The following is a 136,951-nucleotide window of genomic DNA, read 5'->3' as shown; positions in this document are numbered from 1 at the left end:
ATGGGGAATCTGGTGGTAGGACACAGGATGGTTAAGATATAGGCGTTACCTGAACTGGTCCGAGGTAAAGGACCAACACAGTCTATAATAAGTCTGTGGAAAGGTTCCGCAGGCACCTGTATGGGAGTCAGTGGTGCTCTGGGAATAGAGATGTTCGGTTTACCTGCCATCTGACATGTATGACACTGACGTACTGTTTGACGCTATTTACCATACCTAGCCAGTAGTAGTCTTGACGGATTCCGTGGTAGGTCTTGTTAAATCCGTAGTGGGAGAGTGCTCCGTGGGCCAGGTGTAGAATAGTGGGCCGCTGGCTGGCAGGAATCACTAGTTGTTCGACGTTGGCCCAATCGTCCTCCTCTTTCAGTTTACTGGGTCTATATCTGCGGTAGAGCAACTCGTTCTCTAGGAAGAACCCAGGAATACTGTCAGGTTGAGTCTCAGCCTGGAAAAATAATGGTGTCCAGGTAAGATCTTCCCTCTGAAACTTACGGAACTCCAACTTGGTCAGATTCGGGGTAGTTTCTGAGGGTCTTGGGGGACAGCGGTAGCAGTAGAGTCAGCTGGCTGTGGTCGTGCTGCTTGTGCACGGGTGGTCACTAAAACCGGAGGAGAAACTTCATCACTCTCTTGAACCTTTGCTGGAACATACTCAAAGATGGGATTATCCATTACAGAGGTACACACCAGGGGTTTGTCCATGACGATCAAGTTGGTCGGTTGCAGGTCTTCTGCCAAGTCGTTGCCCAGGAGAAGTTGCACTCCAGGCATGGGAAAAGGCTTTTCCCTGATGGCGACTTAGACTTCTCCGGTCACGAAGGGACAATCCAGGTGGACTCTGGCGAGAGAATAAGGAGTGGTAGCAGTGAGGTCAGTGATGAAGACAGTTTCTCCGGTGTAGGCGATATTGGGTACAGCCGACTTCAAAATAATCGATTGTAGAGCCGCTGTGTCCCTCAAGATCTTCAATTTGAAATGTCCCTCCGGGTTTGAGCCGTTGGTAGAGACAGTTCCAGTATACAGGTGTTTACTGAAAAGAGAAAGATCATTACCATGAACACCAACATTCATCACAGGCTTACCGGACTTAGGAGGAGTCTGCTTGGGTTTAGGTGATTCGGCGTTTCCTTTGTATTGAGACTTACCACATTTATCTATGGTATGTCCATAGAGTCTACAATACTTACAGTACAATTGCGAGCCAGCTTGATCGGTACTCACTTCCTCGTAACTGTACCAAGACTTCTTACTGGAAGGTGATTCTGGTGTCAGCCGGTGGATGAGGTTGTAAGTGTCAGCCGACTTAGCACACTTTAGGTAGTCGGTCTCTTCTTTATCTGCTAAATATAAACGGACAGGAGGCGGCACACGCCTCAAGAACTCTTCAACTAGCATGAGGTTGACGAGTTCTGCAAAGGTAGAGACATGTGCTGCTTCCAGCCATTTCATAAAATATCTCCTTTTGGTATTAGCAAATTCGAGAAAGGTAGTGGTACTTGCCTTCAGGTGGTCACGGAATTTCCTTCGATAGCTGTCGGTGGAGAGAAGGTAGGCGTCCAACACTGCTTGTTTCAGAGTCTAGTAGTCATTCGCAGTCGCCAAAGTACTGAGTGTAACTGCAGCTCTACCTGTGAGATGTACTCTGAGAAGGGTTGCCCATTGGTCGGCAGGCCAACTAAGTTGATTAGCAAGTGTCTCAAAGGTGGTATAAAATACATCAACTTCTGTCTCTACGAATGGTGGCATTAACTTACTTGCATGTGAAATATTGAAACTGACAGGAAGACTGGCGGTAGCTTGCTGGCGTTGAGCGAGGTGTGTAGTTTCCAACTCGAATTCTTGTTGACGACATTCCATAGCCAGAGTTGCTTGTTGTTTGTCATGCTCGCGTTGCATTTCCAATTGGCGTTGTTTTGTTTCAAGCTGTATTCGCTCACTTTCGCGTAGTATTGCAAGCTCACGTTCCTTGAGGGCGATTTCACGTTCCTGTTCTTCCTTTCGTATGGCAGCTGCTTCCCTTTGCTGCTTTCGTTCAATCTTGGCAATTTCTAGTTTGAGTTTCATCGTTGCCAAATCAGTTTTATCTGCAATAAAGTAAGTTTCGTGAGTTTCAGAGTTAATCTTACCTTCCTCTAAGAGGTGATCCAGTAACTGGTTATGTTGCTCATTTTTGTTGGCTTGGTAGGGAACTTCTAGTTGATACGTATGTGCAAAAGTTTGTAATTCAGTCCTCTTGGCACGACTTAAGGTCCCTATTTCACCTGCTGGATCTGCACGGGAAGCTTGGAGAAGAAACAGTGAAATTAGCAAATAAATGCACAACGAATATACTGTTGTGATATGGTGAATGTCAGAAACAGGACAACGTGGCAACTGGTACCTATCCTGTGGAATCGTTAACAATTAATGTTAATTTCAAGATGGTAAATGATTAATAAATCAAGGTCGCAGGAAATCTTGTACCCGGTACTCAATGTAAGAGGATAAGGGCAAGGAAATCCTACTAAATAAGCGAAACTTAGTTTCTAAAACAAATGAAACAGTTAATTGCCTCAAAAGTGAATTAGGTAGTCCAAGAATGTAGGCATACCTTGCCGAGTCTCTATAGGACATAAGCAAGTTTTTCCCACTGAAATTAATATGATACTTACAGAATTAGCGAATTTTTGTGCTCTGAAAAAGAAAGCTAATTCCCTACCAATGTAAATATCATCATCTCTGACCGACGTGTAGGGGTGCGAGGTGTCAACTGGTGACGAGAACTGCTGCTGAGGTCCCAATTCAGCAACTAAAGTTCGTGCGAGAGGAACTATGGCCCTCTTCATCCTCCTACCGTCGGATTGCAGAAGATTAGGTGCTCTTGACCCGGGGACAGACCACAGTACCAGGGTACCAATATGATGATCTGCCGAAAATATGAGAAATATCCTAGGGACAAAAGATGGTAAACAAGAGTAATAACACGGAGGGAGAGATGACCAATTAAGAGAATGACTGAGGCCTACAGTCACCACGTAATCCAAAGTTGTCTCACCTTCACCATATGCTACTCTCGGAATGCACAATACACACAGCACCATATGAAAATAAAATTGAATATTGAAAATAGTGAAAAGTTACTTTACCAAAGCCAAGTACGCTTACCACAAATTTACGATCTGGTACCAGTACCTGAGTGAAGCTCCGTGGACAGGCCCCCATGAAATGTGAAGGTAAAGCGTTGGTGTTCGGCTGTTTCAAAAGCTGGGGGCAGAGCCTCGTCACATAACAAAAAAAAAAAAAGAGAAGTTTGTCCCTTTGTCTGTGGTAAGGTAATGGGAAGACACACAAAAAACAAAGTATAAACAATGAAATTTTAATTACTCTAGAAAACAAGATATGAATAAAGACAATCTCGTAAAATTCAAAACAAGTCAACAAACAAAACAACATGAATAATTACTGGTAGTAACAAAGTTACTCTAAGACAATAAATTGCAAGTTAAATAAATCAAATAAGTGTGGTGCTGAGAATACTGGCTTCAAGCTGCCACCTCCCTTAGTACACGACAGCCAAGGCTTGTCTACTATAGTGAGATGTCAACTCCAAGGAGCACAGGGATATTCTGAGGAGACGGCGTGCTGCTGGCCCAGACGTTGACTCATGTAGTGGCGTGAGTGCAGGTGCGGCGACACACCAGCCAATCAGCAACAGGCAGGCGGAGAATGAGTAGTTTGCTGGTTTGACGGCGGGCAGTAGTCAGTGTGTCTGGTAGTGCAAGGGTACGCTTTGCTTCCTGGGCAAAACGTTTGGCGATACTGGTGGACGTATCTTCAATATAGTATCTTGTACGTGAACGACGTAAATGTGTAGGGAAGAGCAGGCTCAATCTCTCTTGAAAGAGATTATCGTCACAATATATATATATATATATATATATATATATATATATATATATATATATATATATATATATATATATATATATATATATATATATATATATATATATATATATATATATATATATATATATATATATATATGTCGTACCTAGTAGCCAGAACTCACTTCTCAGCCTACTATTCAAGGCCCGATTTGCCTAATAAGCAAAGTTTTCCTGAATTAATATATTTACTATAATTTTTTTCTTATGAAATGATAAAGCAACCCTTTTATCTATGTATGAGGTCAATTTTTTTTTATTGGAGTTAAAATTAACGTAGATATATGACCGAACCTAACCAACCCTACCTAACCTAACCTAACCTATATTTATAGGTAAGGTTAGGTTAGGTAGCCAAAAAAAGCTAGGTTAGGTTAGGTTAGGTAGACGAAAAAACATTAATTCATGAAAACTTGGCTTATTAGGCAAATCGGGCCTTGAATAGTAGGCTGAGAAGTGCGTTCTGGCTATTAGGTACGACATATGTCTATATATATATATATATATATATATATATATATATATATATATATATATATATATATATATATATATATATATATATATGTTTCATTGAATATGACCACATATTCTGTATTTATTATTTTCTGGTTTAGGGCTTCTATCCCTCTAACTATTTTCTTAGCATCAGGGCTTAATTGAAATAGGAGTTCTCCAAAACTCATTTTCGTACTTTTAAGGTGAAGAAAAGAAGTGATTTACTATAGAGTGTATTACACTTATTTGTATAATTTGCACGACGTTTCGAACCTCCATGGTTCATTCTCAAGTGAACAGATCTTACAATACTAGTTGATTTTATACCCGCATTAGGTCAGATGATAATACAATGAAGGTGAAAACATGGGGGGATACATAAGGGATAAACATAGGGGCTGCAGAAGGCTTATTGGCCCATACGAGGCATCTCCTATCTAAACACAAAGATTAATCCAGTGTAATTGGCCTGTTATGTTGGACATTGTCTTCTGTGTTGGCATCGATATGTTCTTGTCTTGTCCGTAGTAAGGACAAGACAAGAATTATAGTATTATTAAATTATATTATTATTATTATATTATTAGAATTATATTATTTTATAGTATATATATATATATATATATATATATATATATATATATATATATATATATATATATATATATATATATATATATATACATATATATATATATATATATATATATATATATATATATATATATATATATATATATATATATATACATATATATATATATATATATATATATATATATATATATATATATATATATATATATATATATATATATATATATATATATTATTAAATATGACCGAAAAAGTAAGATTAATAATTCTAACACGAATTTTCTCAATCTTTCGTACATTTCTTTTCACTGTTGGAGGTAAATCAAAAATCAATTCTCCAAAATTCATTTTTATTTCTAGTCTGACGCGACACGAGCGCGTTTCGTAAAACTTATTACATTTTCAAAGACTTTTAGTTTACAAATACACAACTGAATAGAACTTACGCATCTCCGATTTTATATCTACATTTGAGTGAGGTGGATGGGGTGAGGTGGCATTAATAGGGTATTAATTTCATCAACACAAGACAGAACAAGAGGTGGCATTAATAGGGTATTAATTTCATCAACACAAGACAAAACACGAAACAATGGGTATTGAATAGAAGTGTTTGTAGAACGCCTATTGGTCCATATTTCTTGATGCTTCTATATTGGAGCGGAGTCTTGAGGTGGGTAGAATATAGTTGTGCATTAATTGGCTGTTGATTGCTGGTGTTGACTTCTTGATGTGTAGTGCCTCGCAAACGTCAAGCCGCCTGCTATCGCTGTATCTATCGATGATTTCTGTGTTGTTTACTAGGATTTCTCTGGCAATGGTTTGGTTGTGGGAAGAGATTATATGTTCCTTAATGGAGCCCTGCTGCTTATGCATCGTTAAACGCCTAGAAAGAGATGTTGTTGTCTTGCCTATATACTGGGTTTTTTGGAGCTTACAATCCCCAAGAGGGCATTTGAAGGCATAGACGACGTTAGTCTCTTTTAAAGCGTTCTGTTTTGTGTCTGGAGAGTTTCTCATGAGTAGGCTGGCCGTTTTTCTGGTTTTATAGTAAATCGTCAGTTGTATCCTCTGATTTTTGTCTGTAGGGATAACGTTTCTATTAACAATATCTTTCAGGACCCTTTCCTCCGTTTTATGAGCTGTGGAAAAGAAGTTCCTGTAAAATAGTCTAATAGGGGGTATAGGTGTTGTGTTATTTGTCTCTTCAGAGGTTGCATGGCGTTTCACTTTCCTTCTTATGATGTCTTCGACGAAACCATTGGAGAAGCCGTTGTTGACTAGGACCTGCCTTACCCTACAGAGTTCTTCGTCGACTTGCTTCCATTCTGAGCTGTGGCTGAGAGCACGGTCGACATATGCGTTAACAACACTCCTCTTGTACCTGTCTGGGCAGTCGCTGTTGGCATTTAGGCACATTCCTATGTTTGTTTCCTTAGTGTAGACTGCAGTGTGGAAACCTCCGCCCTTTTCCATGACTGTTACATCTAGAAAGGGCAGCTTCCCATCCTTTTCCATCTCGTAAGTGAAACGCAGCACGGAACTCTGCTCAAATGCCTCCTTCAGCTCCTGCAGATGTCTGACATCAGGTACCTGTGTAAAAATGTCGTCAACATACCTGCAGTATATGGCCGGTTTCAAGTTCATGTCGACTAAGACTTTTTGCTTGATGGTACCCATGTAGAAGTTTGCAAACAGGACACCTAGGAGAGAACCCATGGCGACCCCATCTACTTGCTTATACATGTGCCCATCCGGGCTCAAGAAGGGTGCCTCTTTAGTACAAGCTTGGAGTAGTTTCCTCAGAATATTTTCTGGTATGTCAAGAGGAGTACAGGCTGGATCACGATACACTCTGTCGGCTATCATCCCGATTGTCTCGTCCACAGGTACGTTGGTAAACAGCGATTCTACGTCCAACGAGGCTCTTATCCCTGTGGCCCGTGTGCCCCGCAGTAAGTCAACAAATTCCTTTGGAGACTTCAGGCTGAAGGCGCAGGGAACATAAGGAGTCAGCAGGCCGTTGAGTCGCTTCCCCAGTCTGTACGTGGGTGTGGGTATCTGGCTAATGATTGGCCGAAGTGGGTTTCCAGGCTTGTGTGTCTTGACATTTCCATACGCATATCCAGGTTTATATTCCCCAATGATCTTTGGCAGGTGGAGTCCGGATTTCTTGGCGTTCACAGTTTCGATCAGTTTGTTGACCTTTGCTTTTAATTCGGCTGTAGTGTCCTTCGTTACCCTTTGGAACTTAGTTTGGTCAGAGAGTATGATGTTCATTTTCGCCAGATATTCGTCTTTTTTAAGAATGACATATATTGGCGACTTGTCACCTCTCCTGACAACTATCTCCTTGTTCTCACGAAGGCTTTTAGCTGCCGCTTTGAGCTCGGGGTGTCAGTATGGTGCTTCTGTAATTGCCTCGATTCTTTCCTCCTTCTGCAATAAGTTCTGCTTGTAAGGTATCTTTGGTAGTGACCTTCTTTTGTGTCTCGAGGTCGAATATGTCGTCCAACAGAATTTCGAACTCTACTTTCCGGGCCATCTCACTCGGTCTGGACATAACATGACAGTTTATGCCCAGATTTAGGAGAGTGACTTGGTCCTCAGTGAGGTTAATTCCTGCAAGGTTCAGGAAGCCATCTCTTGGTCGTGGAATTGCCATAGGTCCTCCATATAATGTTGTTAGAAACTAACAACATTATATTACACGGGCCACAGGGATAAGAGCCTCGTTGGACGTAGAATCGCTGTTTACCAACGTACCTGTGGACGAGACAATCGGGATGATAGCCAACAGAGTGTATCGTGATCCAGCCTGTACTCCTCTTGACATACCAGAAAATATTCTGAGGAAACTACTCCAAGCTTGTACTAAAGAGGCACCCTTCTTGAGCCCGGATGGGCACATGTATAAGCAAGTAGATGGGGTCGCTATGGGTTCTCCCCTAGGTGTCCTGTTTGCAAACTTCTACATGGGTACCATCGAGCAAAAAGTCTTAGTCGACATGAACTTGAAACCGGCCATACACTGCAGGTATGTTGACGACATTTTTACACAGGTACCTGATGTCAGACATCTGCAGGAGCTGAAGGAGGCATTTGAGCAGAGTTCCGTGCTGCGTTTCACTTACGAGATGGAAAAGGATGGGAAGCTGCCCTTTCTAGATGTAACAGTCATGGAAAAGAGCGGAGGTTTCCACACTGCAGTCTACACTAAGGAAACGAACATAGGAATGTGCCTAAGTGCCAACAGCGACTGCCCAGACAGGTACAAGAGGAGTGTTGTTAACGCATATGTCGACCGTGCTCTCAGCCACAGCTCAGAATGGAAGCAAGTCGACGAAGAACTCTGTAGGGTAAGGCAGGTCCTAGTCAACAACGGCTTCTCCAATGGTTTCGTCGAAGACATCATAAGAAGGAAAGTGAAACGCCATGCAACCTCTGAAGAGACAAATAACACAACACCTATACCCCCTATTAGACTATTTTACAGGAACTTCTTTTCCACAGCTCATAAAACGGAGGAAAGGGTCCTGAAAGATATTGTTAATAGAAACGTTATCCCTACAGACAAAAATCAGAGGATACAACTGACGATTTACTATAAAACCAGAAAAACGGCCAGCCTACTCATGAGAAACTCTCTAGACACAAAACAGAACGCTTTAAAAGAGACTAACGTCGTCTATGCCTTCAAATGCCCTCTTGGGGATTGTAAGCTCCAAAAAACCCAGTATATAGGCAAGACAACAACATCTCTTTCTAGGCGTTTAACAATGCATAAGCAACAGGGCTCCATTAAGGAACATATAATCTCTTCCCACAACCAAACCATCGCCAGAGAAATCCTAGTAAACAACACAGAAATCATCGATAGATACAGCGATAGCAGGCGGCTTGACGTTTGCGAGGCACTACACATCAAGAAGTCAACACCAGCAATCAACAGCCAATTAATGCACAACTATATTCTACCCACCTCAAGACTCCGCTCCAATATAGAAGCATCAAGAAATATGGACCAATAGGCTTTTTACAAACACTTCTATTCAATACCCATTGTTTCGTGTTCTGTCTTGTGTTGATGAAATTAATACCCTATTAATGCCATCTCTTGTTCTGTCTTGTGTTGATGAAATTAATACCCTATTAATGCCACCTCACCCCATCCACCTCACTAAAATGTAGATATAAAATCGGAGATGCGTAAGTTCTATTCAGTTGTGGATTTGTAAACTAAAGTCTTTGAAAATGTAATAAGTTTTACGAAACGCGCTTGTGTCGCGTCAGACTAGAAATAAAAATGAATTTTGGAGAATTGATTTTTGATTTACCTCCAACAGTGAAAAGAAATGCACGAAAGATTGAGAAAATTCGTGTTAGAATTATTAATCTTACTTTTTCGGTCATATTTAATAATATATATATATATATATATATATATATATATATATATATATATATATATATATATATATATATATATATATATATATATATATATATATATATATATATATATATATACATATATATATATATATATATGAGTACATATATATATATATATATCTATGAGTGTCGTCGGGGGTTGGTCAGTCAGGGAGTTTAGTTAATAAGCTCCACGACTGACCAATCCTTATAGACGATCATTGGTGCGGTGGTCACAGTACTGTGTACGTTTAGGGGTTATCCTGGACGGCATGGGTTCGAATCCTGGCCGGGTCAAAGAGTTCTTTGTGATATATATATATATATATATATATATATATATATATATATATATATATATATATATATAGTGCTTAAAGGTTATGAATCTTTTGAAAAACACGACTATGGGAAACATTGGTGAATGTCACAGATGGGTTCGATCATTGTTGCAAGTCAAACACTTCTTCGAATTCCTCTGAAGATGGACTAGTGCCCAAGACGCAACAGGCATTCCCCCTCTTAATCGCAACACTGAGGCGCTGGAACAAGAAACTTTTTACTCTCTGATCTTTTGTAGCGCTGATCAATTTGTCCCCCAATTCCTTCAGGAACTTCAATACACACTTTCCCCACGAACAGAGGGTCTCCGAGCCGATCGGAACAAAGCTGTAGCAGTGTGCCAGACTTCTGTATTTGATAATTTTCTGTGAATCCCTGCAAGAAGCAGCACCACCCTTTTCACGTGTGCTATAGAGGAGGTAGGTTAGCCAGTGTGGCAGCGCACGTGTAGTCCCACACCACTAGCTTACCATCCTTCCAAGGAAGCAAGGTGACCCCATCTGGGAGCTTCTGAGGGTCGTTAGGTCTGAATAAGTGTGGTTATCTTTGTGCCAGGCAGCGGGGTTTGGCGAGGCTCCTCTTGACGATTTCGTTGACTTCTTCATGTCTTGCAATTTTACCCTGTGATTTACGACATACCAGACCATGACAACCATATTGGTCTGCCATCGCAGTTCCGCAGGTGCACCTATGTTCGGTGAGGATGGAGGCGGCAAGGCGAAGGGCACCTCCAATGCGGGGAGCGTCATAACTTAGGCGAGTTCCCAGGGCTGCATTGGGCACAGCAAATAAAAAATCCCCGGCGTGGGGTGCTGTTACTGCTAGAAGGCGGGCTTTGTTTTCAGCATCAGGGTTGTCAATCATTGTTGTGACAGTCTTTTCCATAATGGGACTATTCCAGTGGGCCTGCTTGTGGTCTTTTGGGGACTTGTGGTCGGGGTTGAGGGTGTGCAATGGTGTCCCATTGTCTGGCTGCTTCGATGAACATTTGGTCATGAATTTCCGCTGTCTCTCTCATACGCTCTGGTAGGATCAGCCCCACCAATTCGTTGGCTGCTGTACATGAGGATAAGAATGCTGGTAGTGCTACCTCAGTTGCCTTTCGTATGCCTATCCCCCCAAATCTCACTGGTAGTGTTGCTTGGTCCCACTGACTGTCATCTAAATCCAGGTTGAGCGCCTACTTGAATACTGCCCTAAGGAGCTCATCATATTGATTTAGAAGTGGGTTGCCAAAAGTGGGTGCACACCTTAAGAAGTAAGTTAGCCTGGGCAAGGTGAAGCACTTTGTGAGAGGGTAGAGGGCATCATGGGAGTCAAAGTCCCCTATTCTCGTTTCCATCCTCTAAAGGTCTTTAAACATTTCGTCAAGGACTGCAGCAATGGCACTGTGGCCATTATATATATTTTATATATATATATATATATATATATATATATATATATATATATATATATATATATATATATATATATATATATATATATATATATATATATATATATTATTAAATATGACCGAAAAAGTAAGATTAATAATTCTAACACGAATTTTCTCAATCTTTCGTACATTTCTTTTCACTGTTGGAGGTAAATCAAAAATCAATTCTCCAAAATTTATTTTTATTTCTAGTCTGACGCGACACGAGCGCGTTTCGTAAAACTTATTACATTTTCAAAGACTTTAGTTTACAAATACACAACTGAATAGAACTTACGCATCTCCGATTTTATATCTACATTTGAGTGAGGTGGATGGGGTGAGGTGGCATTAATAGGGTATTAATTGCATCAACATTGATGATGAAATTAATACCCTATTAATGCCACCTCTTGTTCTGTCTTGTGTTGATGACATTAATACCCTATTAATGCCACCTCACCCCATCCACCTCACTCAAATGTAGATATAAAATCGGAGATGCGTAAGTTCTATTCCACCATCTGGTCACCACTTGGTCCGGGAGACATCTCCCGTCACGCAGGGTGCAGTCGCACCTCCACAGATCTCCAGTATCAGCTCTTGATACTGGTAATGGCTCAAAAGGGCCACCACTTACGGGCTATTCATGCCCGTACCACCTTTTGGGTGGCTTAATCTTCATCAATCAATCAATCAATCAGTTCTATTCAGTTGTGTATTTGTAAACTAAAGTCTTTGAAAATGTAATAAGTTTTACGAAACGCGCTCGTGTCGCGTCAGACTAGAAATAAAAATGAATTTTGGAGAATTGATTTTTGATTTACCTCCAACAGTTAAAAGAAATGTACGAAAGATTGAGAAAAATCGTGTTAGAATTATTAATCTTTCTTTTTCGGTCATATTTAATAATATATGTCTAAAGGAAAGACTGCTACCAAAATATACTAATATATGCGAACAAGCCTGAATGGTCCCCAGGACTATATGCAACTGAAAACTCACACCCCAGAAGTGACTCGAACCCATACTCCCAGGAGCAACGCAACTGGTATGTACAAGACGCCTTAATCCACTTGACCATCACGACCGGACATAATGAGGTGATAGCCGAGGCTATTTGAACCACCCCACCGCCGGCACTCGGATAGTAATCTTGGGCATAGCATTTCACCAAATCACCTCATTCTTTGGGGCACACGTGAGGAACACAAATGCGAACAAGCCTGAATGGTCCCCAGGACAATATGCAACTGAAAACTCACACCCCAAAAGTGACTCGAATCCATACTCCCAGGAGCAACTCAACTGTTTGCAAAGAATGAGGTGATTTGGTAAAATGCTATGCCCAAGATTACTATCCGAGTGCCGGCGGTGGGGTGGTTCAAATAGCCTCGGCTATCACCTCATTATGACAGGTCGTGATGGTCAAGTGGATTAAGGCGTCTTGTACATACCAGTTGCGTTGCTCCTGGGAGTATGGGTTCGAGTCACTTCTGGGGTGTGAGTTTTCAGTTGCATATTGTCCTGGGGACCATTCAGGCTTGTTCGCATTTGTGTTCCTCACGTGTGCCCCAAAGAATGAGGTGATTTGGTAAAATGCTATGCCCAAGATTACTATCCGAGTGCCGGCGGTGGGGTGGTTCAAATAGCCTCGGCTATCACCTCATTATGTCCGGTCGTGATGGTCAAGTGGATTAAGGCGTCTTGTACATACCAGTTGCGTTGCTCCTGGGAGTATGGGTTCGAGTCACTTCTGGGGTGTGTGTTTTCAGTTGCATATTGTCCTGGGGACCATTCAGGCTTGTTCGCATTTGTGTTCCTCACGTGTGCCCCAAAGAATGAGGTGATTTGGTAAAATGCTATGCCCAAGATTACTATCCGAGTGCCGGCGGTGGGGTGGTTCAAATAGCCTCGGCTATCGCCTCATTATGTCCGGTCGTGATGGTCAAGTGGATTAAGGCGTCTTGTACATACCAGTTGCGTTGCTCCTGGGAGTATGGGTTCGAGTCACTCCTGGGGTGTGAGTTTTCAGTTGCATATTGTCCTGGGGACCATTCAGGCTTGTTCGCATTTGTGTTCCTCACGTGTGCCCCAAAGAATGAGGTGATATGGTAAAATGCTATGCCCAAGATTACTATCCGAGTGCCGGCGGTGGGGTGGTTCAAATTGCCTCGGCTATCACCTCATTATGTCCGGTCGTGATGGTCAAGTGGATTAAGGTGTCTTGTACATACCAGTTGCGTTGCTCCTGGGAGTATGGGTTCGAGTCACTTCTGGGGTGTGAGTTTTCAGTTGCATATTGTCCTGGGGACCATTCAGGCTTGTTCGCATTTGTGTTCCTCACGTGTGCCCCAAAGAATGAGGTGATTTGGTAAAATGCTATGCCCAAGATTACTATCCGAGTGCCGGCGGTGGGGTGGTTCAAATAGCCTCGGCTATCACCTCATTATGTCCGGTCGTGATGGTCAAGTGGATTAAGGCGTCTTGTACATACCAGTTGCGTTGCTCCTGGGAGTATGGGTTCGAGTCACTTCTGGGGTGTGAGTTTTCAGTTGCATATTGTCTTGGGGACCATTCAGGCTTGTTCGCATTTGTGTTCCTCACGTGTGCCCCAAAGAATGAGGTGATTTGGTAAAATGCTATGCCCAAGATTACTATCCGAGTGCCGGCGGTGGGGTGGTTCAAATAGCCTCGGCTATCACCTCATTATGTCCGGTCATGATGGTCAAGTGGATTAAGGCGTCTTGTACATACCAGTTGCGTTGCTCCTGGGAGTATGGGTTCGAGTCACTTCTGGGGTGTGAGTTTTCAGATACTAATATATATATATATATATAAATGTATATATATATATATATATATATATATATATATATATATATATATATATATATATATATATATATATATATATATACCCTACCAGCTCCATAAATGGTATAGCCAGCCCTCCAGGCTGAAAACCATCATGAAGACCCATCCATCACCACATCTCTAGTATCAGCCACTGATACAGATAATGGCTCCAAAGAGCCTCCACTTACGGGCTCACCATAGCCCGTGCTACTGGAACTTATTGTTCTGAGTAGCGAACCTTAAACAACAAACATATATATATATATATATATATATATATATATATATATATATATATATATATATATATATATATATATATCTAGGTCATATCTGTAGGTCATGTGAAGTGATGCTGAAAACTGGGGTTAGATGCTTTGTTAATCACTGAGCACATGTCCTCACTGATAATAGTAATACCCGTAATACATTCTAATGATAAACACTGTGCCATAAAATATATATATATATATATATATATATATATATATATATATATATATATATATATATATATATATATATATATATATATATATATATATATATATATATATATATATAATTTGTTTATATATTTATAATATTTCACAGGTATAATTTGATGTCCAATGACTAGATTTGCACTTGTATTGCATATTTACCTGTGTTCTGAAGATTGGCACTCTAAGTGATCATGAGTTGCAATTATATGTGTGTTAAGGGGGTAAATAATATGCATATTTCCGGAACTTTATTGCGTATACTTTGTTAATAATTGCTGACACTGTTAGGCAACCAGTTGGATAAGGCAGTGTTGGGGGGGGGGAGGGGTGGCCAACATCGTCCGGGGCAAGGTACGCACCTCCCACTGTTCTCTATCATGTATTTTTTGGCTTCTTACCCTTCAAATAGTTATTAATAACATTGATTGTTAGGCACAGTTTGTGGCACTGTTAGGCATTGGGTGGGATAAGGTGGTGTGTGTCTGGCATAATCGAAGAAACAGCAAGTGAGAGCGTCGCAGGTCCACTCTTGACGCAAAGTCGTTGAAGGAGCAGACCGGTCATATTCACCTCCTCCCAACATTTGATTGACAGTTGAGAGACGTGACCAAGGAGCCACAGCTCAACCCCCGCACATAGAGGTGAGTACAACTAGGTGAGTACACACATGATTAGCCATTCCATAAACGCACTATTATAACTGCATATTTTTCCGAATTTTTAGCGATAAATCCAATTGTCATAGAGCAATGACAGATGACCACCATGATCAGGAGATCTCTTGGGCGGGCGTGCACCTGTACAGGGGTGGGATATATGCAGGCGGGCACCCGAACAGAGGTGGGATTTATGTGGGCGGGCACGCATACAGGGGTGGGATGTATGTAGGTGGGCACTCGTAAAGGGGTGGGATACATGCAGGCTGGCACCCGTACAGGGGTGGGATGTATGAGGGCGAGCAAACGTACAGGGGTAGGATACATGCAGGTGTTGTAATCCACAAGTTAGTACGGATTATTAGCTAGAGGATCATTACTACAACACTTAACGAATGATGATTGGAAGTACATGTTAAGTAGACAGACTGTGGATCACATATCTAAGAAAGGTCAATGGATTAAGACCGCAGTGGCTTAGCCAAATTAACAATTCCTGGAAAGAGGACTCAGGCTTTTAGGAACAAGGTTACCGCTCTAGGGATAAGGTTAATCGGATTATACCTTCCTTGAGAGGCAGGGTGAAATGGTTGAGGTAGATGGCTGACTGGAGACAGTCTTGTTGTGGGAGTGGAACTGGCAAGTCCTCCGAGGTCTCCGTTGTGGCAGCAGCGAAGTGTAGCAGACAGCTATGCGAGAGCCTGATGTGATCTTAGTGACCAAGTTAAGTCTACAGTATGTGAGTATTGAATGAAAGACTAACCGGGTGTGGAGCGTTGTAGTAATCATTCCGTATTAGGGACTTAGTCGGAAGTTACGAGTGCAACTGGTGACCGCGGAGGTCAAGTGGTCTATGGGTATTGGAAGTGTATTTACCTAATAGAGTATGTTAATATGTTATTATTTGTCAGAGTCTATTCTTTGTAATTAAATGACAAAACCCGACGGCCTTTAAATACTTTCCATCTGTCCCCTCATAGTGTTCCTGGTTTGGTTGGTGAGGGAATGTTAGGAAATTGGTAGACGACATATTTGGTGGGAACGCAAAAGGTTTTGGAACATTTTGAGGGATGAAGGAAGTGTGTTACTGGTTTAGTTGGTGAGGGAATGTTCGGGAAATGGTAGACGTCGGGTTGTGTTGAGAACGGTGGTTACTAGACGGAGGAAAGAAGGGTTAGGTGAGACCAGGTCAGAGGAGTTAATTAATTAAAGGGACTAGGCCATTGTGGGGCACATGTGGGGTTTATTTCCTTCTTTCCAGATTCCTGCAACGAGAGACGGCTAAGATGCAATCTGGATCACTGAAGCATCGGGAACCAAAACAAGTGCAGTGTTCGTAGTGCGGATTATACAGAGTAGCGATGGAAACTAGCGCGGGTGAATGTGGGCCATGTGCGGGCCAAGCGATGGGTGGGCCAAGCGAGCCGCACCATGGAGCTTGTTTTATATCGTTGGTAAGGCGGTAATAGTGAGAAAACGTTGCTAAGGACAAATCAAGCGTGAAAACTTAGTAATATGACGTAAATTAAATTTCACGTAAAATGTAAACCTAATATTTTAAAGATAATTAAATATTATGTAAAGATTCGAGCGATTTCAGGCGTTACATCGATACAGAAAATAGGCGAAGTAAATTGTGAACTCCTAGGCATAGCAAGCGACGCGTAATTTGACGTCTGGGGTTCGATGTCTCGTGTACCGTGGAGAGCTCATGGAGTTTTTTTGTGGGTGCAGGTAACATTATGGAGAGTGTTACCGTGGGACACGAGGAGCGTGTCCCGTCAGTGGGGGTGTGTGGCGTCGGGCAGTGCATGGTTGTATATTGACGGTTGGACGAGGGAGAGTAGTGTAATGCATGTGTAGTGGCGTAATAGACGCCAGCGTAATTCATACAAATTACTGTAGTGAAATGTGCATGTTTTGACTGTTGATATTATGGATGTAGTATAGTGCATGACATTGTTGGCATTGTAGCGATTAGGTGTAGCATGTGTAGCATTACTGGTAATTGTAACGCCGGGTGTTGTGTTGATGGCGTTGGGGACGCCGTGTGTTGTGTTGATGGCGTTGGGGACGCCGGGTGTTGTGTTGATGGCGTTGGGGACGCCGGGTGTTGTGTTGAGAGCGTTGGGGACGCCGGGTGTTGTGTTGAGGGCGTTGGGGACGCCGGGTGTTGTGTTGATGGCGTTGGGGACGCCGGGTGTTGTGTTGAGGGCGTTGGGAACGCCGTGTGTGTTGTGTTGATGGCATTGGAGACGCCGAGGGTTGATAGCGTTGGGGACGCCATTGGGTGGTGCAGTGTAGTGGCGTTTGGACGCCTGGTATGGAGTGTGGTGTTGTGGAGTATATATGGTGGCGCAGGGGCGCCAGGTAGTGGTCGGTAAGGTGAGTATCGGCGTAGCAAGGTCGGTGCGTTATGACGCAAGAAGTGGTTGTGGGGATGTGTGGTGTTATAATGAGGTCATCAGTGGTTGGGATGAGCAGAAGTGATGGTGTGTCGGAGTGGGTAAGTCCTATGGATAAGATGAAATGTGGATAATTGCAGGAGTTGGTGGCTGCAGTAGGCGAGTCAAGTCGACACATCAAGCAAGACTCATAAAAGACTAATAAAACTTAATTATTTTCATTAAAATTTTCATTTGTTTCAGGAATCTCGCTAGAGGCGAGCCAGTGGCAGTATGATGCTTTAGTGACATAAGTTGTGAAATTATTATAATGAGGTACTTATTGTGATAATGTATGTGTATGTATATACTGTATATTACCTCATCGGCACCATTACTGAGTGTTAGGCTTGAGAAGGTTCCCCGGGATCATGTCACAGAGCTTCAAGTAGAGTAGAAGGGAAGCCATGAGGCTACACTCAGTAATTCTAGAAAAAAGGGGGTAGGAAGTGAAGCCAACGTGACAGTATAGGCGAAATTCGCCCCCTGACATCAAAGCAGGGATAAGGGCCAGCTGCAATGGCTTTGCAGCTGCGCTCAGGCTATATACGGGGAGAGAGTAAGGAGCCGAGGGGGTGTCATGTAATAATGGGATCGAGCCAGGGGGCTACGAGGGAATATTTTGCAGGAACAGCGGTCGGGAAGGTGTGAATACAGGTGGACACACTCTGGGCAGATGGGCCTAGAGTAATGTGCTACAGCTGTGGTGAGCACAGCAAGGAAGGATGACCAGAGAGCTGTGAGGTATCTACATCGTTCTGGGGTTGGTGCCCTGGAACAAGACGGCAGCATAGACCCGAGGGAACATGACCCTGGGGTAGGAATCTCCGTTGCTCTGGAGGCCAGGATCACGTTAGCTCAGAGTAACGATGGGACATTGACAACATTCACCAGGCTGGACAGCCTGGGTTTTGTCTGGGTCATGGAGGATCTATGACCTAGCAACCATGGGACACGAAGACAAGAGAAGTGATGCTGCCAACTGTGGAGGAAGCCAGTGAAACATTGTGTGACCATTGTAAGCCCTTATGTCAACAGTACAGGGCAAGATGTTAAATTGTTATTAACTTGTTACTAAGGATGAAGAACCTTAGATATATGTGTGTTGTGTATATATTAATGACAAGTGTCATTTCTGTTTAAGTGCCAGCATTCTGGTCCATGTAATTTTATGGTTATGTTTGTATGTAATTATATGTCAGCAGTTAAGGTATATGTGCATTGTTGGAGATGGGAAAAATTATTACAGACTATTTTACATATGCTATGATGTGAATATAATGTATATGTTGAAGAAGTGTTGTGAGTCATGTCGTGGAAAATTTTAATTTAGTTCATCTTTTGCATGATGAACTTATTGGATGAATTTTTAGTTGTACATATATGGTGGGTGCATCCTCCAGGTCCTTGCACCAATCGAACCATTGCAATGATGCATATGGGGACATATGCGTGTTTAAGGAGGGGAGTGGTGTTGTAATCCACAAGTTAGTAGGGATTATTAGGTAGAGGATCATTACTATAACACTTAACGAATGATGATTGGAAGTACATGTTAAGTAGACAGACTATGGATCACATATCTAAAAAAGGTTAATGGATTAAGACCGCAGCTGCTTAGCCAAATTAATTATTCCTGGAAAGAGGACTCAGGCTTCTAGGAACAAGGTTGCCGCTCTAGGGATAAGGTTAATCGGATTATACCTTCCTTGAGAGGCGTGGTGAAATGTTTGAGGCCATGGTTGACTGGAGGCAGTCTGATTGTGGGAGTTGAACTGAGAAGTCCTCTGGATCTCCGTTTGCGGCAGCAGCGAAGTGTAGCAGACAGCTATGCGAGAGCCTGATGTGATCTTAGTGTCGAAGTTAAGTCTGCAGTATGTGAGTATTGAATGAAAGACTAACCTGGTGTGGAGCGTTGTAGTAATCATTCCGTATTAGGGACTTAGGCGGAAGTTACGAGTGCAAGTGGTGACCGCGGAGGTCAAGTGGTCTATGGGTATTTGAAGTGTATTGACCTAATATAGCATGTTAATATGTTATTATTTGTCAGAGTCTATTCTTTGTAATTAAATGACAAAACCCGACGGCCTTTAAATACCTTCCATATGTTCACTCATTGTGTTCCAGTACAAACCTAGTGGTATGCCTCAAGGGTCTGGTGTGTGTAGGAGTACACGGTGGTAGTAACGGTTGCTGAGGCAAGGTGTTATGTGTTGTGTAATCGCTGTATTTGGAATGAACCGGGGTTCAGCGTCACGACAAGACTACCATCAGAGTGCCGGCGAGCTGATGGGCAAATAGCCTCGGCTACCATCAGCTTTTGTCCGGTCAAGATGGTCGAGTGGATTAGGTGCCCTGTACACCAGTTGAAATGTGCTTCTGTCAGTATGGATTCGAGTCACTTCTGGGATGTGAGTTTTCAGTTGCATGTATGCCTGGGGACCATTCAGGCTTATTCGCATTTGTGTTCCGCACATGTGCCCCAAAGAATGAAGTGATTTGATAAAATACTATGCCCAAGACTACCATCAGAGTGCCGGCGGTCTGATGGGCAAACAGCCTAGGCTACCATCAACTTTTGTCCGGTCGTGATGGTCTAGTGGATTTGGTGCCCTGTACAACTGTTGCAATGTGCTCCTGTCAGTATGGGTTCGAGTCACTTCTCGGGTTTGAGTTTTCAGTTGCAAGTATGCATGGAAACCATTCAGGCTTGTTCGCATTTGTGTTCCTCACGTGTGCCCCAAAGAATTAGGTGAATTGATAAAATACTATTCCCAAGACTACCATCAGAGTGCCGGCGGTTTGATGGGTAAATAGACACGGCTACCATCAGCTTTTGTCCAGTCGTGATGGTCGAGTGGATGAGGTGCCCTTTACACCAGTTGCAATGTGCTCCTGGCGGTATGGGTTCGAATCACTTCTGGGGTGTGAGTTTTCAGTTGCATGTATGCCTGAGGACCATTCAGGCTTGTTCGCAGTTGTGTTCCTCACGTGTGCCCCTAAGAAAGAGGTGATTTGATAAAATACTATGCCCAAGACTACCATCAGAGTGCCGGCAGTCTGATGGGCAAAGAGCCTCGGCTACCATCAGCTTTTGTCCGTCGTGATGGTCGAGTGGATTAGGTGCCCTGTACTCACCTAGTTGTGTTTGCGGGGGTTGAGCTCTGGCTCTTTGGTCCTGCCTCTCAACCGTTAATCAACAGGTGTACAGATTCCTGAGCCCATTGGGCCCTATCATATCTACACTTGAAACTGTGTATGGAGTCAGCCTCCACCACATCACTTCCTAATGCATTCCATTTGTCAACCACTCTGACACTAAAAAGGTTTTTTCTAATATCTCTGTGGCTCATTTGGGCACTCAGTTTCCACCTGTGTCCCCTTGTGCGTGTTCCCCTTGTTTTAAATACACTGTCTTTATCTAGCCTATCAATTCCTTTCAAAATTCTGAATGTGGTGATCATGTCCCCCTTAACTCTTCTGTCTTCCAGCGAAGTGAGGTTTAATGCCCGTAGTCTCTCCTCGTAGCTCATACCTCTCAGCTCAGGTACTAGTCTGGTGGCAAACTTTTGAACCTTTTCCAGTTTAGTCTTATCCTTGACTAGATAAGGACTCCATGCTGGGACTGCATACTCCAGGATTGGCCTGACATATGTGGTACACAAAGTTCTGAATGATTCTTTACACAAGTTTCTGAATGCCGTTAGTATGTTGGCTAGCCTGGCATATGCCGCTGATGTTATCCACTTGATATGTGCTGCAGGAGACAGGTCTGGCGTGATATCAACCCCCAAGTCTTGTTCCTTCTCTGATTCCTGAAGAATTTCCTCTCCCAGATGATACCTTGTATCTTGCCTCCTGCTCCCTACACCTATCTTCATTACATTGCATTTGGTTGAGTTAAACTCTAACAACCATTTGTTCGACCATTCCTTCAGCTTGTCTAGGTCTTCTTGAAGCCTCAAACAGTCCTCTTCTGTTTTAATCCTTGTCATAATTTTAGCATCGTCCGCAAACATTGAAAGAAATGAATCGATACCCTCTGGGAGATCATTTATATATATCAGAAACAAGATAGGACCGAGTACAGAGCCCTGTGGGACTCCACTGGTGACCTCACGTTAATCGGCGGTCTCACCCCTCACCGTAACTCTCTGCTTCCTATTCCTTAGATACTCCCTTATCCACTGGAGCACCTAAATTCCCAGCTACACCTGCCTGTCTCTCCAGCTTATGTACCAGCCTCTTATGAGGTACTGTGTCAAAGGCTTTCCGACAATCCAAGAAAATGCAGTCTGCCCAGCCCTCTCTTTCTTGCTTAATCTTTGTCACCTGATCGTAGAATTCTATCAAGCCTGTAAGGCAAGATTTACCCTCCCTGAACCCATGTTGGCGATTTGTCAAGAAGTCCCTTCTCTCCAGATGTGTTACCAGGCTTTTTCTCACGATCTTCTCCATCACCTTGCATGGTATACAAGTCAAGGACACTGGCCTGTAGTTCAGTGCCTCTTGCCTGTCGCCCTTTTTGTATATTGAGACCACATTCGCCGTCTTCCATATTTCTGGTAGGTCTCCCGTCTCCAGTGACTTACTATACACTATGGAGAGTGGCAAGCAAAGTGCCTCTGCACACTCTTTCAGTATCCATGGTGAGATCCCATCTGGACCAACAGTCTTTCTAACATCCAGATCCAGCAGGTGTCTCTTGATCTCTCTCGTAATTTCGAAATCTTCCAAGACTGCCTGGTTTACCTCCCATTCTTCTAGCACAGTGACCTCACCTTGTTCTATTGTGAAGACCTCCTGGAACCTCAGGAACCTGTATACCAGTTGCAATGTGCTCTTGTCAGTATGGGTTCAAGTCACTTCTGGGGGTGTGAGTTTTCAGTTGCATGTATGCCTGGGGTCTATTCAGGCTTGTTCGCATTTGTGTTCCCCATGTGTGCCTCAAAGAATGAGGTGATTTGATAAAATACTATGCCCAAGACCACCGCCAGAGTGCCGGCGGGCTGATGGGCAAATAGTCTCAGCTACCATCAGCTTTAGTCCGGTCGTGATGGTCGCGTGGATTAGGTGCCCTGTACACCAGTTGCAATGTGCTCCTGTCAGTATGGGTTGGAGTCACCTCTGGGGTGTGAGTTTTCAGTTGCATGTATGCCTGAGGACCATTCAGGCTTGTTCGCATTTGTGTTCCTCACATATGCCCCTAAGAATGAGGTGATTTGATAAAATACTATTTCCAAGACTACTATCAGAGTGCCGGTGGTCTGATGGGCAAATAGCCTCAGCTACTACCAGCTTTTGTCCAGTTATGATGGTCGAGTGGACTAGGTGCCCTGTATACCAGTTGCAATGTGCTCCTGTCACTATGGGTTTGAGTCACTTCTCGGGTGTGAGTTTTCAGTTGCATGTATGCCTGGGGACCATAAAGGCTTGTTCACATTTGTGTTCCGCACATGTGCACCAAAGAATGAGGTGATTTGATAAAATACTATGCCCAAGACTACTATCAAAGTGCAGGTGGTCTGATGGGCAAATAGCCTTTGGGTAACATCAGCTTTTGTCCAGTCATAATGGTCGAGTGGATTAGGTGCCCTGTATACCAGTTGAAATGTGCTCCTGTCAGTATGGGTTCAAGTACCTTCTGGGGTGTGAGTTTTCAGTTGCATGAATGCCTGGGGACCATTCAGGCTTATTCGCATTTGAGTTCCGCACATGTGCACCAAAGAATGAAGTGATTTGATAAAATACTATGCCCAAGACTACCATCAGAGTGCCTTCGGGCTGATGGGCAAATAGCCTTGGCTACCATCAGCTTTTGTCCGGTCATGATGGTCGAGTGGATTAGGTGTCCTGTACACCAGTTGCAATGTGCTCCTGTCAGTATGGGTTCGAGTCACTTCTGGGGTGTGAGTTTTCAGTTGCATGTGTGCCTGGGGACCATTCAGGCGTGTTCATTTTTGTGGTCCTCACATGTGCCCCTAAGAAAGAGGTGATTTGATAAAATACTATGCCTAAGACTACCATCAGAGTGCCGGCGGGCTGATGGGCAAATAGCATCAGTTACCATCAGCTTTTGTCTGGTCGTGATGGTCGAGTGGATTAGGTGCCCTCTACACCAGTTGCAATGTGCTCCTGTCAGTATGGGTTCAGGTCACTTCTGGGATGTGAGTTTTCAGTTGCATGTATGCCTGGGGACCATTCATGCTTGTTCGTATTTGTGTTCCTCACAAGTTGCTCCAATCAAAAGGAGATCCTTACCCCAATGGAGTTGACTGCATTGCTAGTGGGAGTAAGGTTGGCTCATTGCCTGACCAAGACACTCAATAATAATCACTTTGGTGAGATCTTAGTGTGGTCAGACAATGAGGCAGTCTTGCAATGGGTAAGAAACAATAACAACAAAACTCCTTACGTCAGCAATCGTGTTAGGGGAAATACATGAATCATCTGCAGGATATAAACTTAGACATGTCCCTACCAAGGATAATCCAGCAGATTACGTTTCAAGAGGTTTAACATTAAAACAGTTGATCTAGACTCAGATGTGGTTTAATGGACCTTCGTGGCTGATTAGTGGTCAGTGGCCTAAACAGAAGCCACAAGTCATAGTTACCAATAGCACAACACTCATGGTGGATCCAGAACCTCATCAGACCCTAGCTATCAGTCCTCACAATTATTTTAACTTGAGTAAGTTACCGAAAGTAACTGTCCATGTATTTGATTTTCTTGAAAAGATGGGAATCAAGCATCGATTTCCTAGTCCAATCACCTATTGGATCAAACGAGCACAACAAGAGACTTATGGAAGTGAATATGAGAATCTTCTAGATAAAATAACCAAGCCTTTTGGAATTTGGTGTGACATTGATCACCACAATGTGGTAAGGTGTGGAGGACGTCTGCTTCATGCAGAGATTAACTTGGATATCAAGAATTCAATACTTTTGCCACGTCACCACATTATCACAAAACTTCTAGTTTTAAATCACCATCAATATGGTACTTTGCATGGTGGAGTGTTAGACACTCTCACCGATCTTAGACAGAAATATTGGCTCCCCCAAGGTCGCCAAACTGTCAAATCACTTATTAAATCTTGTGTAATCTGCAGGAGGTACGACGCTGGAGTGTGTCCTTATCCATAACCTCCACCTCTCCCTAAGGAGAGAGTAGTCCATCTTCGTCCTTTTGAGACCACTGGTGTCGATTACACAGGAGCTTTAAGTCTTACTGACACTCCAGATAAAGTACCAGTAATGGCCTATATATGCCTTTTAACGTGTGCAACAACACGAGGCATACACTTAGAAGTGACTTCTGACATGAGTGCAGAGGCCTTTATCCAAGCCTTTCGTCGATGTGCTGTATGCAGATCCTGCCCCAAATTACTGATTTATGACAATGGATCTAATTTTGTGGTAGGAGAAGCCTGATTACGAGAGGTGTGGAATCATCCAGAGTTAGTCTGTATTGAAACAAAGACAGCGCTACTGGTAATTTATATCCCCAGAGCACCCTGGCAAGGTGGTTTCATGGAGCAAATGGTGGGAACTGTCAAGAAAGGCCTCAGGATGGCCTAACATCGAGAGAAAATTAGTTTCCCTGAATTACAAACACTCGTCGTAAAAATTGAGGCGCGAGTTCACAACCGCCCACTAACTTATCTTTTGGATGACTTCTCCTAGAGGCCCCGGAATCCCTCACACTTAATTCATGGAGGTCTACTGAGCCCTTTGATATCTCTAGCAGACGAGGCCGACCCTTCATATGTAAATAGGAGTGACTTAGTGGATAGCTATCAACATCTTTCAAGGGTAATCGAGAAGTGAAATGAAGTGTGGACTCGAGAGTACCTCACCACTCTAAGAGAATACCATTATGGAGCTTCGAGCCCCCTACAATAAAGTTCAACTGAAACCAAGAGACCTAGTGTTAATCGACAGTGAATGCCCAAGGTCAGAGTGGCCAATAGGCAAGATTGTCTCTGTCTACCCAGATCACCTAGGCGTCCTGAGAGTTGTAAAGGTTTTGTTCCAGGCACTGCTACCCTAAAAACATTGGAGAAGTTGGTACCTATCGAATTGGCTGAACGTAAGTGTTCCAGAGAGCCAACTTTGCTACCAGTTTTCAAGGACAGCGATTCTGTTCCATCGAGCACACGACCACTTAGAGCCGCTGCTCAACAATGTAAACGGAAACTACAACAATATTTTAGCTCTAAGAGCAAATAATTCATCATTCGATCTAAGGTAGTCGTTATGAAACCGTGTTGTGACGTCTAGTAACTCACCAGTTACAAGTCACAGTGACCCTGGACGTTCACCTCACTGTGGATTCGAAGTCTCCTTAACTTTGAATGACTTAATCAAGTCATTCAAAGCCTACACATTAATTTTAATTTGTGTAGGCTACAGACTACACCATTACCACATCTATTAGGAATATATCTGAGTTTGCAAGACTTTTGTGATTTAGTAACATAACCATTACACGTCATAGCGCCACAAGTCACTGAGTACATTGTAGGTGTTAGAATTTCTTAACTTTAGATGATTTAATAATTCAATGTCTCAATATTTCATATAAGTTCCCTAAGAAGACTTAGTCTTATCTGTTACTAACAGAGTCGGGACATCCGTTATGTGCGTACTAACGTACTAACCTTTATATATAATTTCAGGGTAGGGAAAAGTACGTCAGTACTCAGCATTGAACTGCAACCCTAATTCCGACCCCCCACCCCCCTCCCCCCTGAGTTATGTTGGAAATAACTAACAATTTATTCTCCCTTAACTCCTAATTCTAACATTTACTAATAACACTAACATGTAGAATTAATATCGTTGGTGTTTCTTTAGTAGGGCATAATTTTGCCAGAATCTTCCCAGCCATCATGACGCCGTGCATCAGATATCAGGCTGAAACATGAAATCTTCTACGTTGTTAGAGATTTATAGAGTTCAGTTAACTGTCTTTTTCTTCTAAAAATATTGTTCATTATGAAAGAAATAATCATTTCGCATACTTATGCGTACTGGACTCGACTATTCCAGTAAAAATTATTGCGACGAAAATAAAATACACGTCGACCCTTCTCGTTTAATTTGTGCAATATTAATTAAATCTATTACCTTGCGAGAAGAGGTATTATTATTCAATATATTTATTCGTGACAATAGTATAATTCGTACTCCCTTATTTCCCTAAATAATTACTAGTAAATTAATTTAGTTTAAGCTCGAGATCGCTATGGGTGTCTGCGCATGCATGTTCAAGCGTCAGGGGATGATGAAGGCGTCTCTCTACGACACGACTCCCTCACGAACACACACATCTGCAGGTGGCAGCCATTGTAGTTACCAACACGTGGTCGTACAGTGTTAATTGCTGTGTAATCTCGCGTCTGAGAAGATAATTACGTCCCGTAATCGACCTCCAACAGCAGTGAACGTCAGGGACTATCAGACGTGATATCGGGGAATATAAATGTTTCAACACACCTACGTTAAGTATTATTTTTGGATTGGAGTGCACTTAGTGTAAAATTATTACTTTAGGTTGCTCTCCGTTATGTCATCTACCGACCACAAACCCAATGTTAGTTTCATTCCACGTTATTCTCAATTTCTCAATGAATAGTGGAATAATTATCTAGCCTAGTCAAATATTATTACATTTCTGTGACTGCAGCGTGTTGGTGAGGAAAAACTGAGAAATTATTCACCTACACATAACTTCCCCTGCCGGTGTTTCATCCATTATTTGGGCGATGCGATCACGTCTACAAGTATTCGAACTGTAAAATAGGTTTGGTGAAGTCTTCTTACAACTAAGCCCTCTTATCAGATTTCCTTTGATTAATGCTAATATTGTCTCTAATATTTGTGTTCTACATTTATTATACATACCAGATTTTAAGATACTTACATCTAATATTTGTTGCCTAGAGTGTAGCAATTTTTGCACACGTAATTTCCTATGATTTGCCAATGTATTTCATAGGCTTGATTATCTCAATATATTATAATCATATAGAAACGACATTTAATTTCTGATTCTATAATTATTAATTTCTGATTCTATAATTCTGATTCTATAATGTTGTAATTAATCAACTGGTGACGAACCAGCACCAGTTCCTAAATATATATTAATTTTTAGTAATACCCCCAATATTGAGTTTGAGGATTTTAACTCTTAATTAATTATTATTACAGTCCATTTATGCTCTTCAAATAATTACCAAATAAGCTATCATCCATAGGCACTGGTATTTCAGTGCCCGCTTTATAATTAATTTATATATTTTCCCTCTTTTCTCAAAAGTGGGTGGTCTTTCGAGTATTTCGAATCTTCTTAATTAAATATTATTATATCAGAAATAAAATTCCCATTCCCCAACAATGGCGTCATCACCGGTAATGGTGTCACCACCAGCAATGGCATCACCACCAGTCATTGTGTCACTAACAGCCATGGCTTCACCACCAGCCATAGTGTCATCACCAGCAATGGCGTCACCACCAGCCATAGCGTCATCACTAGCCATGGCGTCATATCCCGCCATGGCGACACCACCAGCCATTGCGACACCACCAGCCATAGCGTAATCACCAGCAATGGCGTCACCAACAGCCATTGCATCATCAAAAGCCATGGCGTAATTACCAGCCATGGCGTAATCACCAGCCATTGCGTCACCACCAGCCATGGCATCACCACAAGCCTTGCATCATCACCCGTCATGGCGTCAACACCAGCAATGGCGTCACTACCAGCTATGGCGTCACCACCAGCAATGGCATCACCACCAGCATTGCATCATCACCCGCCATGGCGTCATCACCAGCAATGGCGTCACTAACAGCCATGGCGTCACCACCAGCGATGACATCACCACCAACCATGGCGTTACCACCAGCAATGGCATCACCAACAGTCATTGCTTCACCAGCCATATCGTCACCACCAGCCATGGCATCACCACCAGCCATGGCGTCACCACCAGTAATAGCGTCATCACCAGCCATGGCGTCACCACCAGCCATGGCATCACCACCAGCCATGGCATCACCACCAGCCATGGTGTCATCACCAGCCATAGCGTCACCACCAGCCATGGCATCACCACTAGCCATGACGTCACCACCAGCCATGGCGTCACCATCAGCCATGGCGTCACCATCAGCCTCTCCACCTCCACCATAGCATCACCACCTGCCATTGCGTCACAACCAGCCATGGCATCACCACCAGACATAGCGTCACCACCAGCAATGGCCTCACCACCAGCCATGATGTAATCACCAGCCATGGCGTCACCACCAGCAATGGCGTCACCACCAGCAGTGGCGTCACCACCAGCCATGGTGTCACTATCAGCCATTGCATCATCACTAGCCATGGCGTCACCAACAGCAATGGCTTCACCAACAGCCATTGCATCATCACCAGCCATTGCGACATCACCAGCAATGTCGTTACCATCAGCCATGGCATCACCACTAGCCATGGCGTCACCACCAGCAATGGCGTTATCACTAGCCATGGCGTCACCACTAACCATGGCATCACCACCAGCCATAGTGTCACTACCAGCCATGGCGTCATCACCAGCCATGGCGTCACCACCAGCCATTGCATCAACAACAGCCATGGCGTCACCACCAGCCATGGCGTCATCACCAGCCATGGCATCACCAACGGCCATAGTGTCACCACCAGCAATGGCGTCACCACCAGCCATGATGTAATCACCAGCCATGGCGTCACCACCAGCAATGGCGTCACCACCAGCAATGGCATCACCGTCAGCCATGGCATCACCACCTGCCATGGCGTCACCACCAGCCATGGAATCACTATCAGCCATTTCATCATCACCAGCAATAACGTCACTAACAGTCATGGCATCAACACTAGCAATAGCATCCCTACCAGCAATGGCATCACCACCAGCCATTGCATCATCACCCGCCATGGCGTCATCACCAGCAATGGCGTCACCACCAGCAATGGCGTTATCACCAGCCATGGCATCACCACTAGCCATGGCATCACCACCACCCATAGCGTCACCACCAGCCATGGCGTCATCACCTGCCATGGCGTCACCACCAGCCATGGCATCACAACCAGCCATGGCATCTCCACCAGCCATGGTGTCACCACCAGCCATGGCATCACCACCGGCCACAGCGTCATCACCAGCCATGGCGTCACCACCAGCCACGGAGTCACTATCAGCCATTGCATCATCACCAGCCATGGAATCACCACTACCCATGGCGTCACCCCCAGAAATAGCGTCATCACCAGCCATGGCGTCACCACCAGCCATGGCGTCACTATCAGCCATTGCATCATCACCAGCCATGGCATCACCACTACCCATGGCATCACAACCAGCAATTGCGTCATCACCAGCCATGGCGTCACCACCAGCCATGGCATCACCACCAGCCATTGCATCACCACCAGCCATGGCGTCATCACCAGCCATAGCGTCACCACCAGCCATGGCATCACCACTAGCCATGGCGTCACCACCAGCCATGGCGTCACCGTCAGCCATGGCATCACCACCTGCCATGGCGTCACCACCAGCCATAGCATCAACACCAGACATAGTGTCACCACAAGCAATGGCGTCACCACCAGCCATGATGAAATCACCAGCCATGGCGTCACCACCAGCAATGGCGTCATCACCAGCAATGGCGTCATCACCAGCCATGGCATCACCACCAGCCATGGCGTTACCACTAGCAATGGCGTCTTCACCAGCAATGATGTAATCACCAGCCATGGGGTCATCACCAGCAATAACGTCACCACCATCCATGGTGTCACTATCATCCATTGCATCATCAGTAGCCATGGCGTCATCAAAACCAATGGCGTCACTACCAGTCATAACGTCACCACCAGCAATGACATCACCACCAGCCATGGCGTCACCAACAGAAATAGCGTCACAAACAGCCATTGAATCATCACCAGCCATTGTGTCATCACCAGCAATGTCGTCACCATCAGCCATGGCATCACCACTAACCATGGCATCACCACCAGCCATAGTGTCACTACCAGCCATGGCGTCATCACCAGCCATGGCGTCACCACCAGCCATTGCATCACCACCAGCCATGGCGTCAACACCAGCCATGGCATCACCACCGGCCATAGTGTCACCACACGCAATGGCGTCACCACCAGCCATGATGTAATCACCAGCCATGGCGTCACCACCAGCAATGGCGTCATCACCAGCAATGGCGTCATCACCAGCCATAGCGTCACCACCAGCAATGGCATCACCACCAGCCATAGCGTCACCACCAACTATTGCGTCACCACCTGCCATGGCGTCACTTCCAGCCATGGCGTCATCACCAGCCATGGCATCACCACCAACCATGGCATCAACACCAGCCATGGCGTCACCACCAGCCATTGCGTCACTATCAGACATAGCGTCATCACCAGCCATGGCGTCACCACCAGCCATGGCATTATCGCCAGCAATGGCGTCACTACCAGCCATGGCATCACCACCAGCCATGACATCATCACCAACCATGGCGTCATCATCCCCCATGGCGACAGGACCAGCCATGGCATCACCACCGGCAATAACGTCACCATGAGCAATAGCATCACCACCAGCCATGATGTAATCACCAGTCATGTCATCACCACCAGCAATGGCGTCACCACCAGCAATGGCGTCATCACCTGCCATGGCGTCACTACCAGCCATGGCGTCACCTCCAGGAATGGCGTCATCACCAGCCATGATGTAATCACCCGCCATCGCGTCACCACCAGCCATGGCATCATCATCAGCCATTGCGTCACCACCAGCCATGGCGTCACCAACAGCCGTGGCGTCATCACCAGCCATGGCATCACCACCAGCCATAGCTTCGTCACCAGCCATAGCATCACCACCAGCCATGGCATCATCACCAGCTATGGCGTCACCACCAGCAATTGCGTCACCACCAGCCATGGCCTCATCACCAGCAATGGCGTGACCACCAGCCATGGAGTCATCACTCGCCATGGCGACACCACCAGCCATTGCGTCATCACCAGATATAGCGTCATATCCCGCCATGGCGACATAACCAGCCATAGGGGCACCACCAGCCATAGCGTAATCACCAGCCATGGCGTCACCACCAACCATGGCATCACCACTAGCCATAGGGTCACCACCAGCAATGGTGTCATCACCAGCCATTGCGTCACCACCAGCCATGGCATTATCGCCAGCAATGGCGTCACTACCAGCCATGGCATCACCACCAGCAATGGCATCACTATCAGCCATTGCATCATCACCAGCAATGGTGTCACTACCAGTCATAGCGTCAACACTAGCAATAGCATCCCAACCAGCAATGGCATCAACACCAGCCATTGCATCATCACCCGTCATGGCGTCATCACCAGCAATGGCGTCACCACCAGCAATGGCGTTATCACCAGCCATGGCATCACCACTAGCCAGGGCATCACCACCAGCCATAGCGTCACCACCAGCCATGGCGTCATCACCTGCCATGACGTCACCACCAGGCATGGCATCACCACCAGCCATGGCGTCTCCACCAGCCATGGTGTCACCACCAGCAATGGCATCACCACCAGCCACAGCGTCATCACCAGCCATGGCGTCACTACCAGCCATGGCGTCACTATCAGCCATTGCATCATCACCAGCCATGGCGTCATCGAAAGCAATAACGTCACTAACAGTCATGGCATCACCACCAGCAATAGCGCCCCAACCAGCAATGGCATCACCACCATCCATTGCATCATCACCAGCCATAGCATCACCACCTGCCATGGTGTCACCACCAGCCATGGCATCACCACCGGCTATAGCGTCACCACCAGCAATGGCGTCACCACCATTCATGATGTAATCACCAGCCATTTTGTCACCACCAGCAATGGCGTCACCTCCAGCAATTGCGTCATCACCAGCCATGGCCTCACTACCAACCATTGCGTCACCTCCAGCAATGGCATCACCACGAACAATGGCGTCACCAGCAGCCATCGCATCACTATCAGCTATAGCGTCATCACCAGCTATTGCGTCACCACCAGCCATGGCATCATCACCCGCCATGGCATCATCACCAGCAATGGTGTCACCACCAGCAATGGCGTCACCACCAGCCATGGCATCATCACCAGCAATGGCATCACCACAAGCTATGGCGTCATCACCAGCAATGGCGTCACCACCAGCCATTGCATCATCACCCGCCATGGCGTCATCACCACCAATGGCGTCATTATCAGCCATAACGTCACCACCAGCAATGACATCACTACCAGCCATGGCGTCATCACCAGCAATGGCGTCACCACCAGCCATTGCATCACCACCAGCTATGGCGTCACCACCAGCCATGGCATCACCACTAGCCATGGCGTCACCACCAGCCATGGCGTCATAACCAGCAATGGCGTCACCACCAGCAATGGCATCACCTCAAGCCATGGCGTCACCACCAGCCATGGCATCACCACTAGCCATAGGGGCACCAAAAGGAATGGCGTCATCACCAGCCATGGCGTCACCACCAGCCATGGCATCACCACCAGCCATGGCGTCACCACCAGCCATAGCATCACGACCTGCCATGGCGTCACCACCAGCCATGGCATCACCACCAGCCATAGCATCACCACCAGCAATGGCGTCACCACCAGCCATGATGTAATCACCAGCCATGGCGTCTCCACCAGCAATGGTGTTACAACCAGCAATGGCGTAACTACCAGCAATGGCGTCACCATCAGCCTTCGCGTAACCATCAGCTATAGCATCACCACCAGCAATGGAGTCACCACCAGCAATGGAGTCATCACCAGCAATGGCGTCACCACCAGCCTTCGCGTCACTATCATCCATTGCATCATCGCAAGCAATGGCGTCACTACCAGCAATGGCGTCACCACCAGCCATGGTGTCATCACCAGCCATGGCGACACCACCAGTCATTGGGTCATCACCAGCCATTGAGACATATCCCGCCATTGCGACACCAACAGCGATGGTGGCACCACCAGCCATAGCGTAATCACCAGCCATGGCGTCACCACCAGTCATGGCATCACCACTAGCCATAGGGTCACCACCAGCAATGGCGTCATCACCAGCCATGGCGTCACCACCCGCCATGACATCACCACCAGCTATGGCGTCACCTCCAGCCATGGCGTCATCTCCAGCCATGGGTTTACCACCAGCCATGGCATCACCACCCGTAATGACGTCACCACCAGCCATGGCATCACCAACTGCCATGGCGCCACCACCAGCCATGGTATCACCTCCAGACATAGCGTCACAACCAGCAATTGCGTCACCACCAGCCATGATGTAATCACAAGCCATGGCGTCATCACCAGCAATGGCGTCACCACTAGCAATTGCGTTATCACCAGCCATAACATCACCACCAGCCATGGCATCACCACCAGCAATGGCGTCACCACCAGCCATGCCATCACCACTAGCCATTGCGTCACTACCAGCAATAGCGTCATCACCAGCTATGGCGTCACCACCAACCATGGCATCACCACCAGCCATCGCGTCACCAAAAGCCATGGCGTCTTCACCAGCCATGGCGTCACCACCAGCCATGGCATCACCACCAGCTATGGCGTCACCACCTGCCATGGCGTCACTATCAGCCATGGCATCACCACCTACCATGGCGTCACCAACAGCCATAGCGTCATCACCAGCATTGGCGTCACCACCAGCCATGGTATCACCACCAGCCATTGCGTCACCACCAGCCACGGCGTCACCACCAGACATAGCGTCACCATTAGCAATGGCATCACGACCAGCCATGATGTAATCATCAGCCATGGCGTCACCACCAGCAATGGCGTCACCACCAGCAATGGCGTCATCACCAGCAATAGCGTCACCACCAGTTATGGCATCACCACCAGCCATGGTGTCACCAGCAGCCATGGCATCACTACTAGCCATAGGGGCAACACCAGCCATGGCGTCACCACCAGCAATGGCATCACCACCAGCCATTGCGTCACCACCAGCCATGGCGTCATCACTAGCCATGGCGTCACCACCAGCCACGGCATCACCACCAGCCATGGTATCACCACCAGCCATGGCCTCACCACCAGCCAAGGCATCACCAACTGCCATGACGTCAACACCAGCCATGGCATCACCACCAGCCATAGCGTCACCACCAGCAATGGCGTTACCACCAGCCATGATGTAATCACCAGCCATGGTGTCTCCACCAGCAATGGCGTCACTACCAGCCATGGCGTCATCACCAGCCATGGCGTCATATCCCGCCATGGCGACACCACCAGCCATGACGACACCACCAGCCATAGCGTAATCACCAGCCATGGCGTAATCACCAGCATTTTCTTCACCACCAGCCATTGCGTAATCACCAGCCATTGCGTAATCACCAGCATTTTCTTCACCACCAGCCATTGCATCATCACCCGCAATGGAGTCATCACCAGCAATGGCGTCACTACCAGCCATGGCGTCACCACCAGCCATGGCATCCCCACTACCCAAGGCGTCACCACCAGCAATGGCGTCATCAACAGCCATGGCGTCACCACCAGCCATGGCATCACCACCAGCCATAGCTTCACACCAGCCATGGCATCACTACCAGCCATGGCGTCACCACCAGCCATGGCATCCCCACTAGCCAAGGCGTCACCACCAGCAATGGCGTTATCAACAGCCATGGCGTCACCACGAGCCATGGCATCACCACCAGCCATGGCGTCACCACCAGCCATAGCGTCACCCCCAGCAATGGCGTCACCACCAGCCATGATGTAATCACCAGCCATGGCGTCTCCACCAGCAATGGTGTCACAACCAGCAATGGCGTAACTACCAGCAATGGCGTCACCACCAGCCTTCGCGTCACTATCAGCTATTGCATCATCGCAAGCAATGGCGTCACTACCAGCCATGGCGTCACCACCAGCCATGTTGTCATCACCAGCCATTGCGACACCACCAGTCATTGGGTCATCACCAGCCATTGAGACATATCCCGCCATGGCGACACCACCAGCGATGGTGGCACCACCAGCCATAGAGTAATCACCAGCCATGGCGTCACCACTAGCCATGGCATCACCACTAGCCATAGGGTAACCACCAGCAATGGCGTCATCACCAGCCATGGCGTCACCACCCGCCATGACATCACCACCAGCCATTGCGTCACCTCCAGCCATGGCGTCATCTCCAGCCATGGGTTTACCACCAGCCATGGCATCACCACCAGTAATGACGTCACCACAAGCCATGGCATCACCAACTGCCATGGCGCCACCACCAGCCATGGTATCACCACCAGACATAGCGTCACAACCAGCAATAGCGTCACCACCAGCCATGATGAAATCACAAGCCATGGCGTCACCACCAGCAATGGCGTCACCACTAGCAATTGCGTCATCACCAGCCATAACATCACCACCAGCTATTGCATCACCACCAGCCATGGCGCCACCACCAGCCATGCCATCACCACTAGCCATTGCGTCACCACCAGCAATAGCGTCATCACCAGCTATGGCGTCACCACCAGCCATGGCATAACCACCAGCCATGGAGTCACCAAAATCCATGGCGTCATCACCAGCCATGGCGTCACCACCAGCCATGGCATCACCACCAGCCATAGCGTCACCACCAGCCATGGCGTCACTATCAACCATGGCATCACCACCTACCATGGCGTCACAACCAGCCATGGCGTCATCACCAGCATTCGCGTCACCACCAGCCATGGTATCACCACCAGCAATGACATCACCACCAGCCATGATGTAATCATCAGCCATGGCGTCACCACCAGCAATGGCGTCACCACCAGCAATGGCGTCATCACCAGCAATAGCGTCACCACCAGCCATGGCATCACCACCAGCCATGCTGTCACCAGCAGCCATGGCATCAGTACTAGCCATAGGGGCAACACCAGCCATGGCGTCACCACCAGCTATGGCATCGCCACCAGCCAATGCGTCACCACCAGCCATGGCGTCATCACTAGCCATGGCATCACCACCAGCAATGGCGTTACCACCAGCCAAGGCATCACCACCTGCCATGACGTCACCACCAGCCATGGCATCACCACCAGCCATAGCGTCACCACCAGCAATGGCGTTACCACCAGCCATGATGTAATCACCAGCCATGGCGTCTCCACCAGCAATGGCGTCACTACCAGCCATGGCGTCATCACCAGCCATGGCGTCATATCCCGCCATGGCGACACCACCAGCCATGACGACACCACCAGCCATAGCGTAATCACCAGCCATGGCGTAATCACCAGCATATTCGTCACCACCAGTCATTGCATCATCACCCGCTATGGCGTCATCACCAGCAATAGCGTCACTACTAGCCATTGCGTCACCACCAGCAATGACATCACCACCAGCCATGGCGTCACCACCAGCAATGGCGTCATCAACAGCCATTGCATCATCACCAGCCATGGCGTCATCACCAGCAATGGCGTCACTACCAGTCATGGCTTCACCACCAGAAATAGCCCCCCCACCAGCAATGGCATCCCTACCAGCCTTGCATCATCACCCGCAATGGCGTCATCACCAACAATGGCGTCACTACCAGCCATGGCGTCACCACCAGCAATGACATCACCAACAGCCATGGCGTCACCACCAGCAATGGCGTCACCAACAGCCATTGCATCATCACCAGTCATGGCATCATCACAGCAATGGCGTCACCACCAGCCATGGCATCACTACCAGCCATGGCGTCACCACCAGCCATGGCATCCCCACTAGCCAAGGCGTCACCACCAGCAATGGCATCATCAACAGCCATGGTGTCACCACCAGCCATGGCATCACCACCAGCCATGGCGTCAACATCAGCCATGGCGTCAGCACCAGCCATGGCGTCATCACCTGGCATGGCGTCACCACCAGCCATGGCATCACCACTAGTAATGGCGTCACCACCAGCCATGGCGTCACCATCAGCCATGGCATCACCACCTGCCATGGCGTCACCACCAGCCATGGCATCACCACCAGACATACCGTCACCACCAGCAACAGCGTCACCACCAGCCATGATGTAATCACCAGCAATGGCATCACCACCAGCCATGGCGTCACCTCCAGCCATGGCGTCACGTTCAGCCATGGCATCACCACCTGCCATGGCGTCACCACCAGCCATGGCGTCATCACCAGCATTGGCGTTACCACCAGCCATGGCATCACCACCAGCCATTGCGTCACCACCAGCCATGGCGTCACCACCAGACATAGCATCACCACCAGCAATGGCATCACCATTAGCCATGGCGTCACCTCCAGCAATGGCGTTATCACCAGCCATGGCGTCACCACTAGCCATGGTTTCACCACCAGCCATAGTGTCACTACCAGCCATGGCGTCATCACCAGCTATGACGTCACCACCAGCCATTGCATCTCCACCAGCCATGGCGTCACCACCAGCCATGGCGTCATCACCACCCATAGCATCACCACCTACCATGGCGTCACCACTAGCCATGGCATCACCACCAGCCATAGTGTCACTACCAGCCATGGCATCACCACCAGTAATGACGTTACCACCAGCCATGTCATCACCAACTGCCATGGCGCCACCACCAGCCATGGTATCACCACCAGACATAGCGTCACCACCAGCAATGGCGTCACCACTAGCAATTGCGTCATCACCAGGCATAACATCACCACCAGCCATGGCATCACCACCAGCCATGGCGTCACCACCAGCCATGCCATCACCACTAGCCATTGCGTCACCACCAGCAATAGCGTCATCACCAGCTATGGCGTCACCACCAGCCATTGCATCACCACCAGCCATGGCGTCATCAAAAGCCATGGCGTCTTCACCAGCCATGGCGTTACCACCAGCCATGGCATCACCACCTGATATGGCGTCACCACCACCCATGGCGTCACTATCAGCCATGGCATCACCACCTGCCATGGCGTCACCACCAGCCATGGCGTCATCACCAGCATTGGCGTCACCACCAGCCATGGCATCACCACCAGCCATTGCGTCACCACCAGCCATGGCGTCACCACCAGACATAGCATCACCACCAGCAATGGCATCACCACCAGCCATGATGTATTCATCAGCCATGGCGTCACCACCAGCAATGGCGTCACCACCAGCAATGGCGTCATCACCAGCAATAGCGTCACCACCAGCCATGGCATCACCACTAGCCATGGCATCACCAGCAGCCATGGCATCACTACTAGCCATAGGGGCAACACCAGCCATGGCATCACCACCAGCCATTGCATCACCACCAGCCATTGCGTCACCACCAGCCATGGCGTCATCACTAGCCATGGCGTCACCACCAGTCACGGCATCACCACCAGCTATGGCATCACCACCAGCCATGGCGTCACCACCAGCCATGGCATCACCACCAGATATAGCGTCACCACCAGCAAAGGCGTTATCACCAGCCATGGCGTCTCCACCAGCAATGGCGTCACTACCAGCCATGGCATCACCACCAGCTATGGCGTCATCACCAGCAATGGCATCACCACCAGCCATGGCGTCATCACCAGCCATGGCGTCATATCCCGCCATGGCGACACCACCAGCCATGACGACACCACCATCAATGACATCACCACCAGCCATGGCGTCACCACCAGCAATGGCGTCACCAACAGCCATTGCATCATCACCAGCCATGGCGTCATCACCAGCAATGGCGTCACTACCAGTCATGGCTTCACCACCAAAAATAGCGCCCCCACCAGCAATGGCATCCCCACCAGCCTTGCATCATCACCCGCAATGGCGTCATCACCAGCAATGGCGTCACTACCAGTAATGGCGTCACCACCAGCAATGACATCCCCAACAGCCATGGTGTCACCACTAGCAATGGCGTCACCAACAGCAATTGCATCATCACCAGTCATGGCATCAACACCAGCAATGGCGTCACCACCAGCCATGGCATCCCCACTAGCCAAGGCGTCACCACCAGCAATGGCGTCATCAACAGCCATGGCGTCACCACCAGCCATGGCATCACCACTCCATAGATGGCGTTGCTGTCTAAGCGCCACCTCACCAGAGGTCAGCAGTGGCTATGTTATGAGCTGAATAAGACGGGAATATATCCCGTCCTCACTAGATGGCGTCGTCCATTTGGAGGGGGTTTCGGGAGCAGACTGGCAGATGGCGTTGTCGTCACTGCTCCTTGCTAGGACGCTGGACTCGGGTCCGTAACAATCACCACCAGCCATGGCGTCACCACCAGCCATGGCATCACCACCACTTATAGTGTCACTACCAGCCATGGCGTCATCACCAGCCATGGCGTCACCACCAGCCATTGCATCACCACCAGCCATGTCGTCACCATCAGCTATAGCGTCATCAACAGCCATAGCATCACCACCTGCCATGGCGTCACCACCAGCCATGATGTAAGCACCAGCCATGGCGTCACCACCAGCAATGGCGTCACAACCAGCATGGGCGTCACTATAAGCCATAGCATCATCACCAGCTATGGCCTCATCAAAAGCAATAGTGTCACTACCAGTCATGGCATCACCACCAGCAATAGCGCCCCCACCAGCAATGGCATCACCACCGGCCATTGCATCATCACCAGCCATGGCATCACCATGTGCCATGGCGTCACCACTAGCCATGGCATCACCACCGCCTATAGCGTCACCACCAGCAATGACGTCACCACCAGCAATTGCGTCATCACCAGCCATGGCGTCACCAACAGCAATGGCGTCACCTCCAGCAATAGCGTCATCGCCAGCCATGATGTAATCACCAGTCATCGCGTCACCACGAGCCATGGCATCATCATCAGCCATAGCGTCACCACCAGAAATGGCGTCACCACCAGCAATTGCGTCACTACCAGCCATGGCGACACCACCAGCCAAGGCGTCATTAACAGCAATGGCGTCACCATAAAAAATGGCGTTACCACCAGCCATGGCAACACCACCAGCATTGGCGTCACTACCAGCTATGGCGTCATCACCAGCCATGGTATCACCACCAGCCATAGCGTCAACACAAGCCATGGCGTCACCACCAGCCATGGCATCACCACCAACAATGGCGTCACCAGCAGCCATCTCATCACTATCAGCCATAGCGTCATCACCAGCCATTGCGTCACCACCATCCATGGCATCATCACCAGCCATGGCATCATCACCAGCAATGGCGTCACCACCAGCAATGACATCACCACCAGCCATGGCTTCACCACCTGCAATGGCGTCACCAACAGACATTACATCATCACCAGCCATGGCGTCTTCACCAGCAATGGCGTCACCACCAGCCATGGCATCACCACTAGCCATGGCGTCACCACCAGCCATGGCGTCATCCCCAGCAATGGCGTCACCACCAGCCATGGCATCACCACCAGCCATGGCGACACCACCAGCCATAGCGTCATCACCAGCAATGGCGTCACCACCAGCCATGGCATCACTACCAGCCATGGCATCACCACAAGCCATGGCATCACCACCAGCCATGGCGTCACCACAAGCCATGGTGTCACCACTAGCCATAGGGGCACCACAAGGAATGGCGTCATCACGAGCCATGGTGTCACCACCAGCCATGGCATCACCACCAGCCATGGCGTCACCACCAGCCATGGCGTCATAACTAGCCATGACATCACCACCAGCCACGGCATCACCAGCAGCCATGGCGTCACCACCAGCCATGGCATCACCAACTGCCATGGCGTCACCCAACAGCCATGGCATCACCACCAGCCATGACGAAATCACCAGCCATGGCGTCTCCATCAGCAATGGTGTCACAACCAGCAATGGCGTAACTACCAGCTATATCGTCACCACCAGCAATGGCGTCATCACCAGCAATGGCGTCACCATCAGCCTTCGCGTTACCATCAGCTATGGCATCACCACCAGAAATGGCGTTACCACCAGTAATGGCGTCACTTTCAGCCATTGCATCATCACCCGCAATGGCATCATCACCATCAATGGCGTCACTATCAGCCATGGCATGACCACCAGCCATGGCGTCACCACCAGCAATGGCGTCACCATCAGCCATGGTGTCATCATCAGCAATGGTGTCACCACCAGCTATGGCATCACCACCAGCCATGGCGTCACCACCAGCCATGGCATCACCACTAGCCATTGGGGCACCACCAGGAATGGCGTCATCACCAGCCATGGTGCACCACTAGCCATGGCATCACCACCAGCTATGGCGTCATCACCAGCCATGGCGTCATAACTAGCCGTGGCGTCACCACCAACCACGGCATCACCACCAGCCATGGAATCACCACCAGCCATAGCGTCACCACTAGCAATGGCGTCACTACCAGCCATGACGAAATCACAAGAAATGGCGTCTCCACCAGCAATGGTGTCACAACCAGCAATGGTGTAACTACCAGCAATATCGTCACCACCAGCAATGGCGTCATCACCAGCAATGGCGTCACCATCTGCCTTCGCGTCACCATCAGCCATGGCATCAACACCAGAAATGGCGTTACCACCAGCAATGGCGTCACTACCAGCCATGGCGTCACCACCAGCAATGGAGTCATCACCAGCAATGGCGTCACCACCAGCCTTTGCGCTACTATCAGCCATTGCATCATTGCAAGCAATGGTGTCACTACCAGCCATGGCATCACCACCAGCCATTATGTCATCACCAGCTATGGCGACACCACTAGTCATTGGGTCATCGCCAGCAATGGCGTCACCACCAGCCTTTGCGCTACTATCAGCCATTGCATCATTGCAAGCAATGGTGTCACTACCAGCCATGGCATCACCACCAGCCATTATGTCATCACCAGCTATGGCGACACCACTAGTCATTGGGTCATCGCCAGCAATGGCGACATATCCCGCAATGGCGACGTTACGGCCTTACTGGGGCGCTCCCGGGTTCTTCTCTGATGGTAGTAGAGTTTGGGAATCCGGCCCCAAGTTAGTAGAGGTTTTCAAGGGGTGTATTCCGTAACGCAAGTTAAATTAAAGTGGGAGGGATACAAATGATCCAGTTTTTCTGATATATATTTCCACCATCCTGTATAAATAAATAACAGTCACACACGGGGATTATAACTACACAATTATGTACAGGTTCGTCTTCCTCCGAAGACACTGGATGCTCAACGGTGCTCACTCTGGGTAGCCCTGTTTCCTTCTTCCTTCGCCCATGATGAATCCACTATTACTCTATGACGAATCTACTCTGGCCACAGGCCAGCCAAATCACAGTCCCACTGGGTGCTTCGTCGTGGAGGCCTTCATCCACAATCCAGCCTGTAGCTGGCAGGTACCGATCAGCTCCGCTGTGTAGGCCACTCCACGACCGATACTAGGGTTGCGAGCCCTAGGCAGGAGCCTCGTGTGATCCCGCTGATCACTCTCCTCACTAAACACTACAGTCGCTAGTCTCTTCCACCAGCCAGCCCCGGATAAGGCGATTCCCGACACTGCCACGCCACAGGCAGGCTAATACTCTCAACAGAGTTCGTCCGGGGGTGACTCACAGCTTCTTCAAAGCAGACTGGTGAAGAGACCTTGGCTGCCTTGGACAGACTGATCCTTTGTCCAACAGCAGTCCCAGGTCGACTCTGCAATCAGACACGTCATTAATACTGGGATGCTCTAGGGAACCTCACTTACAAGCTTAGACACAAACGTCCACCTCTTCACTCCATAGATGGCGCTGCTGTCTAATCGCCACCTCACCAGAGGTCAGCAGCGGCTACGTCATGAACTGACTAGGACAGGAAACCAGCACCTGTTGCCGGCTTATTCTGTAACCACTAGATGGCGTCGTTCATTTGGAGTGGGTTTCGGGAGCGGACTCACAGATGGTGTTGTCGTCGCTGCTCCATGCTCCAACGCTGGACTCGAGTCCGTAACAGGCGACACCACCAGCCATGGTGGCACCACCAGCCATAGCGTAATCACCAGCCATGGCGTCACCACCAGCCATGGCATCACCACTAGCCATAGGGTCACCACCAGCAATGGCGTCTTCACCAGCCATGGCGTCACCACCCGTCATGGCATCACCACCAGCCATGGCGTCACCACCAGCCATGGCGTCACCACCCGCCATGGCATCACCACCAGCCATGGCGTCACCACCAGCCATGGCGTCATCACAAGCCATGGGTTTACCACCAGCCATGGCATCACCACCAGACATAACATCACCACCAGCAATGGCGTCACCACCAGCCATGATGTAATCACAAGCCATGGCTTCACCACCAGCAATGGCATCACCACTAGCAATTACGGCATCAACAGGCATGGCATCACCACCAGCAATGGCGTCACCACCAGCCATGGCGTCACCACCAGCCATGCCATCACCATTAGCCATTGCGTCACCACCAGCAATTGCGTCATCACTAGCCATGGCGTCACCACTAGCCATGGCATCATAACCAGCCATTGCGTCATCACCAACCATGGCGTCATCACCAGCCATGGCGTCATCAGCAGCCATGGCATCACCACCAGCCATGGCGTCACCACCAGCCATGACGTCACCATCTGCCATGGCATCACCACCTGCCATGGCGTCACGACCAGCCATGGCATCATCACCAGCAATGGCATCACCACCAGCAATGGCGTCACCACCGGCCATGGCATCACCACCAGCCATAGCTTCACCACCAGCCATGGCATCACCACACGCCATGGCGTCACTACCAGCCATGATCTAATCACCAGGCATGGCATTACCACCAGCAATGGCGTCACCACCAGCAATTGCGTCACTACAAGCCATGACGTCACCACCAGCTATGATGTAATCACCAGTCATGGCGTCACCACCAGTAATGGCGTCACCACCAGAAATGGCGTCACCTCCAGCAATGGCGTCATCACCAGCAATGATGTAATCACCAGCCATCGAGTCACCACCAGCCATGGCATCATCATCAGCCATGGCGTCACCACCAGAAAAGGCGTCACCACCAGCAATTGCGTCACTACCAGCCATGGCGTCACCACCAGCCATGGCGTCATCACCAGCCATGGCATCACCACCAGCCATAGCGTCATCACCAGTCATTGCATCACCACCATCCATGGCATCACCTCCAGCATTGGCGTCACTACTAGCAATGGCGTCACCACCAGCCATGGCCTCATCACCAGCAATGGCGTCACCACCAGCCATTGAGTCATCACTCGCCATGGCGTCATCACCAGCCATGGAATCATATCCCACCATGGCGACACCACCAGCCATGGTGGCACCACCAGCCATAGCGTAATCACCAGCCATGGCGTCACCACCAGCCATGGCATCACTACTTGCCATAAGGTCACCACCAGAAATGGCGTCATCACCAGCCATGGCGTCACCACAAGCCATGGCATTATCGCCAGCAATGGCGTCACTACCAGTAATGGCGTCACCACCAGCCATGGCATCATCACCAGCCATGGCGTCATCACCCCCCATGGCGACACCACCAGCCGGTGCGTCATCACCAGCCATGGCGTCATATCCCGCCATGTGGACACCACCAGCCATGGCGACACCACTAGCCATAGCGTAATCACCAGCCATGGCGTCATCACCAGCAATGGCGTCCCCACCAGCCATGGCGTCACTATCAGCCATTGCATCAACACCAGCAATGGCGTCACTACCAGTCATTGCGTCAACTCCAGCAATAGCGTCCCTACCAGCAATGGCATCACCACCAGCCATTGCATCATCACCCGCCATGGCGTCATCACCAGCAATGGCGTCACCACCAGCAATGGCGTTATCACCAGCCATGGCGTAACCACTAGCCATGGCATCACCACCAACAATGGCGTCACCAACAGCCATTGCATCATCACAAGCCATTGCATCACCACTAGCCATGGTGTCACCACCAGCAATGGCGTTATCACTAGCCATGGCGTAACACTAGCCATGGCATCACCACCAGCCATAGCGTCACCACCAGCCTGGCGTCATCACCAGCCATGGTGTCACCACCAGCCATGGCATCACCAACAGCCAAGGCGTCACCATCAGCCATGGCATCACCACCGGCCACAGCGTCATCACCAGCCATGGCGTCACCACCAGCCTTGGCGTCACTATCAGCCATTCCATCATCACCAGCCATAGCGTCATCAAAAGCAATTGCGTCACTACCAGTCATGGAATCACCACCAGCAATAGCGCCCCCACCAGCAATGGCATCAAAACCAGCCATTACATCACCACCAGCCATGGCATCACCACCTGCCATGGAGTCACCACCAGCCATGGAATCACCACCAGCAATAGCGTCACCACTAGCAATGGCGTCACTACCAGCCATGATGAAATCACAAGTAATGGCGTCTCCACCAGCAATGGTGTCACAACCAGCAATGGTGTAACTACCAGCAATATCGTCACCACCAGCAATGGCGTCATCACCAGCAATGGCGTCACCATCTGCCTTCGCATCACCATCAGCCATGGCATCACCACCAGAAATGGCGTTACCACCAGCAATGGCGTCACTACCAGCCATGGCGTCACCACCAGCAATGGAGTCATCACCAGCAATGGCGTCACCACCAGCCTTTGCGTTACTATCAGCCATTGCATCATTGCAAGCAGTGGCGTCACTACCAGCCATGGCATCACCACCAGCCATTATGTCATCACCAGCTATGGCGACACCACTAGTCATTGGGTCATCGCCAGCCATGGCGACATATCCCGCAATGGCGACGTTACGGCCTTACTGGGGCGCTCCCGGGTTCTTCTCTGATGGTAGTAGAGTTTGGGAATCCGGCCCCAAGTTAGTAGAGGCTTTCAAGGGGTGTATTCCGTAGCGCAAGTTAAATTAAAGTGGGAGGGATACAAATGATCCAGTTTTTCTGATATATATTTCCACCATCCTGTATAAATAAATAACAGTCACAAACGGGGATTATAACTACACAATTATGTACAGGTTCGTCTTCCTCCGAAGACACTGGATGCTCAACGGTGCTCACTCTGGGTAGCCCTGGTTCCTTCTTCCTTCGCCCATGATGAATCCACTATTACTCTATGACGAATCTACTCTGGCCACAGGCCAGCCAAATCACAGTCCCACTGGGTGCTTCGTCGTGGAGGCCTTCATCCACAATCCAGCCTGTAGCTGGCAGGTACCGATCAGCTCCGCTGTGTAGGCCACTCCACGACCGATACTAGGGTTGCGAGCCCTAGGCAGGAGCCTCGTGTGATCCCGCTGATCACTCTCCTCACTAAGCACTACAGTGGCTAGTCTCTTTCTCCAGCCAGCCCCGGATCAGGCGATTCCCGACACTGCCACGCCACAGGCAGGCTAATACTCTCAACAGAGTTCGTCCGGGGGTGACTCACAGCTTCTTCAAAGCAGACTGGTGAAGAGACCTCGGCTGCCTTGGATAGACTGATCCTTTGTCCAACAGCAGTCCCAGATCGACTCTGCAATCAGACACGTCATTAATACTGGGATGCTCTAGGGAACCTCACTTACAAGCTTAGACACAAACGTCCACCTCTTCGCTCCATAGATGGCGCTGCTGTCTAAGCGCCACCTCACCAGAGGTCAGCAGCGGCTACGTCATGAACTGACTAGGACAGGTAACCAGCACCTGTTGCCCGCTTATTCTGTCACCACTAGATGGCGTCGTCCATTTGGAGTGGGTTCCGGGAGCGGACTCACAGATGGTGTTGTCGTCGCTGCTCCATGCTCCGACGCTGGACTCGAGTCCGTAACAGGCGACACCACCAGCCATGGTGGCACCACCAGCCATAGCGTAATCACCAGCCATGGCGTCACCACCAGCCATGGCATCACCACTAGCCATAGGGTCACCACCAGCAATGGCGTCTTCACCAGCCATGGCGTCACCACCCGCCATGGCATCACCACCAGCCATGGCGTCACCACCAGCCATGGCGTCATCACAAGCCATGGGTTTACCACCAGCCATGGCATCACCACCAGACATAACATCACCACCAGCAATGGCGTCACCACCAGCCATTATGTAATCACAAGCCATGGCTTCACCACTAGAAATGGCGTCACCACTAGCAATTACGGCATCAACAGGCATGGCATCACCACCAGCAATGGCGTCACCACCAGCCATGGCGTCACCACCTGCCATGCCATCACCATTAGCCATTGCGTCACCACCAGCAATTGCGTCATCACCAGCCATGGCGTCACCACCAGCCATGGCATCATAACCAGCCATTGCGTCATCACCAGCCATGGCGTCATCACCAGCCATGGCGTCATCAGCAGCCATGGCATCACCACCAGCCATGGCGTCACCACCAGCCATGACGTCACCATCTGCCATGGCATCACCACCTGCCATGGCGTCACGACCAGCCATGGCATCATCACCAGCAATGGCATCACCACCAGCAATCGCGTCACCACCGGCCATGGCATCACCACCAGCCATAGCTTCACCACCAGCCATGGCATCACCACACGCCATGGCGTCACTACCAGCCATGATCTAATCACCAGGCATGGCATTACCACCAGCAATGGCGTCACCACCAGCAATTGCGTCACTACAAGCCATGACGTCACCACCAGCTATGATGTAATCACCAGTCATGGCGTCACCACCAGTAATGGCGTCACCACCAGAAATGGCGTCACCTCCAGCAATGGCGTCATCACCAGCCATGATGTAATCACCAGCCATGGAGTCACCACCAGCCATGGCATCATCATCAGCCATGGCGTCACCACCAGAAAAGGCGTCACCACCAGCAATTGCGTCACTACCAGCCATGGCCTCACCACCAGCCATGGCGTCATCACCAGCCATGGCATCACCACCAGCCATAGCGTCATCCCCAGTCATTGCATCACCACCAGCCATGGCATCACCTCCAGCATTGGCGTCACTACTAGCAATGGCGTCACCACCAGCCATTGAGTCATCACTCGCCATGGTGACACCACCAGCCATTGCGTCATCACCAGACATGGAATCATATCCCACCATGGCGACACCACCAGCCATGGTGGCACCACCAGCCATAGCGTAATCACCAGCCATGGCGTCACCACCATACATGGCATCACTACTAGCCATAAGGTCACCACCAGAAATGGCGTCATCACCAGCCATGGCGTCACCACAAGCCATGGCATTATCGCCAGCAATGTCGTCACTACCAGCCATGGCGTCACCACCAGCCATGGCATCATCACCAGCCATGGCGTCATCACCCCCCATGGCGACACCACCAGCCGGTGCGTCATCACCAGCCATGGCGTCATATCCCGCCATGGGGACACCACCAGCCATGGCGACACCACTAGCCATAGCGTAATCACCAGCCATGGCGTCATCACCAGCAATGGCGTCCCCACCAGCCATGGCGTCACTATCAGCCATTGCATCAACACCAGCAATGGCGTCACTACCAGTCATTGCGTCAACTCCAGCAATAGCGTCCCTACCAGCAATGGCATCACCACCAGCCATTGCATCATCACCCGCCATGGCGTCACCACCAGCAATGGCGTTATCACCAGCCATGGCGTCACCACTAGCCATGGCATCACCACCAACAATGGCGTCACCAACAGCCTTTGCATCATCACAAGCCATTGCATCGCCACTAGCCATGGCGTCACCACCAGCAATGGCGTTATCACTAGCCATGGCGTAACACTAGCCATGGCATCACCACCAGCCATAGCGTCACCACCAGCCTGGCGTCATCACCAGCCATGGTGTCACCACCAGCCATGGCATCACCACCAGCCAAGGCGTCACCATCAGCCATGGCATCACCACCGGCCACAGCGTCATCACCAGCCATGGCGTCACCACCAGCCTTGGCGTCACTATCAGCCATTCCATCATCACCAGCCATAGCGTCATCAAAAGCAATTGCGTCACTACCAGTCATGGAATCACCACCAGCAATAGCGCCCCCACCAGCAATGGCATCACCACCAGCCATTACATCATCACCAGCCATGGCATCACCACCTGCCATGGAGTCACCACCAGCCATGGCATCACCACTGGCCATAGCGTCATCACCAGCACTGGCGTCACCACAAGCCATGATGTAATCACCAGCCATGGTGTCACCACTAGCAATGGCGTCACCTCTGGCATTTGCCTCATCACCAGCCATGGCGTCACCATCAGCCATGGCGTCACCTCCAGCAATTACGTCATCGCCAGCCATGATGTAGTTACCAGCCATGACGTCACCACCAGCCATTCCGCCATCACCAGCAATTGCGTCACCACCAGCAATGGCGTTACCACCAGCCATGGCATCACCAGCAGCCATGACGTCACCACCTTTCATAGCATCACCACTAGCCATGGGCGTCACTACCAGCTATGGCGTCATCACCAGCCATGGCATCACCACCAGCCGTGGCGTCAACACCAGCCATTATGTCACCACCAGCAATGGCATCACCACCAACAATGGCATCACCAGAGGCCATCGCATCACTATCAGCCATGGCGTCACCACCAGTCATGGCATCACAACCAGCTATGGCGTCACCACCAGCCATGGCATCACCACCAACAATGACGTCACCACCAGCCATCGCGTCACCACCAGCTATGATGTAATCACCAGTCATGGCGTCACTACCAGAAATTGCGCCACTACCAGCAATTGCGTCACTGCCAGCTATGGCGTCACCACCAGCCATGGGGTCATCAAGAGCAATGGCGTCACCACCAGCAATTGCGTTACCACCAGCCAATGCATCACCGGCAATGGCGTTCCACCAGCCATGGCATCACCACCAGCCATGGCGTCACCACCAGCCATGGCATCACCACTAGCAATGGCGTCACCAACAGCCATAGTGTCACTACCTGCCATGGCGTCATCACAAGCCATGGCGTCACCACCAGCTATTGCATCACCACCAGATATGGCGTCACCACCAGCCATGGCGTCATCACCAGCCATAGCATCACCACCTGTCATAGCGTCACCACCAGCCATGGCATCACCACCAGCCATGGCATCAACACCAGCCATGGCGTCACCACCAGCCATGGCATCACCCCCAACAATGACGTCACCACCAGCCATCGCGTCACTATCAGACATAGCGTCATCACCAGCCATTGCGTCACCACTAGCCATGGCATCATCAACAGCAGTGACGTCACCACCAGCAATGACGTCATCACCACCTATGGCATCACCACTAGCCATTGCGTCATCACCCGGAATGGCGTCACTACCAGCCATGGCGTCTCTTTCAGCCATTGTATCATCATCCGCCAAGGCGTTATCGCCAGCAATGGCGTCACTACCAGCCATGGCATCACCACCAGCAATGACGTCACCACCAGCCATGGCGTCACCACCAGCAATTACGTCACCAAATGCCATTGCATCATCACAAGCCATGGCGTCATCACCAGCAATGGCGTCACCACCAGCCATGGTATCACCACCAGCCATGGCGTCACCACCAGTTATGGCATCACCACAAGCTATGGCGTCACTACCAGCAACGGGGTCATCACCAGCTATGGTGACACCACCTGCCATGGCGTAACAATCAGCCATTGCATCATCACCAGCTATGACATCACCACCAGCAATAGCGCCCCCACCAGCAACGGCATCACCACCAGCCATTGCATCATCACCACCCATGGCATCACTACGAGCCATGGCGTCATCACCAGCAATGGCGTGACCACCAGCCATGGCATAACCACCGGTCATAACGTCACCACCTGTAATTGCGTCACCACTAGCCATGATGTGATCACCAGTCATGGCGTCACCACCAGCAATGGCGTCACTAACCGAAATGGCGTCACCACCAGCAATTGCGTCAATACCATCCAAGGCGCCACCACCAGCCATGGCGTCATCAACAGCAATGGCGGCAACACCAGCAATTGTGTTACCACCAGCCATGGCATCACCGCCAGCCATGGTGTCACCACCAGCCATGGCGTCACCACCAGCTATGGCGTCACCAACAGCCATGGCATCAACACCAGCCATGGCATCACCACCAACAATGGCGTCACCACCAGCCATGGCATCAACACCAGCCATGGCGTCACCACCAGCCATGGCGTCATCACCAGCCATGGCATCACCACCAGCCATGGCATCAACACCAGCCATGGCGTCACCACCAGCCATGGCATCACCACCAGCCATGGCATCAACACCAGCCATGGCGTCACCACCAGCCATGGCATCACCACCAACAATGGCGTCACCACCAGCCATCGCGTCACTATCAGACATAGCGTCATCACCAGCCATTGCGCAACCACCAGCCAAGGCATTATCACCAGCAATGACGTCACCACCAGCAATGGCGTCATGACCACCTATGGCATCACCACTAGCCATGGCATCATCACCAGCAATACCGTCACCACCAGCCACTTCTTCAATCGCCAGCCATGGGGTCATCACCAGCAATGGCGTCACCACCAGCCATGGCGTCATCACCAGCAATGACGTCATTACCAGCTAAGGCGTCACCACTAGCAATGACATCACCACCAGCCATGGCGTCATCACCAGCAATAGCATCATAACCAGTAATGGCATCACCACCAGCCATAACGTCACCACCAGCCATGGTATCACCACAAGCTGTTGCGTCACCACCAGCAATGGCGTCATCACCAGCAATGGCGTCAGCACCAGACATGGCGTCACTATCAGCCATTGCACCATCACGAGCCATAGCGTCATCAAAAGCAATGACGTCACTACCAGTCATGGCGTCACCACAGCAATAGCGCCCCCACCAGCAATGGCATCACCACCAGCCATTGCATCATCACCAGCCATGGCATCACCACCAGCCATGGCGTCACCACAAGCCATGGCGTCACCACCAGGAATGGCGTGACCACCAGCCATGGCATCACCACCGGTCATAACGTCACCACCTGCAATGGCGTCACCAACAGCCATGATGTGATCACCAATCATGGCGTCACCACCAGCAATGGCGTCACCACCCGAAATGGCGTCACCACCAGCAATTGCGTCACTACCATCCATGGCGTCACCACCAGCCATTGCGTCATCACCAGCAATGGCGTCAACACCAGCAATTGCGTTACCACCAGCCATGGCATCACCACCAACCATGGCGTCATCACCAACCATGGCGTCACCACCAGCCATTGCGTCATCACCAGCAATGGCGTCAACACCAGCAATTGCGTCAACACCAGCAATTGCGTCACCACCAGCCATGGCATTACCACCAGCCATGGCGACACCAACAGCTATTCTGTCACCAACTGTCATGGCATCACCACCAGCCATGGGGTCACTACCAGCCATGGCGTCATCACCAGCCATGGCATCACCACTAGCCATGGCATCAACACCAGCCATGGCATCACCACCAACAATGGCGTCACCACCAGCCATCGCGTCACTATCAGACATAGCGTCATCACCAGCCATGGCATTATCACCCGCAATGACGTCACCACAAGCAATGGGGTCGTGACCACCTATGGCATCATCACTAGCCAGGGCATCATCACCAGCAATGGCGTCACCACCAGCCACTGCATCACTCACCAGCCATGGGGTCATCACCAGCAATGGCGTCACCACCAGCCATGGCGTCTCTTTCAGCCATTGCATCATCACCCACCATGGTGTCATCACCAGCAATGGCGTCATTACCAGCCAAGTCGTCACCACCAGCAATGACATCACCACCAGCCATGGCGTCATCACCAGTAATAGCGTCACCACCAGTTATGGCATCACCACCAGCCATGGCGTCACCACCAGCCATGGCATCACCGCAAGCTGTTGCGTCACCACCAGCAATGGCGTCACCATCAGACATGGCGTCACGATCAGCCATTGCATCATCACGAGCCATAGCGTCATCAAAAGCAATGACGTCACTACCAGTCATGGCGTCACTACAGCAATAGCGCCCCCACCAGCAATGGCATCACCACCAGCCATGGAATCACCACCAGCCATGGCGTCACCACAAGCCATGGCTTCACCACCAGCCATGGCATCACCACCGGCCATAACGTCACCACGATCAATGGCGTCACCACCAGCGATGATGTAATCACCAGTCAATGCGTCACCACCAGCAATGGCGTCATCACCTGCCATGGCATCACTACCAACCATGGCGTCACCCCCAGCATTGGCATCATCACCAGCCATGGCGTCACCACCAGAAATGGCATCACCACCAGCAATTGCGTCGCTACCAGCCATGGCGTCACCACCACAAATGGCGTCATCACCAGCCATGGCATCACTCCCAGCCATAGCGTCATCACCAGCCATTGCATCACCACCAGCCATGGCATCATCACCACCCATGGCATCACTACGAGCCATGGCGTCATCACCAGCAATGGCGTGACCACCAGCCATGGCATCACCACCGGTCATAACGTCACCACCTGTAATTGCGTCACCACTAGCCATGATGTGATCACCAGTCATGGCGTCACCACCAGCAATGGCGTCACTAACCGAAATGGCGTCACCACCAGCAATTGCGTCAATACCATCCAAGGCGCCACCACCAGCCATGGCGTCATCAACAGCAATGGCGGCAACACCAGTAATTGTGTTACCACCAGCCATGGCATCACCGCCAGCTATGGTGTCACCACCAGCCATGGCGTCACCACCAGCCATGGCGTCACCAACAGCCATGGTATCAACACCAGCCATGGCATCACCACCAACAATGGCGTCACCACCAGCCATGGCATCAACACCAGCCATGGCATCACCACCAGCCATGGCGTCATCACCAGCCATGGCATCACCACCAGCCATGGCATCAACACCAGCCATGGCGTCACCACCAGCCATGGCATCACCACCAGCCATGGCATCAACACCAGCCATGGCGTCACCACCAGCCATGGCATCACCACCAACAATGGCGCCACCACCAGCCATCGCGTCACTATCAGACATAGCGTCATCACCAGCCATTGCGCAACCACCAGCCATGGCATTATCACCAGCAATGACGTCACCACCAGCAATGGCGTCATGACCACCTATGGCATCACCACTAGCCATGGCATCATCACCAGCAATACCGTCACCACCAGCCACTTCTTCAATCGCCAGCCATGGGGTCATCACCAGCAATGGCGTCACCACCAGCCATGGCGTCATCACCAGCAATGACGTCATTACCAGCTAAGGCGTCACCACTAGCAATGACATCACCACCAGCCATGGCGTCATCACCAGCAATAGCATCATAACCAGTAATGGCATCACCACCAGCCATAACGTCACCACCAGCCATGGTATCACCACAAGCTGTTGCGTCACCACCAGCAATGGCGTCATCACCAGCAATGGCGTCAGCACCAGACATGGCGTCACTATCAGCCATTGCACCATCACGAGCCATAGCGTCATCAAAAGCAATGACGTCACTACCAGTCATGGCGTCACCACAGCAATAGCGCCCCCACCAGCAATGGCATCACCACCAGCCATTGCATCATCACCAGCCATGGCATCACCACCAGCCATGGCGTCACCACAAGCCATGGCGTCACCACCAGGAATGGCGTGACCACCAGCCATGGCATCACCACCGGTCATAACGTCACCACCTGCAATGGCGTCACCAACAGCCATGATGTGATCACCAATCATGGCGTCACCAACAGCAATGGCGTCACCACCCGAAATGGCGTCACCACCAGCAATTGCGTCACTACCATCCATGGCGTCACCACCAGCCATTGCGTCATCACCAGCAATGGCGTCAACACCAGCAATTGCGTTACCACCAGCCATGGCATCACCACCAACCATGGCGTCATCACCAACCATGGCGTCACCACCAGCCATTGCGTCATCACCAGCAATGGCGTCAACACCAGCAATTGCGTCAACACCAGCAATTGCGTCACCACCAGCCATGGCATTACCACCAGCCATGGCGTCACCAACAGCTATTCTGTCACCAACTGTCATGGCATCACCACCAGCCATGGGGTCACTACCAGCCATGGCGTCATCACCAGCCATGGCATCACCACTAGCCATGGCATCAACACCAGCCATGGCATCACCACCAACAATGGCGTCACCACCAGCCATCGCGTCACCATCAGACATAGCGTCATCACCAGCCATGGCATTATCACCCGCAATGACGTCACCACAAGCAATGGGGTCGTGACCACCTATGGCATCATCACTAGCCAGGGCATCATCACCAGCAATGGCGTCACCACCAGCCACTGCATCACTCACCAGCCATGGGGTCATCACCAGCAATGGCGTCACCACCAGCCATGGCGTCTCTTTCAGCCATTGCATCATCACCCACCATGGTGTCATCACCAGCAATGGCGTCATTACCAGCCAAGTCGTCACCACCAGCAATGACATCACCACCAGCCATGGCGTCATCACCAGTAATAGCGTCACCACCAGTTATGGCATCACCACCAGCCATGGCGTCACCACCAGCCATGGCATCACCACAAGCTGTTGCGTCACCACCAGCAATGGCGTCACCATCAGACATGGCGTCACTATCAGCCATTGCATCATCACGAGCCATAGCGTCATCAAAAGCAATGACGTCACTACCAGTCATGGCGTCACTACAGCAATAGCGCCCCCACCAGCAATGGCATCACCACCAGCCATGGAATCACCACCAGCCATGGCGTCACCACAAGCCATGGCTTCACCACCAGCCATGGCATCACCACCGGCCATAACGTCACCACGATCAATGGCGTCACCACCAGCGATGATGTAATCACCAGTCAATGCGTCACCACCAGCAATGGCGTCATCACCTGCCATGGCATCACTACCAACCATGGCGTCACCCCCAGCAATGGCATCATCACCAGCCATGGCGTCACCACCAGAAATGGCATCACCACCAGCAATTGCGTCGCTACCAGCCATGGCGTCACCACCACAAATGGCGTCATCACCAGCCATGGCATCACTCCCAGCCATAGCGTCATCACCAGCCATTGCATCACCACCAGCCATGGCATCATCACCAGCAATGGCGTCACCACCAGCAATGGCGTCACCACCAGCCTTCACGTCACTATAAGCCATTGCATCATCGACAGCAACGGCGTCACCACCAGCTATGGCGTCATCCCCATCCATGGCGTAATCACCCGCTATGGAGACACCACCAGCCATGGCGACACCACCAGCCATGGCGACACCATCAGCCATTGCGTAATCACCAGCCATGGCGTCATCACCAGCAATTGCGTCACTACCAGTCATGTCATCAACACCAGCAATAGCGTCCGTACCAGCAGTGGCATCACCACCAGCCATTGCATCATCATCCACCATGGCGTCATCACTAGCAAATTTGTCACTACCAGCCATGGCATCACTACCAGCCATAGCGTCATCACCAGCCATTGTATCACCACCAGCCATGGCATCATCACCAGCAATGGCGTTACCACCAGTAATGGCGTCACCACCAGCCTTCACGTCACTATAAGCCATTGCATCATCGACAGCAACGGCGTCACCACCAGCCATGGCGTCATCACCATCCATGGCATCATCACCCGCCATGGCGACACCACCAGCCATGGCGACACCACCAGCCATGGCGACACAACCAGCCATAGTGTCACCAACAGCCATTGCATCATCACCAGCCATGGCGACACTACCAGTCATGGCGTCAACACCAGCAATAGCGTCCCTACCAGCAATGGCATCACCACCAGCCATTGCATCATCACCCGCCATGGCTGTTGGAAATTTCCAACACTAATACAATACTATTGTATTATAATAAATCAGTATTAAAATATACTAACTACAGTAGTTACTAAAATTTACTAACAGTAATGTTCACATAAACTAACTATTATATCTGCATATGGATACTGGAATTCGTACGAAACCAAGCACCAGTATTGCGTCAGATTATATCTAGTTAAACACATTTATAGCTAGTGTGTTAGAGAATTGAATGTGATTCTCTAAAATCATCAGTATTCCGTGTGATAATTATTTATGGATAACATAACTCCCAGATAATTCTAAATCGAGAGTTTTTAGTTACAATTGTTATCAAGTAATAATTTAACCGTCACGCATGAATGCCATGGAGAAAACTAAAATCTTCTCCATTTCTTGTTTACCACCATAAGACGAGAAAGTAATAATATTTAAATCCCTAGAATCACAACCCAGTCTCTATTAAAGTCTTTCAGCCACAATTGCGCGAAATAATATTATTCGTGATAAATAATTTCTGTGGTGAATGCGGGGACGCGGGTTGGAGAGGGAGGGGAGATGCTATTGTGTCTAGGTGGTGAACTCGCGTTGCGGAATTGAGCAAGTCGTGGCGTCAGAGTTTGAGACACGTGACGTTGGGATTATCAGCAAGAATTACACTGGTACTCAACGCAGAACGAATAATTATTCATCTACGTGATCTGCAGTGCTCGGACAACTAATAACGCGTTGATATTCAGGCCATGCTCTCATCCACGTGTACGACATTGTGGAAGTTTGAGACTGAGACGCGATACCGGCAGGCTTCAGCATAATTTACACCTTTCGATAAGTATATAGTTCTTTTTTGATGCATCATTAGAGATTGTATATGTCGTGGGCAGCCTGTCGTTATATCGAACGACTACAAAAAATCCAACGTTAGTACCGCACTAATTTTTATTTTATATTTCATGAATATTGAGATTTAAGTAGCCTAGTTCAATGCTACGTAATATCCCTTAAATTACAGCTCGTATGAGAGGAGTCAACGAGCTGTTACCTACATTCGTGTTATTCACCTCTAAGGGCTTCAACGTGGAGATCCTGAGATCACGAGGACGAGGCGTGAATGATGTCATAGAAATCGTCTTAAAGCTAAGACTTTTTGTACAAATTTAATTACTCCAATTTTTGCTATTTGTTCATGATACTATCAAATTGAATACTCGTCATGTACACTGGAGATAAAATGTGTTTATTTAGATGATTGCTTTCTAATGCTAATAATCTTTATAATTTCTATTAGTAATTGCCTATTGATTCTTTAATATTTGGTCACAATATTATTTATCAAACAATGAACTGGTGCACGAACCACACTAGTTCCTAGATGTATATGAAGTTCTAGCAATACCCCCCCAATGTAGGTGTTTGAGGATCTGACTTTAGTTAATTAACCATACAGCCCAATAATTATTTAAGTGATTATGCTTCCTAATATTTATCCATAGACACTGGTTCTTCCTTGTGTTTCTAATGATCACTTTTTATTAGTTTCCCTCTTTTCTTAAAAGTGGGTCGTCCATCGTAATTGATTTCATTAATTTAATAATTAAATAAATTGAGTCAAGCCCCAGATATCCCACAATGGCGTCATCACCAGCAATGGCGTCACTACCAACCATTGCGTCACCACCAGCAATGATATCACCACCAGCCATGGCGTCACCACCAACAATGTCGTCACCAACAGCCACTGCATCATCACCAGCCATGGCGTCATCACCAGCAATGGCATCACCACCAGCCATGGCATCACCACCAGCCATGGCATCACCACCAGCCATGGCTTCACCACTAGCCATGGTGTCACCACCAGCAATGGCGTTATCACCAGCCATGGCATCACCAATAGCCATGGCATCACCACCAGCCATAGTCACAACCAGCCATGGTGTCACCACCATCCATGGCATCACCACCGGCCATAGTGTCACCACGAGCAATGGCGTCACCACCAGCCATTGCATCATCACCCGCCATGGTGTCACCACCAGCAATAGCGTCACCACCAGCAATGGCGTCACACCAGCCATGGCATCACCACTAGCCAAGGCGTCACTATCAGCCATTGTATCATCACCAGCCCGACAGACCACTGGAACATTATCTAACACAGTGCACAGTTACAAACTCATTAAGATTTCAACTTAGATTCAACAGAGCAGAAGAAGTTGTTAAACACATACGGCAAAATCTTACTGAAGCGACCATATGAGTCATAAAAAACTCATACTACGCCAAAGTAAAACAGAAACAAGCAACACTTAGTGGGCCAGCCAGAGGCTTAGGGCCCGCGCAGGAATTTCATTGCAAAAAAAAAAAAAAAAAAAAAAAACAGCCATGGAGTCATCAAAAGCATTGGCGTCACTACCAGTCATGGCATCACCACCAGCAATAGCGCCCCCACCAGCAATGACATCACCAACAGCCATTGCATCATCACCAGCTATGGCATTACCACCTGCCATGGCGTCACCACCAGCCATGGCATCATCACCGGCCACAGCGTCACCACCAGAAATGGCGTCACCACCAGCCATGATGTAATCACCAGCCATGACGTCACCACCAGCCATGACATCACCACCAGCCATGGCGTCACCACCAGCAATGGCGTTACCACCTGCCATGGCATCACCACCAGCCATAGGCGTCACTACCAGCCATGGCGTCAACGCCAGCCATAGCATCACCACCAGCCATGGCGTCAACACCAGCCATGGGGTCACCACCAGACATGGCATCACCACCAGCAATGGCGTCACCACCAGCCATCGCGTCACTATCTGCCATAGCGTCATCACCAGCCATTGCGTCACCACCAGCCATGGCATTATCACCAATGGCGTCACCACCAGTAATAGCGTCACCACCAGTAATAGTGTCATCACCACTCATGGCGTCACCACCAGCTATGGCATCATCACCAGCAATGGCGTCACCACCAGCCATGGCGTCACCACCAGCCTTCGCGTCACCACCAACCATATCATCATCACCAGCCATTGCGTAACCACCAGCAATGGCATCATCACCAGCAATGGCGTCTCCACTAACCATGCCGTTATCACCAGCAATGGCGTCACTGCAAGCAATGGCGTCACCATCAGCCATGGCGTCATCACCAGCTATGGCGTCACCACCAGCCATGGCGTCACCACCAGCAATAACGTTATCACCAGCCATGGCGTCCTCACCAGCAATGACATCACCACCAGCTATGGTATCACCACCAGCCATGGGCGTCACTACCAGCCATGGCGTCATCACCAGCCATAGCATCACCACCAGCCATTGCGTCATCTCCAGCCATGCCATCATCACCTGCCATGGAGTCACCACTAGCAATGGAGTCCTAACCAGCCATGGCGTCACCTCCAGCCATGGCCTCGTAGCCACCAGCCATTGCATCGTCACCACCAGCCATTGCATCGACACCACCAGCCATGGCATCGTCAATACTAGCAATGGCGTCACCACCAGCCATCGCATCGTCACCAGCAGCCATGATGTCACCACCAGCCATGGCATCATCACCAGCCATGGCGTCATCACCAAGCATGGCGTCACTACCAGCAATGGTATCACCACCAACCATGGCGTCATCACCAGCCATTGCATTATCACCAGCCATGGCATCATCACCAGCCATGGCGTCACCACCAACCATGGCGTCAACACCAGATATAATATCACCACCAGCATTGGCGTCATCACCAGCCATTGTGTCATCACCAGCCATTACGTCATTACCAGAAATGTCATCACCAGCCATGGTGTCAACACTAGCCATGGCGTCACCATCAGCCATGGCGTCATCACCAGCCATTGGGTCATCATCAGCCATGGTATCACCACCAGCCATGGCGTCATCACAAGCATTGGCGTCACCACCAGCCATGACGTCACCACCAGCAATGGCATCAGCACCAGCAATGGCATCCCCACCAGCCATGGCATCGTCACCACCAACCAATGCATCGTCACCACCAGCCATGGCATAGTCACCACCAGCCATCGCATCGTCACCAACAGACATGGCGTCACCACCAGCCATGGCATCACCACCAGCCATGGCATCACCACCAGCCATTGGTTCACCACCAGCCATTGCGTCACCACCAGCCATTGTGTCACCACCAGCCATGGCGTCACCACTAGCCATGGCATCGTCACCACCAATAATGGCGTCACCACCAGCAATCGCATCGTCACCATCAGCCATGGCATCGTCACCACCAGCCATCGCATCGTCACCAACAGACATGGCGTCACCACCAGCCATGGCATCACCACCAGCCATGGCATCACCACCAGCCATTGGTTCACCACCAGCCATTGCGTCACCACCAGCCATTGTGTCACCACCAGCCATGGCGTCACCACCAGCCATGGCATCGTCACCACCAGCGATGGCATCGTCACCACTAGCAATGGCATCGTCACCACCAGCCATTGCATCGTCATTACCAGCCATGTCGTCACCACCAGCCATCGCATCGTCACCACCAGCCATGGCATCGTCACCACCAGGCATGGCGTCACCACCAGCAATCGCATCGTCACCACCAGACATGGCATCACCACTATCCATGGCATCACCTTCAGCCATGGCATCACCACCATCCATGGCATCACCACCAGCCATTACGTCACTACCAGCTACTGCGTCACCACCAGCCATTGCGTCACCACCAGCAATGGCGTCACCACCAGCCACGTTGTCATCACCATCCATGTCGTCACCACCAGCCATGGTGTCACCACCAGCAATGGCCTCACCACCAGCCATGGCATCACCACCACAAGCCATGGCCTCACCAACAGGTATGGCGTCATCACCAGCCATGGCGTCACCACCAGCCATGGCCACACCACCACCCATGGCATCATCACCAGCAATGGCGTCTCCACCAGCCATGGCGTTATCACCAGCAATAGCGTCACTGCAAGCCATGGCGTCACCACCAGCCATGGCGTCTTCACCAGCTATGGCATCACCACCAGCCATGGCGTCACCACCAGCCATAACGTCATCATAAGCCCTGGCGTCATCACCAGCCATGGCGTCATAACCAGCCATGGCGTTGACCCCAGCAATGGCATCATCACTAGCTATTGCGTCACCACCAGCTATGGCGTCACCACCAGCCATTGCATCACCAAAAGCCATGGCGTCATCACCAGCTATGGCGTCACCACCAGCCATGGCGTCACCACCAGCAATAACGTTATCACCAGCCATGGCGTCCTCACCAGCAATGACATCACCACCAGCTATGGTATCACCACCAGCCATGGGCGTCACTACCAGCCATGGCGTCATCACCAGCCATAGCATCACCACCAGCCATTGCGTCATCTCCAGCCATGCCATCATCACCTGCCATGGAGTCACCACTAGCAATGGAGTCCTAACCAGCCATAGCGTCACCTCCAGCCATGGCCTCGTAGCCACCAGCCATTGCATCGTCACCACCAGCCATTGCATCGACACCACCAGCCATGGCATCGTCAATACTAGCAATGGCGTCACCACCAGCCATCGCATCGTCACCAGCAGCCATGATGTCACCACCAGCCATGGCATCATCACCAGCCATGGCGTCATCACCAAGCATGGCGTCACTACCAGCAATGGTATCACCACCAACCATGGCGTCATCACCAGAAATTGCATTATCACCAGCCATGGCATCATCACCAGCCATGGCGTCACCACCAACCATGGCGTCAACACCAGCCATAATATCACCACCAGCATTGGCGTCATCACCAGCCATTGTGTCATCACCAGCCATTACGTCATCACCAGAAATGTCATCACCAGCCATGGCGTCAACACTAGCCATGGCGTCACCATCAGCCATGGCGTCATCACCAGCCATTGGGTCATCATCAGCCATGGTATCACCACCAGCCATGGCGTCATCACAAGCATTGGCGTCACCACCAGCCATGACGTCACCACCAGCAATGGGATCATCACCAGCAATGGCATCCCCACCAGCCATGGCATCGTCACCACCAACCAATGCATCGTCACCACCAGCCATGGCATAGTCACCACCAATAATGGCGTCACCACCAGCAATCGCATCGTCACCACTAGCCATGACATCGTCACCACCAATAATGGCGTCACCACCAGCAATCGCATCGTCACCATCAGCCATGGCATCGTCACCACCAGCCATCGCATCGTCACCAACAGACATGGCGTCACCACCAGCCATGGCATCACCACCAGCCATGGCATCACCACCAGCCATTGGTTCACCACCAGCCATTGCGTCACCACCACCCATTGTGTCACCACCAGCCATGGCGTCACCACCAGCCATGGCATCGTCACCACCAGCGATGGCATCGTCACCACTAGCAATGGCATCGTCACCACCAGCCATTGCATCGTCATTACCAGCCATGTCGTCACCACCAGCCATCGCATCGTCACCACCAGCCATGGCATCGTCACCACCAGGCATGGCGTCACCACCAGCAATCGCATCGTCACCACCAGACATGGCATCACCACTATCCATGGCATCACCTTCAGCCATGGCATCACCACCATCCATGGCATCACCACCAGCCATTACGTCACTACCAGCTACTGCGTCACCACCAGCCATTGCGTCACCACCAGCAATGGCGTCACCACCAGCCACGTTGTCATCACCATCCATGTCGTCACAACCAGCCATGGTGTCACCACCAGCAATGGCCTCACCACCAGCCATGGCATCACCACCACAAGCCATGGCCTCACCAACAGGAATGGCGTCATCACCAGCCATGGCGTCACCACCAGCCATGGCCTCGTAGCCACCAGCCATTGCATCGTCACCACCAGCCATTGCATCGACACCACCAGCCATGGCATCGACAATACTAGCAATGGCGTCACCACCAGCCATCGCATCGTCACCAGCAGCCATGATGTCACCACCAGCCATGGCATCATCACCAGCCATGGCGTCATCACCAAGCATGGCGTCACTACCAGCAATGGTATCACCACCAACCATGGCGTCATCACCAGCCATTGCATTATCACCAGCCATGGCATCATCACCAGCCATGGCGTCACCACCAACCATGGCGTCAACACCAGATATAATATCACCACCAGCATTGGCGTCATCACCAGCCATTGTGTCATCACCAGCCATTACGTCATCACCAGAAATGTCATCACCAGCCATGGTGTCAACACTAGCCATGGCGTCACCATCAGCCATGGCGTCATCACCAGCCATTGGGTCATCATCAGCCATGGTGATTGGGTCATCACCAGCCATTACGTCATCACCAGAAATGTCATCACCAGCCATGGCGTCATCACAAGCATTGGCGTCACCACCAGCCATGACGTCACCACCAGCAATGGCATCAGCACCAGCAATGGCATCCCCACCAGCCATGGCATCGTCACCACCAACCAATGCATCGTCACCACCAGCCATGGCATAGTCACCACCAGCCATCGCATCGTCACCAACAGACATGGCGTCACCACCAGCCATGGCATCACCACCAGCCATGGCATCACCACCAGCCATTGGTTCACCACCAGCCATTGCGTCACCACCAGCCATTGTGTCACCACCAGCCATGGCGTCACCACTAGCCATGGCATCGTCACCACCAATAATGGCGTCACCACCAGCAATCGCATCGTCACCATCAGCCATGGCATCGTCACCACCAGCCATCGCATCGTCACCAACAGACATGGCGTCACCACCAGCCATGGCATCACCACCAGCCATGGCATCACCACCAGCCATTGGTTCACCACCAGCCATTGCGTCACCACCAGCCATTGTGTCACCACCAGCCATGGCGTCACCACCAGCCATGGCATCGTCACCACCAGCGATGGCATCGTCACCACTAGCAATGGCATCGTCACCACCAGCCATTGCATCGTCATTACCAGCCATGTCGTCACCACCAGCCATCGCATCGTCACCACCAGCCATGGCATCGTCACCACCAGGCATGGCGTCACCACCAGCAATCGCATCGTCACCACCAGACATGGCATCACCACTATCCATGGCATCACCTTCAGCCATGGCATCACCACCATCCATGGCATCACCACCAGCCATTACGTCACTACCAGCTACTGCGTCACCACCAGCCATTGCGTCACCACCAGCAATGGCGTCACCACCAGCCACGTTGTCATCACCATCCATGTCGTCACCACCAGCCATGGTGTCACCACCAGCAATGGCCTCACCACCAGCCATGGCATCACCACCACAAGCCATGGCCTCACCAACAGGTATGGCGTCATCACCAGCCATGGCGTCACCACCAGCCATGGCCACACCACCACCCATGGCATCATCACCAGCAATGGCGTCTCCACCAGCCATGGCGTTATCACCAGCAATAGCGTCACTGCAAGCCATGGCGTCACCACCAGCCATGGCGTCTTCACCAGCTATGGCATCACCACCAGCCATGGCGTCACCACCAGCCATAACGTCATCATAAGCCCTGGCGTCATCACCAGCCATGGCGTCATAACCAGCCATGGCGTTGACCCCAGCAATGGCATCATCACTAGCTATTGCGTCACCACCAGCTATGGCGTCACCACCAGCCATTGCATCACCAAAAGCCATGGCGTCATCACCAGCTATGGCGTCACCACCAGCCATGGCGTCACCACCAGCAATAACGTTATCACCAGCCATGGCGTCCTCACCAGCAATGACATCACCACCAGCTATGGTATCACCACCAGCCATGGGCGTCACTACCAGCCATGGCGTCATCACCAGCCATAGCATCACCACCAGCCATTGCGTCATCTCCAGCCATGCCATCATCACCTGCCATGGAGTCACCACTAGCAATGGAGTCCTAACCAGCCATAGCGTCACCTCCAGCCATGGCCTCGTAGCCACCAGCCATTGCATCGTCACCACCAGCCATTGCATCGACACCACCAGCCATGGCATCGTCAATACTAGCAATGGCGTCACCACCAGCCATCGCATCGTCACCAGCAGCCATGATGTCACCACCAGCCATGGCATCATCACCAGCCATGGCGTCATCACCAAGCATGGCGTCACTACCAGCAATGGTATCACCACCAACCATGGCGTCATCACCAGAAATTGCATTATCACCAGCCATGGCATCATCACCAGCCATGGCGTCACCACCAACCATGGCGTCAACACCAGCCATAATATCACCACCAGCATTGGCGTCATCACCAGCCATTGTGTCATCACCAGCCATTACGTCATCACCAGAAATGTCATCACCAGCCATGGCGTCAACACTAGCCATGGCGTCACCATCAGCCATGGCGTCATCACCAGCCATTGGGTCATCATCAGCCATGGTATCACCACCAGCCATGGCGTCATCACAAGCATTGGCGTCACCACCAGCCATGACGTCACCACCAGCAATGGGATCATCACCAGCAATGGCATCCCCACCAGCCATGGCATCGTCACCACCAACCAATGCATCGTCACCACCAGCCATGGCATAGTCACCACCAATAATGGCGTCACCACCAGCAATCGCATCGTCACCACTAGCCATGACATCGTCACCACCAATAATGGCGTCACCACCAGCAATCGCATCGTCACCATCAGCCATGGCATCGTCACCACCAGCCATCGCATCGTCACCAACAGACATGGCGTCACCACCAGCCATGGCATCACCACCAGCCATGGCATCACCACCAGCCATTGGTTCACCACCAGCCATTGCGTCACCACCACCCATTGTGTCACCACCAGCCATGGCGTCACCACCAGCCATGGCATCGTCACCACCAGCGATGGCATCGTCACCACTAGCAATGGCATCGTCACCACCAGCCATTGCATCGTCATTACCAGCCATGTCGTCACCACCAGCCATCGCATCGTCACCACCAGCCATGGCATCGTCACCACCAGGCATGGCGTCACCACCAGCAATCGCATCGTCACCACCAGACATGGCATCACCACTATCCATGGCATCACCTTCAGCCATGGCATCACCACCATCCATGGCATCACCACCAGCCATTACGTCACTACCAGCTACTGCGTCACCACCAGCCATTGCGTCACCACCAGCAATGGCGTCACCACCAGCCACGTTGTCATCACCATCCATGTCGTCACAACCAGCCATGGTGTCACCACCAGCAATGGCCTCACCACCAGCCATGGCATCACCACCACAAGCCATGGCCTCACCAACAGGAATGGCGTCATCACCAGCCATGGCGTCACCACCAGCCATGGCCTCGTAGCCACCAGCCATTGCATCGTCACCACCAGCCATTGCATCGACACCACCAGCCATGGCATCGTCAATACTAGCAATGGCGTCACCACCAGCCATCGCATCGTCACCAGCAGCCATGATGTCACCACCAGCCATGGCATCATCACCAGCCATGGCGTCATCACCAAGCATGGCGTCACTACCAGCAATGGTATCACCACCAGTCATGGCGTCATCACCAGCCATTGCATTAGCACCAGCCATGGCATCATCACCAGCCATGGCGTCACCACCAACCATGGCGTCAACACCAGCCATAATATCACCACCAGCATTGGCGTCATCACCAGCCATTGTGTCATCACCAGCCATTACGTCATCACCAGAAATGTCATCACCAGCCATGGCGTCAACACTAGCTATGGCGTCACCATCAGACATGGCGTCATCACCAGCCATTGGGTCATCATCAGCCATGGTATCACCACCAGCCATGGCGTCATCACAAGCATTGGCGTCACCACCAGCCATGACGTCACCACCAGCAATGGCATCATCACCAGCAATGGCATCCCCACCAGCCATGGCATCGTCACCACCAACCAATGCATCGTCACCACCAGCCATGGCATAGTCACCACCAGCCAAGGCCTCACCACCAACCATTGCATCGTCACCACTAGAAATGGTATCGTCACCACCAATAATGGCGTCACCACCAGCAATCGCATCGTCACCATCAGCCATGGCATCGTCACCACCAGCCATCGCATCGTCACCAACAGACATGGCGTCACCACCAGCCATGGCATCACCACCAGCCATGGCATCACCACCAGCCATTGGTTCACCACCAGCCATTGCGTCACCACCAGCCATTGTGTCACCACCAGCCATGGCGTCACCACCAGCCATGGCATCGTCACCACCAGCGATGGCATCGTCACCACTAGCAATGGCATCGTCACCACCAGCCATTGCATCGTCATTACCAGCCATGTCGTCACCACCAGCCATCGCATCATCACCACCAGCCATGGCATCGTCACCACCAGGCATGGCGTCACCACCAGCCATCGCATCGTCACCAGCAGCCATGATGTCACCACCAGCCATGGCATCATCACCAGCCATGGCGTCATCACCAAGCAAGGCGTCACTACCAGCAATGGTATCACCACCAGCCATGGCGTCATCACAAGCCATTGCATTATCACCAGCCATGGCATCATCACCAGCCATGGCGTCACCACCAACCATGGCGTCAACACCAGCCATAATATCACCACCAGCATTGGCGTCATCACCAGCTATTGTGTCATCACCAGCCATTACGTCATCACCAGAAATGTCATCACCAGCCATGGCGTCAACACTAGCTATGGCGTCACCATCAGCCATGGCGTCATCACCAGCCATTGGGTCATCATCAGCCATGGTATCACCACCAGCCATGGCGTCATCACAAGCATTGGCGTCACCACCAGCCATGACGTCACCATAAGCAATGGCATCATCACCAGCAATGGCATCCCCACCAGCCATGGCATCGTCACCACCAACCAATGCATCGTCACCACCAGCCATGGCATAGTCACCACCAGCCAAGGCCTCACCACCAACCATTGCATCGTCACCACTAGCCATGGCATCGTCACCACCAATAATGGCGTCACCACCAGCAATCGCATCGTCACCATCAGCCATGGCATCGTCACCACCAGCCATCGCATCGTCACCAACAGACATGGCGTCACCACCAGCCATGGCATCACCACCAGCCATGGCATCACCACCAGCCATTGGTTCACCACCAGCCATTGCGTCACCACCAGCCATTGTGTCACCACCAGCCATGGCGTCACCACCAGCCATGGCATCGTCACCACCAGCGATGGCATCGTCACCACTAGCAATGGCATCGTCACCACCAGCCATTGCATCGTCATTACCAGCCATGTCGTCACCACCAGCCATCGCATCGTCACCACCAGCCATGGCATCGTCACCACCAGCCATTGCGTCACCACCAGCCATTGTGTCACCACCAGCCATGGCGTCACCACCAGCCATGGCATCGTCACCACCAGCGATGGCATCGTCACCACTAGCAATGGCATCGTCACCACCAGCCATTGCATCGTCATTACCAGCCATGTCGTCACCACCAGCCATCGCATCGTCACCACCAGCCATGGCATCGTCACCACCAGGCATGGCGTCACCACCAGCAATCGCATCGTCACCACCAGACATGGCATCACCACTATCCATGGCATCACCTTCAGCCATGGCATCACCACCATCCATGGCATCACCACCAGCCATTAAGTCACTACCAGCTATTGCGTCAACACCAGCCATTGCGTCACCACCAGCAATGGCGTCACCACCAGCCACGTTGTCATCACCATCCATGTCGTCACCACCAGCCATGGTGTCACCACCAGCAATGGCCTCACCACTAGCCATGGCATCACCACCACAAGCCATGGCCTCACCAACAGGTATGGCGTCATCACCAGCCATGGCGTCACCACCAGCCATGGCCACACCACCACCCATGGCATCATCACCATCCATGTCGTCACCACCAGCCATGGCTTCACCACCAGCCATGGCCTCCCCACCAGCCATGCCGTCACCACCACAAGCCATGGCCTCACCAACAGGTATGGCGTCATCACCAGCCATGGCGTCACCACCAGCCATGGCCACACCACCACCCATGGCATCATCACCAGCAATGGCGTCTCCACCAGCCATTGCGTTATCACCAGCAATAGCGTCACTGCAAGCCATGGCGTCACCACCAGCCATGGCGTCTTCACCAGCTATGGCATCACCACCAGCCATGGCGTCACCACCAGCCATAACGTCATAATAAGCCCTGGCGTCATCACCAGCCATGGCGTCATAACCAGCCATGGCGTTGACCCCAGCAATGGCATCATCACTAGCTATTACGTCACCACCAGCTATGGCGTCACCACCAGCCATTGCATCACCAAAAGCCATGGCGTCATCACCAGCTATGGCGTCACCACCAGCCATGGCGTCACCACCAGCAATAACGTTATCACCAGCCATGGCGTCCTCACCAGCAATCGCATCGTCACCACCAGACATGGCATCACCACTATCCATGGCATCACCTTCAGCCATGGCATCACCACCATCCATGGCATCACCACCAGCCATTACGTCACTACCAGCTATTGCGTCACCACCAGCCATTGCGTCACCACCAGCAATGGCGTCACCACCAGCCACGTTGTCATCACCATCCATGTCGTCACCACCAGCCATGGTGTCACCACCAGCAATGGCCTCACCACCAGCCATGGCATCACCACCACAAGCCATGGCCTCACCAACAGGTATGGCGTCATCACCAGCCATGGCGTCACCACCAGCCATGGCCACACCACCACCCATGGCATCATCACCATCCATGTCGTCACCACCAGCCATGGCTTCACCACCAGCCATGGCCTCCCCACCAGCCATGCCGTCACCACCACAAGCCATGGCCTCACCAACAGGTATGACGTCATCACCAGCCATGGCGTCACCACCAGCCATGGCCACACCACCACCCATGGCATCATCACCAGCAATGGCGTCTCCACCAGCCATGGCGTTATCACCAGCAATAGCGTCACTGCAAGCCATGGCGTCACCACCAGCCATGGCGTCTTCACCAGCTATGGCATCACCACCAGCCATTGCGTCACCACCAGCCATAACGTCATAATAAGCCCTGGCGTCATCACCAGCCATGGCGTCATAACCAGCCATGGCGTTGACCCCAGCAATGGCATCATCACTAGCTATTGCGTCACCACCAGCTATGGCGTCACCACCAGCCATTGCATCACCAAAAGCCATGGCGTCATCACCAGCTATGGCGTCACCACCAGCCATGGCGTCACCACCAGCAATAACGTTATCACCAGCCATGGCGTCCTCACCAGCAATGACATCACCACCAGCTATGGTATCACCACCAGCCATGGGCGTCACTACCAGCCATGGCGTCATCACCAGCCATAGCATCACCACCAGCCATTGCGTCATCTCCAGCCATGCCATCATCACCTGCCATGGAGTCACCACTAGCAATGGAGTCCTAACCAGCCATAGCGTCACCTCCAGCCATGGCCTCGTAGCCACCAGCCATTGCATCGTCACCACCAGCCATTGCATCGACACCACCAGCCATGGCATCGTCAATACTAGCAATGGCGTCACCACCAGCCATCGCATCGTCACCAGCAGCCATGATGTCACCACCAGCCATGGCATCATCACCAGCCATGGCGTCATCACCAAGCATGGCGTCACTACCAGCAATGGTATCACCACCAACCATGGCGTCATCACCAGAAATTGCATTATCACCAGCCATGGCATCATCACCAGCCATGGCGTCACCACCAACCATGGCGTCAACACCAGCCATAATATCACCACCAGCATTGGCGTCATCACCAGCCATTGTGTCATCACCAGCCATTACGTCTTCACCAGAAATGTCATCACCAGCCATGGCGTCAACACTAGCCATGGCGTCACCATCAGCCATGGCGTCATCACCAGCCATTGGGTCATCATCAGCCATGGTATCACCACCAGCCATGGCGTCATCACAAGCATTGGCGTCACCACCAGCCATGACGTCACCACCAGCAATGGGATCATCACCAGCAATGGCATCCCCACCAGCCATGGCATCGTCACCACCAACCAATGCATCGTCACCACCAGCCATGGCATAGTCACCACCAATAATGGCGTCACCACCAGCAATCGCATCGTCACCACTAGCCATGATATCGTCACCACCAATAATGGCGTCACCACCAGCAATCGCATCGTCACCATCAGCCATGGCATCGTCACCACCAGCCATCGCATCGTCACCAACAGACATGGCGTCACCACCAGCCATGGCATCACCACCAGCCATGGCATCACCACCAGCCATTGGTTCACCACCAGCCATTGCGTCACCACCACCCATTGTGTCACCACCAGCCATGGCGTCACCACCAGCCATGGCATCGTCACCACCAGTGATGGCATCGTCACCACTAGCAATGGCATCGTCACCACCAGCCATTGCATCGTCATTACCAGCCATGTCGTCACCACCAGCCATCGCATCGTCACCACCAGCCATGGCATCGTCACCACCAGGCATGGCGTCACCACCAGCAATCGCATCGTCACCACCAGACATGGCATCACCACTATCCATGGCATCACCTTCAGCCATGGCATCACCACCATCCATGGCATCACCACCAGCCATTACGTCACTACCAGCTACTGCGTCACCACCAGCCATTGCGTCACCACCAGCAATGGCGTCACCACCAGCCACGTTGTCATCACCATCCATGTCGTCACAACCAGCCATGGTGTCACCGCCAGCAATGGCCTCACCACCAGCCATGGCATCACCACCACAAGCCATGGCCTCACCAACAGGAATGGCGTCATCACCAGCCATGGCGTCACCACCAGCCATGGCCTCGTAGCCACCAGCCATTGCATCGTCACCACCAGCCATTGCATCGACACCACCAGCCATGGCATCGTCAATACTAGCAATAGCGTCACCACCAGCCATCGCATCGTCACCAGCAGCCATGATGTCACCACCAGCCATGGCATCATCACCAGCCATGGCGTCATCACCAAGCATGGCGTCACTACCAGCAATGGTATCACCACCAGTCATGGCGTCATCACCAGCCATTGCATTAGCACCAGCCATGGCATCATCACCAGCCATGGCGTCACCACCAACCATGGCGTCAACACCAGCCATAATATCACCACCAGCATTGGCGTCATCACCAGCCATTGTGTCATCACCAGCCATTACGTCATCACCAGAAATGTCATCACCAGCCATGGCGTCAACACTAGCTATGGCGTCACCATCAGACATGGCGTCATCACCAGCCATTGGGTCATCATCAGCCATGGTATCACCACCAGCCATGGCGTCATCACAAGCATTGGCGTCACCACCAGCCATGACGTCACCACCAGCAATGGCATCATCACCAGCAATGGCATCCCCACCAGCCATGGCATCGTCACCACCAACCAATGCATCGTCACCACCAGCCATGGCATAGTCACCACCAGCCAAGGCCTCACCACCAACCATTGCATCGTCACCACTAGAAATGGTATCGTCACCACCAGCAATCGCATCGTCACCATCAGCCATGGCATCGTCACCACCAGCCATCGCATCGTCACCAACAGACATGGCGTCACCACCAGCCATGGCATCACCACCAGCCATGGCATCACCACCAGCCATTGGTTCACCACCAGCCATTGCGTCACCACCAGCCATTGTGTCACCACCAGCCATGGCGTCACCACCAGCCATGGCATCGTCACCACCAGCGATGGCATCGTCACCACTAGCAATGGCATCGTCACCACCAGCCATTGCATCGTCATTACCAGCCATGTCGTCACCACCAGCCATCGCATCATCACCACCAGCCATGGCATCGTCACCACCAGGCATGGCGTCACCACCAGCCATCGCATCGTCACCAGCAGCCATGATGTCACCACCAGCCATGGCATCATCACCAGCCATGGCGTCATCACCAAGCAAGGCGTCACTACCAGCAATGGTATCACCACCAGCCATGGCGTCATCACAAGCCATTGCATTATCACCAGCCATGGCATCATCACCAGCCATGGCGTCACCACCAACCATGGCGTCAACACCAGCCATAATATCACCACCAGCATTGGCGTCATCACCAGCTATTGTGTCATCACCAGCCATTACGTCATCACCAGAAATGTCATCACCAGCCATGGCGTCAACACTAGCTATGGCGTCACCATCAGCCATGGCGTCATCACCAGCCATTGGGTCATCATCAGCCATGGTATCACCACCAGCCATGGCGTCATCACAAGCATTGGCGTCACCACCAGCCATGACGTCACCATAAGCAATGGCATCATCACCAGCAATGGCATCCCCACCAGCCATGGCATCGTCACCACCAACCAATGCATCGTCACCACCAGCCATGGCATAGTCACCACCAGCCAAGGCCTCACCACCAACCATTGCATCGTCACCACTAGCCATGGCATCGTCACCACCAATAATGGCGTCACCACCAGCAATCGCATCGTCACCATCAGCCATGGCATCGTCACCACCAGCCATCGCATCGTCACCAACAGACATGGCGTCACCACCAGCCATGGCATCACCACCAGCCATGGCATCACCACCAGCCATTGGTTCACCACCAGCCATTGCGTCACCACCAGCCATTGTGTCACCACCAGCCATGGCGTCACCACCAGCCATGGCATCGTCACCACCAGCGATGGCATCGTCACCACTAGCAATGGCATCGTCACCACCAGCCATTGCATCGTCATTACCAGCCATGTCGTCACCACCAGCCATCGCATCGTCACCACCAGCCATGGCATCGTCACCACCAGCCATTGCGTCACCACCAGCCATTGTGTCACCACCAGCCATGGCGTCACCACCAGCCATGGCATCGTCACCACCAGCGATGGCATCGTCACCACTAGCAATGGCATCGTCACCACCAGCCATTGCATCGTCATTACCAGCCATGTCGTCACCACCAGCCATCGCATCGTCACCACCAGCCATGGCATCGTCACCACCAGGCATGGCGTCACCACCAGCAATCGCATCGTCACCACCAGACATGGCATCACCACTATCCATGGCATCACCTTCAGCCATGGCATCACCACCATCCATGGCATCACCACCAGCCATTACGTCACTACCAGCTATTGCGTCAACACCAGCCATTGCGTCACCACCAGCAATGGCGTCACCACCAGCCACGTTGTCATCACCATCCATGTCGTCACCACCAGCCATGGTGTCACCACCAGCAATGGCCTCACCACCAGCCATGGCATCACCACCACAAGCCATGGCCTCACCAACAGGTATGGCGTCATCACCAGCCATGGCGTCACCACCAGCCATGGCCACACCACCACCCATGGCATCATCACCATCCATGTCGTCACCACCAGCCATGGCTTCACCACCAGCCATGGCCTCCCCACCAGCCATGCCGTCACCACCACAAGCCATGGCCTCACCAACAGGTATGGCGTCATCACCAGCCATGGCGTCACCACCAGCCATGGCCACACCACCACCCATGGCATCATCACCAGCAATGGCGTCTCCACCAGCCATGGCGTTATCACCAGCAATAGCGTCACTGCAAGCCATGGCGTCACCACCAGCCATGGCGTCTTCACCAGCTATGGCATCACCACCAGCCATGGCGTCACCACCAGCCATAACGTCATAATAAGCCCTGGCGTCATCACCAGCCATGGCGTCATAACCAGCCATGGCGTTGACCCCAGCAATGGCATCATCACTAGCTATTACGTCACCACCAGCTATGGCGTCACCACCAGCCATTGCATCACCAAAAGCCATGGCGTCATCACCAGCTATGGCGTCACCACCAGCCATGGCGTCACCACCAGCAATAACGTTATCACCAGCCATGGCGTCCTCACCAGCAATCGCATCGTCACCACCAGACATGGCATCACCACTATCCATGGCATCACCTTCAGCCATGGCATCACCACCATCCATGGCATCACCACCAGCCATTACGTCACTACCAGCTATTGCGTCACCACCAGCCATTGCGTCACCACCAGCAATGGCGTCACCACCAGCCACGTTGTCATCACCATCCATGTCGTCACCACCAGCCATGGTGTCACCACCAGCAATGGCCTCACCACCAGCCATGGCATCACCACCACAAGCCATGGCCTCACCAACAGGTATGGCGTCATCACCAGCCATGGCGTCACCACCAGCCATGGCCACACCACCACCCATGGCATCATCACCATCCATGTCGTCACCACCAGCCATGGCTTCACCACCAGCCATGGCCTCCCCACCAGCCATGCCGTCACCACCACAAGCCATGGCCTCACCAACAGGTATGACGTCATCACCAGCCATGGCGTCACCACCAGCCATGGCCACACCACCACCCATGGCATCATCACCAGCAATGGCGTCTCCACCAGCCATGGCGTTATCACCAGCAATAGCGTCACTGCAAGCCATGGCGTCACCACCAGCCATGGCGTCTTCACCAGCTATGGCATCACCACCAGCCATGGCGTCACCACCAGCCATAACGTCATAATAAGCCCTGGCGTCATCACCAGCCATGGCGTCATAACCAGCCATGGCGTTGACCCCAGCAATGGCATCATCACTAGCTATTGCGTCACCACCAGCTATGGCGTCACCACCAGCCATTGCATCACCAAAAGCCATGGCGTCATCACCAGCTATGGCGTCACCACCAGCCATGGCGTCACCACCAGCAATAACGTTATCACCAGCCATGGCGTCCTCACCAGCAATGACATCACCACCAGCTATGGTATCACCACCAGCCATGGGCGTCACTACCAGCCATGGCGTCATCACCAGCCATAGCATCACCACCAGCCATTGCGTCATCTCCAGCCATGCCATCATCACCTGCCATGGAGTCACCACTAGCAATGGAGTCCTAACCAGCCATGGCGTCACCTCCAGCCATGGCCTCGTAGCCACCAGCCATTGCATCGTCACCACCAGCCATTGCATCGACACCACCAGCCATGGCATCGTCAATACTAGCAATGGCGTCACCACCAGCCATCGCATCGTCACCAGCAGCCATGATGTCACCACCAGCCATGGCATCATCACCAGCCATGGCGTCATCACCAAGCATGGCGTCACTACCAGCAATGGTATCACCACCAGCCATGGCGTCATCACCAGCCATTGCATTATCACCAGCCATGGCATCATCACCAGCCATGGCGTCACCACCAACCATGGCGTCAACACCAGCCATAATATCACCACCAGCATTGGCGTCATCACCAGCCATTGTGTCATCACCAGCCATTACGTCATCACCAGAAATGTCATCACCAGCCATGGCGTCAACACTAGCTATGGCGTCACCATCAGCCATGGCGTCATCACCAGCCATTGGGTCATCATCAGCCATGGTATCACCACCAGCCATGGCGTCATCACAAGCATTGGCGTCACCACCAGCCATGACGTCACCACCAGCAATGGCATCATCACCAGCAATGGCATCCCCACCAGCCATGGCATCGTCACCACCAACCAATGCATCGTCACCACCAGCCATGGCATAGTCACCACCAGCCAAGGCCTCACCACCAACCATTGCATCGTCACCACTAGAAATGGCATCGTCACCACCAATAATGGCGTCACCACCAGCAATGGCATCGTCACCATCAGCCATGGCATCGTCACCACCAGCCATCGCATCGTCACCAACAGACATGGCGTCACCACCAGCCATGGCATCACCACCAGCCATGGCATCACCACCAGCCATTGGTTCACCACCAGCCATTGCGTCACCACCACCCATTGTGTCACCACCAGCCATGGCGTCACCACCAGCCATGGCATCGTCACCACCAGCGATGGCATCGTCACCACTAGCAATGGCATCGTCACCACCAGCCATTGCATCGTCATTACCAGCCATGTCGTCACCACCAGCCATCGCATCGTCACCACCAGCCATGGCATCGTCACCACCAGGCATGGCGTCACCACCAGGCATGGCGTCACCACCAGCAATCGCATCGTCACCACCAGACATGGCATCACCACTATCCATGGCATCACCTTCAGCCATGGCATCACCACCATCCATGGCATCACCACCAGCCATTACGTCACTACCAGCTATTGCGTCACCACCAGCCATTGCGTCACCACCAGCAATGGCGTCACCACCAGCCACGTTGTCATCACCATCCATGTCGTCACCACCAGCCATGGTGTCACCACCAGCAATTGCCTCACCACCAGCCATGGCATCACCACCACAAGCCATGGCCTCACCAACAGGTATGGCGTCATCACCAGCCATGGCGTCACCACCAGCCATGGCCACACCACCACCCATGGCATCATCACCATCCATGTCGTCACCACCAGCCATGGCTTCACCACCAGCCATGGCCTCCCCACCAGCCATGCCGTCACCACCACAAGCCATGGCCTCACCAACAGGTATGGCGTCATCACCAGCCATGGCGTCACCACCAGCCATGACGTCATCACCAGCAATGGCATCATCACCAGCAATGGCATCCCCACCAGCCATGGCATCGTCACCACCAACCAATGCATCGTCACCACCAGCCATGGCATAGTCACCACCAGCCAAGGCCTCACCACCAACCATTGCATCGTCACCACTAGCCATGGCATCGTCACCACCAATAATGGCGTCACCACCAGCAATCGCATCGTCACCATCAGCCATGGCATCGTCACCACCAGCCATCGCATCGTCACCAACAGACATGGCGTCACCACCAGCCATGGCATCACCACCAGCCATGGCATCACCACCAGCCATTGGTTCACCACCAGCCATTGCGTCACGACCAGCCATTGTGTCACCACCAGCCATGGCGTCACCACCAGCCATGGCATCGTCACCACCAGCGATGGCATCGTCACCACTAGCAATGGCATCGTCACCACCAGCCATTGCATCGTCATTACCAGCCATGTCGTCACCACCAGCCATCGCATCGTCACCACCAGCCATGGCATCGTCACCACCAGGCATGGCGTCACCACCAGCAATCGCATCGTCACCACCAGACATGGCATCACCACTATCCATGGCATCACCTTCAGCCATGGCATCACCACCATCCATGGCATCACCACCAGCCATTACGTCACTACCAGCTATTGCGTCACCACCAGCCATTGCGTCACCACCAGCAATGGCGTCACCACCAGCCACGTTGTCATCACCATCCATGTCGTCACCACCAGCCATGGCTTCACCACCAGCCATGGCCTCCCCACCAGCCATGCCATCACCACCACAAGCCATGGCCTCACCAACAGGTATGGCGTCATCACCAGCCATGGCGTCACCACCAGCCATGGCCACACCACCACCCATGGCATCATCACCAGCAATGGCGTCTCCACCAGCCATGGCGTTATCACCAGCAATAGCGTCACTGCAAGCCATGGCGTCTTCACCAGCTATGGCATCACCACCAGCCATGGCGTCACCACCAGCCATAACGTCATCATAAGCCCTGGCGCCATCACCAGCCGTGGCGTCATCACCAGCCATGGCGTTGACCCCAGCAATGGCATCATCACTAGCTATTGCGTCACCACCAGCTATGGCGTCACCACCAGCCATTGCATCACCAAAAGCCATGGCGTCATCTCCAGCCATGGCGTCACCACCAGTCATTGCATTACCACCAGCCATTGTGTCACCTTCAGCCATTGTGTCACCACCAACCCATTGCATCTCTAAAAGCCATGGCATCACCATAAGCCATTGCGTCATCTCCAGCCATGCCATCATCACCTGCCATGGCGTCACCACTAGCCATGGAGTCCTAACCAACCATGGCGTCACCTCCAGCCATGGCATCGTCACCACCAACTATTGCATCGTCACCACCAGCCATTGCATCGTCACCACCAGCTATGGCATCGTCAATACCAGCAATGACGTCACCACCAGCCATCACATCGTCACCAGCAGCCATGATGTTACCAACAGCCATGGCATCATCACCAGCCATGGCGTCACCACCAACCATGGCCTCCCCACCTGCCATGGCGTCACCACCACAAGCCATGGCCTCACCAACAGGTATGGCGTCATCACCAGCCATGGCGTCACCACCAGCCATGGCCACATCACCACCCATGGCATCATCACCAGCAATGGCATCTCCAGCAGCCATGGCGTTATCACCAGCAATAGCGTCACTGCAAGCCATGGCGTCACAACCAGCCATGGCGTCTTCACCAGCTATGGCATCACCACCAGTCATAACGTCATCATCAGCCCTGGCGTCATCACCAGCCATGGCGTCATCTCCAGCCATGGCGTTGACCCCAGCAATGGCATCATCACTAGCTATTGCATCATCACCAGCCATGGCGTCACCACCAATCATTGCATTACCACCAGCCATTGTGTCACCTTCAGCCATTGTGTCACCACCAACCCATTGCATCTTTAAAAGCCATGGCATCACCATAAGCCATTGCATCACCTCCAGCCATGCCATCATCACCTGCCATGGCGTCACCACTAGCCATGGAGTCCTAACCAACCATGGCGTCACCTCCAGCCATGGCATCGTCACCACCAACCATTGCATCGTCACCACTAGCCATTGCATCGTCACCACCAGCTATGGCATCGTCAATACCAGCAATGACGTCACCACCAGCCATCACATCGTCACCAGCAGCCATGATGTTACCAACAGCCATGGCATCATCACCAGCCATGGCGTCACCACCAACCATGGCGTTACTACCAGCAATGGTATTGTGGGAACCGACCTGTGAGATTTATATTTATTTAATTTATATGAATATATATAGAATTTATATTTACATTAATTTATATACTTCGATAGCAATTTGTATAATGATAAGTGGACTGTATTTCTGCAATAATCTCACAAATCGATCCTCTACACATTAGGGGGGTTTACATTAATTTATATATATGCAGCCAATCAAACTACAGTATTAGACTACATACATTGAAGAGGTTCCTTATCTTATTGTACAGCAGGCCTTAAGTCCACCAGGTATAACCAGGATGTAGACACCACATTTTCCCTCTTTGAGGTAGCTTCCATCACCATGGTAACTGATGCACAAAAGATACTTCCTCGTCTTGACCTGTTAAAAGGGCGCTAGCTGTAAAGCCAGAATCCTATATATGACAGGTATATCAGAGAAACACTGTACATGGAACAATAAAGACCTGGCTTAATTACCTTTAGTTTTATCTCGTGCTCTAACCGGCTAACCCTACCCAATGACATTAATGGCCACTAATGATAGATAATGGGTTTCGGAAAGAACACTTAACTTGATTTGTTGACAGCGCGTTGATAATGGTACACCTTTGGTTTCCATAACACTACGTCCAAGTAAAATTAACAGGAGCCGAATTTGCTCCCGTGAGCCTCTGGTCTGATATCAACAATGTCTAACACTCCATACTACTGACGCTACTGGCTGACATTGTCCAGATATAATAGGAGCCGAATTTGCTCCACGCGTCTCGGAGGTGACAATAACAATGGCTGCCCCTCCTTCCTCTGATGCCTAGCTTACATTGTCCAGATGTCAATAAGTGATAGAAGGGTCACATTTACTCTACTTTAATACTGATAATTAAGTTAATTTATATGAGATGTTTTATGATGGTAAAGTCCAAAGACTAATGTATTTAAGAATAATTCCCAGCAGAATAGCTGGTGAATTTATAATGGTATGTGGTGATGATATCCCGTTTTCTTTAGACGGTAATTCCACTACAAGTTACGTTTTCTATGGGTAACTTGTTTATACAATACAGCTATTATCTGTATGATTATTAAATGGTGTCGGATTTTCCGACATAATTCCCCAGGGGCTGCTCACGGGTCGAAGTCCTAATTAGAACAGACGAACACCGATACTCCTCCTTCGAATTATTAGATTAATTTGATGTTAGTAGTTAGTAATCACACATTTGTGCGTCTGTTCGTACAGGACGGATGTCCCGTACTGAGTTGCAGGGGTTAGAAGTCTAATGCGATTTCATTTCCCTGTCAACTCTTGAAAGGCTAATATTCAAGCCTAATACATATTATTTAACCCAGAAGACTGGATGTGATCAAGTACTACAGTCAAGTATGATTCAGGGACTGCAGTGAGATCAGTGACATTAGATATAACTTGAAGTTTGTTCAGGTAACTGGTCACTGATATATAAACACTGAGGCCCATGGAATACATCTTGATTAAATAATAAATGTATCAAATCAGTCATCAGATTTATTGGGGTTTAATTTAGTTAATTGATTCAGAAGATTGAATAGCTCATCATTAAAGTAAAGTATGGTTCTGAGACTGCAGTGGGTTCAGTGACATTGGTCGCAGTGACTTGTAGTTGGTTTAGGCTACTGTTCACTGATTTGCCACTGAGGCCTCATGTACTCATCTTCAGCTTTATATGATGATACTAACATCAACCTCTGTTGGTATAGTCAGCTGTAATCTCCTTAGTATAATGCTACTGGAGAAATATAATCAGCTGACAAATTTAGATTTCTACTGGTATTGTTTATCTGCAGCCATAGGTCTCCTCAGGCTTGATACTGGGCCTGAGAGTAATTTACCTCCTGCAGAGTTTAACATGGTTATGCCCTGATATTTAGTAGGGCTACCGATGAATCGATGGTAGTAGTCTGTCCCCACAAGGAGAGCTATTTGGTATTTGATTTGCTCAAATTTACCTGCAGCTGCTTGATAATAGCTTTCCAGGTCAGCATAATCAACTTGAGATTGTTGTGACAAATCTTCACATTTCTTGATCTGTCTTGTTAAGTGGCCTTTAAGACCTGCAAGGGTTCTTTTCATTCTCCCTGCATTATCCATACTGGCTAGTTGGTGAAGCCTTGTGGGACTTGTACTTGGGCCGCTCATAATACTGAACAAGCTCTAATGATAGCCTAGGGTAAATTCTGCACTCACTAGGCAATAATCCTACCTCTACTAGAGGTTAGCACTTAAAATTAATACACATTATATATATATATATATACAATCATACACACTAATGATTTGAGTGATAAACCAGTGTCACTGGAAGTACCTTTAGGTTAGCTCCTCTATATCACCCTAGGATGGTAGAGACACTAATTAATCACTCAAAGGTGTAATGATCATAAGTAAATTATTATATATACAACTCAATTCGAGTTGATAAAAATTACACCCAAAATAAGGTCTGCACCATTCATTAATGGTGTTAGGTTGATCAATATAGTACAACTGACTATGGTAATAATGGGACTAGGATGAACAATAATAGTTCAACTAGTCATATCCTACCCTGTTGTGGGTTGGTAATTAGTAAATATTATACTGTGAACACTAGTGCAATATATATTAAATAAATCTCTATTTTGGAGAAATAATATATACAATTATTGATAATAGCCTCTTAATTGCCTCTATGAAACTTCTAATATTATCTAGAAGTATTAAATATTATTAGTGACCTCGTGAAATAAACTCCACAAAATTCGTAGATAATCTCTCGCGAAATGTAACACCACGAAATCCGTGAACAATCTCGCGAAGACACAGTCACTAATTTGGCTGGCTTCTATATTAGCGCTGTCATTTCACGAAATAACACGCCACCAAATATCTGTGGGTGTGCATGAAACCGCTGACGAAGCTGAACTCAGTTGAGGGGGGGCTCCTGAGCTCCCACGAGGCAACGCCGCTGTCTATGACTGGCTGGCCTTTGTTTAAATCACACTGCACTAGTTTATTTAATGAATCCACTGGTTAACTGGTTCATCCGGTACTAAGATGACCAAATGTGGGTTCAAAGGATCAAATAATCCGTCATCCGGTTCGAAGATGACCAAATAATGTGGGAACCGACCTGTGAGATTTATATTTATTTAATTTATATGAATATATATAGAATTTATATTTACATTAATTTATATACTTCGATAGCAATTTGTATAATGATAAGTGGACTGTATTTCTGCAATAATCTCACAAATCGATCCTCTACACATTAGGGGGGTTTATATTAATTTATATATATGCAGCCAATCAAACTACAGTATTAGACTACATACATTGAAGAGGTTCCTTATCTTATTGTACAGCAGGCCTTAAGTCCACCAGGTATAACCAGGATGTAGACACCACATTTTCCCTCTTTGAGGTAGCTTCCATCACCATGGTAACTGATGCACAAAAGATACTTCCTCGTCTTGACCTGTTAAAAGGGCACTAGCTGTAAAGCCAGAATCCTATATATGACAGGTATATCAGAGAAACACTGTACATGGAACAATAAAGACCTGGCTTAATTACCTTTAGTTTGAGGCTATCTCGTGCTCTAACCGGCTAACCCTACCCAATGACATTAATGGCCACTAATGATAGATAATGGGTTTCGGAAAGAACACTTAACTTGATTTGTTGACAGCGTGTTGATAATGGTACACCTTTGGTTTCCATAACACTACGTCCAAGTAAAATTAACAGGAGCCGAATTTGTTCCCGTGAGCCTCTGGTCTGATATCAACAATGTCTAACACTCCATACTACTGACGCTACTGGCTGACATTGTCCAGATATAATAGGAGCCGAATTTGCTCCACGCGTCTCGGAGGTGACAATAACAATGGCTGCCCCGCCTTCCTCTGACGCCTAGCTTACATTGTCCAGATGTCAATAAGTGATAGATGGATCACATTTACTCTACTTTAATACTGATAATTAAGTTAATTTATATGAGATGTTTTATGATGGTAAAGTCCAAAGACTAATGTATTTAAGAATAATTCCCAGCAGAATAGCTGGTGAATTTATAATGGCATGTGGTGATGATATCCCGTTTTCTTTAGATGGTAATTCCACTACAAGTTACGTTTTCTATGGGTAACTTGTTTATACAATACAGCTATTATCTGTATGATTATTAAATGGTGTCGGATTTTCCGACAGGTATTACCACCAGCCATTGTGTCACCACCAGCCATGGCGTCACCACCAGCCATGGCATCGTCACCACCAGCAATGGCATCGTCACCACCAGCCATGACATCGTCACCACCAGGCATGGCGTCACCACCAGCAATCGCATCGTCACCACCAGACATGGCATCACCACCATCCATGGCATCACCTTCAGCCATGGCATCACCACCATCCATGGCATCACCACCAGCCATTACGTCACTACCAGCTATTGCGTCACCACCAGCCATCGAATCGTCACCACCAGTCATGGTCTCACCACCCGCCATGGCCTCTCCACCAGCCATGTTGTCATCACCATCCATGTCGTCACCACCAGCCATGGCGTCACCACCAGCAATGGCCTCACCACCAGCCATGGCATCACCACCACAAGCCATGGCCTCACCAACAGGTATGGCGTCATCACCAGCCATGGCGTCACCACAGCCATGGCCACACCACCACCCATGGCATCATCACCATCCATGTCGTCACCACCAGCCATGGCTTCACCACCAGCCATGGCCTCCCCACCAGCCATGGCGTCACCACCACAAGCCATGGCCTCACCAACAGGTATGGCGTCATCACCAGCCATGGCGTCACCACCAGCCATGGCCACACCACCACCCATGGCATCATCACCAGCAATGGCGTCTCCACCAGCCATGGCGTTATCACCAGCAATAGCGTCACTGCAAGCCATGGCGTCACCACCAGCCATGGCGTCATCACCAGGTATGGCATCACCACCAGCCATGGCGTCACCACCAGCCATAACGTCATCATCAGCCATGGCGTCATCACCATCCATGGTGTCATCACCAGCCATGGCGTTGACCCAAGCAATGGCATCATCACTAGCTATTGCATCACCACCAGCCATTGCATCACCAAAAGCCATGGCGTCATCACCAGCCATGGCGTCACCACCAGCCATGGCATCACCATAAGCCATTGCGTCATCTCCAGCCATGCCATCAACACCTGCCATGGTGTCACCACTAGCCATGGCCCCAGCAAACACAAATCATCTACACAACGTTCACCTATCTCTTCCCATAGGTGTGGGAATGATTTGCATTGAGAATGGTGCAGGAGAGCCTTTGAGAAACTTTTACTCAAAAAATCCAAACACAAAGGTTTAATTATAAATTGTTTTTCTACAATTATTTTCTTCCAAATGTAAAACAAATAGTTTTTACATGTTTAAATATAAAATTTATGGTGTTTTTTTGTAAAATTCATTAATAAATTGTGAATGATATATATTGGCTGAGTGAAACCTTTAAAATCCATTTAGTTATAATATGAACAGAAAAAAGTAGTTTTCCAAATTTTCTAAAAATCGCTCTTTTTAACACAATTTGACTCCTTATGCATTCCACTAAACACTATATCATGTTTAAATATATAATTTATGTATTATTCCCTAAAATAATGTATATAAATTATATAAGTTGCTGGAAAGTGGTGTTAAAGAATCTGAAAACTTTTTGTTGTGTTATAATTGGAATGTTCTTATTAACTATGTCTCAAGTTCATAGTTTATCAAACAAGAATATTAACATTCGTCAACTCTTAAAATCTTATATGTTATCTTGCTGGTGCAAAATGGGTGAATCTTTAGGAACAGCTATAGTATCTATATATCTATATATCACAAATGGTGTTTTCACTAACTCAAACATTGTAGGGTTTATTATTCTACACATATTTCTAATGACTCTTAGATGTTTACATTCTCTGAAGTATAATTGTGAAGGCTGTGTCCATCACTCTCAACACAGATTCTTAAACTCCTCTCTGCAGGTTCAACTATATAATTAGTTTCCATTTTGAATCTCCATGGACATTTGTATCCAAAATGAAACCAATGTGGTTTCCTTCAGCCCCTTCAGCCAGCACATTTGCTCATTCATTTCCACAGATTCCAACATGGTAGGGGATTTACAGAAATTTGTATATTCATATTGTTATATATTAAAAATATGAATGCAGTTCAATATGATAAGACAAATACATGAGTTTATGATAAATTCGTTTTCTGTGATATACCATTGATATGCTCTTTTTTTCTTTAAACGGCAGACTAAACTAAAGTGCTCACGTCAACAGATTTGATGTATAAATGGTCAACGCTCAACAGAGTTAGTATAAATGTATTAGTATAAATCTTACTTGTCTCATTGTTAATTCACATTCAATGTCAACTTGTGGTTTTGATGTGGCATGTTTGGCCAAGACACCCCACCCCATTATGCACCCCATACCCATCTTGTGGGCGGTTGTGGAAAGGGTTACAGAGGCACATAATGGGCTCAGGGACAGAACCCCACAATTCATTTAGCTAAGCAAGTTACAATCTTGATGAGCTAGTTACAAAATTCAATATAAGTCATCACATCAACAATGGGTTCGAGATCGACCTCAAGTACAGGTTCTAAATTAAGCAACTGACATATGTGGAGAGCTAATATCAAAATTTATATGTTTGTCCTGCACACCGCCCCCCATCCAGTGGGCAGCGGTGGATAGGTTACAATCAGTTAGTTGTTATCTACAGTTAGCAAACTGGGGATATTTGGCTAAAATTTCTGGTAGCAGATCATTTTGAATGAAATATTGACACATCGCTGGAACATTGGTTATAGAATTGTCTCTAAATTCATGTATCTTTTCGCACTCCATCACATAGTGACGGAGGGTGTGCGAATAATTTTGTTGACACAGTTTACATTTGGTCAGGTCTACATCAGCAGATAATGAGAATTCCCAGAGATACTTGTAACCGAGTCTAAGCCGAGCAGTAGTAACATCTAGAAGTCTGCTGATTTTATTGGATGATCCATAGATGTGTGGCTCCTCTTGTAATATAGTATGATGATAGATGGAATTACTAGTTCCAGTTTTTAGGCAGGCGATGAGTACTCATAATAACCTTAATTAAGCGTCAAAACAAAAATGTGTATACTCTTTTTACTCTCCTGACCTTAGTTCTCGAGCTATGTATTTCATTTTGGTACCAACGTGTTCGCAATAACATTCTCTAGAAGAACATCAGTAAAAACGGTCACCAAAAGTTATATGAATACCAGCACCCAATAAATACCTACGTAGATGACTCGCCGTGAGTGCCCAAGAGCAACAAAATGTTTTTACTCTTGGGATTGTTATCACTTCCACACTTGTCCTACAGCGTTAATTTTGGTATCAATGTACTCGCAATGAAATTCCCAACACGGTGATATGAATATAAACGTAGAATAATGGTCGCTGCCCACCCGCAAGAGTGTGGGAAGTGGCGGAACTGTTACCCAGTATTGGTGACAAGACGACACATGGGCGATACAGCGCTTTGAAAGTTTATAATTATTTCACTGTCCTGACATTATTATTGTATGTACGTCATTCATTTTTGTGCCAATGTTTTCGCAATAGAATGTTCTATGAGCCCGTAGGTAAAAAAGAGCAACAAAGCGTAAGATAGAATAGCACCATATATAAAACAACGCTGGTACATATCAGTGAGCGTCAAACACACACGAAATGTGTGTGTTTGATGGTGGTCAAACGATGTTTGATGTGTTTGATCAGGTGATGTCCTGATCCGCCTAATTAACACTTTCGCGCTCTCGGCGCTCAAAAAAAATCAATACCCCAGATGCTTTCGGCACTTCGCGCGCCTACGCAGTAAGACCGAAAAAGTGTACATTCTTTTGACTGTCCTGACAATAATTGAAGGCACACGTATTTAAATTTGGTATCACTGTGTTCGCAATGAAATTGTCTATAAAAGCATACCTATAAAATGCCGCCCAAGCATAAGGAGTATCAACACCAAATAAAAAACTATGCAGATCACTCGCCGAGAGCGCCAAACAACAACAAAATGTTTCCACTCTCTTAATGGTTGCAAAGCCTACAGTTGTCCTACATCGCTAATTTTGGTATCATTGGAATGGCAATAAAATTCTCTACACGGACATATGCATATGAATGTTTAATATAGGTAATTGCCCACCCGCAAGAGTGTGTGAAGTGGAGAGTAGTTAGCCGTGAGCGCACTGGCGAAAACACAGGGGGGAAATCATGCTTGGAAAGTTTATACATTTATACGTTTCCTGACCCTACTTTTCTATGTACGTATTTCTTTTTTATACCAATGTGTTCGCAATAAAATTTTCTATAAGATGAAATGTATAACATTTGTACAAAGCATGTGTAAGAGAAGCGCCAAATATAGAACCACGTCGCTCAGTATGCGTTCGCGGCAGAAACGAACGCATTGTTTTCGTTCGTTTGATGTTTGTCATGTTTATACTTGTTGAAACATTTTTTAATTTGTTTGACAGTGATCGCAGTAAAATTCCCTACACAGACATATACATAACACATACAAATATTTCCCACGTGTTGGATATATCAACGGCTAAAGGGAACCCACTACCACATGGCCGCCACACCCCCAAACATACTTTGTGTTTTTTTTTTTTTACTCATAGAAGTTTATGTGATATAATATTCATTCTGGTACCAAAAAATTTGCAAATAAATTCTCTACAAAACGTATATAACTTCTTATAGATGATAAAAAATTCCAAATAGGTGTACTTACCCTGTCTATGATGATTGAAGATCAACAGTGGAGCATTTTTTCTTCACTCCACCATCTTCAGGATTCTGATCCTGAAGTTGCTCATCTGATGTTTCTTAGGTGGAGTGAAGCTGTTGCCGGTGGTTATTTTTTCTCCACCCAAAATATCTTTCTTCGGTGGTACCTTGGGAAGCAAGGCGCAGTGCACAGTGCCACATCACAAGTTTTACATCCATATATCACGTCCCTCCTTTTGCCAGACTTGAAACAAACACGGCATCTTCTTTTTTTAGCCAAGTGCACGAGTTCATGCGTCAACTTGTAGTTGAGACGTTGTTCTGAATCTATAATTCTTGTATTTCTTGGATGCACTGGAGGAATATTGTCTTCTACAGGAACCACCAAACTTGTAGTAGAATCTTCTATGAAATCAGAAACATCAAGTGGTTCTATGTCCTCAATGTCCATTTCAGAATTTGTGGTTGATGAGTGGGCTTGAGGTGTTGAGGTGAACAGAGGACGCCTCGCACCAGATGGCCCGGGTCTTGAAACTGCCGCGTCAGCAGGAGGAGCTGCGCTGGCATCTATGTCGGGAACATGTGGTATGCTTGTTGTTGTTGGCCATTCCTCGCTGTTCCACGCCAATAAGGCTGAGTCATAAGGCTAAGGCCAATCTGAGAGTATCCCCATCCATTTCGGTTAAAAAATGGAATTTATAGAAATATTTTTTCGATGGACGAGAAAAGTAGGCTGTTATGCGGAATCGTAAGAAAAAACAGTGACGAGTTATCTCTAATCTAAAGCGCGAAAGTGTTAAAGTATGAATTATGTTGAGAAAAATAAGAAAAAAGGGAAAAAACAGGGGTGGGAGAAACATGACAGAAAAAGAGTAACAATACAATTTGGTCAACAAAACAGCATTGTTTAAAATAAAAGATATGGATTGACATTTTGGTGGTTAGGTAGGTTACATTGAGTTAATTAGGTAGTACTTAGTGTTTATCTGTTATAGATAGGAGCTGCATGCCTGGTATGGGCCAATAGGCCTTCTGCAGTTACCTTTGTTTTTATGTTTTTGCCCTGTAACCTAAATGGTTAGAGAGGCACATATATGGGCTTAGGGACTGAACCCCACACTACATTTAGCTAAGCTGGTTACAATCTTGATGATATAGTTACAAAATTCTGTGTAAGTCGTCACATTATCATTGGGTTCGAGATCAACCACAATTTCCTGAATGGATATAACAAAGGGGATATTAATAGGTTATTAAAATTGTCAACACAAGATAGAACACGAAACAATGGGTATAAATTGGATAAGTTTAGATTTAGGAAAGACTTGGGTAAATACTAGGTCAGTAACAGGGTTGTTGATTTGTGGAATTTTTCTTAACTTATAAATTTATCTTTATTTATCTTAAACTGGTTGGGAGAGGTACAGTTTTTAACATAATTGGGAAGGTCATTCCACATTCGAGGTCCCTTGATTTGTAAAGCATTTCTAGTTTGACTAAGTCGTACTCTTGGAATATCAAATAGGTATTTGTTTCTGGTGTGGTGCTCATGGGATCTGTTACAACCTTCTAGGAAGCTTTTAGGGTCAGGATTGACATTACAGTGCAGCGTTTTATATATATAAAATACACATGAGAGTATGTGCAGGGACTTAATATCTAACATATTCAGAGATTTGAGTAAGGGGTCCATATATACTGCCCGGTTGCCTGAAATGCTATATGCCTACTATATTGGCTTTAGGTATTGTATGCACTAGCTCTATCTATAAATCCAACATTATGTTTGTAAATCAACTATGTATGTACTTTCCTGAATAAAATTGACTTTACTGTACACTTATATGCTCTGTGGATTTGTTATCCCCTATCGTTTGGGAGAAAAAAAATGACTAATACGTTCAGCGAATGACTTTGACTTCAACTTCACTTTGACTTCATTCATGTCATCGTATTTTCCGTAATATATAAAGGTTATGACATAGCAATTATATTATTGTGTGCAAATAAGTTGGAAATTTCATGTACCCTAAAAATAGTAAAATAAAGAATAAGAATAATTAAATAATTGTTGTAGTAAATTGTCACACGTTCATCATACGCAAACGAACACACAGTTTGGAGCGTCAGTACAACAAGACCGCCGCCATTTTAAAACACGGCTTCGAATGTAAGTAATGTTTTTCTCGTACTAACACTGTATTCTGCAATAGATTAGGTCTTGAATTCACAAATTTAGTTGTTACATCTGACAGAGTATGTTAGACTGTGTAATGCTGGTCCATGTTGACGTATTTGTGGGCTTGGTTGGTTTAAATGTGATGGCACCCCAATATGGGTACACAATAAGGGCACCCCACAACTGCTGCATATTCTAGCTTTGGACTAGCAAAAGTGGTGAACAATTTCTTTAGTATTTCGCCATCCATGTATTTAAAAGCAATTCTGAAGTTGGAATGCATGGCATAGGCTCCTCACACAATGTTCTTTATGTGGTCCTCAGGTGATAGTTTTCTATTTAGAACCACCCCTAGATCTCTTTCTTTATCAGAATTCCTTAAAGATTTCTCACATGGTTTTCCTAATGATAGATTGTGGGCTGTAAGGGACAGGTTTGATGTATGGATTAGTTGATAGAAGTTCCAGTCCACCTGTAGACAGGGATCTCACATCAGCTTGTATATTATACAAGGATAAGATTTGATAAATTCAGTTATTTGACTGAACACTGGCTCTGTTTAATTCAGAGATTTAAACATACATAGTCTAACCTAGCTCCTTTCTTTTTTACCTAGCCTAACCTAGCTTTTTTTTCCCAAGCCGGTCTATGGCCCGTGTTTTTTTTCGATGCCTCAGTGGTCCATGCACATGTCCGTTCAAGGGGATTAAATAGCCGGTCTATGGCCCCTGGGTTTTACGAACTTTTTTTTCCCAAGCCAGTCTATGGCCCGTGTTTTTTTTTTGATGCCTCAGTGGTCCATGTACAGGTCCGTTCAAGGGGATTAAATAGCCGTTCTATGGCCCCAGGGTTTTCTCAAATTTTCTTTCATAGCCGGTCTATGGCCCCTGGGTTTTACGAACTTTTTTTTCCCATGCCGGTCTATGGCCCCTGGGTTTTACAAACTTTTTTTTCCCAAGCCAGTCTATGGCCCGTGTTTTTTTTCGATGCCTCAGTGGTCCATGCACATGTCCGTTCAAGGGGGATTAAATAGCCGGTCTATGGCCCCTGGGTTTTACGAACTTTTTTTTCCCAGGCCGGTCTATGGCCCGTGTTTTTTTTTTATGCCTCAGTGGTCCATGCACAGGTCCGTTCAAGGGGATTAAATAGCCGTTCTATGGCCCCAGGGTTTTCTCAAATTTTCTTTCATAGCCGGTCTATGGCCCCTGGGTTTTACGAACTTTTTTTTCCCATGCCGGTCTATGGCCCCTGGGTTTTACAAACTTTTTTTTCCCAAGCCAGTCTATGGCCCGTGTTTTTTTTCGATGCCTCAGTGGTCCATGCACATGTCCATTCATGGGGATTAAATAGCCAGTCTATGGCCCCTGGGTTTTACGAACTTTTTTTTCCCAGGCCGGTCTATGGCCCGTGTTTTTTTTCGATGCCTCAGTGGTCCATGCACAGGCCCGTTCAAGGGGATTAAATAGCCGTTCTATGGCCCCAGGGTTTTCTCAAATTTTCTTTCATAGCCGGTCTATGCCCCCTGGGTTTTACGAACTTTTTTTTCCCAAGCCGGTCTATGGCGTGTATGTTAAATAAACCAAATTTTTCACTTTTGACAATTGAGGACCTGCTACATCCAGATTCTAGGGAGGAAAGGAATATAATATAATATCTAATATATCTATCTGTGTGAAATAGATTAAATCCATTTATTTGATATTCAGCTAATAGTTCTGTATTTTCTCCATTCATCCATGTTTTGTTAAGTGCAATAATATGTATTGTTTCATTGCAGATTAGAGATTCAAGATAGTTCTAGATTTCCGAAGTTCTGAAACGCGCGCCATACAGGCTTGGTGGATCTAGGTGCAAGGTAAAATTATTTACATTTACTTGTTTTGTATTTATATGCATATATGCATTTATATGCATTATTCTATAGAATAATAGATCTCGTAATAATTTTGCAAAAATAGTGGCATTTACTATTTTTAAAAGATTATTAAAAAATTTACCGATATGGTGCATTCGGAAGACAAACCCAATTTTTCACTTTTGACAATTGAGCTCGGGTGCAGGGGGGGGGGGGGTGGGTTGTGTAAAAGCCTGGTTTGTGCCTCGGAGAGGCTATGGGATCCAGTAAGATCGTCCTTCCTTTCCTCCCTAGAATCTGGATGTAGCAGGTGCTCAATTGTCAAAAGTGAAAAATTGGGTTTGTCTTCCGAATGCACCATATCGGTAAATTTTTTAATAATCTTTTAAAAAAAGTAAATGCCACTATTTTTGCAAAATTATTACGAGATCTATTATTCTAATAAGTGTTTGATAAAATACAGTAGACTGCCTACTGGTTTTACCTGTAATAAGGTTTGATACAGATGATTATCCGTTCAAGGGGATTAAATAGCCGTTCTATGGCCCCAGGGTTTTCTCAAATTTTCTTTCATAGCCGGTCTATGGCTCCTGGGTTTTACAAACTTTTTTTTCCCAAGCCGGTCTATGGCCCCTGGGTTTTACGAACTTTTTTTTCCCAAGCCGGTCTATGGCGTGTATGTTAAATAAACCAAATTTTTCACTTTTGACAATTGAGCACGGGTGCAGGGGAGGGGTTGTGTAAAAGCCTGGTTTGTGCCTCGTAGAGGCTATGGGATCCAGTAAGATCGTCCTTCCTTTCCTCCCTAGAATCTGGATGTAGCAGGTGCTCAATTGTCAAAAGTGAAAAATTGGGCTTGTCTTCCGAATGCACCATATCGGTAAATTTTTTAATAATCTTTTAAAAATAGTAAATGCCACTATTTTTGCAAAATTATTACGAGATCTATTATTCTAATAAGGGTTTGATAAAATACAGTAGACTGCCTACTGGTTTTACCTGTAATAAGGTTTGATACAGATGATTATCCGTTCAAGAGGATTAAATAGCCGTTCTATGGCCCCAGGGTTTTCTCAAATTTTCTTTCATAGCCGGTCTATGGCCCCTGGGTTTTACAAACTGTTTTTTCCGAAGCCGGTCTATGGCCCCTGGGTTTTACGAACTTTTTTTTCCCAAGCCGGTCTATGGCGTGTATGTTAAATAAACCAAATTTTTAACTTTTGACAATTGAGCATGGATGCAGGGGGGGAGGTTGTGTAAAAGCCTGGTTTGTGCCTCGGAGAGGCTATGGGATCCAGTAAGATCGTCCTTCCTTTCCTCCCTAGAATCTGGATGTAGCAGGTGCTCAATTGTCAAAAGTGAAAAATTGGGTTTGTCTTCCGAATGCACCATATCGGTAAATTTTTTAATAATCTTTTAAAAATAGTAAATGCCACTATTTTTGCAAAATTATTACGAGATCTATTATTCTAATAAGTGTTTGATAAAATACAGTAGACTGCCTACTGGTTTTACCTGTAATAAGGTTTGATACAGATGATTATCCGTTCAAGGGGATTAAATAGCCGTTCTATGGCCCCAGGGTTTTCTCAAATTTTCTTTCATAGCCGGTCTATGGCCCCTGGGTTTTACAAACTTTTTTTTCCGAAGCCGGTCTATGGCCCCTGGGTTTTACGAACTTTTTTTTCCCAAGCCGGTCTATGGCGTGTATGGTAAATAAACCAAATTTTTCACTTTTGACAATTGAGCATGGGTGCAGGGGGGGAGGTTGTGTAAAAGCCTGGTTTGTGCCTCGTAGAGGCTATGGGATCCAGTAAGATCGTCCTTCCTTTCCTCCCTAGAATCTGGATGTAGCAGGTGCTCAATTGTCAAAAGTGAAAAATTGGGTTTGTCTTCCGAATGCACCATATCGGTAAATTTTTTAATAATCTTTTAAAAATAGTAAATGCCACTATTTTTGCAAAATTATTACGAGATCTATTATTCTAATAAGGGTTTGATAAAATACAGTAGACTGCCTACTGGTTTTACCTGTAATAAGGTTTGATACAGATGATTATCCGTTCAAGGGGATTAAATAGCCGTTCTATGGCCCCAGGGTTTTCTCAAATTTTCTTTCATAGCTGGTCTATGGCCCCTGGGTTTTACGAACTTTTTTTTCCCAAGCCGGTCTATGGCCCCTGGGTTTTACGAACTTTTTTTTCCCAAGCCGGTCTATGGCCCCTGGGTTTTACGAACTTTTTTTCCCCAAGCCGGTCTATGGCGTGTATGTTAAATAAACCAAATTTTTCACTTTTGACAATTGAGCACCTGCTACATCCAGATTCTAGGGAGGAAAGGAATATAATATAATATCTAATATATCTATCTGTGTGAAATAGATTAAATCCATTTATTTGATATTCAGCTAATAGTTCTGTATTTTCTACATTCATCCATGTTTTGGTAAGTGCAATAATATGTATTGTTTCATTGCAGATTAGAGATTCTAGCTAGTTCTAGATTTCCGAAGTACTGAAACGCGCGCCGTACAGGCTTGGTGGATCTAGGTGCAAGGTAAAATTATTTTCATTTACTTGTTTTTATATATATATATATATACATATATTTATTTATATATATATATATATATATATATATATATATATATATATATATATATATATATATATATATATATATTATATATGTGTGTATATGTATTTGTATGTATATAAATTTGTGTGTAAATCACGGAAATTAACTTGAGGAAACTGGCAACCAAAAACCAGTAGGCAGTCTACTGTATTTTATCAAACCCTTATTAGAATAATAGATCTTGTAAAAATTTACCGATATGGTGCATTCGGAAGACAAACCAAATTTTTTCACTTTTGACAATTGAGCACCTGCTACATCCAGATTCTAGGGAGGAAAGGAAGGACGATCTTACTGGATCCCATAGCCTCTCCGAGCCACAAAAAAGGCTTGTACACAACCCTCCCCCTGCACCCGAGCTATGTCAACAGGTCGTTCTTTCTCTTCGCCCTTACATCATCACACACAGAGATCACAGTAACGTGATGCATCAAATGAACAAATCCACAAGGGCCGTGACGAGGATTTGAACCTGCGTCCGGGAGCATCCCAGACACTGCCTAAATCGACTGAGCTACAACAGGGTAAAAGGATCCAGGAAGTTCAGTAGAAGTTTGGTTTCAACCCTTTTACCCTGTCGTAGCTCAGTCGATTAAGGCAGTGTCTGGGATGCTCCCGGACACAGGTTTGAATCCTCATCACGGCCCTTGTGGATTTGTTCATTTGATGCATCACGTTATTGTGATCTGTGTGTGATGATGTAAGGGCGAAGAGGGAGAACGGCCTGTTGACATAGCTCGGGTGCAGGGGGGGGGGGGTTGTGTAAAAGCCTGGTTTGTGCCTCGGAGAGGCTATGGGATCCAGTAAGTTCAGTAGAACTTCGGTTTCAACCCTTTTACCCTGTTGCAGCTCAGTCGATTAAGGCAGTGTCTGGGATGCTCCCGGACGCAGGTTCGAATCCTCGTCACGGCCCTTGTGGATTTGTTCATTTGATGCATCACGTTATTGTGATCTGTGTGTGTAATTCTTCACTTGCTACAGCAACAGGAATGTGTGTGTATGTATTTGTGTTGTTGAATATGACCGAAAGTGTAAGATTAATGATTCTAACACAAATCGTCTGAATATTTGTTTTTCTTCACTGTCGAGAGTAGTTAAAAAAATTTACTTGAGTTTATTTTCACACTTTATTTATGGTCCTTAAGTCCCTCTCCTTACTGCTGCTGCTGTTTCTCGCATCTTTGCATTGCTTGTATGTTTGGGGGTTTGGCCTCTTGCTATATATTGATTCCATTTGTGTGTGTTTGGGTCTCAGGCCCTCTCGCAATTTCTGTTGAACAAACCCCTTTTCCTAGTTCTGCATCTCTCCTTTGGTACAAATTTTGTTGTGCTTTTATCATATATTTCACAAAACTTGACATACATTTCATTTACTTCATGTCCTATCAGCAAGTGTTTGTCAAATTCTTTAAGGAAAGTTTATCATCCTGATTGCAGATATCTAGCGCTATTATGTCAACTTCTTGTGGATTCGCAATCATTATTTAATTTACCTTTAGGTGTTCTTTCACCAGCACAGCAACACTGTACCTCTCCCAACCAGTTTAAGATAAAAACTAAGTACTAACTAATTAACTCAATGTAACCTACCTTACCCCCAAAATGTCAACCCATGTCTTCTATTTTAAACAATGCTGTTTTGTTGACCAAATTGTATTTTTGTTTTTTTCTGCAATGTTTCCCCCCCCCCACCACTCTACCACCACATTGAGTTTAGTAGCTCTGTGCACGTCAGGTGCTGTTTAATATACAGACCTACTCCTCCATTTGACCTAGTTTCTCTATCACATCTATATCACTTTGTGCTTTAGGCCTGGTGGAGCTTGGTCCACCAGGCTGTTGTTTGAAGTGGCCCGCAGATCCACATACAGTCTGCATATGATATACAGTCTGTTGATCAATTGAACTACAGTAGTTAGTTTTTATCATCCGAATGCACCAATATGTGTTCATTCTTCCCAGATGAAGGAACTAGGTAATATTCATCATCTGAATGCACCATCTGAAGCTTTAACACACTCATGATACACGAGAGGTTTAAAAAACTTTTAAAACTTTTAAAACTTTTTGACCTATGTATTTAAAAGCAATTCTAAAGTTAAAAAGTGTAGCATAGGCCCCTCGCAGAATGTTCTTAATATGATCCTCAGGTTATAGTTTTCTATCTAAAACCACCCCTAGATCTCTTTCTTGATCAGAATTCTTTATAGATCTCTGTGGCTCGATCATAGAAACTGAGTAAATTCGTTACACTGGACCTTCCAGATCGAATACCATGCTGACAGTCTAATATATCATTCAGTACGCCTGCATCTGAAATTGAGCAATACCGGATTTATTATTTGGTTTTATAAATTTTATACTTATAATTTTAACTTATTTCAGAGACCACGAGTAATCTGGGCTTCGAACTCAACAGAAAAGCCTTCCGTAGACCTGCTTCTTTGCTACATAATAGACAAAATTTAGTAAGTATTGATTTATTATGTGTTTGTTTATTTATTTATTTTTTCTTTATATACAAGAAGGTACATTGGGGGAGAGTACAATGACTTGAAGTTATACATTCTTGTAAAGCAACTAGCACTCATAGCGTTTCGGGCAGATCTAAGTATAGACCAAGGAACTTACCATCTTTTTTATTTCTGATGTTAACATTGTGTAACTGTAGATGAATTGCATTTGTTGATTTGCTCCCAAGTAAGATGTTGTAGGTCCTTTCTATGTTTAGTGTGAGTTTGTTGGTTGACATTAATAAGTGGATTTTTTTTTAATTTATTGTTTACATCATTATTTAATATGAGTGGGTTGGAGTCTGAGTAGATGAGGTTAGTGTCATCATTATCTCATATCTCAGTGATTTTGTCGTAATGGTCAAGTAGCTGTACTGTACAAGTAGAGGACATGAGAGATAGCTGTAAGAGGTATTTCAATATCTTCCTGCTCTAAATCCTTGTTGGCCTGGATTGTGGTCATTGGTCTCTATAAAACTAGTAACCTGACTCCTGATCACTCTCAAATAATTTTATTATGTGGGATGTTAGTGCAACTGGTCTATAATTCTTTGCCAATGCTTGTGTTGTGTTGTGTTGTTTTGGTAGTGATGTGCAATGTGTTGTTTTGGTAGTGATTCGTCCAGTTCTGGTAGTAGTGCGGTTGTTGTGTGGTGTAGTACTTGTGTGCTTGTTAATGACTTGTATTCCAGTCTTGTGGGTATCTCCTGTCCCCTACGGGCCAACTGCTTTGTTCTTACCTAGCATTTTGCTTTGTTTGGGTATGAATGTTTGTGTGCCGTATATTTTGCTAAATTTGCCATATATCTCATTATTTACTCCTCTGCCTAGCAACAAGTCTGTCTAATTATACTCATTAACTGTTTTTCAAAGTTCCCCATAGTGTCCTTTATTGAAATCGAGTTCATGAACCGTTTCAATGTTCTTATTTTCTTCTAGATTATATCTTAAAGTATATTTAAATGTTATTGTTATTATTGTTATTAAATGTTATTGTGACATTGCATTAAATTGAGCTATGTTGTTTACCATACCGTTCATTTCGTGAGTATAAGTATAGATGCCACACTTCTGACAGGTAAAACCATGCCTTTTTTGAAAAACAGCACCGTCTGTTGCACGTAAGAGCAACCCACACTATATTATGTTGCGATATTTCAATATTTCCGATTGCATTGATAATTTGAATTTTCATAGATTTCAATTTATTTTCATTTCGATTTAATAATTTTGTGTGACATTGCATTGAAATTGAGCTGTGTTGTTTACCATACTGTTCATTTCATGAGTATAGTTTATTTTTTTATTTTTTTCATTTCATTTTTTTAGCTGTTCTTATTTTTCAGTGATGGGAATATCAGATCATTTGATGTTCCCAATTTTCTGATGGAAGCATCAGATCATTATAGAATGCATCGGATGAGGTAGTTTGGAATGGTGGGGAGGACGAGAGGGGGGGATGGTGGGGAAGACGAGGGGACAGAGGAGAGGGTAATGGTGGGGAGGACGAGGGGACTGGGGAGTTGGGGATGGTGGGGACAGGGGAATGCTGGGGAGGACAAAGGGACAGGTGAATGGGAGATGGTGGGGGAGGAAGAAGGGACAGGGGAGGGGAAAATGGTAAGGAGGACGATGGGACAGGGAAGTGGGAATAGTGGGGATGATGTGGGGACGGGGAAGTGGGAAGGACGAGAGGACTGTGGAATGGGGAATGGCAAAGTGAATTATAATTATATATATTAATTAATTCTTATAAATTTCCAGAAGCCTGTATCAACACCCACACTAATGCAACTGAAAGAGATGTTGAGACAAGTATTGCTGATATGTTGAAGAACGCCCCAAACAAACTCGGTGGAAACAGATACAAGGTAAAGTTTGCCAATTTGCTGTAGTCTAATTCAATTTCTTTTTAGTAATCTTTGAGAACATTTATGCTATGAATAAGATAAAATAATGTAACTGATTTTGACTAAATATGTAGATATATTTAATTTTCTGAGCACTAATAATGAAAGAAAACCAAAATAAGAGGTGGCTACTATCTCTAATAATGGGCTGGAATAATGCAGGATATAATAATATATATATATATAAATATGACAATGTCAGACCACGGAGGAAGAATGAAACAGGAATTTCCTTAAGTACTTTCGTATAATAAATACATCTTCAGAAGGTCCTTCTGAAGATGTATTTAATATACGAAAGTACTTAAGGAAATTCCTGTTTCATTCTTCCTCCGTGGTCTGACATTGTCACATTCTTAATCACGTGTTTATTTTCGTGATATACACACATATATATAAATATATATATATATATATATATATATATATATTTATATATATATATTTATTTATATAAATATATATATGATATATAGATTCTATATAGATTCTATTCTATTATTCTATTCTATTCTATTCTATAGTTTTATATAGATTCTTGTTTTAGTTTTTTTTTCTAAAATATGGAAACGGTTTTTAATTAATAAATTAAATATTATATAATAAAATAATGTATTATTGAAAACAATTAGTAACAAACAATATTTCATTACAGGGTGGTGAAGAAAGAAGACATGTGCATCACACAGCAGACTTGGATATGACGAATACTGAAAATGGTGGCGAGCCTGGTGCATGGCGTACTGCTGAATCTTCTCTAATGTCTATATAGAAGAATCTATATGTGTCTATATATAGACACATATAGATTCCTATATATATATATGTGTGTATATATATTATAATATATATATATATATATATATATATATATATATATATATATATATATATATATATATATATATATATATATATATATATATATATATATATATATATATATTGGTGTATACTGGCAGCAGGTTTTCTTTCAAACATGTTTCATTGAATATGACCGCATATTCTGTATTTATTATTTTCTGGTTTAGGGCTTCTATCCCTCTAACTATTTTCTTAGCATCAGGGCTTAATTGAAATAGGAGTTCTCCAAAACTCATTTTCGTACTTTTAAGGTGAAGAAAAGAAGTGATTTACTATAGAGTGTATTACACTTATTTGTATAATTTGCACGACGTTTCGAACCTCCATGGTTCATTCTCAAGTGAACAGATCTTACAATACTAGTTGATTTTATACCCGCATTAGGTCAGGTGATAATACAATGAAGGTGAAAACATGGGGGGATACATAAGGGATAAACATAGGGGCTGCAGAAGGCTTATTGGCCCATACGAGGCATCTCCTATCTAAACACAAAGTTTAATCCAGTGTAATTGGCCTGTTATGTTGGACATTGTCTTCTGTGTTGGCATCGATATGTTCTTGTCTTGTCCTTACTCTCATGGTGGGTAGAGTAAATAGTTCCGTGATTTGGGTGTTCATGGTAGGTCGCTCTATTCTTATGTGAATTGCCTCAAGAATTTGTAATCTTCTTGAATCTTGGGTTTTGTCTATTATGCAAGTATTCTTGTTCAACATTTCTCTTGTTAGAGTAATGTCATGGGCTTGTCTCATGTGATTCCTAGGGGCACCAGATTGAAGATGGCATGTCAAACGCCTCGTCAGCTTGGTCGACGTCATACCTATGTACTTACATTGAAGGTTACATCCTTCGTGGGGGCAAGTGTACATGTATACAACGCTTGACTGCTGTAGAGGGTTCTCCGTCGGCTTCGGGCTGTTTTTGATAAGGAGTTCGGAAGTCTTCTTGGTTTTGTAGAATATTATCAGGTTTATGTTTTGGTTAGGAGTAGTGCTTTTTACTCCTTTACGGATTATTTCTTTCATTATTCTTTCCTCTTTTATATGTTCACTGTGCATGGTTGATTTGTAATATAATTTTATTGGGGGTGTTGTGGTTTCTGTTCTAGGTTCTGAATTATACCAACGGTCCAAGTGTCTTCTTATAGCAGCGTTTATTTCCGCGTTGCTATATCCGTTGTTCACCAATACCTGAGTTACTCTTTCAAACTCTCTACTCACGTTGCTCCATTCAGAGCAGTGGGTAAGCGCTCGACGAATATAAGCATTGCGAACACTGGCTTTGTATCTTTGGGGGCACTCACTTCTACCGTTCAGGCATAATCCTATGTTGGTGGGCTTGGTATATACGTTGGTGCTTAAAGAGGTTCCTGTTTTTGTTATTAGTACATCCAAGAATGGCAGACTGTTATTTTCACTATTTTCATGTGTAAATCGGAGTACTGACTCTCTCTCTAGGTGTCTTTTTAGGTCAATTAGTTCATCTGAGTCTTTTACTATTACGAATATGTCATCTACATAACGGCAGTATACAGTTGGTTTTTGTCTGCTACTGAAGACCCTATCTTCGATGGTTCCCATATAAAAATTAGCAAATAAAACTCCTAAGGGGGAGCCCATTGCTACTCCGTCTATTTGTAAATACATGTCTCCTTGTGGAATGCTGATGAAAGGGGCTTCCTTTGTACATGCTTCATCAGTCCACAAGGAGACATGTATTTACAAATAGACGGAGTAGCAATGGGCTCCCCCTTAGGAGTTTTATTTGCTAATTTTTATATGGGAACCATCGAAGATAGGGTCTTCAGTAGCAGACAAAAACCAACTGTATACTGCCGTTATGTAGATGACATATTCGTAATAGTAAAAGGCTCAGATGAACTAATTGACCTAAAAAGACACCTAGAGAGAGAGTCAGTACTCCGATTTACACATGAAAATAGTGAAAATAACAGTCTGCCATTCTTGGATGTACTAATAACAAAAACAGGAACCTCTTTAAGCACCAACGTATATACCAAGCCCACCAACATAGGATTATGCCTGAACGGTAGAAGTGAGTGCCCCCAAAGATACAAAGCCAGTGTTCGCAATGCTTATATTCGTCGAGCGCTTACCCACTGCTCTGAATGGAGCAACGTGAGTAGAGAGTTTGAAAGAGTAACTCAGGTATTGGTGAACAACGGATATAGCAACGCGGAAATAAACGCTGCTATAAGAAGACACTTGGACCGTTGGTATAATTCAGAACCTAGAACAGAAACCACAACACCCCCAATAAAATTATATTACAAATCAACCATGCGCAGTGAACATATAAAAGAGGAAAGAATAATGAAAGAAATAATCCGTAAAGGAGTAAAAAGCACTACTCCTAACCAAAACATAAACCTGATAATATTCTACAAAACCAAGAAGACTTCCGAACTCCTTATCAAAAACAGCCCGAAGCCGACGGAGAACCCTCTACAGCAGTCAAGCGTTGTATACATGTACACTTGCCCCCACGAAGGATGTAACCTTCAATGTAAGTACATAGGTATGACGTCGACCAAGCTGACGAGGCGTTTGACATGCCATCTTCAATCTGGTGCCCCTAGGAATCACATGAGACAAGCCCATGACATTACTCTAACAAGAGAAATGTTGAACAAGAATACTTGCATAATAGACAAAACCCAAGATTCAAGAAGATTACAAATTCTTGAGGCAATTCACATAAGAATAGAGCGACCTAACATGAACACCCAAATCACGGAACTATTTACTCTACCCACCATGAGAGTAAGGACAAGACAAGAACATATCGATGCCAACACAGAAGACAATGTCCAACATAACAGGCCAATTACACTGGATTAATCTTTGTGTTTAGATAGGAGATGCCTCGTATAGGCCAATAAGCCTTCTGCAGCCCCTATGTTTATCCCTTATGTATCCCCCCATGTTTTCACCTTCATTGTATTATCACCTGACCTAATGCGGGTATAAAATCAACTAGTATTGTAAGATCTGTTCACTTGAGAATGAACCATGGAGGTTCGAAACGTCGTGCAAATTATACAAATAAGTGTAATACACTCTATAGTAAATCACTTCTTTTCTTCACCTTAAAAGTACGAAAATGAGTTTTGGAGAACTCCTATTTCAATTAAGCCCTGATGCTAAGAAAATAGTTAGAGGGATAGAAGCCCTAAACCAGAAAATAATAAATACAGAATATGCGGTCATATTCAATGAAATATATATATATATATATATATATATAGGTTAGATAGGTTAGGTTTGGAAGGGTTGGTTAGTTATCATATATCTACGTATAACTAGCTAGTTTTACCTTTATATATATATTATTTATATATATATATATTATATAAAAAGTTTGTGAGGAAGACCTCTGGTGCCAATGTGGGGACCCATAGCCTCGGAGAAGAAAATAAAAAGTATTCAGAGGAGACCTTGTGGTCACTCACTAAACACTAATATTATCTTCTACCACCCCCATTCTTTTGTATGTACACATATATATTTGCTTTATTTGAACTTTGTTACAAAGAGGGAGTTACATATAGGTTACAAAGATGGTTATCATATATATATTATTTATATATATATTATTTATATATATATATTATTTATATATATTTATATTATTTATATATTTATTATTTATATATATATATATTATTTATATATATATATTATTTATATATATATATTATTTATATATATATATTATTTATATATAAATATATTATTTATATATAAATATATTATTTATATATAAATATATTATTTATATATAAATATATTATTTATATATAAATATATTATTTATATATAAATATATTACTTATATATAAATATATTATTTATATATAAATATATTATTTATATATAAATATATTAATTATATATAAATAGATTATTTATATATTTATATATTATTTATATATTTATATATATATATATATATAATATATAATATATATAATTACTATTACACTACATTCTTATATATTACACTAATATATATATATATATATTAATAATAATATATATATATATATATATATATATATATATATATATATATATATATATATATATATAATATATATTATATAAATTATTTAAATATATATATTATTTATATATATATTATATATATAATTATATAGGTCATATGTTTTTGTATTTTTGCTGATTTGTTAGTAAATAATAAAAGAAATATAAATTATTTGATTTTTTTACCCTTAAATTGGTTTTAATATTTAAATTGAAAACAATAATATAATATAAAAAATATAAGAAAAATAATAATACATTATAAAATAAAATATAATAAAAATAATATAATATAATATAAAACAATATAATTTAATTTCAAGAAATTTAACTTTAAACACAAAGATGTGAAAAGGGTTCAGATAAGGCTCAAACCTTTCACAAGAGATTCATATTGGTGTATGAATGGATTATGAATGACTCATGTTAGGAGTGTAAAGTTGCCACAACATCTGAAATTAGTGTTAGATACATATGTCTTGGTTATAAGTTTTGGAAACCTATTTAAGTCCACACACAATATCGTATCTGATACGATAAAACAAACGTTTCCAATCCTTTCAAATACTTTCCAGATATGTTGTGGCAACCTAAAATTGTTTGCTGGGGGAGTCCTAACCAACCATAGCGTCACCTCCAGCCATGGCATCGTCACCACTATCCATTGCATCGTCACCACCACCCATTGCATCGTCACCACCAACTATGGCATCGTCAATACCAGCAATGACGTCACCACCAGCCATCACATCGTCACCAGCAGCCATGATGTCACCACCAGCCATGGCATCATCACCAGCAATGGCGTCACCACCAACCATGGCGTTACTACCAGCAATGGTATCACCACCAGCCATGGCGTCATCACTAGCCATTGCATTATCACCAGCTATGGCATCACCACCAGCCATGGCGTCACCACCAGCCATGGCGTCACCACCAGCCATAGTATCACCACCAGCATTGGCGTCATCACCAGCCATTGTGTTATCACCAGCAATAGCGTCATCACCAGCAATGTCATCACCAGCCATGGCATCAACACCAGCCATGGCGTCATCACCAGCCATTGGGTCATCATCAGCTATGGTATCACCACCAGCCATGGCGTCATCACCCACATTGGCGTCACCACCAGCCATGGCGTCACCACCAGCCTTGGCGTCACCACCAGCCATGGCATCATCACCAGCAATGGCATCCCCACCAGCCATGGCATCATCACCACCAGTTATAGCATCATCACCACCAGCCATTGCATAGTCACCACCAGCCATGGCGTCACCACAAACCATAGCATCGTCACCACCAGTAATGGCGTCACAACCAGCAATCGCATCGTCACCACCAGCCATGGCATCGTCATCACCAGTTATCGCATCGTCACCAACAGACATGGCGTCACCACCCGCCATGGCGTCACCACCAGCCATGGAGTCACCACAATCCATTGAGTCATCACCAGCTATTGATAATAGTGTCACCACCAGCAATTGCGTCACCTCCAGCCATTGCGTCACCATCAGCAATGGATTCACCTTCGGCCATAGCGTCACCACCAGCTATTCCGTCACCACCAACCATTGCGTCACCACAAGCCATGTCGTCACCACAAGCCATGTCGTCACCAGCAGCCATGGCGTCTTAACCAGCCATGGCGTCACCACCAGCCATGGCATCGTCACCACCACAATGGCATCGTCACCACCAGCCATTGCATCGTCATTACCAGCCATAAAGTCACCACCAGCCATGGCATCGTCACCACCAGCCATGGCATCGTCACCACCAGCCATTGCATCGCCATTACCAGGCATGGCGTCACCTCCAGCAATCGCATCGTCACCACCAGACATGGCATCACCACCATCCATGGCATCATCTTCTGCCATGGCATCACCACCAGCCATTACGTTACTACCAGCTATTGCGTCACCACCAGCCATTGCGTCACCACCAGCCATGGCATCACCACCAGCCATTGCATCGTCACCACCAGCCATGGCATCGTCACCGCCAGCCATGGTGTCAACACCAGCCATGGCGTCACTGCCAGCCATCGCATCGTCACCACCAGCCATGGCGTCACCACCAGCCATGGCATCACCACCAGCCATGGCATCACCACCAGTAATGACGTCACCACCAGCCATCACATCGTCACCAACAAACATGGCGTCACCACTTGCCATGGCATCACCATCATCCATGGCATCACCTGCAGTCATGGCATCACCACCACCCATGGCATCACCACCAGCCGTTACGTCACCACCAGCCATTGTATCACCACCAGCCATGGCGTCACCACCAGCGATGGCGTAACTACCAGTCATGGCATCGTCAAAACCAGACATGGCATCACCACCAGCCATGGCATCACCACCAGCAATGGCATCACCACCAGCCATGACATCACCACCAGCCATTGCATCGTCACCACCAGACATGGCTTCACCACCTGTCATGGCATCACCACCAGCCATGGCATAACCACCAGCAATGACGTCACCCCCATCAATGGCATAACCACAAGCCATGGCATCACCACCTGCCATGGCATCACCACTAGCCATGGCGTAACCTCCAGCCATTGCATCACCACCAGCCATGGATTCACCACCCGCCATGGCGTCACCACCAGCCATGGCCTCCCCACCAGCCATTGCGTCACTACATGCCATGGCGTCATCACCAGCCATGAAGTCACCACCAGCCATTGCGTCACTACCAGCCATGGTGTCATCTCCAGCCATGACGTCACTTTAGCCGTGGCGTCATTACCAGCCATGGCGTCACTACCAGCCATGGCGTCATCAACAGCCATGGCGTCCCCACCAGCCATGGCGTCACCACCAACCATGGTGTCACCACCAGCCATGACGTCACCACCAGCCATGGTGTCATCACCATCCATGTCGTCACCACCAGCTATGGCGTCACTACCATCCATGGCGTCACTACCAGCCATGGCGTCATCACCATCCATGTCGTCACCACCAGCCAAGGCGTCACCACCAGCCATGGCGTCACCACCAGCCATTGCATCACCAGCACCGATGGCATCACCACCCACTATGACCTCACCACCAGCCATGGCATCACCACCCGCCATGGCGTCACCACCAGCCATGGCGTCACCACCAGCTATGGCATCACCACCAGTAATGGCCTCACCACGCGCCATGGCCTCTCCACCAGCCATGTTGTCATCACCATCCATGTCGTCACCACCAGTTATGTCGTCACCACCAGCCATGGCCTCACCACCAGCCATGGCATCACCACTATCAGCCATGGCCTCACAAACAGGTATGGCGTCATCACCAGCCATGGCGTCACTACCAGCCATGGCTTCACCACCAGCCATGTTGCCATCACCATCCATGTCGTCACCACCAGCCATGGCGTCACCACCAGCCATGGCCTCACCAACAGGTATGGCGTCATCACCAGCCATGGCATCATCACCAGCCATGGCATCACCAACAGGTATGGCATCATCACCAGCCATGGCATCGTCATCACTAGCCATGGCGTTACCATCAGCCATAACGTCATCTCCTGACATGGCGACACAAACAGACATAGCTTCACCACCAGCCATGGAGTCATCATCATCAGCCATGGCGTAACCACGAGCCATGGAATCACCACCAACCATAGCATCGTCACCAGCCATTGCGATACCTCCACCCGTTGCGTCACCATCAGCCATGGCGTCACCACCAACTGTTGTAGAATGGGACTTTAACTCAACTCTAATAATATTTAGTTAAGAAATCGAAATACTTGAAGGACCACCCACTTTTGAGAAAAGACGGAAAAGAAATATATGGATTATAAGACTGATACTGTGGTACCAGTGCCTATGGATCTTAAATTATTTGGTAATTATTTGAAGAGCATTAATGGACTGTAATAATAATTAATTGAGAGTTAAAATCCTCAAAGTTCAACATTGGGGTGTATTACTAGAAACTAATATATATATCTAGGATAATGACTGGTGCTGGTTCGTCACTAGTTGGTTAATTGCATCAATACAGATTATAGAATCAGAAATTAAATGTAGATTCAATATGATGAAAATATAGTAATATAATCAAGCCTATGAAATAAATTGTCAAATCATTGGAAATTATATGTGAAACATTGCTACACACTGAGCAACAAAATATTAGATTTAGGTAATTTCTCTTAGAGTATTATATGCATAAGAATTGTAAATACATAATAGAAATAATATTAGCATCAGTCAAAGAAATCTACGAAAGAGAGACAGTAAGGCTTAGTTGTAAGAAGACTTCACTAAACCCGTTTCACTGTTCGAATACTCGTAGACGTGATCACATTGCCCAAATAATGGATGATACACCAGTAGGGAATGTCATGTGTAGAGGAAGAATTTCTCTTTTTGTCCTCACCAACACGCTGTAATCACAAAAATGTTATAAAATTTGACTGGGCAAGAGATTTATTCCACTATTCATTAAAACTTGAGAATAACGTGGAAAGAAACGAACATGAGTGTTTTGGTCAGTAGATGACATAATGACGAACTACCTACAGTAATAATTTATCAGGTAGTGCATCACACACAAAATATACTTAATGTAGGTTTGTTGACACATTTACACTCGCCGATATCACGTCAATAAGTTCCTGACGTTCACTGCTATTGAAGGTCAAATTCGGGGACGCGATTGTCTTCTTAGAAACGATATTTTACACTAAGAAGCACTGTACAACCATGTATTCTATCTACAATGGCTGCCGCTTGTAAATCTGCGTGTACTCGTGGCGGAGCAGTGTGACGAAAAGCCACCTCCCTCATACTCTGATGCCTGAACATGCATGCGCAGAGACGCTCATAGCGATCTCGAGCTTAAACCAATTTGGTTTACTAGTAATTATGAGGGAAATAAAGGACTACAATTTAAACTATCGTCAAGAGTAAATATATTGAATAATAATACCTTTTCTCGCAAGGCAATAGATATAATTAATATTGCACAAATTAAGCAAGAAGGGGCGACGTGTATTTCATTTACGTCGCAGTAATAGTGTACTGGAATAATTAATTTAGTTGAATAGTCGAGCTCAGTATGCATAAGTATGCGAAATGAATATTTCTTTCAAAATGAACAATATTTTTAGAATGAAAGGACAATTAACTGAACTCTATAAATCTCTAACATTCGTGGAAGACTTCATGTTTCAGTCTGCTATCGACCCTTAGCGTCATAATGGCTTGATAATTTCTGGCTAAATCAGGTCAGATTTAGCATATCATGCCTGATACACCAACGATATTAATTCTCCATTTTAGTGTAATTAGTAAATGTTAATATTAGGAGTTGAGAGAAAATAATCTGTTGGTTATTTCCAACATAACTCCGGGGGGGATGGAGAATTCTCGGGTCGCAGTTCAATGTTGAGTACTGACGTACCTGAATTCTTCCCAAAGGTTATATTATAAACTTAGTATGTTAGTACACACATAACGGAAGTCCCGACTCTGTTTGTAACAGATAAGACTCTAAGTCGTCTTAGGGAACTTATATTAAATGTTGGACATTAAATTAATAAATCATCTAAAGTTAAGCTATTCTGAAGCCTACCGTGTACTCAGTAACTTGTGTCGCTATGATGTGTAATAATTATGTTACTAAATCCCAAAGTCTTGCAAACTCAGAGATATTCTCAATAGATGTGGTAATGGTGTAGTCTGTTGCCTACACAAATTAACTTAATTGTCATATGGTTGAATTATTTGCTCCTAGTCAGAGCTAAAGTATTGTTCTAGTTTCCATTTACATTGTTGAGCAGCGGCTCTAAGTGGTCATGTGCTCGGTGGAACAGAATTGCTGTCCTCAGAAACCGGTGGTAAAGTTGGTTCTGTAGAACACTCACATTCAGCTAATTCGAGTGGTACTAACTTCTACAATGTTTTCAAGGTATTAGTGCCTCGGCTCAAAACTTTACAACTTTCAGGGCACCTTGGTGATCGGGGTGGATAGAGACAATCTTGCTTATAGGCCACTCTGACCTGGGGCCATCACTGTCGATTAACACTAGGTCTCCTGGTTTTAGTTGAACTTTATTATAGGTGCTTGAAGCTCCATAATGGTATTCCCTTAGAGCGGTGAGGTACTTTTCGAGTCCACACTTCATTCCACTTCTCGATTATCCTTGATAAATGTTGATAGCTTTCCCACTAAGTCGCTCCTAGTCGGCTGGATCCTCTTCTGCTAGAGATATCAGAGGGCTCAGTATGCCTCCATGTATTAAGTGTGAGGGACTCGGGTTCTCTTTGGGAGAAGTTATCCGAAAGGTAAGTCAGTGGGCGGTTGTTGACTCGCGCCTCAATTTCTACGACGAGTGTCTGTAATACAGGAAAACTAATTTTCTGTCGATGTAAAGCCTTTCTTAGGCATTTCTTGACAGATCCCACCATTCGTTCGTTGAAACCACCTTGCCAGGGTACACTGGGAGGTGTAAATTTCCAGTGGCACTGTCTTTGTTGCAATACAGACTGCACCTATGAGTGTTTCCATATCTCTCGCAGGCAGAGTTCTCCAACAACAAAATTTGATCCATTGTCGGAAATCATTAATTTAGGGCAGGATCTGCGTGCAACAAATCTACAAAAGGCTTGGATAAAGGCTTATGCACTCATGTCAGAAGTCACTTCAAAGTGCACCTCTCGTGTGGTTGCACACGTGAGGAGGCAAATATATGGTTTCACTGGTACCTTATCAGGAGTGCCAGTGAGAATTAAGGCTCCTGTGTAATCAACACCAATGGTCTCAAAGGGACAAAGGTGGACTACTCTCTCCTTAGGGAGTGGTGGTGGCCCTGGGTAAGGACACTCGGGCATCGTACCTCCTGCAGATTACACAAGATTTAATAAGTGATTTGACAGTTTGATGACCTTGGGGGAGCCAATATTTCTAAGGTTAGTGAGAGTGTCTAACACTCCACCATGTAAAGTACCATATTGATGGTGGTATAAAATTAAAAGTTTTGTGATAATGTGGTGACGTGGTAAAAGTATTGGATTTTAGTATCCAAGTCAATCTCTGCATGAAGCCGACGTCCTCCACACCTCAATATATTGTGGTTATTTGCATCGTACCAGATGACTAGAGACTTGTTTATTTTATCTGGAAGATTCTCGTGTTCACTTCCATAAGTCTCTTGTTGAGCACGTTTGATCCAATAGGTGATAGGACTGAGAAATCGATGCTTGATTCCCTCCTCATCAAGAAAATCAAATACATGTGTGTCATGTTCACAGAAAACAGTACCATCCGTTTTCTATGTGCTGCGAGTCAGACGCGAGCAGAAGGTAAACAGAGAGCGTACAGAACGCTACCAGCTTGGAAGCAGCTAGTCATGTAATCGTTTATAAGTATTAAAGTCAGTAACCAAGCCATGACTTTATATCAACCCTACAACCATGACTTCCTCAGCTACACACAAACACCACACTGGCGATGAGGATGAACTGTGAACTCGGGTATTTGTTCAGCTTAAAACACAAGGAAGAACATGCTGTCTCGCCCCCGGAGGAGGAGGGAAGTCTTGCTGTCTGTGAGCACCATACATGATGTTGTATGCTAACCAATGCTGTGTGCTAACCAATGCTGTGTGCTAACCGATGCTGTGTGCTAACCAATGCTATGTGCTAACCAATGCTATGTGCTGACAAGCTGTGTACTGAGGAATCTGGATATCTGCCGACGCTGTGTACGAAACGACGCTTTGATGCTGTATACAAAACCCGATGTTTTGTATACGAAACGCGCTCTGTGCTACAATTCTTCACGCTGTGAACTGACTGCTGTGCCAACTGCTGACAACTGCTGTACCAACTGCTGCCAACTACTGTGCAGCTGTGAGTAGGAACAACACCACATGTATATAGGGCTAGGTAAGAAGTCAGTTGCTGCTGTATTGTGCACTGCTGTAACCTTTTGCATTAAAATGCTTGTGAGCTTTGCAAAATTAAAGTAATTACAGTGAATTCTTAACTAGCATATACAGTGCAGTAAGTGTTTAATTAATATTCTGAGGAACATTTATGTGATAAGTTTACATTTATACAGTAAAAATGGCAAATATACCTCAGTTTCCTGCATTTGATCCTGACTGTGACCATACAAACCTGTCACAGAGGTGGATCAGATGGCTTGAAGGTTTGAAAATTTGTTGATAGTGTCTGACATCAAAAGTACTGAAAAAAAGCTTGCCTTTCTTCTTCATAATGTAGGTGATCGAGTTTGTGACATCTTTGACACACTGAAAGACACTGGTGGTGCCAACGATTATGACACTGTCAAAGCCAAATTAACTGAGCACTTCAAACCAAGACAAAACACTGCAATGGAAATTATGCATTTCAGGAGAGCCAAACAACTCTCTAATGAAACCGTTGATCAATACCACACACGTCTGCAGGGTTTAGCAGCCCATTGTGAGGTTGTTGATGTTGACAAAGAAATCAAACAGCAAATAATTGAAACATGCACATCTACACGTCTCCGTCGAAGAGCTCTAGAACTTGTTGATGATGAAGGTTCTCTTACCAAGATATTGGATATGGCTCGTCAAATGGAAGATACTGCACGTGATGCTCGTGTCATGGAGTGCAGTGCCAACAACAGCTCTGCCACTGTTACTAACAGTGATGAGGTACTTAAGGTTCAGGGAGGACACCGTGATCATAAAAGATATCATGGCAAGCCTAACAGTAAATCGAGCCGAGAATCACATCACAACTGGGGTCATGGAACAAGACTCAAGCAGTCACAACGACCCACATCAGAGGGTTTCAACAATAAATGTTACAATTGTGGAGGAGACTACCCACACCAAGATAATGTTTGTCCTGCTCAAGGTAAGAAGTGCTATGAGTGTGGAAAACTAGGTCATTTTGGTGCTATGTGTCGTTCCGCACTAAAGAAACCACAGTCAGTGAATAAAAGCACTGTACGAGGATCAGGTCATAGGTTTCGAGGTGTTAAACACAGTATTGCACCTCATATCCAGAGTGTTAATAATGTACAAGACAACATTTCATTAAAATCAGTCTCAGATGACAGTGAATGTGATTACACTTATGGAGTACAAGCAATCACAGAATGGAATGATCTTCCAAACAACCCAGAGACTATAGTATACATTGCTGGTATTTGTCTCAAAGTTCTGATTGACACTGGATCAAACATTGACACCATTGCTGAATGTCACTTTGAAAAATTTAAAAACAGTTCCCAAAGCTTGAAAACTACAATGGCAAAGCCACTGCCTATGCTTCAAAGATAGCCTTGCCAGTGATTGGAACTTTCACTGCAGAGATTAAGTCAAAGAGTGCAATGCTCACTACTACATTCCATGCTGTTAGGAACGCAAAGGAGTCTTTACTCAGTTACAAGACTTCAACCAAATTGAGGCTACTTCAGCTTTCTAATGCTGTAGCAGTGGAATCTGCAAACAATGTTGATGCTATTGTTGCTGAATTTTTTGATCGATTTGAACCCATATATTGTTCTACTGATAGCAAAGTTCATCTGCACATCAACCCAGATGTAATTCAAGTTGCCGAGGAATATGTACAATCTGTAACCTGTGATGCAGTCCCTAAGGCTCTCACTCTTGATGAAATCTGTACTGCAACCCTAGAGGACCCAACTCTGCAAGCAACAGTGGATGCATTGACTAAGAAAAAGTTTTCACGCATCCCACCCTCAGGAGTTGACCAAGATGCATTCAAAGCACTTGAACGCATCCAGACAGTATTAAGTGTTACGCAACAACGCGACACCGTGCTGCGAGGTACTCGTATTGTCATTCCAGCTGTTTTCCAGCAACGTGCTCTGAAGCTTGCACATAAAGGACACCAAGGTCTTGTTAGGACCAAACAGCTGCTACGAGAAAAGGTGTGATTTCCTGGCATTGATTGTCAAGCAAAGGACATGCATGATGCCTGTGTCCCTTGCCAAGCTGCAGTGGATACTTCAAGACCAACACCTCTACAACCTTCACCACTACCTGCTGCACCATGGACGGAAGTATTGATGGACTTCTGCGTACCGCTACCAACTGGAGAGTACTTGATGGTAGTCATTGATGATCACTCACGTTATCCAGAAGTAGAAATTATCACTTCCACATCTGCAAAGGCTGTCATCCCGAAACTCGACAAGATCTTTTCAAACTTTGGCATTCCTGAAGTTGTCAAGACGGACAATGGACCGCCATTCAATGGACAAGACTTCGTCAACTTTGCTGAGCATATTGGATTCAAACACCGCATGTGATGCCACTACATCCACAAGTAAATGGAGAAGTTTAGAGATTCATGGAACCTCTCATGAAAGCGGTACGCTGTGCTCATGTTGAAGGACGATCCTAGAAACAAGATATGTATGCTTTTCTCAGGAACTACTGTGCAACACCACATGGAACACTGGGCAAGTCGCCTGGCGAACTTTTATTTGGACGTCCTATGAGAATCGCACTACCTGTCATGCCAGCCGAGGTAACGGATAAACGTCTCGCTCAGAAGGATGCACTAGCCTAGGGCAAAATGAAAATTGCTCATGATCAACGTGCAAAAGAACAATTCATAAAGGTTGGAGATACTGTTCTCGTTAAAAAGAAAAAAGAGGGAAAGCAAGATATGCCGTATGATACAAAACCATATAAAGTAATTAGTGTAAAAGGAACTATGGTAACAGCGAGTAATAGAGATCATAATATAACATGTAATATGGCCTATTTAAAAGGGATTGCAACTAGTGTAGAAAATGATGAAATGCAAAGTCGTACAAATGATACAAAAAAATAGTTATAACTCAATAACCAATTCATCAAAGGATATTGTTGTATTTGGGGACTCTCGTTCTAAACGTCATGTTAAACGCCCTACACGATTTGATGATTGTGTTCCTTTGTAATGCAAAGTATTTACTTATTATGCTAAACTAAATTTAATAATGTTTGAATAATGCAGATCTCTCATTCAATATTTTGTAACTCTGTATTACAGTTTCTTTCATGTTTGTTTAACATTGCATATGTATTTTTAACATTGAAATCCTATGTGGTAAAGAATAAGTTGTTTAAATACTTTGTGTGCATAATTAATGTTAAATGTATGCAATATCTCTTGATATGTTAATAACTTACTTTGTGTCTACAACTTTACTTTATGCTACAAGCATGGTAGACATCCTGTATTTATTCTTTTTAAAGAAAAGGAGGGATGTTATGTTCACAGAAAACGGTATCATCCGTTTTCTATGTGCTGCGAGTCAAACGCGAGCAGAAGGTAAACAGAGAGCGTACAGGACGCTACCAGCTTGGAAGCAGCTAGTCATGTAATCGTTTATAAGTATTAAAGTCAGTAACCAAGCCATGACTTTATATCAACCCTACAACCAAGACTTCCTCAGCTACACACAAACACCACAATGTGCAGTTACACTTAGTAACTTACTCAAGTTATAATAGTTGTGAGGATTGATAGCTAGGGTCTGAAGAGGTTCTGGATCTACTGTGGGTGTAGTAATATTGGTCACTATGACTTGTGGCTTTTGTTAATTAGCTGTTTCAATGTTAAACATCTTGAAAGGTAATTGGCTGGACTGTCCTTGGTAGGGAAATGTCTAAGTCTATCCAGCAGATAATTTATGTATTTCCCTAACACGATTACTGACGTAGGGAGTTTTGTTGTTATTGTTTCTTACCCATTGTAACCCATTGCCTCATTGTCTGACCATACTCCGATGTCACCAAAGTGAATATTATTGAGTGTCTTTGTCAGGCAATGAGCCAACCTTACTCCCATTAGCAATGCAGTCAACTCCATTTCGGGTCAGGATCTCCTTTTGATTGGAGCAACTCGTGCTTTTGACGTGAGTAAAAATGACTGCGTGTTATTAACTAAATAGGCTGCAGTGCAATAGGCTTTGCCAGAGGCATCGCTGAACACATATAAATCAGTGGGAAAGTTTTGTCCGGAGGCATTACAAGGAAATTTCTAAACACTTAATTGATTGAAATCAGTTGTGAGTGTCTGGCATTTATCTTGCAGCTCAATTGGCAACGGATCATCCCATCCCATAGTTTTATGCCAGCATTCCGGCATGAGGAGTTTGCCCCTTATTAAAATAGGACTAAATAAGCCCAAAGGGTCAAATGGTTGACTGACATACAAGAGCAATTTTCTCATTGTGAGGGGTGAATTATTTTTTGTACTGACTTGACATTCATCTCGTCGGCAACTGTGTTCCATTCCATTCCCAGAACTTTTAATTGTTTAGGCACCTGATAGTCGGGAAACTCTTTCTCGATTATCTGGTTTAATCATTTGTTGTTTGGGGTCGATGATTGTATGGGCATATTGGCTCCGAGCAACTCACAATTAGCCTCATGGTAAATTTCTACCAATTTAGTCTCATTACTGGTTCCCTGGAAGTTGTCCATGTACAGGTTGTTGCTAATCTTGGCTTTATAGGGACTATTTGACTTATTCAAATGTGTATCCAATGTAGCTTCGAGAAGAAATGGTGAAGAGATTGCCCCGAAAAGCACTGATGCAAACCGGTAGGTGTTGACGTCACTATTAGGATCTAGTGGATCCTTCATCAAAAGAAATTTGGTAAAATTACGATCCTCTTCCTGTAAGCCAACTCTTAAGAAAGCTTTACTGATATCTGCAGTATTAGCAAAAATACCAGTTTGGAATCATAATAATACATCGTGTAGCCTTTGTGTTAGGCTAGGTCCTGTTTGAAGACATTCATTCAAGGACACACTGTTTGCCTTTACTTTGGCACTGCAGTTGAAGACTATTCATATTGGTATCGTCACTGACTTTTTCATTACAGTGTGGTGTGGTAAATAGTGACCTGTTTTATGGTCATCATTATCAACAACTTCAATAAATTTACTGTCGAGATGCTGTTGTATCAATTTGTGATACAAATGTAATTTATCAGACTGTTTCTGCAGCCGCATTAATTGAGACTTAAATTGGGAGGCTGCCATGAAATAATTAACTGGAAGTTGTTGATGATTCATCTTCTATGGCAGTCTCACCCAGTATTGTTTGTCTTAATTAATAGACAAACTGTGCCTAGATATTGCTGGTAAGTCCATGTATCATCTGGACTAGGCTTTTCAGGAACAATACCTAAAGTGTCGAGATCCCACAATTTAAATATAGGTGGATCAGACTCATTATCTTCAGATATGTCTCTGAACTATAAGAGTGACTGTTCCAAGCCTAGTCACGCCACTGTTGAATTGTTTGGTTGTGTGGTAATTGACACAGATTTTTTTTGGAAAAGCACCAGACCTGTCAGCAATTTGCGTCCAGCAGATGACAATAAATTCATTCCAAGTTGTCGGGTGCATCCCGTAATAAATCTATAATAATTGTCGGCTCCAATAAGGATCCCAACATCTGTGAGGCACTCTGAATTTATTTTGTCATCCACTAGCCTCGTGCAGTTGCGTTTGTGATTTTGTACAGTGTGAACAAGTCCTGTGACCTGCAGGCCTGAAGGAATCTTGTCCACAACAACAGCGTGTATTGAGTTAATGGAAGCTCCGAGTCGTACCAGTAACTTGATTACCTGGTATTCACGAGGTCCACTGTTTGTTAAGAATCCAGAGATGTTAAATTTCACATGCTTGGCAGGTTTTAATTTCAACTGCTGAACTAAGTGTTGTGTAATAAAGGTCTTCTGGGAGCCTTGATCGAAAAGATCTCTAGTATTAACTCTAGACTTCTTGTTAATTAATTTAAGTTGAGCCGTAGGCAGAGTAGTATAGTTGCCTGACTCAGTTGCATGCACATTAATTTCTTGATGTACTTTACAGTAATGAACTGTGAGAGAATTTGTAGAATCCTTAGGAAGTGTTGTTAATTGTGATTGTGCCTTTCTACATAAGGCATAATGATGTGTACCCCTGTTGCATCTACTGCACAATCGTAGGACTACACATTTACTAAGTTCATGAGAACCCATGCACTTGGTGCATCTATGCAATTCTTGCAGGCGTTTAATCCAGGAAATAAGGTTATGATAAACATTACATTTATAAGTGACATGTTCTTGTTCACAGAACAGACACTTTCTCTCTCTTGCTGGATTTGTCTTCTTGGTAGACACATCAGCTTTAGTCCCAGAGGAAGATACTGAATATATACCTATATTACTAATACTCTTTCTAGTGGATGGAGTAGATTTAGATTTAAATTTACTGGACTTATTCAAAGTCGATTTTGGTTTAACTGAATTCTCAGTATTAGGCTGATTGGACTCAGGTATAATTTTATCATGAGTCTTTAGTCGATTGACCGTGATTCTTCAACCCGTCCTCTTAAAAAGAACGTCACTTTTGGCTGGTATGCGCGATATGGCTAAATTTGGACGTAATTTGAAATGAAATCGACTCACAAAAGTGACGTTCTGTTCCGTTTTCTATTTGAGTCGTCCGCCTTACGCGCAGAGGTTATAAGAGGACACTTTAAATTCACGTTTTTCATAACGTTTTGAAACTTTATGAGAATTTCCTGCCCACCTAACCTATCAGAGGACCCTTAACTTACTGTTGTTGAAAAAAGAAATCCCAAATTTATTTTAATTTTTTTTTCATTTTCAAATTACGTCCAAATTCGGCCATACGGGCAAACGGCCAAAAGCGACGTTCTTTTTAAGAGGACAGGTTGGATTCTTAACCCCTCAAATATTTGATCGTGAGTGAGAAACTCGGTTTTGTAGTGGGAGCAGATTTCTGCTAAAATCTTACGAGGGAGTCTCCTCTGTAAAAGCAACTTAATAGACCATTCGGAAGCTGGTACATCAACTTTAGTACCTAAAGCGTTCACGTCCAACCAAAAACTCTGAAGGGAGTCTTGTCAGTTGCTTGGTGCATTCAGATCTAGTAACTGATAATATATGTTAGCTATACTTAAATCTTTGTTGCAGTAATTTAACTTCAACAGTTTTATAGCTTCATCATAATTACTCTATGTGAGAGCTAAGTTATTTATGGCCTTTTCCTTTGAGAAAGCTGTGAAGATAAGAAAATTTAGAAATATCTCAATAGAAGGTTTTGCATGTACATGGACATCAAATGAACCTTAAAATGTATCCCAGTTTTCTTCATCCAGTCCAGCAAATGTAGGCAAGTCCAAAGAAGGTAAACGAGCCTCAGGTAGCAATACTCTGCATTGAGATACAGTTACATTTGAGTTTAATTTATGTTTGTCTACTAAATCTTGTAAAACATTAAATTTATCTTGGGTGTCATCTTCATATTGAGATGTTTCAGTTATGACTTGATCTATTTCATCAGGATCAGTTTCTGCAGCATTTAGTATCTCAATATAAGATTTGACTGTAGATCTAACTTGATCAAATTGCAGATCAGCTACTCTCAGAGATACTTCTAATTTATGGTAATCAATGGGAGTTGCTTTAAACAATGTTTCAGACTTACTGAGCAGTCTGGTTAAGTGACCCTTAAGGCCAATAAAGATTCTCCTTAATTTCTCTGGAGTAGCTATGGTGGTTTTAAGTCCAAGTTTCATAGGACTTGATTAAGTGTTGCTAAAGTAGCTTAGGTACTTGCTCATTGGTTGGCAATAACTTGTGTATAGCTAAATTATTCTGTCTAAGTTACACTCTACCTCATTCTGAGGTTAAATTTACCTACCTAAGAATAGCAGCTAAGATGTGAGTAATACTTGAATGTCACTACTGGATTTCGTCTGGCTAGCACTTCTTTATCACCATTCGATGGGATAGTGAACATTCAGTAGCACTCAAAATATGTGCCACAAAATAGTGAATAAACAATACATGGATTATATCACACCCTAATCAGGGTCAGCACAATAGTAAATAATATAATGTGATTAGGTCCCACCCTAATCAGGGTCAGCACAATAGTAAATGTAATAAATAATCACTGATTTTCTCAGCAAAAGCGGTGAAATTCTGCAAAGAAGAAAATGTATTACCATGAGTTGGAGACTAACCGACTAAGTAGCGCGCTCTGAGCGGGGTACTTAAATGCGAGCCGCGGACACAGCACCCTCTTGCTCGCCTCTGCCTCGCCAGTTACACTACAAAACGAAATGCTCCGCTGCCATCCGTTACACATGGACTACGACGCAGGTACCTCAGACGACTACACGCCTTCGACATAGCCTTCCACGCCACCCCCTGTCGCCTACAAGGCAGCACACACGGGGCTCCAGATTGAGTGAAGTTTTCCTTGGTAGCCATAGGCATTGCAGAGCAGCCGGCCCATCTCCATTATCCTAAGGTACAGTCCTGCCCATGTTCCCCCTACACGCCCGCGTGTGGGGCGCCCTGTTTTATTTAGGAATGTCCACAGTGCCCGGCGTGTGCCCAGCGCCTGTCCCCGGTCGTGCGTGTTCTGACGCAGTAACCTGATGCCCAGGTTATTTGCCCTCTCCAAGGACCCCGGCGTGCGGGCTGCACAGCGGGGTCCCTCCCCGCCCTAAGTCCTGTGCCCAGGCGTGTGTGTCGTGCCATGCATGTGTGGCTCCCCCGTTCCGTACGAGGGCGGGCGGCACCGCATCTGGTGGTGTCGCTCACGTGGCCAGGCTCAGTGGTGTGCTTACCCTCGGCATGGTCCCTGGGCCCCCCCCCCCATTCGCCCCTTGCGTGCGGGCTTCTCTACGCACGGGGGCAGGCGGCGCCATTGTGATGGTGTCGCCCATCTGGACTTGGCTCCCAGGGGTTTGTTTGCTCTAGGCGGGGTCCCTAGGGGCTCTGCTTCGCCCTTGTCCTGCGGGTGCCTGGGCCACGAGGCATGCTCGTGCAGGCTCTTCTACGCCCGTGAGCCAGAGTCCCCCACGCCTGGTGGCGTGGCCCATGCGGACAGTCCTAATGGTTTCCTTGCACTAGGGGGCGTCACTGGGGCCCGGAGGTGTGCACGGCGTGGCCTAGTGTCCGTGCCTGGGGTACGGCGTGGGCCGCGTGAGCTGGCCCCTTGCGGCTCTCTTGCCTCTGGGGGCTGCATTAGGGGTCTCGCCTCTCGCCCGGGCCGAGGGGCACGGGGTGTGGGTGTCCGGGCGCACGCCCGCCTCTGGGGGCCTCCTGCAGGCGGCAAACGGGACTGGGGACACGTGGGGTGCACGTACAGGGCTCCCCCTATGTCCCGTCCCGGCTGCTGATGTTCCGGCGGAAGTGGTCCCGCCGATGATCCAGCAGCCGAAGGCTCAGCTGGCGGTGTTCCAGCTGAGCATGCCCTTCCCGCCCTCAGTGCTGTGCCCGGGAGTGCGTGTCGTGCTATGCACATGTGGGTCTCCCTGCATGAGGGCGGGCGGTGCCACACCTGGTGGTGTTGCCCACGTGGCCTGGCCCTTAACTCGAATCCAGCCAATTATTCTTTATTAGTGTTATCCTTTATAGTTATTATTATTTATTTTATCCCTTATTATAATCGTCATTAATCTATTCTTATTTGTTGGATAGAGGACAACTGCTGTATCACATTACTAGCGGTCGTATACCTGAGCAGTGCACGAGCGATTGTTAATCACCGGCTGGTTCGTCGCCCTTACTATTGTATTCTTCATTGTTATTATTCTTTATTTATTCTTTATAATTAATTATTCACCCAGCTGCTGAAGTTCCAGCTGGCGCGGCCCAGCCGATGTTCCAGCAGCTGAGCCTTCAGATACTAAGAATCTTTACTTTAAGAAAAGGTAAAAGTTTTTTTTTTATGCTTATATTATCTTTATTAAGATCAAGTTTTCCTTCGGTTCCGAGGGTGCGCTTCGGAACAATACTATCAATTATTTCTTTATTATTGTCTAAGGTTATTATTCTTTATTATTATTACTCTCTATTATAATTATTATTAACCCAGCTGCCACCCGTTGGTACAGCAGCTGAGGCTTCAGTTACTATGAATCATAATTAAGACGCGAATCCTTTTCTCTATGCCTATATTATACTTTAATAAGAACATGAATTGCTTCAGTTTCGAAGAGTCGGCCCAGATGTATCCTATCAATTATTCCTCGTTTGTTATTCTTTAGTGGTATTACATTATTAGTGCTGGGCCCCGCAGCTAAATGGACAGCGCTCGGGGGTCGTAGCCCTAGGGGCCCGGGTTCGACTTAAGGCGGAGGCGGAAACAATTGGGAAGTTTTTAAAAAAAAATTCATCTTTATTATAACAATTATTAACCCAGCTGTTGAAGTTCCGGCTGGCGAGGTCCCAGCTGCTGAAGTTCCGGCTGACGAGGTCCCAGCCGAAGATCCAGCAGCTGGCACTCCAGTTATTAAGAATCTTTACTTTAAGAAAGATCAACTTTCTTTATGCTTGTATTATTTTTAGTAAGTCAAGAATTACTTCAGGCCCGACTATTCGATTCAGCAGAATCCTGTCAATTATTCATTAGTATTGTTATCCTTTAGTGTTATTATTCTTTATTGTTATTCTTTATTATATTCATTCTCCCCCGGAGCTTATTATTTCGAGATAAGGAACACTGAGTGCACCACATTACTCGATGCCATATAATCTAACTGAGCAGTGCTGCAATGGACACTACTAGGGAGATTGTGACATGGCACATTGCTGTCGGAGCCTAGTGCCAGTTACACAATGTTGTTAGGTACACACAAACGAGGTCTCAATTATTATTCAGTCATTATTTCTGGTTATGTCTATTCATTTTTCCCTGATTATTATTATCCTCATATTCAATTATCCATACTGGTTATTATAATTTCGCTACTCAATTGTTTTGCCGCTGTTGAGCCGGCTGATGTGATCCCTGCCGGTGGTCCAGCAGCTAATGGCCCAGCTGCTTTCAGGCCGGGCACAGCTGCTGATGTACCGGCTGACGTGGTTACGCTGCCGATGACCCAGCAGCTGATGGGCCAAGCTGGCAATGTGCCAGCTGAGCGTGCCCCCTGGGGGCCACGCCCAGGCCCCCCCCCCCGGGGGCAGCCGCTGACGTTACGGCTGTTGTGGTCCCAGCCGATGATCCAGCAGCTGATGGCCCTACTGGTGGTATCCTGCAGAGCATGCCCCTGGGGGCCAAGCACAGCTGCTGACGTGGTTCCAGCCGATGATCCAGCAGCTGATGGCACAGCTGGTGGTGTTCCAGCTGAGCATGCCCCTGGGGGCCAAGCACAGCTGCTGATGTGGTCCCAGCCGATGATCCAGCAGCTGATGGCCCTTCTGGTGGTGTCCAGCTGAGCATGCCCCTGGGGGCCAAGCACAGCTGCTGACGTTCCGGCTGACATGGTCCCAGCCGATGATCCAGCAGCTGATGGCCCAGCTGGTGGGGTTACAAGCTGAGCACGCCCCTGGGGGCCAAGCACAGCTGCTGAGGTTCCGGCTGACGTGGTCCCAGCCGACGATCCAGCAGCTGATGGCCCAGCTGGGGGTGATCCAAGCTGAGAGCGCCCCTGGGGGCTAAGCCAGCTGCTGACGTACCGACTGATGTGGTCCCAGCCGATGAGCCAGCAGCTGCAGGCTCAGCTGACGGTCTTACAGCTGAGCATGCCCTTGTAATTAATCTTCGTGATTATTGTTAATTAATTGCTTGCAGTTGTTTAATTATTATTTATATGCTGCCGGTGACCCAGCAGCTGAAGGTCCAGCCGAGCATGCCCGTATAATCAACCATTATTATTATGAGTATTGTTAATTAATTATTAGTAGCTAATAATAGCAGACGAAGGCTCAGCTGGTGGTATTGCAGCCGATCATGCACAGTCACCCTCTTTATTTATATACGTTTTCAGTTCTTTACATTTTGTCATTCTTTATATTCCTTTCTAATTTATATATTATATATTGTTTGTTTGTTTCTCGGGCCAGTCCCAGCTGCTGAGGTGCCGGCTGACGTAGTCCATGCCGATGTTCCAGCAGCTGTGGACCCAGTTGGTAGCGTTACGGCCGCTGTGTGAGGCCCAGCTGTTGGGCCAGCTGGTGGTGTTCCAGATGAGCATGCCCCCGGGAGGCCTAGCCCAGCCACGGATGTTCCGGCTGACGAGTTTCCAGTCGATGACCCAGCTGCTGAGGCTCCGGAAGGAGGTATTCAGCCGACGATGTCCCAGCTGCTGAAGTTGACATCTAGCGGTGTCCAACCGAAGATGCCACAGCTGCACTGGTCCAGCTGCCAAGCCTACAGATGGCGTGTCCCAGGCAAGGAATTCCACGACAGAAGAAGGGAAGAACGCATTTTCTCTCCATTCTTAATAATAATTTCGTTACAGTTATATATATTATAATAATTTATAATATAAATTTTATTATATTTTATTTGTATATTTATTTTAAATATTATTAATTTTATTTTGTTAATTTATATAAAAATATTTATATAAATATTATTATATATTACTTATTACTGATAATTGCCGTGCCGGTGCCTACTAACTACTTGACGCTGACATTAACTATTTCTATTAGTTTCCCACTGAGGAGGCGTCCGATTATTCCAGAGGGTTAGCACCTAGTGTATCTGGCAGTACCATCACTAGGCTTCTCGGTTACTCCCCACTCAGTTATGCTGGGGCTTCATTCCATTCTACCCATTCCTGTCTTACGCAACAGGTGTCGCATCCAGTTATCTCCACTCTCGCAGCCTAGTTGCCAGCAGTACACTTTGAAGCGGGTCCCACGCACCTGCGCCTTGCTTTTCACGTTACCTCTGCACACCAGCTCCTGCCCACCCTTACTGCTTTAATACTTCTAGATCCACAATAGAACGACGACGAGGAAAGCCTGTGATGATGGACCACGGCTCTCATGCCCACCGTACGAGGTATCCTGGGAGGTGACCGACACGCTTCTAAGCTGACACCTCCACTCCACACCCGCGGGGCTCACCACAGCGACAATGACCAACACGGAGTCGACCCTGGGGAGTCGGCCCCGGAGTGGATAGCGTTCACATTCCCACACCCGCCCTGGGGCCAGCCTTCCAGGACTGGTCTCTGTGAGGGCGGGCTACTACGACGAAGATATACACGGGATCGACCAGTCATTCGCCATGGCGGAAAGCGCTCCCTGCATGGAGTACAAACTCGGCAGTAGGTACTCCTCCCAGGGCACAGTCGGTTGGCCATCCCGTTTCTGCTCCACGGCTCGTCAAGATGGCGCTCCGTCGGCCCACCAAGCGAGCTGCGTCAGTTAGCAGCATCTGTCTAGTAGACCCGGAATGGTACCTTTTTCAGTCAGGAAAACCTGATTGTTTTGTAATGGCCTCTCCGGGCATACGGGCACGCTTACGGCCATGGTAGCGAGATGTCATGTTCCTACTTATAGCAGCCAGCTTCTGCTCGCCCTTCGGGGTGGGGGTTCCGCGGCGCTGGCCCTCACGGGATTGGGAGTGCTCCGACGGAACCCCCAAAGTGATAAGGCAAGAATACGAGATCTCTCTTCATTGTATTTGATTTAATCATTATAACGGCTATCCAATAATTTTATTTCTGTATATTAATTTATGGTTATTCACTAATAATTATTAGTCACCATAATTAATTCCACTTTAATCATCTATTCATTCGTTATACTGAGCTACTAGGCCTTTTCATTTAAGGATTATCAATTATTAAATCATTAATTATGACTATTATTAATTAATTATGTTTTAAATAATTAATTATTATTATTATAAAATAAAAAAGTCCCCCACTCAGTGAGCGTTTTCTTCCAACCGCAGAAATGTACGTTATTGACTAGTTCAAGACTAGTTGTGATAATTTCTACCTAAGAAACTACTAAGTTGTTTAGTCTGCATTTGTGCAAATCTTAGCACAACCACAGTCTAAATTCCTACCTAATCAAGGTTGGCATAAATTAAGTACTGGTGCTGTAGTGTTAATATAATTGTGCTGTTTTTGTTTTTTTTATATTCTGTAATAGATAAATGTGCACTTGCACCCACAAGTAAAGATTATGAATATATATATATATATATATATATATATATATATATATATATATATATATATATATATATATGTATATATATATATATATATATATATATATATATATATATATATATATATATATATATATATATATATATATATATATATATGTCATACCTAGTAGCCAGAACGCACTTCTCAGCTTACTATGCAAGGCCCAATTTGCCTAATAAGCCAAGTTTTCATGAATTAATGTTTTTTCAACAACCTAACCTACCTAACCTAACCTAATCTAACTTTTTCGGCTACTTAACCTAACCTAACCTATAAAGATAGGTTAGGTTAGGTTAGGTAGGGTTGGTTAGGTTCGGTCATATATCTACGTTAATTTTTACTCCAATAAAAAAAAAATTGACCTCATACATAATGAAATGGGTAGCTTTATCATTTCATAAGAAACAAATTAGAGACAATATATTAATTCAGTAAAACTTGGCTTATTAGGCAAATCGGGCCTTGCATAGTAGGCTGAGAAGTGCGTTCTGGCTACTAGGTACGACATATATATATATGTCGACATATATATATATGTCGTACCTAGTAGCCAGAGCGCACTTCTCGGCCTACTATGCAAGGCCTGATTTGCCTAATAAGCCAAGTTTTCCTGAATTAATATATTTTCTCAAATTTTTTTCTTATGAAATGATAAACCTACCTATTTCATTATGTATGAGGTCAATTTTTTTTATTGGAGGTAAAATTAACGTAGATATATGACCGAAAATAACCAACCCCACCTAACCTATCTCTATAGGTCAGGTTAGGTAGCTGAAAAAGCTAGGTTAGGTTAGGTTAGGTAGTCGAAAAACAATTAATTCATGAAAACTTGGCTTATTAGGCAAATCGGGCCATGCATAGTAGGCCGAGAAGTGCGTTCTGGCTACTAGGTACGACATATATATATATATATATATATATATATATATATATATATATATATATATATATATATATATATATATTGTGACGGGAAAGTGTTGGAGTGTTGATGTTCGGCAGTCCTCCAATGGCAGGTGTCAAAGCCTGGTCACACTTTAAATAAAATATAGACTGCTTGCCTGTTGTCTGTGGTAAGTTAGAGAGAGGAACACATAAAACACAAAATATGAACAATGAAACTTTAATATATTTACTTTAAACATAAATGAAAATAAAGACAAATCTCAAGAAGTTAAAATTACAGTTAAATAATAAAGAACAGTAAAGACAATGTGACATACAAAATTACAATGTTAAAATGGTGCTGAGAATATCAGCTATGGCTGAAACCTCCCTTAGTATACAAGCTAATGAGCGAGTATGCCAGAGATAGATGTCAACTGTAAGAGCACAAGGAATATTCTGAAGTGGATAGCTGGTCAGGCTCAGACGTCGATTTGTGTAGAGGGCGCTGAGGTGCTGGGTGCAGGTGCACGGCTGGCGAGTCACCAATCAGAAGCAGGAAAGCTGGTGAAGGGTAGTTAGCTGGTTTGATGACGAGCCGGCGTGAGAAGGGTGTGTGGAGTGGGGGGATCTTAAATACGTTTTGCCTCCTGGTCAATACGTTTTGTGCTACTGGTGACGTATCTTGATTGTAGCATCTTATACTTGTGTCTTTGGCGTAACTTAAAGTAGGGAAGAGCAGGCTCAATCTCTCTTGAAAGAGATTATCGTCACAACTCCCTCCCGAAGCCTGCGGTTCCGGTGAAGTTACGTCTTCAGGAGGTAGAGTGGTAGGAGGAGCAGCCTCTACCTCATTGACTCTGGAGAGGGCGTCTGCTATGATGATGTCAGACCCCTTGATGTAGAGATCTCCAGGTTGAATTTCTGCAGATATCAAGCCCATTGTAGAAGCCGTCGATTGTTGAATTGGGCTTGCTGCAGGAAGTGTAGGGTGTTGTGGCCCGCGTAGATGGTGGTAGACCGAGCACTTTTCAGGTATGGTTCGAAGTGCTGAAAGTGCAGGACGATGAGTAGCTCCCTATCGATTGTGCGGTGGTTCCTTGTAGCTGTAGTCGCTAACAGGTAGATTCTCCTCGCCTCGTTGTTGCATTAGGTCACCCCCGATGCCGATATCACTGGCGTCGACATGGAGGATGAAAGGCTTGTGTGATATCTGGCGAGGTGAGAATAGGATTAGAACATGGCAAAGGAGCACTATTATAGTCCTGTAAATTGGGATGAAGATCAGGTAGGATTTCCGATTTGGAAAGCACCAATTCAGTGTTAATGCTTTCGGGAGAAGCAGGGAAGGTTTCACTGTGGAGGTATGGACCTTTAGATGTAGGGTCAGATATCAGCACAGTAGGGGGAATACCTTGATACTGCTTCAGGAGGTTGACGTGGCACAGCTGGGTCGTCCGCCGCCTATCTGGAGTCTCAAGAACGTAGTTGTTGTTCCTGCACTCCTTGATACGGTAGGGTCCTGAAAACTTGTTTTTCAATGGAGAACCTGGGATAGGAAGGTATGCCAATACGAAGTCTCCTGGTTTAAATTTCCTTAATTTGCTACTTTGGTCAAAATGAGTCTTCATCCTCTCCTGTGCTTTCACTAGGTTGTCATTAGCAAATTTACGGACTCTCTCTAGAATGTGTTTTAGGTTTTGAAGAAACCGAGGCACATTCTGATGGTCACTGAAAGTGGCATTACGTAGAGAGTCCTTGAAAGCTTTGAGAAGAGTACGCACTTACGTCCGTAGAGCATCTCATAAGGAGATACTCCTAGTGACTCATTGGGGAGACTTCGAAAAATGCACATTATGAGATCAAGTTGTCTATCCCAGTCCTTCAAAGTCCTATTGCAGAATTTCTTTAGGAGTGCTTTAATAGTCTGATGACTTCGTTCAAGAGAACCCTGTGAAGCAGGATGATAGGGGCTGGACAGTACCTGTGTGATGTTGAACTCCTCCTGAGTCTTCTTGAAGAGATCACTGGTGAAGTTGGTGCCACAGTCACTTTGAACCTCTCTTGGAAATCCATACTGGGTGAAGATCTTCAATAGGTGTTTCACCACTGTAGCAGCCGTAATGTTCTTTACTGGAACTGCTATCTGTGTCCTACCTGGTGGTAGGACACATGATAGTTATTATATATGCGTTGCCAGAACTGGTCTGGGGTAAAGGACCAACACAGTCTATGATGAGTATGTGGAAAGGTTCCGTAGGCACCTGGATGGGTTTCAGAAGAGCCTGGGGAATAGAGATGTTAGGTTTACCTGCCATCTGACATATATGACACTCTTGGACGTATTTCTTTACGTCTTTTACCATACCTGGCCAGTAGTAGTCCTGTCTGATTCCGTGGTAGGTTTTGTTGAAGCCATAGTGAGAAAGAGCTCCGTGGGCCAGGTGTAGAATATCGGGCCGTATGCTGGTGGGAATCACTAGTTGTTCGACATTGGCCCAATCGTCATCCTCCTTCAGCTTGCTGGGTCTGTATCTGCGGTAGAGCAACTCATTCTCTAAGAAGAACCCAGGGATACTGTCAGGTTGAGTCTCAGCCTGGAAGAATAATGGTGTTAATGTTTGATGTTCCCTCTGTAACTTACGGAACTCCAACTTGGTAAGATTTGGAGGAAGATTCTGAGGGTCTTGAGGGACAGCGGTAGCAGTAGAGTCAGCTGGTTGCGGTCGTGCAGCTTGTGCACGGGTGGTCACCAAAACCGGAGGAGAAACTTTATTACTCTCTTGAACCTCTGCTGGAACATATTCAAAGATGGGATTATCCATTACAGAAGTACACAACTGGGGTTTGTCCGTGATGATCAGGTTGGGCGGTTGCAGATCTTCTGCCAAGTCGTTGCCAAGGAGAAGTTGCACTCCAGGCATGGGAAAAGGCTTTTCCCTGATGGCGACTTGGACTTCACCGGTCACGGAGGGACAATCCAGGTGGACTCTGGCGAGTGGATATGGAGTGGTAGTAGTAAGGTCAGTGATAAGGACGGTTTCCCCGGTGTAGGCGACGTTAGACACAGCCGATTTCAGCATAATAGACTGAAGAGCCGCTGTGTCCCTCAAGATCTTCAATTTGAAACTTCCCTCCGAATCTGTACCGTTGGTAGAGACAGTTCCAGGATACAGGTGTTTACTGAAGAGAGAAAGATCATTAACATGAACACCAACATTCATCACAGGCTTACCGGACTTAGGAGGAGTCTGTTTGGGTTTAGTAGATTCATTGCTCTTGTATTGAGCCTTCACACATCTGTCTATGGTATGTCCATAGAGTTTGCAATACTTACAATACAATTGTGAGCTCGCTTGATCTGTACTCACTTTATCGTAACTGTACCAAGACTTCTTACTGGAAGGTGGTTCTGGTGTCAGCCGGTGGATGAGGCTGTAGGTGTCAGTCGACTTCGCACATTTGATGTAGTCGGTTTCTTCTTTATCTGCTAGATATAAACGGACGGAAGGGGGAACACGTCTCAAGAATTCCTCAACTAGCATGAGGTTGATGAGTTCTGCAAATGTAGAGACATGTGCTGCTTCCAGCCATTTCATAAAATATCTTTTCTTTGTATTGGCAAATTCTAGAAAGGTGGTGGTACTTGCCTTTAGATGGTCACGGAATTTTCGTCGGTAGCTTTCGGTGGAGAGAAGGTAGGCGTCCAACACTGCTTGCTTCAGGGTCTGGTAGTCATTCTCAGACGCTAAGGTACTGAGAGTAACTGCAGCTCTACCTGTAAGATGCACTCTGAGAAGGGTAGACCATTGGTCAGCAGGCCAGCTAAGTTGATTAGCTAGGGTCTCAAAGGTGGTAAAAAAGACGTCGATCTCTGTCTAGACCAATGGTGGCATTAACTTACTTGCATGGAAGATATTGAAACTTACTGGAAGACTAGCGGTAGCTTGCTGGCGTTGAGTGAGATGTGAAGTCTCCAACGTGAGTTCTCGTTGACGACATTCTATAGCCATATCCGCTTGTTGTTTGTCATGCTCGCGTTGCATCTCCAGGTGACGATGTTTTGCTTCAAGCTGTACTCGCTCATGCTCACGGAGTATTGCACTCTCACGTTCCTTGAGAGCCATCTCTCGTTCTTTTAGGGCCGCCTCTCTTTCTTGTTCTTGTTTCCTTATTGCAGCTTGTTCTTTCCTGAGTTGTAGAGTTGCTTGCTGTTGCTCGAGGGCTTCCCTTTGCAGCTCTCGTTCAATCTTGGCAAGTTCTAGTTTGAGTTTCATAGTTGCCAAATCAGGTTTATCTGCAATAGAATAAGTTTCGTGAGTTTCAGAGCCAATTTTCCCTTCTTCTAAGAGGTAATCCATGATTAGGTTATGTATTTAATTTTTGTTGGCTCCATGGGGAACATCTAGTTGATACTCGTGTACAAGAGTTTGTAATTCAGTCCTCTTGGCACGACATAATGTCCCTATTTCACCAGCTGGATCGTTACGGACAGCTTGGAGACGAAACATAGTGAAAGATAGCAAATAAATGTACACGAATATAGTTGTGATATGGTAAATGTCAGAAACAGGATAACGTTACAACTGGTAACTATCCTGTGGAATTTTAATCTTTAACAATTAAAGTTAATTATAGGATGGTAAATGAATAATCAATCAAAGTCGCAGGAAATCTTGTACCCGGTACTCAATGTAAGAGAATAAGGGCAAGAAAATCCTACTAAGAAAATCCTACTAAATAAGTGAAACTGAGTTTCTAAAACAAATGAAACATTTAATTGCTCCAAAAGTAAATTAGGTAGTCCAAGAATGTAGGCATACCTTGCCGAGTCTCTATAGGACATAAGCAAGGGTTTCCCACTAAATGAATATGATACTGTTACGAACCCGGATCCAGCGTCCGAGCACGGAGCAGTGACGACCGCGCCATCTGTGGGTCAGCTCCCGAAACCCCCACCAAATGGACGACGACACCTGGTGAGGACAAGGTGTACTGGCCACAGGGGCCAGTTTCCAGTCCTGTTCAGCACACAACACCGCCGCTGCTGACCTCTGGTGAGGTGGTGCTCAGACGACAACGCCATCTATGGAGTGGATACGTCGGGAGTTTGTGTCTGAGCCTGTGAGTGAGGTGCTTTTGTGTGTCCCTGCTATTGATGACGTGTCTGCTTACAGAGTCGACCTGGGACTGCTGTGATGGAAGTTGAGTCAGTCTACCCAAGGCAGCCGTCTCCAGACCTTGTGTTTTGCTGCAGGAGCTGTGAAGTCGTCTCCCGGAAGAACACTGTGGTGTTACTCACTGTTACTCACTACTCACTTCACTGCCTGTGAAGCGGCAGTGAAGGGTTGTCGTACCCAGGACCGACTGCTGGAGACGATTATCCACTGGGGTATTGAGGACAGGAGAGTGATTTGTGGTATCACACGAGGCTCCTGACTAGGGCGCTACCCTAGTATCGCTCGTGGAGTGGCCTGACCAGCGTTGCTGATCCGGAACCTGCCAGCAGACCTGCTGGACTTGTGGTTGACGGCCTCCACGGCGGTGCCCCCAGTGGAACTGTGTTTTTGCTGGCCTGTGGCCGGGGTAGACTCAGCTTCTCAAAGGATTCGTTGTGAGGCCACGAAAGCACCGAGAGCTTGGATCCAGAGTCTTCAGGAGAAGACGATTGTGTACAGTGTTAATACCCCTCCCCCTGGGTAATCTTATATTATTTATTTGGTGATGGTAATAATTATAATCTTAAGTTTTTGCCTTTATTTCCCTTCCCCTTTAAGTTACTTGTGTCACGGATCTCATTCCTTGAAAGCCACTACTGGCTTGGGGCCGGATACAACTTCCTCTAATAACATCAGAGTACGAACTCAGTTGCGACCCGAGAGGGCCGTAACATAATTGGCATCCCCAGCGGGATCCGTCCCCTTGTTAAGTATGTTTGACAGGGGTGGTGAAGTGGCGTAATCCCTGTATATAATTTCCCCTGTGTGTGACGATTGGGACGTTATACGTCCTGTGCGGTGTTCAAGAGTGACTAAGTGCGATATTGTGCAGTGCGGTGCTCGCTGTGATTAAGCGATTAAGTGCAATATTGTGTAGTGTGGTGCTCGGCGTGATTCAGTGCAATATTGTAGAGCGAAGTGTTCGCTGTAATTCAGTGCAATATTGTGTAGTGCGGTGCCCGAAGTAATTACGTGCAATATTGGCAAGTGAGGCGCCAGGTGTGATAAAGTGCAATATTGACGTAGAACAGTGCTCGGTGCGTTAAGTGCTAACGTGTAAGCGGTGTGTTAAGTGCTAAGTGTTCCATCTGTGACAATGGCAGAAAAAGCTACCATCGATGATCTGGACGATGTTCAGGCTTTTCTGAACAGAGAGGACTGTCTTGCCAGATTAAAATATCTGAGCAAACCAGAGCTTGTACTAGTGAGCGCCTACCTGGAGATCAAGATCCGTGCCAGTGATTCCCGTGTAGAGATCTTGTCCAAGGTTCACCGGCACTTGAAGGCAGAGGAGAAACAGGAAGGCGAGACTCCTAGTATAAAGGAAGGTGAGGAAATAGCTTCCACGGAAAAGGAAGATAAGGGCAGTGACATTGACAGTGATGCAGGCTTAATATTAGCTTTCTTGCAGTAAAAATGCGTGCCCTAGAGATAAATCGTGAGATAGAATGGAAGAAATTTGAAATGGAAAGAGAGAGACAAGATAAAGAATTAAAGATGAGGTGTTTAGAATTAGAAGAAAGGAAAGAAGAACGAGAAAGAGAAGAGAAACGAGAAAAAGAAGAACGAGAAAGAGAAGAGAAACGAGAAAAAGAAGAACGAGAAAGAGAAGAGAAACGAGAAAAAGAAGAACGAGAAAGAGAAGAGAAACGAGAAAGAGAAGAACGAGAAAGAGAAGAGAAACGAGAAAGAGAAGAACGAGAAAGAGAAGAGAGACGAGAAAGAGAAAGAGAAGAGCGAGAAAGAGAAGAGCGAGAAAGAGAAGAGAAACGAGATAGAGAAGAGCGAGAAAGAGAAGAGAAACGAGAAAGGGAAGAGCGAGAAAGAGAAGAGAGACGAGAGAGAAAACAGCGAGAGAGAGAAGAAAACGAAAGACAGAGACAACATGAACTAGAAGTATTGCGACTAGGCGGTGGTCGGAGGCCAACAACGGAAACCAGCAGTTTCGATCCGGTAAGGAACATCAAAATGGTCCCCAAATTCAACGAGAGGGAAGTTTCAAAGTTCTTCGCAGCCTTCGAGAAAGTCGCTGCCTCTTTGGAGTGGCCAAGGGAGAATTGGGCCATCATGATACAGTCAGTCTTGACTGGGAAGGCCCAAATCGCCTACTCCACGTTATCCCTTGACGACTCCGGCGATTACGACAGAGTGAAGAAAGTGGTGCTCATGGCTTACCAGTTGGTACCTGAGGCTTACAGGCAGAAGTTTAGAAACCTGAAGAAGACCTCAGAGCACACTTTCACCGAATTCGCCACCATCAAGGAGCGACTTTTTCAGGAATGGTGTGCCTCTCGGAAGGTGGAGACCAAAGAAGACCTCGAGCAGCTTGTACTGCTAGAGGACTTCAAAGATTGTTTGTCTGGAGACCTGAAGACGTACTTAGAGGAACAGCAGGTAGAGACCTTGAGTGCGGCAGCCACCATGGCTGAGGAGTACATCCTGACGCACAGGCCTTCTGCTAAGTACGTCCTGAGGAATTACCAACGCCGGTTTGACAATCCTCATGATGA

The 136,951-nt window shown here is 47.1% G+C and overlaps 35 protein-coding genes across 35 annotated transcripts; all 35 read right to left on the bottom strand.

The window, feature by feature from the left end:
- Positions 1 to 29,571: 29,571 nt before the first annotated feature.
- On the bottom strand, positions 29,572 to 32,113 carry LOC138353427 (serine-aspartate repeat-containing protein I-like). The gene is made up of 3 exons (XM_069306434.1): positions 30,867 to 32,113; positions 30,232 to 30,719; positions 29,572 to 29,600 (listed from the first exon to the last, which is right to left on the bottom strand). Exons 1-3 carry the CDS (start codon positions 32,111 to 32,113, stop codon positions 29,572 to 29,574), a joined length of 1,764 nt encoding a protein of 587 aa, XP_069162535.1.
- On the bottom strand, positions 32,110 to 33,067 carry LOC138353426 (serine-aspartate repeat-containing protein I-like). The gene is made up of 2 exons (XM_069306433.1): positions 32,302 to 33,067; positions 32,110 to 32,177 (listed from the first exon to the last, which is right to left on the bottom strand). The coding sequence occupies exons 1-2, from the start codon at positions 33,065 to 33,067 to the stop codon at positions 32,110 to 32,112; spliced, it is 834 nt and encodes a 277-aa protein (XP_069162534.1).
- A 117-nt stretch (positions 33,068 to 33,184) lies between these two features.
- LOC138353425 (uncharacterized PE-PGRS family protein PE_PGRS54-like) lies at positions 33,185 to 37,278 on the bottom strand. The gene is made up of 2 exons (XM_069306432.1): positions 35,351 to 37,278; positions 33,185 to 35,273 (listed from the first exon to the last, which is right to left on the bottom strand). Exons 1-2 carry the CDS (start codon positions 37,276 to 37,278, stop codon positions 33,185 to 33,187), a joined length of 4,017 nt encoding a protein of 1,338 aa, XP_069162533.1.
- Positions 37,279 to 37,471: 193 nt separating this feature from the next.
- On the bottom strand, positions 37,472 to 38,770 carry LOC138353424 (serine-aspartate repeat-containing protein I-like). The gene is made up of 2 exons (XM_069306431.1): positions 37,819 to 38,770; positions 37,472 to 37,683 (listed from the first exon to the last, which is right to left on the bottom strand). Exons 1-2 carry the CDS (start codon positions 38,768 to 38,770, stop codon positions 37,472 to 37,474), a joined length of 1,164 nt encoding a protein of 387 aa, XP_069162532.1.
- A 752-nt stretch (positions 38,771 to 39,522) lies between these two features.
- LOC138353423 (serine-aspartate repeat-containing protein I-like) lies at positions 39,523 to 41,547 on the bottom strand. The gene is made up of 2 exons (XM_069306430.1): positions 40,051 to 41,547; positions 39,523 to 39,873 (listed from the first exon to the last, which is right to left on the bottom strand). Exons 1-2 carry the CDS (start codon positions 41,545 to 41,547, stop codon positions 39,523 to 39,525), a joined length of 1,848 nt encoding a protein of 615 aa, XP_069162531.1.
- Positions 41,548 to 41,551: 4 nt separating this feature from the next.
- LOC138353422 (mRNA decay activator protein ZFP36L3-like) lies at positions 41,552 to 41,890 on the bottom strand. Its single transcript, XM_069306429.1, has one exon. It carries the CDS (start codon positions 41,888 to 41,890, stop codon positions 41,552 to 41,554), a length of 339 nt encoding a protein of 112 aa, XP_069162530.1.
- Positions 41,891 to 41,922: 32 nt separating this feature from the next.
- LOC138353421 (serine-aspartate repeat-containing protein I-like) lies at positions 41,923 to 42,681 on the bottom strand. Its single transcript, XM_069306428.1, has one exon. The coding sequence runs from the start codon at positions 42,679 to 42,681 to the stop codon at positions 41,923 to 41,925; it is 759 nt and encodes a 252-aa protein (XP_069162529.1).
- A 687-nt stretch (positions 42,682 to 43,368) lies between these two features.
- LOC138353420 (mRNA decay activator protein ZFP36L3-like) lies at positions 43,369 to 44,551 on the bottom strand. Its single transcript, XM_069306427.1, has 2 exons — positions 43,930 to 44,551; positions 43,369 to 43,445 (listed from the first exon to the last, which is right to left on the bottom strand). The coding sequence occupies exons 1-2, from the start codon at positions 44,549 to 44,551 to the stop codon at positions 43,369 to 43,371; spliced, it is 699 nt and encodes a 232-aa protein (XP_069162528.1).
- Positions 44,552 to 44,554: 3 nt separating this feature from the next.
- LOC138353419 (serine-aspartate repeat-containing protein I-like) lies at positions 44,555 to 45,721 on the bottom strand. The gene has a single exon (XM_069306426.1). It carries the CDS (start codon positions 45,719 to 45,721, stop codon positions 44,555 to 44,557), a length of 1,167 nt encoding a protein of 388 aa, XP_069162527.1.
- A 28-nt stretch (positions 45,722 to 45,749) lies between these two features.
- LOC138353418 (circumsporozoite protein-like) lies at positions 45,750 to 46,547 on the bottom strand. Its single transcript, XM_069306425.1, has one exon. The coding sequence runs from the start codon at positions 46,545 to 46,547 to the stop codon at positions 45,750 to 45,752; it is 798 nt and encodes a 265-aa protein (XP_069162526.1).
- An 880-nt stretch (positions 46,548 to 47,427) lies between these two features.
- LOC138353417 (mRNA decay activator protein ZFP36L3-like) lies at positions 47,428 to 48,075 on the bottom strand. Its single transcript, XM_069306424.1, has one exon. It carries the CDS (start codon positions 48,073 to 48,075, stop codon positions 47,428 to 47,430), a length of 648 nt encoding a protein of 215 aa, XP_069162525.1.
- A 273-nt stretch (positions 48,076 to 48,348) lies between these two features.
- LOC138353416 (serine-aspartate repeat-containing protein I-like) lies at positions 48,349 to 49,479 on the bottom strand. Its single transcript, XM_069306423.1, has one exon. It carries the CDS (start codon positions 49,477 to 49,479, stop codon positions 48,349 to 48,351), a length of 1,131 nt encoding a protein of 376 aa, XP_069162524.1.
- Positions 49,480 to 49,507: 28 nt separating this feature from the next.
- On the bottom strand, positions 49,508 to 50,161 carry LOC138353415 (circumsporozoite protein-like). Its single transcript, XM_069306422.1, has one exon. It carries the CDS (start codon positions 50,159 to 50,161, stop codon positions 49,508 to 49,510), a length of 654 nt encoding a protein of 217 aa, XP_069162523.1.
- Positions 50,162 to 50,518: 357 nt separating this feature from the next.
- On the bottom strand, positions 50,519 to 51,922 carry LOC138353414 (serine-aspartate repeat-containing protein I-like). The gene has a single exon (XM_069306421.1). The coding sequence runs from the start codon at positions 51,920 to 51,922 to the stop codon at positions 50,519 to 50,521; it is 1,404 nt and encodes a 467-aa protein (XP_069162522.1).
- A 346-nt stretch (positions 51,923 to 52,268) lies between these two features.
- Positions 52,269 to 52,607, bottom strand: LOC138353413 (mRNA decay activator protein ZFP36L3-like). The gene has a single exon (XM_069306420.1). It carries the CDS (start codon positions 52,605 to 52,607, stop codon positions 52,269 to 52,271), a length of 339 nt encoding a protein of 112 aa, XP_069162521.1.
- On the bottom strand, positions 52,604 to 53,308 carry LOC138353412 (mRNA decay activator protein ZFP36L3-like). Its single transcript, XM_069306419.1, has 2 exons — positions 53,101 to 53,308; positions 52,604 to 52,779 (listed from the first exon to the last, which is right to left on the bottom strand). Exons 1-2 carry the CDS (start codon positions 53,306 to 53,308, stop codon positions 52,604 to 52,606), a joined length of 384 nt encoding a protein of 127 aa, XP_069162520.1.
- Positions 53,309 to 53,420: 112 nt separating this feature from the next.
- On the bottom strand, positions 53,421 to 53,777 carry LOC138353411 (uncharacterized). Its single transcript, XM_069306418.1, has one exon. It carries the CDS (start codon positions 53,775 to 53,777, stop codon positions 53,421 to 53,423), a length of 357 nt encoding a protein of 118 aa, XP_069162519.1.
- Positions 53,774 to 54,622, bottom strand: LOC138353410 (mRNA decay activator protein ZFP36L3-like). Its single transcript, XM_069306417.1, has one exon. It carries the CDS (start codon positions 54,620 to 54,622, stop codon positions 53,774 to 53,776), a length of 849 nt encoding a protein of 282 aa, XP_069162518.1.
- Positions 54,623 to 54,968: 346 nt separating this feature from the next.
- Positions 54,969 to 55,307, bottom strand: LOC138353409 (mRNA decay activator protein ZFP36L3-like). The gene has a single exon (XM_069306416.1). The coding sequence runs from the start codon at positions 55,305 to 55,307 to the stop codon at positions 54,969 to 54,971; it is 339 nt and encodes a 112-aa protein (XP_069162517.1).
- Positions 55,304 to 55,972, bottom strand: LOC138353408 (mRNA decay activator protein ZFP36L3-like). Its single transcript, XM_069306415.1, has 2 exons — positions 55,801 to 55,972; positions 55,304 to 55,479 (listed from the first exon to the last, which is right to left on the bottom strand). The coding sequence occupies exons 1-2, from the start codon at positions 55,970 to 55,972 to the stop codon at positions 55,304 to 55,306; spliced, it is 348 nt and encodes a 115-aa protein (XP_069162516.1).
- Positions 55,973 to 56,120: 148 nt separating this feature from the next.
- LOC138353407 (uncharacterized) lies at positions 56,121 to 56,477 on the bottom strand. Its single transcript, XM_069306414.1, has one exon. It carries the CDS (start codon positions 56,475 to 56,477, stop codon positions 56,121 to 56,123), a length of 357 nt encoding a protein of 118 aa, XP_069162515.1.
- Positions 56,474 to 60,261, bottom strand: LOC138353406 (serine-aspartate repeat-containing protein I-like). The gene is made up of 3 exons (XM_069306413.1): positions 60,039 to 60,261; positions 59,265 to 59,774; positions 56,474 to 57,630 (listed from the first exon to the last, which is right to left on the bottom strand). Exons 1-3 carry the CDS (start codon positions 60,259 to 60,261, stop codon positions 56,474 to 56,476), a joined length of 1,890 nt encoding a protein of 629 aa, XP_069162514.1.
- A 40-nt stretch (positions 60,262 to 60,301) lies between these two features.
- LOC138353405 (circumsporozoite protein-like) lies at positions 60,302 to 60,985 on the bottom strand. Its single transcript, XM_069306412.1, has one exon. The coding sequence runs from the start codon at positions 60,983 to 60,985 to the stop codon at positions 60,302 to 60,304; it is 684 nt and encodes a 227-aa protein (XP_069162513.1).
- A 37-nt stretch (positions 60,986 to 61,022) lies between these two features.
- On the bottom strand, positions 61,023 to 61,778 carry LOC138353404 (golgin subfamily A member 6-like protein 2). Its single transcript, XM_069306410.1, has one exon. It carries the CDS (start codon positions 61,776 to 61,778, stop codon positions 61,023 to 61,025), a length of 756 nt encoding a protein of 251 aa, XP_069162511.1.
- A 40-nt stretch (positions 61,779 to 61,818) lies between these two features.
- On the bottom strand, positions 61,819 to 63,044 carry LOC138353403 (golgin subfamily A member 6-like protein 2). The gene is made up of 2 exons (XM_069306409.1): positions 61,929 to 63,044; positions 61,819 to 61,824 (listed from the first exon to the last, which is right to left on the bottom strand). The coding sequence occupies exons 1-2, from the start codon at positions 63,042 to 63,044 to the stop codon at positions 61,819 to 61,821; spliced, it is 1,122 nt and encodes a 373-aa protein (XP_069162510.1).
- Positions 63,045 to 63,081: 37 nt separating this feature from the next.
- Positions 63,082 to 63,501, bottom strand: LOC138353402 (golgin subfamily A member 6-like protein 2). The gene has a single exon (XM_069306408.1). The coding sequence runs from the start codon at positions 63,499 to 63,501 to the stop codon at positions 63,082 to 63,084; it is 420 nt and encodes a 139-aa protein (XP_069162509.1).
- Positions 63,502 to 63,505: 4 nt separating this feature from the next.
- Positions 63,506 to 65,250, bottom strand: LOC138353401 (golgin subfamily A member 6-like protein 2). The gene is made up of 2 exons (XM_069306407.1): positions 63,700 to 65,250; positions 63,506 to 63,511 (listed from the first exon to the last, which is right to left on the bottom strand). Exons 1-2 carry the CDS (start codon positions 65,248 to 65,250, stop codon positions 63,506 to 63,508), a joined length of 1,557 nt encoding a protein of 518 aa, XP_069162508.1.
- A 40-nt stretch (positions 65,251 to 65,290) lies between these two features.
- Positions 65,291 to 66,516, bottom strand: LOC138353400 (golgin subfamily A member 6-like protein 2). The gene is made up of 2 exons (XM_069306406.1): positions 65,401 to 66,516; positions 65,291 to 65,296 (listed from the first exon to the last, which is right to left on the bottom strand). The coding sequence occupies exons 1-2, from the start codon at positions 66,514 to 66,516 to the stop codon at positions 65,291 to 65,293; spliced, it is 1,122 nt and encodes a 373-aa protein (XP_069162507.1).
- Positions 66,517 to 66,553: 37 nt separating this feature from the next.
- Positions 66,554 to 66,973, bottom strand: LOC138353399 (golgin subfamily A member 6-like protein 2). The gene has a single exon (XM_069306405.1). The coding sequence runs from the start codon at positions 66,971 to 66,973 to the stop codon at positions 66,554 to 66,556; it is 420 nt and encodes a 139-aa protein (XP_069162506.1).
- Positions 66,974 to 66,977: 4 nt separating this feature from the next.
- LOC138353398 (uncharacterized PE-PGRS family protein PE_PGRS54-like) lies at positions 66,978 to 72,037 on the bottom strand. Its single transcript, XM_069306403.1, has 3 exons — positions 68,503 to 72,037; positions 67,172 to 68,361; positions 66,978 to 66,983 (listed from the first exon to the last, which is right to left on the bottom strand). Exons 1-3 carry the CDS (start codon positions 72,035 to 72,037, stop codon positions 66,978 to 66,980), a joined length of 4,731 nt encoding a protein of 1,576 aa, XP_069162504.1.
- Positions 72,038 to 72,074: 37 nt separating this feature from the next.
- On the bottom strand, positions 72,075 to 77,540 carry LOC138353397 (uncharacterized PE-PGRS family protein PE_PGRS54-like). The gene is made up of 3 exons (XM_069306402.1): positions 74,024 to 77,540; positions 72,650 to 73,882; positions 72,075 to 72,466 (listed from the first exon to the last, which is right to left on the bottom strand). The coding sequence occupies exons 1-3, from the start codon at positions 77,538 to 77,540 to the stop codon at positions 72,075 to 72,077; spliced, it is 5,142 nt and encodes a 1,713-aa protein (XP_069162503.1).
- Positions 77,541 to 77,577: 37 nt separating this feature from the next.
- Positions 77,578 to 80,460, bottom strand: LOC138353396 (uncharacterized PE-PGRS family protein PE_PGRS54-like). Its single transcript, XM_069306401.1, has 2 exons — positions 78,153 to 80,460; positions 77,578 to 78,011 (listed from the first exon to the last, which is right to left on the bottom strand). The coding sequence occupies exons 1-2, from the start codon at positions 80,458 to 80,460 to the stop codon at positions 77,578 to 77,580; spliced, it is 2,742 nt and encodes a 913-aa protein (XP_069162502.1).
- Positions 80,461 to 80,497: 37 nt separating this feature from the next.
- LOC138353395 (golgin subfamily A member 6-like protein 2) lies at positions 80,498 to 81,103 on the bottom strand. Its single transcript, XM_069306400.1, has one exon. It carries the CDS (start codon positions 81,101 to 81,103, stop codon positions 80,498 to 80,500), a length of 606 nt encoding a protein of 201 aa, XP_069162501.1.
- A 115-nt stretch (positions 81,104 to 81,218) lies between these two features.
- LOC138353394 (golgin subfamily A member 6-like protein 2) lies at positions 81,219 to 86,688 on the bottom strand. The gene is made up of 2 exons (XM_069306399.1): positions 86,083 to 86,688; positions 81,219 to 81,461 (listed from the first exon to the last, which is right to left on the bottom strand). Exons 1-2 carry the CDS (start codon positions 86,686 to 86,688, stop codon positions 81,219 to 81,221), a joined length of 849 nt encoding a protein of 282 aa, XP_069162500.1.
- Positions 86,689 to 106,930: 20,242 nt separating this feature from the next.
- LOC138353393 (serine-aspartate repeat-containing protein I-like) lies at positions 106,931 to 119,411 on the bottom strand. Its single transcript, XM_069306398.1, has 5 exons — positions 119,240 to 119,411; positions 118,751 to 119,044; positions 109,101 to 110,048; positions 108,046 to 109,062; positions 106,931 to 107,400 (listed from the first exon to the last, which is right to left on the bottom strand). The coding sequence occupies exons 1-5, from the start codon at positions 119,409 to 119,411 to the stop codon at positions 106,931 to 106,933; spliced, it is 2,901 nt and encodes a 966-aa protein (XP_069162499.1).
- Positions 119,412 to 136,951: the final 17,540 nt, after the last annotated feature.

This window comes from Procambarus clarkii, chromosome 57 (genome assembly GCF_040958095.1).
Source record: "Procambarus clarkii isolate CNS0578487 chromosome 57, FALCON_Pclarkii_2.0, whole genome shotgun sequence".
NCBI classification, from domain to species: Eukaryota; Metazoa; Arthropoda; class Malacostraca; order Decapoda; family Cambaridae; genus Procambarus; species Procambarus clarkii.
Note: the sequence above shows the minus strand (reverse complement) of the source record. Positions and strands in the feature narration are given on the sequence as shown.

Coding starts and splice junctions, on each gene's coding strand:
- LOC138353415 (XM_069306422.1), bottom strand. CDS start 50,161: ATGGCTGCTGGTGATGCCATGGCTGGTGGTAACGCCATTGCTGGTGGT.
- LOC138353407 (XM_069306414.1), bottom strand. CDS start 56,477: ATGACTGGTAGTGACGTCATTGCTTTTGATGACGCTATGGCTCGTGAT.
- LOC138353421 (XM_069306428.1), bottom strand. CDS start 42,681: ATGACTAGTGGTGTCGCCATAGCTGGTGATGACATAATGGCTGGTGGT.
- LOC138353401 (XM_069306407.1), bottom strand. CDS start 65,250: ATGGCTGGTGGTGAACCAATGGCTGGTGGTGATGCCATGGCTGGTGGT.
- LOC138353416 (XM_069306423.1), bottom strand. CDS start 49,479: ATGGCTAGTGGCGATGCAATGGCTTGTGATGATGCAAAGGCTGTTGGT.
- LOC138353394 (XM_069306399.1), bottom strand. CDS start 86,688: ATGGCTAGTGGTGACACCATGGCAGGTGTTGATGGCATGGCTGGAGAT. Junction 81,462..86,082: donor TGATGACGCCATACCTGTTG/GTGAGGCCATGG, acceptor TAAATCTCACAG/GTCGGTTCCCACAATACCAT.
- LOC138353396 (XM_069306401.1), bottom strand. CDS start 80,460: ATGGCATGGCTGGAGATGACGCAATGGCTTATGGTGATGCCATGGCTT. Junction 78,012..78,152: donor TGGTGGGGATGCCATTGCTG/GTGATGATGCCA, acceptor GTGACGCCATAG/CTAGTGTTGACGCCATGGCT.
- LOC138353411 (XM_069306418.1), bottom strand. CDS start 53,777: ATGACTGGTAGTGACGTCATTGCTTTTGATGACGCTATGGCTCGTGAT.
- LOC138353395 (XM_069306400.1), bottom strand. CDS start 81,103: ATGGCTGAAGGTGACACAATGGCTGGTGGTAATGCAATGATTGGTGGT.
- LOC138353408 (XM_069306415.1), bottom strand. CDS start 55,972: ATGGCTGGTGGTGACGCCATTGTTGGTGGTGATGCCATGGCTGGTGTT. Junction 55,480..55,800: donor TGGTGACGCCATGGCTGGTG/GTAATGCCATGG, acceptor ACGCCATTGCAG/GTGGTGACGTTATGACCGGT.
- LOC138353406 (XM_069306413.1), bottom strand. CDS start 60,261: ATGGCTGGTGGTGATGTCATGGCTGGTGGTGACGTCATGGCTGGTGAT. Junction 59,775..60,038: donor TGGTGGTGATGCCATGACTG/GTAGTGACGCCA, acceptor GCACTGTGTTAG/ATAATGTTCCAGTGGTCTGT. Junction 57,631..59,264: donor TGGTAGTGACGCCATTGCTG/GTGATGACGCCA, acceptor AATTTCCAACAG/CCATGGCGGGTGATGATGCA.
- LOC138353423 (XM_069306430.1), bottom strand. CDS start 41,547: ATGGCAGTTGGTGATGCCATGGCTGGTGGTGACGCCATGGCTGCTGGT. Junction 39,874..40,050: donor TGGCTGGTGGTGACGCCATG/GCTGGTGGTGAT, acceptor ACCTCTGGTGAG/GTGGCGCTTAGACAGCAACG.
- LOC138353402 (XM_069306408.1), bottom strand. CDS start 63,501: ATGGCTGGTGATGACATTTCTGGTGATGACGTAATGGCTGGTGATGAC.
- LOC138353398 (XM_069306403.1), bottom strand. CDS start 72,037: ATGGCATGGCTGGAGATGACGCAATGGCTGGTGGTGATGCTATGGCTG. Junction 68,362..68,502: donor TGGTGGGGATGCCATTGCTG/GTGATGATGCCA, acceptor GTGACGCCATAG/CTAGTGTTGACGCCATGGCT.
- LOC138353414 (XM_069306421.1), bottom strand. CDS start 51,922: ATGGCTGGTGTTGATGCCATGGCTGGTGGTGACGCCATTGTTGGTGGT.
- LOC138353412 (XM_069306419.1), bottom strand. CDS start 53,308: ATGGCTGGTGATGACGCTATGTCTGATAGTGACGCGATGGCTGGTGGT. Junction 52,780..53,100: donor TGGTGTCGCCATGGCTGGTG/GTAATGCCATGG, acceptor ACGCCATTGCAG/GTGGTGACGTTATGACCGGT.
- LOC138353400 (XM_069306406.1), bottom strand. CDS start 66,516: ATGGCATGGCTGGAGATGACGCAATGGCTGGTGGTGATGCTATGGCTG.
- LOC138353422 (XM_069306429.1), bottom strand. CDS start 41,890: ATGGCTGATGGTGACGCCATTGCTGGTGGTGACGCCATGGCTGGTGGT.
- LOC138353404 (XM_069306410.1), bottom strand. CDS start 61,778: ATGGCTGGTGGTGAACCAATGGCTGGTGGTGATGCCATGGCTGGTGGT.
- LOC138353417 (XM_069306424.1), bottom strand. CDS start 48,075: ATGGCTGGTTATGATGCCATGGCTGGTGGTGACGCCATGGCTGGTGAT.
- LOC138353418 (XM_069306425.1), bottom strand. CDS start 46,547: ATGGCTGGCGATGACCCAATGACTAGTGGTGTCGCCATAGCTGGTGAT.
- LOC138353426 (XM_069306433.1), bottom strand. CDS start 33,067: ATGGCTGGTGGTGACGCCATTGCTGGTGATGACGCCATGGCTGGTAGT. Junction 32,178..32,301: donor TGGTGATGCCATTGCTGGTG/GTGACACCATGG, acceptor TGCCCTGGCTAG/TGGTGATGCCATGGCTGGTG.
- LOC138353397 (XM_069306402.1), bottom strand. CDS start 77,540: ATGGCATGGCTGGAGATGACGCAATGGCTGGTGGTGATGCTATGGCTG. Junction 73,883..74,023: donor TGGTGGGGATGCCATTGCTG/GTGATGATGCCA, acceptor GTGACGCCATAG/CTAGTGTTGACGCCATGGCT. Junction 72,467..72,649: donor TGGTGGGGATGCCATTGCTG/GTGATGATCCCA, acceptor TTTCTGGTGAAG/ACGTAATGGCTGGTGATGAC.
- LOC138353424 (XM_069306431.1), bottom strand. CDS start 38,770: ATGGCTGGTGGTGACGCCATGGCAGGTGGTGATGCCATGGCTGATAGT. Junction 37,684..37,818: donor CGCTGTTGCTGGTGGTGACG/GTATGTCTGGTG, acceptor ACGCCATGCCAG/GTGATGACGCCATGGCTGGT.
- LOC138353410 (XM_069306417.1), bottom strand. CDS start 54,622: ATGGCTGGTGTTGATGCCATGGCTGGTGGTGACGCCATTGTTGGTGGT.
- LOC138353427 (XM_069306434.1), bottom strand. CDS start 32,113: ATGACGGGTGATGATGCAATGGCTGGTGTTGATGCCATTGCTGGTTGG. Junction 30,720..30,866: donor GCTGGTGGTGACGCCATTGC/GTGTGGTGACAC, acceptor TGCCATGGTTAG/TGGTGATGCCATGGCTGATG. Junction 29,601..30,231: donor TGGTGATGCCATGGCTGACG/GTGACGCCATGG, acceptor CATTGCTGGTAG/GGATGCTATTGCTAGTGTTG.
- LOC138353409 (XM_069306416.1), bottom strand. CDS start 55,307: ATGACTGGTAGTGACGTCATTGCTTTTGATGACGCTATGGCTCGTGAT.
- LOC138353419 (XM_069306426.1), bottom strand. CDS start 45,721: ATGGCTAGTGGTGATGCAATGGCTTGTGATGATGCAATGGCTGTTGGT.
- LOC138353413 (XM_069306420.1), bottom strand. CDS start 52,607: ATGACTGGTAGTGACGTCATTGCTTTTGATGACGCTATGGCTCGTGAT.
- LOC138353425 (XM_069306432.1), bottom strand. CDS start 37,278: ATGACTGGTAGTGACGCCATTGCTGGTGATGACGCCATGGCTGGTGAT. Junction 35,274..35,350: donor ATGGCTGGTGTGAAGCTATG/GCTGGTGGTGAT, acceptor CGCCTTGGGTAG/TGGGGATGCCATGGCTGGTG.
- LOC138353399 (XM_069306405.1), bottom strand. CDS start 66,973: ATGGCTGGTGATGACATTTCTGGTGATGACGTAATGGCTGGTGATGAC.
- LOC138353403 (XM_069306409.1), bottom strand. CDS start 63,044: ATGGCATGGCTGGAGATGACGCAATGGCTGGTGGTGATGCTATGGCTG.
- LOC138353420 (XM_069306427.1), bottom strand. CDS start 44,551: ATGGCTGGTAGTGACGCCATGGCGTGTGGTGATGCCATGGCTGGTGGT. Junction 43,446..43,929: donor TGGTGATGCCATGGCGGGTG/GTGACGCCATGG, acceptor GTCTGATTGCAG/AGTCGACCTGGGACTGCTGT.
- LOC138353405 (XM_069306412.1), bottom strand. CDS start 60,985: ATGGCATGGCTGGAGATGACGCAATGGCTGGTGGTGATGCTATGGCTG.
- LOC138353393 (XM_069306398.1), bottom strand. CDS start 119,411: ATGAATCATCAACAACTTCCAGTTAATTATTTCATGGCAGCCTCCCAA. Junction 110,049..118,750: donor AATTTACCATGAGGCTAATT/GTGAGTTGCTCG, acceptor ATTCTACAACAG/TTGGTGGTGACGCCATGGCT. Junction 109,063..109,100: donor TGGTAGTGACGCCATGGCTG/GTAATGACGCCA, acceptor TCATGGCTGGAG/ATGACACCATGGCTGGTAGT.